The 118,593-nt window shown below is 40.2% G+C and overlaps 2 protein-coding genes across 3 annotated transcripts; one reads left to right on the top strand and one right to left on the bottom strand.

The window, feature by feature from the left end:
- The first annotated feature begins 4,277 nt into the window (after positions 1-4,277).
- LOC107386818 (endonuclease domain-containing 1 protein) lies at positions 4,278-6,504 on the top strand. The gene is made up of 2 exons (XM_070555997.1): positions 4,278-5,381; positions 5,705-6,504. The coding sequence occupies exon 2, from the start codon at positions 5,725-5,727 to the stop codon at positions 6,304-6,306; it is 582 nt and encodes a 193-aa protein (XP_070412098.1). The 5' UTR covers positions 4,278-5,381; positions 5,705-5,724; the 3' UTR covers positions 6,307-6,504.
- Positions 6,505-14,823: 8,319 nt separating this feature from the next.
- nlgn2b (neuroligin 2b) lies at positions 14,824-59,460 on the bottom strand. 2 transcript variants are annotated; one of them, XM_070555326.1, is made up of 8 exons: positions 58,756-59,460; positions 49,092-49,145; positions 44,038-44,187; positions 24,857-25,042; positions 21,637-21,902; positions 21,375-21,528; positions 18,146-18,512; positions 14,824-15,912 (listed from the first exon to the last, which is right to left on the bottom strand). In XM_070555326.1, exons 1-8 carry the CDS (start codon positions 59,243-59,245, stop codon positions 14,982-14,984), a joined length of 2,598 nt encoding a protein of 865 aa, XP_070411427.1. In that variant the 5' UTR covers positions 59,246-59,460; the 3' UTR covers positions 14,824-14,981. The 2 variants fall into 2 exon arrangements, with proteins under 2 accessions (XP_070411427.1, XP_070411428.1); XM_070555327.1 differs by having other exon boundaries at positions 18,146-18,506.
- Positions 59,461-118,593: the final 59,133 nt, after the last annotated feature.

Raw genomic sequence — 118,593 nt, 5'->3', positions numbered from 1 at the left:
TAAACACTAAAATGTACAAATAACACCCACTGTTACAAAAATGTTCTACTTAAACAGAGTGCTGCATACAATGAAGACGAATCATGAAGCACAAGTTCTGGGGCCCTCCATGGAGCAAAAATGGTGACAAGAGGGCCTGCCAGTGTTAGCCCAGCTCAAATGTCAAGAGAAGGGATAAAGGCAATAGAGGAGGGGCTTGGCTTATGAGGGAGGGTCTAGTTGTAACACAAAACCACCACTCACTCCTCTGATCATTTCCCTCTCCAATGGCCAATAAAAAACAAGGGGGACCCTTCTGGGCCTGGATGCACAGAGAGGAAAGTCGATGAGGCACCAGATGTACAGATGAGGGGAAAGATGGAGGCAGGCTGGTGATGGATTTTATTTATTTATTTAGATTATTTTTCCTCCCTTTAGCTCTGAAGTGCCATAGCAACAGCCGTTGATCAGCCAGAGCTCTATTGGTCAGTACTCGACACCATGTGGGTATTTGGACCAATCAGGAGGCTCCTGTACATCTCCAAGTAGAGTCAGATTCACAGATCTGTGCTGAGTTACTCCACCTAGTGGCCAAACGGATGCACAGCATTTAAAATGAGAGGAGTTCATCTGTTCTGCTTTGAACCTACTGACACACACACACACACACGCACACACACACACACACACACACACACACACACACACACACACACACACACACACACACACACACACACACACACACACACACACACACACACACACACAGTAACCTAGATTCAAGCATAAATTGCATAAATGAACACCACTTTTGTGTCAAATTAAAGGTGCATGTTTTGAAAATAAAAAAAAATGGATTTATTTTAACATCCTGCTGATGATTAAAAGTTATTGTAACATTGGTTTTGAAGAGGAGCTGTCTTTGTATGAATAGATCTAATTATTAAGATTACTGTAAAAAAAATGCATCATTCTGTTGAGTGTCATTACATTGTTATTTGAAATCTGTTTTATTTTTTCATGTAAACTTTTTATTCTACAATATGGCAGCAAAAAGTGACAAACAAGTGTATACTGCCTCCATGTGGACAATATTTAGTATTGCACAATAAATATCATGAAAGGTTAGAAAGCTTATAACCATTCTGCAAACACCCGGTTTTTATCCCAGTAAATTTGATTTGTAGTTCCAATTTGTTTTAAAGGTGTGGTTCAATGCAAAAAAAAATATTCCTGAGTGAATGAGTCACTCTGAGTTTGTCATGCAGGCTCAACATGTAACAGTCTCCTACATCTTCTGTTAGCCTCTGATAGATAGTGAATTGCTAGGATTTGAAAATCCTCACACTGTGATGTCACACTGAATTTTCATTCTTGTTCTCGCCCATTTTGGGCACCTGCCCACAGGAAGGCTTTTTAAAGCAATTTTGTGTTTAGGAGAGAGAGCAGAGAGTGTAGTGTGTTGGTGATAGTGACTTTGCAGCATGACTGAACATGTCTGTTAGCCATTCAGAAGTGAGGTGTATGCATATTAATACAAATAAGGATCAATCCTGCTGTTTTTAGCCTACCTCTGCACCAACAAACATCTCCATCTCAGACCAAGTGCATCATAACTTTTTTAATGACTCAGGGGGCATTGATTTACACTAAAGAATACTGAAAATGTATTGATTAAACAAGTAAATCACACTTTTAAAATCAAGCTATTATAACCTATGTAGTATTTCATATAATATAATATAATATAATATAATATAATATAATATAATATAATATAATATAATATAATATAATATAATATAATATAATAGAATAAAATATACTATAATATAATATACTGGTAATATAATATAATATAATATAATATAATATAATATAATATAATATAATATAATATAATATAATATAATTTATCAAACAGTTTTTGGGCTGAAATGCAAAAGTCAAGCTATAATGATTTGCAGAATTTCTCATTAACCACAAAAAGGAAGTCAGTGACATTTTCAGGAAACAATCCTTACATCTACACAGCCAATTCATCTCTGGAGTCAACCTGAATCAAGTTGGCCACCAGAGCAAACTGAATATTTCAGACACAAAAATAACTATAACTCAACAGATTTTACAGATATTGAGTCAAAACTTCATGTGGTAGCAGTGAGAGACCTTTGCTACGCATGCTGTGATGTATTTGAGATTGGACCAAAACGGCTACAACTTTATAGGTCCATCCATCCATCCATCCATCCATCCATCCATCCATCCATCCATCCATCCATCCATCCATCTTCTTCTGCTTATCCGGAGTTGGGTTACAGGGGCAGTAGCCTAAGTCGAGAGGCCCAGGTCATCTGTGTTTCTCTGGCTAAAAGCACCCGAAAACCTCCGCTGGCTTCGGTTGGCAACCCCGTTGACTCCTAGCTTTGTGTTAGCTTCAGGCTAGCTCGTAGCTACATTGGTTCATAATTTGATGGATGTCAATCATTTGCTTCCACCCTCACATCCCCACTCTCAGCTCCATCTCTTTTCCTGTTTTTGGATTGGGTGGTAGTGACGACACAAGTCACACAACCAAGATGGCGGTGGTGGGAAACACCCAAAAACAAAAAACAAAACAAACAACAAAAAAACACACAGAAAGCTATGGGTGGGGTTTGTCCATCTACAGTCATTTAATTTCACCTGTATCTGATCACAACCTGACTCATAGGCAAGTTGTTAAGTAGCTAGTGTCACAACCTGTCCTTTCTCCCCATTCTGTTCAGCGTCTTACTTGCTCCCACTTGCCTCTCATCTCCTAATCACTCTAGATGTCAGCTCCTTGTGTATTTAAACCCTCCCAGTTCTATGTTCCTTGTCTGTTCATTGTTTCCTTGTCAGCGTGCTCCTCATTAAACCCCTTTAATACGTCTTCAGCAGCCTTTTGTTCGACTCACCTCACCTCAGCCCTTCAACCCAACAGCACTCGTGACAGATAGGCCACCCATAAGCATGCATTATTGGCTCTAATATTTCTCTGTCAGAAACATTTATCTGCTGAATTAACATTACATGATACATTATCATTTGTTTGTTTTTGTTTCCTCCAAATCACATAACTGATTACTGTCTCTATCAGTTACATTACAAATGAATGAATGCATGAAGAGACAGGAGCAATTTGTGCCTTTTCAGAAGTACTGGCCATAAGCAGTGTTTCACAGCGACCCCCCCCCCCCCCTACACACATACACACACACACACACACACACACACACACACACACACACACACACACACACACACACACACGCACTCCACAGAAGAGCAGCAGTGGGTTGCTGAGCTGGATCTGTACTTAGTCTGCATTTATTATTCTAATTAGTGAAATTGCTGACAGCTGAAAAATGTCTGTCTGCAATACTGCATCATCCGCCCCAGCTACATAAGTTATGATTGTCATAACTCAAGATTAGACCAGAGAGGCAAGCTGCTCCCAACAATACTCAGTCACTCCAATTGACTTATTAGGGCAGGGAAGGATTGTAGCTTGTGCTAATCTAACACTTTACATTAGCATAAGGCAGACTTTAGCAGAGGGCAGCATAGCAAAGCTCCGCACAGTCCAGTCCCAGACACTAAAGCAGTGGTTTTTTCATTTCACATCATTTGTCCATAATCCAAGTGTTATATTAATATTTTATCTGTTTAGCAGTCATGTTTAAGCTATTAAGGGTAATTGAGCAACTTAACTTTGATTCAGTTGGCTCCCTTCCATAGTGTTTATGCTCTGAGTCCAGCGTTTCTTTCTAAAACGTTCCACACGGCTCACGCGCCATCCATGTAGGAACAATCTTTTGTCAATCTGCTAGTTAAAAATCTTAGGTGTGTTCTTGCTGTGTCGTATCTCTAATTCCATGCTGTAGTTCTTTTTTAAAACACAGAACAGTTTTGTTACCTGTTTTCCCGCTATGTTTCGTTTGCAGCCACAAACGAAATAGCGGGAAAACGGGTAACAAAACTGTTCTGTGTTTTAAAAAAGAACTACAGCATGCTACTTAGAAAGTTTCATGCTTGCATCTGCATGAAAACAATGTTTTAGGAGCTGTGAAATGATGTGTTTTAAAAGGACGTTTCAGCTTGCGTCTGGGATTTTCTTATGAATGAAGATTTTTCCAGGAAAGGCTGTTTTAAAAATCGTTGTTTCCATGCAAACAAGGCCTCCGGGAGAGGTGAACGTGTCTTCTAATTCAGGTCGTGTTTGAATTCGTCTGATATGATAGAAACCCACCAGGCAACATTGATCCGACATCATAAAGCTGGAGAAATGTTTATCCAAGTGGATTTAAATAAGTAAATAAATACATTCAAACAAAAACTGTAATGTCCTTTAGAACCAGAAATGCTGTTTCAGATATTTCCAGTGCAATCATAAGTAAGAACACCTTAATGAAAGCTGATAAACCTTATTATACTAAACTGTTTTCTGAAAATGGGTTTTAATTTTGTAATATTAGAGAAGAACATATATTCACAGACCATACAATGCCTGGAGTACACCCAGTCTTTTTCAGCAGGCGGTGAAACTTTTACACTTTATCTATTTTCGTTTTGGCTTCTCCATCATTCAAATGGACTTTGGTAGTATCTCCGGTCACTGCGGGCCTTTTGTTCACTACTGAGACAGATTAAGCAGTTTTGCATTTTACAATCACACGTGAAACACATTCCTAAGTGTCCAATTGTAATATCACCAGGTTTGAAATTATTTGGTACAGTTTGGCGTGACATCTAGAGATCAAAAGGAAGCTTGATGACTTTATTTCTAGTGGAGTCAGTACATTTGTGGCCTGAACAAGTGTTGATCCAAAACCTCCACTGTAAGGATTAGAAACTGCAGGCTGAACCCCAAAAACTCTGCATGGCTGCTGCAATGACATCTCTGTCTGAGTGTAGCAGTGGAATTGGTGCTGCACCTGACGCCCACACAGACTCATGGCGTCTCTTTTTGGAGCACATCGCCTTGCTTTGCATATCAGCTGTGTGATATTTTAATCATAACTGCAAGCACAGCTGGGTTTCACACAAGTCACAGTACAAGACACTGAGGAGACGCTGCAAACATGGAGATGTTAGTTCCTTTAGTTCTTCTACTTGCAAGGAATTACCTTTCCTTGGCAACGGTTGTTCTAGATTTCAATCACGTAGAGAGATGCAAAGCCTCTCTGTACATGGGGACTCCGCCGAGAGGGATCGTCAACACCAAACTGAAGAAGATCTGTCAACGCTACGCGGACAAACCACGATATGTTACCCTGTATGATCCACAGAAGCGGATCCCTGTTTACTCAGCTTATACCTTCAAGAAAACCGAAGGCGACAGACGTGTGGACTACCCTTGGATGTATGAACCACAGGTGAGTCTTTTAGGAATACTGCCCTGATTAATACGGAATTCCTACTCATGTTTCATCAGCCAGCATGCATCCCTGTGGGGCCATCCTAACTGTGCACAAACCCTGTTGGCACCCATATGATTTATCCATGTATATCCATGTGGGGCCCTCCTATGCATGCTGGCTTGGTAATGAAGTTGTTTTGAGAAGTTGTTGAGATGAGCTGAAATTCATCTACAAGTCTATCATAAAAGGCAAACTTAAAGAAAGGGTTTACATTTGTATTTGAGCTACTAACGTAAAATGTTTTCATGAATTCCTTTCTATGACTTTTCTGCTTGCAGAAATTGATGGAAATGGGAACATGTTGCCCTTCCCTACTGGTTACCTCCACATGAAGTTTGAGGACAGCCAAGCAGTGCTAGATGACTACTCTGACGTTGTACTTTATGAACGGGGCCACTTGAATCCAGACCAGCACCAGTCCACTCCACACGACCGAGCCGCTACCTATACTCTGACTAATGTGGTCCCAGAGATCCGAGAGTTCAACATCGGGCCCTGGCGTGAGTACGAGGAGCGAATTCGAGTCCGTCTCAACAGCTTCTGCCGCGGCACCGCCTACATTGTCACTGGAGTAGCCACAAGGGGTAACATGATCCGCCGCAACAACCAAGACCGAGTGGCCATCCCAGAAGACGTGTGGTCTGCTTACTGCTGCACTGAATACGATCGCAACTCGCCTCACGTCGTGCGCGTCCTATTCCTGTCCCACGCAGCCTTGGCCAAAAACGCCAAAGAGAGCAACAGCGTCAACGAGATGACAGTCCAGGACCTTGAAATTTGTCTCAAAAATCACATGGATGTTGATCAGAACCTTCAGATCTTCTATGACAACTGCATCTCTCCATCACCTCTGCCTCTTTACCTGCAGCACACCATCTGATGGCTCTTCAGTCTGCAGTGGAGTTTAAATTGGTTTAAAGTTTTTGATTTTAAAGAGAAAAATCTACTTTAACTTATGAATAAAAGTTTTGAGAGGCTTGTTTTTCAGTATCTTTCTTTCACACTAAAGGGCAACACAATTTTTGAGCCAGAGATAAGAATACTGTTGAGTGGGAGGCCATGAAAACGATCTAATTTAATAAATGTTCTACTTTATTTGCTTTAATGTGGTTTTTTGTTGTTGCTCCAGCTAAACAATTATTATATGCATATATATATATATATATATATATATATATATATATATATATATATATATATATATATATATAACTAAAATAAAATAAAATGGAGGTTTTCTGTATTTTAAACCTATATGTGATTTTGAAAATTCCTTTAGATGTTTCTACAAATCTGACAATAAAAGTAGCTTCTGCAGCTCATTGAAGTTAGATTCTTTGATTGTAATTTTTTTTTAGCATATTTAATCTTTCAGTCTTTTGAATGTAATAATAAATCCTCCATCAGTCTTTTTATTTTCTTTTTATTACGTTTTGGATAGACACCGATCACTAACCTGGTCACAAAAACAAAAAATAACAAGATATCACATGGCCAGTTAAATTAAGTATAGGTTCTGGTAAAATCTTAATTTTTCTAATCACAAGAGGCATCAAAAACTGTTAGATAATTTTTCTTGAATTAAAGGCTTCTTATGTGACATCCTGTAATTTTCCACTAGTTTAATGTACATTTAACCGTCACGCTGCCATCTAGTGCCAGAGCAGCAGAAGGCATGATCGTGGTTACCTGTGTGGCTCGGTTTGCTGCAATACAGCTAAATAAACATAAATCAGGTTTGAAATAAAAAATGTAAGAATAAAAAGAAATAAAAAAAATTAGAATATGGAAACAGATTTTATTTAAAAATTCATGATCTATATTTTAAAGTCCCATATGGAATTACATCTCTGCAGTAGTAGTAGTAGTAGTAGTAGTAGTAGTAGTAGTAGTATTTTACTACATGACCCTTCCTGATCCTGCTGAAATCCAGGCTTGACTGAGCTGAAAATGTAAAAGTACCTCCAGAATATTTGCAAGGGAAGTAGGAGGTTGTCAGGGATGCAGCCCCACTGGTGGATGAGTACTGTCACTTAACTCAACAGTAGCTTTCTATGGGGGCATCATGCAAACTCCACGCAGAAATGCAGCAGCAGGGATTTAACATGAAACCTTCTTGTTGCAAGGCAAAAGTGCCTCCAACCGTATCACCATGAAGCCTATCAATAAAATATTAAACATAATTCCTAAGAAATCCACTTAAAAATATGAATTGTCCCATTAGAAGTTTGGATGAAGCTAAACAGAAAATGATAAATTGGCTCTACGTACAATTAACAGATGTAAAAAAATATGGGTCAGTTTGCAATGCCTTGCTAAAATAATTGGCTATGATGAATCAATTTCTTTCGTTTATCCTTAACTTTATATATTTTAAGGTTTTTTCACCTCCAGGGTTCTAACATATTGTGTAATCTGTGCAGAAACGATACCAATGTAATTGTTTAAGAATGTCTTTTAATGTTTTCCAGTTCAGATACACAACATACAGTGTGTAATAGCCTCTATTTGAAATTGAAATATTAAATTGAATCCTTTCAAACCCTTCTGGTCATTATGTACTTGCACTGCATCTTGCGCCGCAAGCAGGTTACTGAATCAGACTAAATGAAACAGACAAACAGGTGCAAGCCTTCACTTTCACGTCTGACATCAGATGTTGCAAGAATAAGATATCTGAATTCACGTGATGCTTTCGCCTTCCTTCGTGAGCCGACATCACCTGTAGTGTAAACATGTAGACTTGGTGAGTGTGCTTCCATTAGCGGTTGGCTGGTCCAAATCTGTATTTTCAGAACAGAGAGAGAGAGAGAGAGAGAGAGAGAGAGAGAGAGAGAGAGAGAGAGAGAGAGAGAGAGAGAGAGAGAGAGAGAGAGAGAGAGAGAGAGAGAGAGAGAGAGAGAGAGAGAGAGAGAGAGAGAGAGAGAGAGTTAGAGAGAGAGAGAGAGAGAGAGAGAGAGAGAGAGAGAGAGAGAGAGAGAGAGAGAGAGAGAGAGAGAGAGAGAGAGAGAGAGAGAGAGAGACCCTAACTCCCATTAAACTTCTGGGTCAATAACCCCATATAGAGTGTGGACAAAATTGCAAAAGTTAGCAAAACAATCACCATGATTATAGTCTGAAATAAGACCAAAAGAGTACAAAGGATTTCACAACCTTCCAGTCACATGAGTATACTGTAAGCTCAAGACAACGTGAGACAAGAACAATTAAATCCAACAGCATCACAAGTTAAATTCCCCCATTTGTGGCCTGCTCTGTAACCATCATACCATATCCATCATTTCCAATCTCCTCATATGTCCTCTGCAGCTGTTCTTTGGCTTTTTTCACCAGTGAAAGATCTCATTTCATTCAAAAGCTGCCTCCATGATTGATGGGACGGTACCAAGTGTGCACTGTATTTGTCGGATGACCATGAGTTCAGTAAGAGCATCACTATTTTCAGGCTACTCAGAGCCAGAAGCATTCCCTTTTCATGTTTGCTCACTTCAACCATGCTGTGATTGTTTTTTTTTAATTCATCCATTCATTTTTTTAACTCAGTTGCCCATTGAATATTAAAATTTGAGCTTGAGGTCAATTAAATAATCAATCTGACTGTAAGCATGAGCGCTAAAATCATGTAAATCATCTAAACTTGCACCTGTTGTCACAAAGAAAAGAATCCGGTCAATCATTCAAACCAAACAACAAACATAATATTTACAAATTTCAGTTTGTTTTCTTACATTTCAAATAATAATAATTAAAAAAAATCAAATGTACAGTTTGTCTTTATCTGTGGTGTCCTTGCAGCTCGCTCTAGTCCAGCGTGAGAGATGGCAGTCTGGATTTCCAAAGTGCCCATATTCCGAGCACACGGGATGCAAGACATCAACAAGGAAAGGGGGAATTCATCCCACTCACCTTGCTTGTTGTTGTACATGTTGTGTGAGAGTAGTGTCTCTTAAATCAGGTTTTTTTAAATGCATCCGCAGTGCAAATCGCACAAAACTGTTTCATCATCACTGCTTTCCCAGCGTTGTCCTAGTGTCACAAGTTGTTTTTTTTAAATATATATTTGTCCAAAGTACAACCCATCTGTGTGTGCAATTGTGCGAAAGATGTGACGTTTCATGACTCTCGTCTTTTGGCCATAAATATAAGTTTTTCTTTTAATCCCGCCGTGCAGAAGTCAGAACCGTGAAGACAACAAAAGAGCAGACGAAAAGATAACCATCAAGCAGTCCTCGAACACTTGAAGCATACGGTTCGTGTCGATCACGGACAAAAACCTTAAAATACTCATGTAAAATAGTCTTGTCTTTCTGTTGTTAAGATCATTTTTTTGTAACGTAAAAAGTGCGATCGTCCGATGAGACAGAGAGACGGTGACTGTGCAAACTGGACAGTTGTAAAAGAAAGAAAAACGGCAAAGCGTTAAAAGGGGGAAATGAAAAAAAATGTCCTCAGTCTCTGGTAGTTTTTGCGGCACAGCCTCAGTGTTAAGAAATGAAAAAAATAAAGAGGACATATTTACTCTCTTTGTTATAATAATCATATCTTTACACAATATTCTCTTTAATATTTGAATACTTTCTGAAGTACCACAAAGTGCAGCTGATATTAAAATAGAAAGGACATATTTTTTAAAATATGAAAAACAAGGCAAAATGACAAACTCTGCCAACATGGTAAAATAAAATAAAATTTAAATCATGCAATAATCCCACACAGCAATGCAGTCAAAAACTTAACGTACTTTTGTTTTTAAATGAGGATACATTGACTCTGACTTCTCTTAAAAAGAAGAAACCAGCCACAGTGCAACATTGAGTGTAATTAAACAAAAGAAGTGTGTGTGTCTGATAAAAAAAAAAAAGATAAAGGGCTTGGCACTTTTTCTGATGGTAACTCCTTTTGTAAGATACAGTCAGGATGGACCTCTGCAGGCGCTCCTCTGGACGCCGGCGAAAGAGGAGCTTTTTCACAGTACTTGGCACCAAGAATGCTGGTTAAAAACGAGATATCAGAATTTTTTTTCATTCATATCCTTACAATTTATTAATAATACATCATATACATTTGTGTTTCTGTATAAAAGACTCCAAAAGAAAAAAAAAAGTCTAGAAGTGATTGTGAAGAAAGAGAAAAATGGATCGTGTCAGTCGTTTGATCGGAGGAGCTACAAGGAGCAGATGTGGAGAGAGGAGAAAGAGTGTGAGGCAGAAGGACGAGAAGCTGCTAGTGAGCTGGGGTGGAGGATAGAGACAGAGAGATAATGAGTGAGAAACAAATAAAGTAATGAGTGTGATTAGAGCCTGTGAGGCACAGATGAAGCGAGCTCTAATGGTCAGCCTGGATTCCAGGTTGCACCATGAATGAGATTCGGTTCTTCTCTAAAAATGCCCACCAGTTAAAAGCCCCAATCTGGAAATGTCTGTTTTTAAATCATCACAGATTCTATTGATTTAGAAATTAAGTTCGATGTTCATTAGGGGTGTAATAATACGCCTGAGTCAAAGTTTACCACACCAGGAAAAAGAAACACATGCATCTTTCTTTTTTTTGGGGAGACATTCTCTCAGAAGCAGAGTCAGAAAAACTAACTGCAGGTGCAAGTGAGGAGGTTTTAAGCCGGCCACGGACAGTAAAGCAGAGTTTGTCAACTGGTGTCTTCACTATTAAATAGTGTAAACGTTGTCCTATGAGACACAGGTCCAACAGAAACTGTGATCAACTCCAAAAAGGTTTTTCTCTCTCCCAGGTTAAGGAAATATCACAATAAAAAAGATATTTAACTAAATACCTCCAAATGTGAAAATAGAAAATTCAAACTAGAAACACTCACAGCAAACGTTGTCGTAGTGTAGAGAAATGATTCTTTACTAAACCAAAAACAACTAAATATACAGTAAGAATAACTGCTTGCCACTGTTTACATCCACTGCTGTCGCGGATCACAATCAGGAAACGTTTTCACGCTTTTGTTCTTCCTCTGCTTCTTTTTTGTTGTAGCTATTAGCAACATGTAGTTAAAGCTCTAATCCACTCGCTATTTCATTACATCTGCTGTGGTCTCTAGTGGAAATGAATGCTTTGTGAGTCGATCTCTGTGGAAAAAAGCTCTGACGTTAGGACTAGGGCACACCGGAGATAGACTCGCCACACCGTCATTTTAAATAGAAGCCATTATAGCTAACGAGAGTGGCTACACGGGGAGCGCAGTTGTGGAGTACTTTACAAACATTACGACGCGGAACAGCTTTACGGCACAAACCCAGCCACAGATAACTTTAAAGTACATTGATCTTAAAATGTTCTAATCAATAGCATACATAACCATTTTTAATGAATTAGAGTGTCACAAAAGACGGCGTTGAGTCTGATCGAGCACAAACAATAGAGTCACTTCCTGCTTTCTGTTATGAAGTCGCACGTGATTTTGTGACTATCGCACAACTTTCCAAGAAGCGCGCAGCGGTGTGTCCTGTGTGAGCACTTGACTTCTCAAAACTGCGGCGCGTCTGTCTCCAGTATGCACCAGGCTTAACTCTTATAGGAAGTTGAAATTAGCTGAATAAGTGAGGGGCAGAAAATGGCTGGATTTTGAGTTCATATCCATGATACTCGGATATCTCACTTCTAGTTGCCTAAAAGAAAATCAACTACCCAGACTCAGTTTGCTTTACATCATTGATGTTTTATCTCCAAAAATAACAAGCCTGGAGGAGTTCTGCCGTGTTGTGGAGTTGCTAATGCTAATGGTTAGCTTCTACTAGCCGAGAGGTGCTCGGCTCTCTCTTGGATGCTAAATCAACACAACCTTACCTGTCGCGAGGGGAGATGTATAAGTCAATAAATGTTAATTTACAGTGTGACATACAGTCAGATCCATGAACATTGGGACATCGACACAATGCTAACATTTTTGGCTCTATACACCACCACAATGGATATCGAATGAAACGAACAAGATGTGCTTTAACTGCAGACTGTTAGCTTTTATTTGAGGTATTTACATCCATATCAGGTGAACGGTGTAGGAATTACAACCGTTTGCATATGTGCCTCCCACTTGTTAAGGGACCAGAAGTAATGGGATAGAATAAGAATCATAAATCAAACTTATACATTTTCAATACTTGGTTGCAAATCCTTTGCAGTCAATTACAGCCTGAAGTCTGGAACACAGACATCACCAGATGTTGGGTTTCATCCCTGGTGATGCTCTGCCAGGCCTCTACTGCAACACTCTTCAGTTCCTGCTTGTTCCTGGGGCATTTTCCCTTCAGTTTTGTCTTCAGCAAGTGAAATGCATGCTCAATCGGATTCAGGTCAGGTGATTGACTTGGCCATTGCAAAACAGGCCACTTCTTTCCCTTCATAAACTCTTGTTGCTTTTGCAGTATGCTTTGGGTAATTGTCCATCTGCACTGTGAAGCACCGTCCAATGAGTTCTGAGGCATTTGGCTGAATATGAGCAGATAATATTGTCTGAAACACTTCAGAATTCATCATCCTGCTTTTGTCAGCAGTCACATCATCAATAAATACAAGAGAACCAGTTCCACTGGCAGCCATACATGACCACGTCATGCCACTTCAAGCACCATGCTTCACTGATGAGGTGGTATGCTCAGGATCATGAGCAGTTCCTTTCCGTCTCCATACTCTTCTCTTCCCATCACTGGTACAAGTGGATCCTGGTCTCATCTGTCCATAGGATGTTGCTCCAGAACTGTGAAGGCTTTTTTAGATGTTGTTTGGCAAACTCTAATCTGGCTTTCCTGTTTTTGGGGCTCACCAATGGTTTACATCTTGTGGTGAACCCTCTGTATTCACACTGGTGGAGTCTTCTCTTGATTGTTGACTTTGACACAGATACACCTACCTCCTGGAGAGTGTTCTTGATCTGGCCAACTGTTGTGAAGGGTGTTTTCTTCACCAGGGAAAGGATTCTTCAGTCATCCACCACAGTTGTTTTCCGTGGTCTTCCGGGTCTTTTGGTGTTGCTGAGCTCACCGGTGCGTTCCTTCTTCTTGAGAATGTTCCAAACTGTTGTTTTGGCCACGCCTAATGTTTTTGCTATCTCTCTGATAGGGTTCTTTTGTTTTTTTTTCAGCCTAATGATGGCTTGCTTCACTGATAGTGACAGCTCTTTGGATCTCATCTTGACAGTTGACAGCAACAGATTCCAAATGCAAATAGCACACTTGAAATGAACTCTGGACCTTTTATCTGCTCATTGTAATTGGGATAATGAGGAAATAACACACACTGGGCCATGGAACAGCTGAGAAGCCAGTTGTCCCATTACTTTTGGTCCCTTAACAAGTGGGAGGCACATATGCAAACTGTTGTTATTCCTACACCGTTCACCTGATTTGGATGTAAATACCCTCAAATAAAAGCTGACAGTCAACAGTTAAAGCACATCTTGTTCATTTCATTTGATGTTCATCGTGGCGGTGTATAGAGCCAAAAATGTTAGCATTGTGTTGATGTCCCAATATTTATGACCTGACTGTAGGTTTGTGTGGCTTTTTCATTGTTTTACGGTCTGTTTTCTTTAGGCGGCTAATGCAGGAAATAGGGGTAGAAGACCATTTTCACTTTCAGCCTGCATCTGAAACTCAATGACCGATCATATTTTCCAAATAACAATAATAAAAAAGCAGTTTCTCAATGAACTGGCTCCTTAAATAAAACGTGCACCCTATTTGTGGTGTACATCAATGAACCCAAACTTCTGTACCATTATACCCCTAATGCTCACATAGCATGAAAATAAATACCAAAAAACAAGCTAATCTAAACTAGACTTCAATGATTTCGCTTTAACAATGGCTGTAATTAATCACGTGCTGCTGTCAAACACTATTATTTAATTCCCAACCCTGCCAATACATTTTACGCTAAACAATAATCTCTAAAATCACAAAGAAGACAGCTGTTGGAACACAGCTCTGTCTACAGGGTGCCAACTTTCACTTCCAGATTGGGCCTTTAAAGCTGCAATTTGTAAGCTTCAAGAAATCAGTGCTTTATGAAAGACAGCTTGTTGGGACATATGCTGCCTCATACAAAGCTGCTCGCTACTGTGTCATCTTTTTACTAAATGAATGGCAAAGTGTGTGGGTATTCTTCGATAAACATTGTTTTGCACTGACACACACACACGCAGGCACACGCACACACACACTCATGAATGGTCCAAACAACCGAGCGACACATCAAATTTCTGACTGATTATGACACCTCGTTGAGGAAGCTACACAGTTCAAGCGGCAAGTTTGGCGACCTTCCTAAGCACCAAACATTCATAGAGCATGAGCAAGGAAAAGCAGTATGTGCCCAGAATTACAAAGGAGCTTTTCAATCAAGTCCCCTTTGAGTTATGATTATAGCTCAGAGGTATTTCACTGCTTCTGATCTTACAAACTGCAGCTTTAGTTGAGGGCTTGATGAAGACAAAAAGATAGAAAATAAGAGTAGAGGTTGGTGAGGGAGGCGTTTGGATGCAGCAGTTTCTGTGGTGCATCTCTGTGAGGGTAGCAGAGCTTGTGCCTTGTCCTATACCCGGGTGGTGGAGTGTTGGTGTGGCAGGGCGTTGTTGCTGTGGCTGGGGACAGGTGTGGAGGACGGGGCTGGGATGGGGGGATAAGTGTTAAAGGGGTGGAGCGGCTGCATGCTGCTGATGGTGCTGGGGATCATGGTAATGGTGTTTGCCGTCATCAGTGGCACATCCTCTGGAGCCCGCCGTAGGGCTAGCGTGTAGTCGGGTGGGCACACGGGAGGCCGTAGAGGTTCCAGGTCACCATGAATGCCACGGGAAGGGAGAGGTGTCCCGTGCTCCAACTCCACCCTCTGCTGCTTCATCTGCAGTGACATAAGCTCCTCTTCCTGACTGAGCGCCAGGTCATTGTGCGGCGGGGCCCCTACGACTCCCATGCCAACACCCATACCCATCATCGTGCCGCGCTGTGGCGAGAGCCGACGGTGTCGTCTCTGCATCAGTTCATGACGCTTATCCCGTTTATAGTAAAGTGCAGCAAAGGCCAGGACATTTAGGAAAAGTAGCGAAGCACCAACAGCTACCGTCACGCTGAGCTCCGTGGAGTAGTCCCTCGTCTCGCTGGGGAAAGGTGAGTAGCGGGGTCTCTCTGAACCGTCAGGCTCGGGCTCTGGTGGGTAGGTTGACATCACCGGGTGTTGGGTGGAGCGCGTACCACCATGAGGGACCTTTCGGCGCCCGGTGCCTCCAGGAGGCAGTCGTGTGGTGATGTCCCTGATGAGTTCATCATGTAAGCTGTGGAGATGAGGCACCAGCTCCAGCCAAAAAGCCACCTTGTTGGCACGATAATTATCTCTGACACGAGGCTTCAGGCCAATATGCAAATAATGCTTGTCTTTGGAGCTGAATTTAGTCCAGATGACCTCCTCAAAACGGTTAGGCTTAGTGTGAATGAATGTTGTGTCCTGAGGAACGGGGAGGTTAGGATCCCTGGAAAAACAAAAGAATCAAGTTAATTTTGTAAAGCTGCATCCGGCGTTCACCACAGAGACTAACGTCACATACAATATTCAAACTGACATAATACTGTGCATCTAAAAACGTGAGATTATTTCTGACATGAATATTAACTCACTCTCCTGATTAACTGTCTTTATATTCAGGATTTCATTTATTCCAATGCTACTATTAGCTGATTGGATAATTGCATGAATTAGCAGGTGCACATGCACAGCTAATGAGGTGCTGAGAAGTTCAACAATCTTTGCCTTCTGAGAAAGAGTCTTGAAGATTTGTCTGCTCTGACACTTACATTTTTCAAACATTTGCCTCTTTTTTTAATTTTCTGCCTCAAGTTTCTTTGTGCAAACAAGAGTAAAAAAGCTATTTCTAGTCTCTGTGTTCCCCTAATTTTTGCAGACACAATATAAAGCACACAACCTGAAAGTTTTGTTTTATTATAATGGTCAGCAAAATTACACGGGCTATTCCTTCTTCTGTTTTATTCTTTTATATTTGGTTTGCATATGCATAAACAGAGCCAGTCTTAAGTGTTTAGACTGATCACTCATATGCAGAACCCGACTACTGATACCTGATTCCAAAACAGTTTCAGTCTAGTTCACGGTCTCCTGCATCTTATCAAAACAACAATCCAACACAACAAAGCCTAGCAACATTGACAACTTCTCGGGGGGTATTCATAGGTAGTTTCAGGTCATGAAGCAACAACAGACAGCTACAATTTATAAGCTTGACTTTCTCAAATTCCAGTCAGACATTGACAAGCCCCTCGGATAAGAAGGGAAAAGTTTTCAAGGTTACCTTCATTTGAACCGCTTTAGATTACCATGACCTGGATGGCTGAGAACCTTCACCATCAACTACGCACAATCTAAACAAACCACAGTGTTCATTAAGTGGACTAACTGCCAGAGGAGATTCACTTCTTGTATGTTTATCATTTATACTTGTAACTGGTACTTGAAGTAGAACATACAGATCTTGGTGGGGTTTTTGACTTGTTGGTTCTGTTTCTATGTATTTTTCCATTTTACTCAAATAACAGTCATAAGTCTTAAATCTCTGAGAAATGGTGTGCTGACTGTGTTTAATGTGTTTACCACAATAAAGAAAAGAACTGGAAATGAATCCATGGCCATAAATACACCTTTGGCAAACTGACTGACACAGTCCTACATCCCTGACTATAGGTACAGTAGCTACTATACTTGCTGGAAATAAGTTGGTAGACATCAGATAAATCTATCAGAGATTTGATTTTGGACCAACTAAAAGGAACTTCTCAACCATTTTGAGCTACCTTTTGCACAAATGCAATAAATTATCATTATCGTAGTCATTGATAGCTTCCTAGACAGCCTTGAGAAAAACAGTGTTTATATCCAACAGGACTGAGAAGCGTACAGCTAGTCTGAGAATAACAAAGGATAATATGTGTACCTTATTACAGCTCTGATCTCTAACATTTTGTAACAGTATATAAGAACGTTTTGTTCAAAACCCTTACAATGACACGTTCACATTACATGATTATATACATGGATGTTTTTCAAAAGGTCACTATTATTATTACATACATGCAGGGGCGGCGTTAGGCCCGGCTACTTGGGCTCAAGCCCCGGATGTTTTATGAAAAGCCCCGGGTCTAAATCGCGGAAGTAACATGCAGTACCAAAGTCCAACAGAGAGGGAGCAGCTGGCAGTAGTTTGTATACAGCCTGCCGGAGCCTCCACCACTGTAGAAGAAGCCCTTCAGCAGCCGGCTTTTTCTACAGTCTCTGCCTGAAACGCATGAGTGAAGATGGACATAAGGACGTTTTTTAGACAAAAAGTACAATGACAGAACCCCAGCTTTGATGAGACTGGTGTTGAATCAGGTTTGTGAGTCTTATTTGAAAATATTTGTTGTGCTGCTGGTTTGCCTAAAGTTAGCTTACTAGTTGTTGGAGAAAAAAGGGAATATTTACTATCATCTCACACTAAACACTAACAGGAACAATACTCTGCCCTGAAAATGCTTAATATGTAACTTCAGATTAACAATTATGTGGTACAAGACAAATATATATGATGTTGACTAGTACGTGTCACGTGTGTGCGCGCGCGTGTGTGTGTTAAGCCCCGGATCTTCTTCAGTCCTAAATCCACCCCTGCATACATGCATCAATGTTGATGCATTTAAGTATGGCCTTTTACTCACCCAGTCTTTGCAAAGTTGGTCCAGTATGTCATGACTACAGCACTGAGCATTATGTCATTCTTGGAGAAGTTACAAGGAAAGAGGTCAGTGGCCCCGACCATGGGAATCCCAAACACATAAGGGATCTCATCTCCATGGGCGGCATCTGCCCAGTCTGGTCTTGCTTCAGTCTGACAGTGGTGGTGGAAGGTGTAGAAGTAAACTGGTGACTGGAACTCGGCGTGCAGTTTGGCAGTGGCAACAGCCGGGGCCACCCACTGGTGGTCCGTGAACAGAGCCAGAAGGGTCTTCCTACGCATGTCACTGTTGTCCCTGTCAGCCCAGTCTGTGTACATAAACTTGATGGTTTCCCTCAGGATATCTTTACCTTGGAAAAAACAAAATTACATAAGTGGGCATATAATGACAGAGTGTATGGCAAAATGTCAAAATGAAGTGATATAAAACCAACATATGTACAGTTAGGAGCGAGTTCTCCCACTTAGAAATGATTTAGGGGTCTGAAATTCACATTGTAATTACATTCCCACTGAGAGAGACTTTTGCTACTACACTTGTTTGTCCCCCAACTAGGGAATGCTCTGGCTCGAAGGGTTAAAAAATCAGGAAATCACATTGTACGATTTTTAAAGAATTTTAAAGACCTGTCACTCTGCATTTAAAAAGTCCACCTCTAGTCCACTCATTAAACACTTCACTTTCTTTTCATGCTCACGCCAATAACATAACTCGGTCAGCCTATTTCCATCTTCGATCGATAAACCATCTCCGCCCCTCCCTTACCCCTCACACTGCCGCCATTATTGTCCACAGTCTCGTCACCTCCCGTCTCGATCACTGCAGTTCACTTCTTTTTCGTCTCCCCTACAAACTCCTTCATAAACTTCAACTGGTCCAGTACTCAGCAGCTCATATTATCACCAGAACCCCTTCCTTTCACCACGTCACCCAGGTTCTCCAGCAGCTTCACTGGCTTCCAGTTAAATTCAGGTCCATCTTCAAGATTCTCCTCCATACCTTCAAAGCCATCCACAACCTCTCTCCTCCATAAATTTCAGACATAAGTATTACCACCCCCTCCCATTCCCTCAGATCATCTTCCTCCCTCCATCTTGCTGTTCCTTCTGCCCGTCTCACTACCATGGGGAGCAGAGCTTTCAGCCACTCTGCTCTCCATCTCTAGTATTCACTCCCTCCAGACATCAGAAATATTGACAGTTTCACCCTCTTCAAATCCAGACTCAAGACACACCTGTCCAAATCTGCCTATAACCTCTGATTTTATTTGAATTGTTTTTTTTTTTCTATATCCTTTTCTTCATTGTGTTTTATTGTTGTTTTAATGTATTTTACTGAATGTATTTTTCCTGTCAAGTGACCTTGGGTGTCCTGAAAGGCGCTTTTAAATAAAATGTATTATTATTATTATTATTATTATTATTGTTGTTGTTATTATTATTAATGTTATTATTATTATTATTTAGGGATGCACAGATGGATCGGCATTTGATCCCAATCGGCCGATAGCACCCCTATCGGTTTTGATCAGAGTTTTCAAAATAGATCAAAGCAGTCCGACAGACCATTTTAGATTAGGTTACATTTCCTTTATTCCCAGATTATGTAGTTTGTAGCACTCATTATAATGTTGTAGAAAATTTCTGGCCAATCCACGTGATCGGTATCGGTGATCGGTGATCAGCATTCTTTGATATGGGTATCGGTGATCGGCAGCAAAAAACCTGATCGGTGCATCCCTATTATTATTATTATTATTATTATTATTATTATTATTATTATTAGTAGTAGTAGTAGTAGTAGTAGTAGTAGTAGTAGTAGTAGTAGTAGTAGTAGTAGTATTATAAGTTTGTGCCTCATCAATGAATTTTAAGCACTTCTATTACAGCAAACATTCCAGCAGTTTTCATGTCTAGTCTAGGCTAAACAAGACAGAAAACATGTAGTAAAGCATCTGATCTCAATAGGAGTTAGTGTTCCAGGCAGATGAATTAAGACCATGTAATACGCCCCATGCCCCAAATGTAGTCATATCTTCAACTCTAAAAACTATAAATTATTAGTTAAATGTTAAATTGTTAAAAATGTTGAACAAGTGTGGCTTATTTGCAAGGGTTGAAATGAAAACTAGCCTTCTTTACCAAAAGATCACAGTAGATGAGCCTGCGTTTGCAAAGTTTGATCTGAATAAACTCCTAGCAAAGAGCAATTTCCAAAAAAGGACCAGGGGGCTCATTTATAAAACTTGCTTATGCACAAATCTGGGTCTGAAAATTGCTAAGTGACTTTCCATGCAAACAAAAATAAAGCTTGACAGAAAAATGTTCGCAAATTTAAGCAAACTTTGGATCTGGCGTGAGAACACATTTTCAGACTTATAGACATCCCCCCATCTCTGAAACAATGCCATCAATAAGCAGGTTTATTTCTATGCACACCATTCATAATATTTTGGCTGTTTATGGTAGAAAGCTGGTGTAGGAGGCGGGATATGACCCAAAAACACCTGAGCACATTTCTCAGACAGGTCTGGTTTGTTAAGCAGAAACTGCGTGGAGCCGTGTGTAAGCTGTGTTTTATAGGTTGGAAAATTATTTTACGTAACAATTTTATTTAGAGTTTTAGTAAGGATTCTACACAAAGTTTTAAAAATGAGGCCCCTGGCCACCTGCAGTCATTGGGTTGACCATTATCTCTTTTCTGGACTTCAACCTGTGAATGCCTGTCTGAGAGCTAAAGATTGGCATATATTCAACCAACAGTACAAATCCCACAGTTGCTTGGCAGCACATTTACAGCTAAATGAAAATAGAAAAAAAGCAAGTTTTTGCTACGGTCTAGGAGAGATCATCAACTGAAATGCTTTGTAGCAGGTGTCACCAACTCCAGTCCTCAGCGGCTACCGTCCGGCTAGTTTACTGTGTTTCCTGCTCTACCACACCTGAATGGAGTAATTTAATCTTCTGCTTACCATGTTTAACTCTGCACAGGCCTGTTAACTCATTCATGTCAACCAGGTGTGTAGGAGCAAAGGACAGCTAACATGTGCAGGATGGTAAATGTATATGAATAAAATGTCAAATGCCTTTCTGCATTTTGGCTGAAGATTTTGTTAAATACCCTATAGCTATAAATGTTTCTCATGCTCTAGCTATAAATATATAAAACAAATAAAAGCAGTAAGAAAGCAGGACAATAGGTAGGATCTGACCATCAGGGTAGCCATATAGATTGTCCACGAAGTTGGAGATAGTGTAGTCGAATGAGGCAGCTGATATTCCATCTTCTCCTTCACTGTCATCCACAAACTTCAAGCCTTCTCCCTGGTTAACACCCAGCAATATGTCGTAGTTGAGAAACTCGCCCTAGGAACAAATGGCAAAACCAAAATGAGCCAAACTAAGTTACATTTTTTTCTTTTAGAAAGGTTATGAATCTTTCTATGGAGATCTAATTGAGAACATCATCATTACCTGTTGCATTAGGATCTCAGGGTCATCTGGCACCACGTCACCATCCACCACAGGACCAAAAGCGATATGGTAGCGTGCTGGTTGGATGTCCTGGTCCACCAGCTCCCGAAAACTCTTCCTCCGTAGGCAGTCCACCAACCCGGCCATGTCTCCCAGAGTGCAGCCCACTTTCTTCGCCAGGATCTTGGTGTACATCTGAGGTCGGTAGTTGACGGACCAACTGGAGATGGCTGAGCCACTTTGAGCAATAGCCCTCTGGAACAGGCCTACACAAAGCATGACATTTATTTTATTTTTTTTTTGGCTGTCACATTCTTGCTCACAGCTGAGAGTCCTTTAAGACCTCACATAGCAACTGCCTTAAATAATGCACATCTCGGAGGAGGTGCGGTTGAAGAATATGTTGCATAAAACAAAATGAAGTAGATATCTTGCTGCTTTTAGTTGCTAGAGAAAGTCATTATGAACATTAGTGACAGAAAATAGAGTGTTTCCCACTATGGATAACGAGAGACAGCAGCAAGAAAAGCAGCCCACGGTGGTGAGCTGGAGGAGGATGAAGTGAGAAAGATAGAAAGAGGGAGAAGAAAGCTGTTTGCGCTGTTGCATCGCTGCACTGTTATGTAAAAAAAGTCTTGCTGTCCCCCTGTTTTATCTGCAGATTCTGTCATTAATAATTAAGCCCCCCTCCACACATGCATGTGCCCCACCTCCGCTCCTCTCCCTGTGAAATCAATTAAGAAGCCTCTTAGCTGCAGCTCTGTCTCCTTAATCTCATCCCTCCTCTGCAAACACATGCAGTACCTCCAAATATATAAGAAACTTTTTCCTGACTTTTTGGTTTCAGAAACAGCACCACATTACAGCCTATTTCATTTATTTTAGATAGAAGGCTCAATCCTGCGAATGACACCATCAATAAAAAAACCCAGTGTGAAAAACTATCTATGCAGAAAACCAAAGAACCTTCATAGTATTTCATATTGTAGCAGCAATCACACTCTATAGTCGCTACTTAGACGTAAGTAAAGACTTATAACCTGGATTAACTGCAACACATCTCCATCTAACAAATTGGCTACTCAGTAAATGAATTGCTGTTTCATGTTTCACTCCATAATCTCTGAATCGTGACAAAAAATATGCTCCTTATCTTGTGCATATTGAGGATTTGCTTCTTTTAGTATATATATATATATATATATGTTTTTTTGTCCAGGTGTCACGATGCGAGCCAGGAGGAGGTTAGGACCCAAGATGCAGAGACTCCAGAACAATACAAGGCAGGTAGAAAAAAAACGTAAAATCCTTTATTTTAATGTCCACAAAACTAAAAGTCCAAAAATATCCAAAGCGCAAAAACCTACATACCTAGTAGCAAAACCTAGTGACCGGGGGGGGGGGGGGGGGGGGGGGGGGGGACGACAACGCCGACACGAACATTGGACCGACAACACACTGAGACGCAGACAGGGTTATATACACAAGGGCTGGGTGATTAGGGAATTGTGCACAGGTGAGACTAGTGAACAGAGAGGAGGAGCACAACGGAGCAGGGGAGGAAACCAGACCTAAAAATGGGGAAGAGAGCAAAATGAACTAAAGGGAGAATACTGAGAAAATCAAAACTAACAGAAGACTAATGATAAGTGAGGTGACTAAGGGAAAACGTGAAGGAAACCTAGAGAGAACCTGGAGGGGGCTGGGGAACCACAGGGAGGCACATGAGGGGGTGCGGACAAGGAGACACATGAGGGAGATGCAGAAATGAGGGAGATGCAGAATGCAGACCATGACACCAGGGTTACTTTGACAGTGTGAAGGTTAACACTAAAGTAATAACATAATCTGAGTTCTTGGTGGGGTTTAAAATGAGATTCTCTCTCTCTCGGCTCTGCTGACCACTATCACATCAGAGGATTAGTGATCAAACATCTGGTGGGTGTTTTAGAGATGTGAAACTGGCAGTTTAGTGCAATACGTTATATTTATTCACTCCAAATGCCCAAACTGGTCTGAAAAATTCTACGTTTTGGCAGATCCCCGGCTACGTGTGGACAGGGCCTCAGACTCCATACAAAAACATCAACGGACCTTCTGTTAGCTGCTCAGTTGCTAGCATGTTTATTTAGATTCAAAGCAAAGAATTGGAATCTGATTGTTCTGAAACCATTATGGCGAAACTCAACGAGGTCACATCAATCCTAAATGTGAGATTCTGAAACAACAATGATGGAGGTCATGTTTGTAGCTTTGCATCGTTGACAAACATTCTGATTTGGAACGTGTATTATGTGTAGAACATATCATCAGAAACAATGACCATAAGTAAGAAGCTTCTACTTTAGTGAACATCACTGAGCTCCTTCATGTTTATTAGGTTTGTACGCACTGATTCAACTTTATTGTTCTAGTTTTTTAAAGTCTAGTTAGTTTTATTTTCATCTGTTTTTGTTGAAAAAAAAAACCTACCAAGATAAACTTCCTTTCACTTACTTTAAAAAGTCTGAAGAAGGAATCCTGAGACAAAATGTCACCAGAACTACTTATTTTGTGAAGCAACATATTATAAATCTTTAAGGGGTTTTTAAATTACAGAAAAACATCCAAAGTGTTTACAGCATGAAAATATAATTTTGAATTGGGTTGCACAATCCTGGTCCACGTTTGTTGTTAGGAATTATCTGCCTAAAACAAGCTGATTCAAAAAGTCTCCATTCATGATATCACAAATGTGAAATTTAACAGTGAACCCACTGTAACATTCAAAGAGAGAGCTGTTGCTGGTGAAACAGCAACTCAATTCTCAGCCCCTCGCAGGTATTGGGGCCTCTCAGCTTATAGCAGCCAAAGAAGGGGATGGGTGGGCGTGGCCAGCTCCAGCTTGTTTTCTTAAAGCGACAGACAACTGAAATGACTCATTCTGGAAGGTACCAAAACTGTCAAGAATGAAACTGCATAAATCACTTTATTTGAGAAGGACTTGGAGTAAAGAATTTCATGAACATGTTTCGTGTCGACCATAGAAATATTATAACAAGTAAACAAGTAATATTAAGTCCCCCTGTGTTCCACATAAGGATAAACTAAGTACCATAAAAAGTGGTGTTATTGTGTATTTTTTGATCAGTTGAATTAAAATTTTAATTGTGCATATTGGTGGATTAATTACTGACTGATTTGGACCAACAGTGTGGCAATGGGACTAAAAGAACCTCACCCTCGGAGTGGTGGGAGAGGATGAGAAGGTTCACACAGGCGGCGCCAGCGCCAGAGCCAAAGATGGTGATTCTCTCTGGGTCTCCTCCAAAGTGGCCAATGTTTTCATTGAGCCAGCGCAGAGCCTGGATCTGGTCCAACAAGCCATAGTTCCCCTTTGCAGACTGGTCTCCTGTGCTCAGAAATCCTGCAGGATAAACAAAAACAAACAGAGAGAAGAAGTGAGAAAACGCAGGTAACGTGTGAATGAAGGAGAGGCGAAGCCAGTTTTATTTGGGTTTGTCCTTTAATAATTCCATTCGTGCAGAAGATGACATCTTGTCATTGTCATGGACTTCTCACCCACCATCTTACTGCGAGTCTGTGGAGATTTCACACAAAACACACTCACCAATGTACTAACTTGTGATGCCTACACTAAAAAAATACAACCCAAAAAAACAAACAAAAAAATCACACCGAACACAGCTAGGGGAACTTGCCAGAGAGCAACAGAAGGCAGGTTTCACCTACTTCCTGGACCCACATTTCCACAGCAGGTGCACACCCACAACCAGATCAAACAAACTGAACATAATGCCACACACACACACACACACACACACACACACACACACACACACACACACACACACACACACACACACACACACACACACACACACACACACAAGCAGAATGCTTTGTTCTTTGGAGAGCACATTACAGTACTTTACGTGTGTTCCAAGTGAATTCACCCAGAATCAAATGCAGCTTTTTAGCTTTATTACCGTTTGGGTGACTGTAACTCTCATAAAACATGCAGAATGACTCAAATAAGCTGCTCGCTCCTCAGAGTGATGACTGTAGGAGTGGAGGAAGTGATGACAGGAAAATGTTTCCAGGGTTTTAACCTCCACTCCTTTACTGCTGAGATGGGCTATGACCCAGAACAGAACAAGACAGCTACAGAAACTGAATAGATGGATGCATGTTTCTGATTTGGACAGCTAATGTCAACTCGTGTTTGGTCCTTCACTTGTTGTGTGTGTTTCACAGTTCTTCTGACTGCAACTGAGAGCGAAGCTCCTAAACTAAAGACAGATTTTAGCTGTGATTTGGATCTGTTACATACTCACAAAAAGCACGAAGCGCTCTCGTCTCGATTATGTTTGAGAGGAATGATTTGGCAGTAATTCGAAGGAAAATAGAAACGTCTGTCCGAGTCAGTGTCCTTGGGGGATGGGGGATAATGCCCTCACTTTGTCCTGCTAACATGTTTCTGTGGTGGCTTTCAGCTCTCATCTCTAATAACTAGCTGTGATTAATGATCAGGAGCCCAGTTTTCCTGTTTTTTCCCCTAAATTTCACAAGCACAATTTACCAGTTACTGGGTCTAACTGGCTGTCAAAACATACAGTCAAAGGATAACCAATTATTGCTGTTTGTCTTTGGGGAGGCGTCTAAATTGATTTTTACTATTCTGAAAAATGATTAAATATAAAAAAGTCAAATCTAACGCTACTGGCCTTGAATTATTACAATTGTAGACGTGAAACACTGAGTATTTTTTGGCCAACAGGGATCAGCACAAACAATGATAAAATAAACTACAAATCAAATGGATAATTTAAATACTTTGAAGTGGATTTCAGAGGAAATACTTTAACAATTATCTCAATGGATAGCTTTTTGAATGACCTCAGTTTGGAAAAATAGAGATTATTGGACTGAGCTGGCTAGCTAGAGGCTAGTCAGAGTAGGACCAACACCAAAGTGGTTTGCTCAGGATATGCAGTGATACTGTGTCACCATAACACACCACATCACCGCATGTCTACATCCAATGCTTTCAAAAAATGAAAACAGGATTTATTTTTTTTACCTTGAGTATGCTAAAATGGTCTCATTTCTAAACTAAACATACTTAGTTTAAATGTAAAAGCCTTTAAGTTTAGGATAAGTTTTAAGGATCATTTAATATTTACTAACTTAGGAGATCTTTACTAACAAAAAAGCAACGGTAAAGAGTAAAATATTACATTTTATCCATTAGTAAGATGAAACTATTTTTTTCTTTTGATTATATTCAAAGGCCATGTTTAAATGTCATTTTAATAAATCTGCCATCATATTTCTTTGGGTTGAATATTCCAAATTCCTCCTTTTGAGCACTTTCCTTAATAATTTTGTAAACAGTTTGTCTGCACCTCTGAAAACATGGCGGACAAATTAGTGTTGCACTGTTGGTGGCCTGTTGGTGATCAGGTATCTTGATCGATTACTACTGTCTTAACACAACATTATTCTCAATAACTTCAGGTTATTTCGTGGTGATTCAGGAAACTGTTTTTAAAAGCCTGAATGTTTTATACTGCATGGTTATTTTTTAGGGTTGTGTGCTTTTTTGCAGCAGAATGTGGTGGCTGCGCTCTATGTGGCACAAACATCAACAGCAACTATGAGCTAAAACAGTTAAATAAATCTTTGATTCTCAAAACCAAGAGCATTCACAGTGCTATATAGTCAGCAAGATCTTATTGTTGTAGAAGGCAAGAAAGCTGTCTGAGAGCATCACACATCCAACGGCATGGCTGAAAGGAAAAAGAAACAGCTTTGAATTGGCCAGCAATAAGGTCAGACATAATTACCTTTAAAAACCTGTTTAAAGGGAGAAAACTCCTCATCAACAATTAAAAAATGGGTCTTTGTCAAATTGCAATTCAGTTGCATTCAGTTTCCAAGTGGTTCAACATTAAGAGATGGACGAGTGATTCTAGCTACTAGGAAACGTGAAGAAACATGTCAGCATGACAACAAGAATCAGTTCCTAAGGCGTCATGTGTAAATATTAAATAAATATTTCAGCTTTTTTAAAGAGTGTTTCTGTGTAGACGTTATAAATAGTTAAAATCTTACATGGTTGTTGACAAGAAGTTTGTTATTTAGTAGCCCAAATATCACCAGATGATAAATGTAGAACTTCCGGTGCTTCTTGGGGTCAAGTACGACAGGAATGTCATCCTGTGGACAAAATACTGGAGTCCATCTAAACAAACGAGTTTGCTCTGAGCAGTTGTTGCCAGTTATGGACCAGTGTCAGAAGATTCTGGCTGGCAAACAAACACAGTGAGTTGAGAAGTAAATAAAAACCTCTCACAGTGATACTGAGTTGCTGGTAATTAAAAAAAAAACAGTTAGAGAGATTTTTAAAGAAAACTTTGTTTCTAATTAATTGTTAGCATTGTTAGCTCAGTGTTAGCTTTTAGTCTTCTGCACCCAACATTAGTGTAATACAAAAAGAACGCCGTAGCTTCTCAGGGGTACAAGAAATTCCTTCTGGGCCATCCTTTAACTGTCTTCCACACTGTTGCTTTTTGACAGCTGGTGTCGGATTACACATGCAGGTGCAGAAGCATTTACAGGTGTAGACTTGGTGACCCCACAGCCTCAAATAAGATCGGGTCTAGAACCAGGAAGCATGCAGGTGGGACAGATTGATAAAATAATTCCCACTAGACTAGACACCTCTGCTGTTGGTGACTTTCAGACTTAATAACCAGAGCTGCGTAAACAAAGATAAGTTGCAAGACTTTAACAAATTTTCAACTCAGAATCCTAATTATTTGTTATAAATTGAATGTAAAATGTGGATAATAGAACATCCTACCTGCGCGTGTCCACAGAGCAGGTACACAGAGCAAACAAACTCGACCCAGACGCCGCTCCATCAACACCTAGCAAAATGTGCCATTATCCCATACCTGTGATCACTAGCTTCAGAGGAAGGTCACACACAGCAAACCACTTTCGCAACCTTCAAAACCTCCGCTCGCTAAAATCAACTCCCCCCGAAGACACCCACCTGTCTATGGGACTGTGGAACTGCCAATCAGCTGTAAACGAAGCTGACTTCATTACTGCATATGCAAACCACCTGTCACTTGATGCACTTGCTATCACTGAGACCTGGATCAAACCATGTGACAATGCTACCCCATCTGCTCTCTCAGTTAACCACACTTTCTCCCACACTTCTCGTGCATCTGGCCGAGGTGGTGGAACGGGCATGTTAATTTCCAATAAATGGATATATAGTCAGTTGCTACCCATCACTAAATACAACTCCTTTGAATACCATGCCATCCAGGTGACTGTACCGAAAAAATTCTTTTTGGTTGTCATATATCGTCAACCAGGTCAACTCAGAGACTTTCTTGATGAACTCGACACCCTGCTCTCCTCCATTCCTGAGCACGTCTGTCCCACAATGGTCCTTGGAGACATGAATATTCACCTGGACAATCCCAGCTCATCAGGATTCCTGTCACCAATGTCATCATTTGATTTAAAACTAGTACAAAGTCCTCCAACTCACAAAGCTGGAAAAGCACTTCACCTCATTTTCACCAGAAACTGTGCCATAGACACAATCTCTGTCACACCGCTGCATCTTTCAGATCATTACTTCATCCATTTCAGCACGTCTCTACAAGGGAGGTCCACTGCTTCCTCCCCAATGGTCTCATTCCACCGCAACCTCCACAATCTGGCACCCAACTACTTCTCCTCTCTTGTTGCCTCCACTCTTCCATCTCTCAGCACATTCTCTGCTTATGAAGTGAATGATGCCACCGAGTCACTCTGCTCCACACTCTGCTCTTGTCTTAACAACTTGTGCCCTTTAGCCACTAGACCTGCTAGATCCCCTCAGTCGCACCCTTGGCTAAATAATACCCTCCGGTCTTTATGCACCAATCTTAGAGCTGCGGAATGGAAATGGAGCAAAACAAAAGATCCTGGTGATCAATTGAAATTTCATGAATTACTGTCCTCATTCTCTACCAGCATCACTGATGCAAAGAAAGCTTTCTACACTGACAAAATTCTCAGCTCGACTGACTCTCAGAAAATATTTTCAACATTCAAAACTCTGCTCGCCCCTACATCTCCACCTCCTACCAACAATCTATCAGCTGACACCTTTGCCTCATTCTTCACTGACAAAGTCGCAGCGATAAGCAAACTGTTTACTCAACTGGCCACTCCTGAACATTCACTACCACAATCTCCTTCAAGCCCAACCATCTCAGGCCCTACTGCTTCATTTTCCTCTTTTTCCCCTGTCACTGAGAACTGTGTGTCCAAGCTTCTCACGTGCAGCAGCCCTACTACATGCCCACTTGACCCCATTCTGGCTAAGCTGCTCCAAGCTATTGCTCCTACAGTAGCCACAGCAGTCACACATGTGATCAATGCATCACTGGCATCCGGTACATTTCCCATCTCTCTCAAGCATGCTCAGGTTAAACTGCTGCTAAAAAAACCATCTCTTCCTCCTAATCATGTGGAGAACTACCGACCTATCTCTCTCCTCCCTTTTCTGTCCAAAATCATTGAAAGGGTGGCATTCAAGCAGATCACAAAATACCTCTCACAAAGCTGTCTGCTTGACCCTTACCAATCTGGGATCAAAAAGGGCCACTCCACTGAAACTGCTCTGTTAGCAGTGACCGAATCCTTAAAAGAAGCTAAAGTGACAGGCAAATCCTCAGTGCTTATCCTGCTCGACTTATCGGCAGCATTTGACACTGTCAACCATGGCTTCCTTTTTCCGCACTCTCTACCATGGGCATCACAGAGAAAGCACACGCCTGGTTTGAATCGTACCTCACAGGACGATCATTCAGTGTATCTTGGCTTGGACAGTCCTATACCGTGCACCATCTTGCCACAGGAGTCCCCCAGGGCTCTGTACTAGGACCTCTTCTCTATGCTATATACACCACCTAACTGGGTGAGATCATTTGATCACATGGCTTCTCCTACCACTGCTATGCAGACGACACCCAGCTCTATCTGTCATTTCCACTGGACGACCACACTGTCTCTGCACGAATATCAAACTGTCTCTCTGACATATCAAAATGGATGAAATCCCACCATCTCCAACTCAACCTCTCTAAAACTGAACTACTTGTCATCCCAGCAAAACCATCCATAAAGCACAATATCTCAATCCAGAATGACTTCCTATCTCTGGCTCCTTCAAAGGCAGTTTGAAATCTGGGTGTTGTGATTGATGAACACCGGGCCTCTGTTGCTCGTTCATGCCGCTTTGCGCTGTATAACATACGAAAGATCAGACCATACCTAACGCAAAATGCCACCCAGCTCCTGGTGCAATCTACTGTCATCTCCTGCCTCAATTACTGCAATGCTCTTCTTACTGGTCTTCCAGGCTGTACTGTGAGACCTCTTCAAATGGTCCAGAACGCAGTGGCGTGTCTGGTCTTCAATCAGCCTAAAAGAGCACATGTCACCCCTATGTTCATTGAGCTCCACTGGCTACCACTAGCAGCATGCATCAAATTCAAATTGCTAACACTAGCATACAAAGTCCGAGACGGTACGGCTCCCATCTACCTGAATCCTCTTGCAAAGGCTCACGTCTCTGCACGGCCGCTCCGGTCATAACAGGATTGTCGGCTAGCAGTGCCTACACCACGCTCAGGACAATCCAGACTTTTCTCATGCATCGTTCCACAAATGTGGAATGACCTTCCAAGCACTACCAGAACTGCGGCTTCCTTTTCAATTTTCAAGAAACTCCTGAAGACCCTGCTCTTCAGAGAGCATCTTCTTAACTAGCACCTTGCCTGCACCCGTCCCCCCTCTCTACTGTCCACTCCTTGTTCCCTACTCTCCATGACTGATGTCAATGTTGTTGTTGTTATTGTTGTTGTTAGCCTCAAGGGCAAAATGCCGATCACTTGTAAGTCGCTTTGGACAAAAGCGTCTGCTAAATACAAAAACATAAACATCCCTGTCGTCAGCATGAACATTAAATAGTAATGGTGCGGAGTGGCAAAGGGAATAAGACCTTCAGACCCTTTGTGAGACCATATGCTGGTGCGGGTGACCGTGGGTTCCTCATAATGCAAGACAAATCTAGACTTCATGTGGCTGAAGTGTGTCAGCAGTTCCTGCATTGATGCCACGGACTGGTCAGCCCGTCTCCAAACCAGAATCCAATTCAGCACACTTGGGACATCGTGTCTCGCTCCGCCCATCAGCCTGTAGTGTGTTTTTCCCATGGGTTGATAAATATGAATTCCATGGATGTGTTGTTTAATTTTGGTGTCAGCAAATTCGACTATGTAAAGAACATATTTAATAAGAATATTTAATTCATTAATCTCTAGGATATCTTACTTTTGTGTTTCCATTATTTTATTGAGCAGTGCACACAGCAAATAATATAGAATAGATTTTAAAACACGTACGAATGGCTAAAATATTCATAACACTGCCAAACACCTCCTAGTAGTCCTGTCACTATAACAAGTGGATGGGGGTGCATTTGGTTGCACTTTTGCCTTGCGGAAGAAGGTTGCAGATTGAAAACCCAACTTTAGTGTTTCTGCTCACAGTTTGCATGCTTTCTCCCATGCATACATGCATGCGTGCATGGGTATTGTCTGGTTTCTCTCACACAGGTCAAAACATACATTTTAGGCTAATTAACACACAATTGTGTTGATAAAGTGCTTTCTACATAAATAAACAACAAATCACTTATCAGAATAAGAAAAGAAAATGTTTGTGTGCTTAGTGACAGTTTCTGCTTCCTTAACCCTAACCCTAACCCCGTATGCAGTCCATCATAAAAATATAAAAAAAAACCATATGGAAATAGAGTAAAAGACCCTTGTTAGATCTTCAGCAACGTCAGTGAGGTGAGATGGAACTAAACGTGAATAAAACACTGTGAAGTTCGGCATGTTTCCATGTATGAGCACTAAAGATGACACGGATAGCCCAAGTAAATGAATTTAACAGTATGTTCCTAAGGGCAGCTGGAAGAAAGTAGGACAGCAGTAGAGTATAGTACACAGGAACAGATGGTGAGCATGACGGAGAGCAGGCAGTAAGGATTTTATTGTTGATGATTCTAACGTAAGTGATGATTCCTGCCGAGCCACGCCTGGAGAGAGTCCAAATGTTTGTCTGACTTGTTAAAAAAGTCAATATAGTTGTTTACATTTTCAACAATGACTTCTTGTTAGGAACACAAAATCTGCAAATAAAAGCAATGATTATGTAATAAGAGGAGTGAATTCTGTCCCATAGCAGAACAACGATGATTAAAATGTGATGAAGAAAAAAAAGGCTACCTAATTTATGAGAAACCACAGCCACTCTCAGTCTCTGTCCTGAATGCCGTGTGACACACCGATCGCTTTCTAACAGGTAAGATATTACCAAATGTATTCATGGCATTTTATTAAGCAGTTACTGAGAAACACAGCCATAAAAATGGCAGGTTAAAAGTTTGCTGTTTTCATGTGTCCTCACCACAAATAGTGTTCAGAGTGCTAATATTGTTAGCAGTTAGCTTAGTGTTGTAACGTAGCGTTTATACCTTATTCAAATCAACCAAATGTACCAGAAATTTGGATTTAAAAGGCATAAAATGTTAGTTACAAGTAGATTAAAGCACAGGCTCATCATTAGCATTATCAATAGCATTATTATTGTGAGTTAATGAATTCAAATAGCACAACTCACTGCTTACATGAGCAAAAACAAGACAACAATCATTTAAAGCTTCTCTGGATCACTAAACAGTTAACCAGCCTGAAATAAAATAGCTGGAGGCTTCCAGGCTTATAAAAGGCTTTCATTTGGTTTGCAGTGTAATATGAGGCATGCAGCAAAAGGCTGTTTGTTTTGCCGATCGCTTTAGCGCTGAGTAAATCCTCCACAGTGTATGAAAAGTCCAACTTTTAAAAGTACATGGTCATAACCTAAAGGAGAATGTACTTTTTCACAATATTGCATCTGTGCCAGCCAAGTAAAATCTCATTGTTCCATCATGCTTTTGTAGTTCAGCGAAACACTTCCTGTCCCCCATTTGAATTTTGGGTGACTGCAGAGTCACGTGAGACGCAGGAGATAGGTGTAGGACACATTTTAGTGTTCAGCCTGCATATAAAACTCTATTTCTAATCAGAAAATAATAATTAAAAAATATTTTTTTAGTCAACCACACCTTCAAAGCAGAAGTGGTCTTATTTTACTTATTTTTGTGAGAAATACTGCAAGTAACCAAGGTATATGTTTAATATTTCCTGTTCAGTGGGATTGTTTTATTTGTGTTTAGTTTTTGGGATCATGCCAGCGATCACCCAGCTATTGGCCTGACGTGACTCTGACCCGGCCATGTATCACCACTGACCCACGCTGCTCATCGGAACCACGAGCATGTGGAAGTGTCTGCTACCCGGCCGAGCGATGAGCAGCAAGCCACAGTTGCCTGGCAACTATCCAGGGCTACTGGCAAAATTATACGGACAGACACTCACAAAAGCACTCACACAATCATTTAGGCACGTTCTTATTCAAATACACAACAGCTGAGTTCAAGCTGGATGCTGTTGAGTCAGAGAATCACCTCTGGCTTGAATTAGCGCCACCTGTCTTTCCTGATGAGAACGACATAAAAGGATAAATGTTTAGAGCATCTTCCACCATGGAGCGTTAACTCTCTCTTTCTTACTCTTGTAGTAAATTTTCCACCTGAACCCCTCCACCCCTGCTGCTGAGTTGGGCTTCCTTCGGACTTTAGTGCTGAGAGCAGCAGTTTTCGAGGCTGAACTCATGCATATTCAACACTCGCTTTAGGTAACAGCTAAGAAACTGCGAGGAGAGTCGTCAACCTCTCGGTGAAGACACAGGACCGGGAAAACGAAAGGGAACTGAAGCGAGCAGTGGAGGGAGATCGTCACACAGTGTGGTCCTAAATTCACCGTGAGATTAGATGTTCCCTTTTTAAAAAAAGCTGTGACATCATAGAGTGTGGCACAAAAAAAAAACATTCAGCCTATGTGATGAGTCATGGTAAATCTCCCTGTGTTGCATCAACAAGAAAGTGTGCAGCAAGAAAACAATACATTAAACTGATGTTTTTGCTTTGAGAAAAGATGGATGCATTATAACAAAAACCTAGTCCACATCATATGATTTACAACGTTTAGAATAGGATATTAGATCCAGATTTATTCAGTTAATCCTTGTAGACTGAAACGCGGTAGAGTGAGATGATTAAATCTGTTGAAGAATAAGAAAATACACGTGGAAAAATACTTCTATGAAACAAGTAACCTGAGAATAAACATATAGCTGATCAGCTGATTAAAAAACTGTTTAGCTAAAATTTTGTGTTAATAAAAAGTAAACATATATATATTTATATATATTGATTTTATGAATGTTAAGTATTATTTTTGTTTTGCCACCTTTTTACCGTCACATTAAAACCAGTCATATTTATTCCCTAAAGAGAAGTGTCTTTTTATATTCTCACATTTATTTTTATATTCCCTGACAGATTTATTCACTGTTTGCTGCTTAATTTATTCCTTTTCATATTTATTTTCACTGTGTTTGACAGATTCTGTGGGCATTTCTGTTATTCTTAAGAACTGAGTCGTAGACGGGATCACCATCTGACAGCGTGGTCTTTAATTGATCTGCTCACAGCTCATCCAGGACAGCCTCTAGACAAAGACCCCGAACAATCACGGGGTGCTTTCTTTTATAGCCCTCCTTCTCGCACATTCCAGTTCACTGTCAACAGACGAGAACCAGACCTTATTGGGCAGTACATCTCGATGGAAGCTATCAGTGCGTTTACATGCAGCCAGTAACCCTTTTAAAACCCGAATATTCACAATAACCTGGTTCCGCACGGCCATGTAAACACCACCAAAAACCCGGATATGCTCATAACCGGGTTTTTAAAAACCCAGTTACTACACCTGGGGTAACCCTTTTCTAACCCGAATGTTTGGTCGTGTAAACGCATATTGGGATATCCCCATCAAAGCGTGTGTTCTGCGCATGCTCTGTTCGCAAGGAATTGTGGTCTTTTGAGTAGCGAGACGTCTTGTATGCGCCAGAACACCGGAAGTAAACAACAAGTTGGGAGCAACATGGCGAGTTGCGGCACAGCACCACACTTTTGGAGTGACGAGGAAACTAAAGCGCAAACAAACGTGGTCGCTACCTCTTCCAAACTGGGAAACATGTTGTTGTTTTCACAGATACCGGAACAAGAAGAACCGGAAATGACGCATATTGCGTCTGGACGTAGTCCATACGTCCTGACGCTACCCCAACGTCCGCATTTAAATCGGGTGATGCAAGTTAGGGGTAACTCTTTCTATTTATGCTCGTAAACGGGTTATTCTGATCAACTCAGAAACCCGAATACCGACCTTAACCCGATCATAACCCGGATATTGGCAGCATGTAAACGTAGTCTATGAGTGGAGACTTTTGGCTGGAGTTTACTGTTAACATGTCAGACAAGCATCCGGCTTTACCGGAAGCACATCTCAACAGGCCAAAACTGGAAATTCCTTTGGAGCTGATGGGAAAAACAGCACACGAACCTCCCATCAGGTTTTAACCCAAAGACTCACAATTCAGCTCAATACATTTTGTAGATGACCTCTTGACCTTTTCGGCGACGAATATTCATTCTCTCTGGTGGCGCGCCTATATTTCTGTGGTTCTAATCACCTTTATAAAAACCCTTTTCAGAAATCCAAAACTGTCACTCAGACATCTGAGTGTTGGACTACTGAGACATCTGCGGAGTGATCTTTAGACCGAGGCAAGTGACTGTAGTGGGTCGCTGGCAAATATCTCTGTGTGCAGGACAGAGAAGAAAGAACAAGGGCATGGGGATTAGGAAAAAAAGAAACCCTCAGACAGAAAACAGGCAATAAACTGAATTTTGCCCCAAGCTATTATCAGACCTAAAGTGACACAGGTGAAAAGGACAGAAGATGAAGCGTGTGTTACATAATTTCGCTGTGACATCACAGGAAGGATGAGACTTGTTCAGATTTTATACTAACACTCAAAGAAAAATGTGATTTAAAAGATAAACTTACTGAAAGGTGCTATAAAAATGAAATAAAATAAAACTGTGGGACCGTGTGAAACTTTCCTGAGGACTGGACCAGAAGGGATTATATAATACTGTGCGAAAAAAAAAGAAAAACCTAAGGATTATCTTTAATATCTAAATGCAACATTGTAAGAATATTAAAGGATAAAAAAGCGTATTTCTCTCTGGGATCTGTCGATGTAAATTTGTCTTTCTTATCAACACGGGCTCCATCTGAAGGCCTAGTGCTGGGTTCATTTCAATTATGTATCATATCTTATGTCAGGCATACCTAGAAATAAAATCATTTCATAACTGAGCTTGTTTCCCCTGAACTCGAGGAATTATAACATAAAATTCATGCACAAGGTCATGCTATTTTTTTCTTCAACGACAAAGCTCAGACAGCATTACTCATAGTGTCCACCCAAAAGAAGACAAACATCATGTAGAAATGAATAAATGTATGAAACCTGAAATACTTTGTGACATAATGATGTTTTACAGGTTTTTGAGTCAAGATACGATTCAGAAATGACTGTTGATAAAACTCATGTTTCCAAAAAACTGAAAACAGATTCACAAAAGTTTATAGTGAAAAGACAAATCTGATCTATAAATCTGATAAATTAGATTTTTGGAACATACTCATTAGTTATATTGGTTCCCCAACACCATTTGGTTATAAAAACTTACTTTTTGGAAATTGGAAATGTAGAAAGTGATTATCTTATGTTTTTAAAGGAGTGGCTGACTGAAAAAAGTTTTTGAATGTTTTTTTTTCTGATAATAATCAGTCACTCTGAGATTTTGATGCAGGCTGAACATAAAAACAGTCTCCTACACCTGTCTGCTGCATTAGCATGAGGACTTGAAAATCCTCACAGATCTGTGAATTAGCAATCATGGACTCATTGATCTTGACTCACGACGGGAAAGGCTGTTGTTGGTTTAGCGTCCAGAAACAGCAGAAAACATGTCGGCTAGTAGAAGCTAACCGTTAGCATTAGCAACTTCCCCACATAGCAGAACTCCTTTAGGCTTGTGTTATTTGTAGAGATAAAACATCCAGGTTGCAAGTCAGTGGTAGAGTCGTGTTGCTATTAGGAGAGATGTCCAAATATCAGGAAATAAGACTAAGAGTCCAAAACCTGTCATCTGAACCTCTGCTCTGATGTAGGCAACTTTTAGGTCCGAGGTACGCCGGTGTGACATTTGTCATTTGTCCAAAAATCTCTTATCAATTTCAGATTCACGTGTTTTTTTTCCACATCCGACATTAGGCTAAACCAATGGTTCCCAACCCTTTTTCATAAGGAACTTCCTCTCCTGTGTTCAAGTCAACCAAACATGCTGTCAGGGTGCCTCTGACCCACCCTCAACCCCCCCTAGATCTGCTCCTGCTCAGATGACAAACTACAAATTTCAAAGGCTGCTGCTGCCTGTACTTACACTTTCTTCTTAGCTAACGCTTTTGCTTCTATAGACTCCCTGCATTTTTATAAATGCATTTTTGTAATTTCACATTTACAGCTGGTTTTGGCTCTGGGGTTTACATTCCTGAGATGTTTAGTCTGGCACACATTTTTAATTTATCTAAGGTCTGCTAGTTTATTGTGCATACTAACATCCTCCTGTATTCTCTTGCTCTGTGTGTCAGCTGTTCAGTTACTCCACTGCCTCCTTTACTGATAATAGTACTTGTAACAAATGCAGTATTGCTTTTGAGCTAAGTGCCTCTGAATTGCAAGAACGACTTTACACCAATAAAAACAAAATGCTAACTGCTGAGGCTCCATTAGCTGGTACAGAAACATTTAGCTTATCTGATCTTGATAGCAGATCCTGTGAAGTCAGGGACCTCAGGCCGGCGAGTTCAATGGAGACATGAAGTGAAAGTCAAGCCTGTGGTCTACCGCTAACCACCCCGTGTTTCACACTTTCCCAGAAGAAGCTGTCTCCAATCAAGTTAGCCATCAGGCTTAAATCCAACCGTAGTTTAGCTCTTTATTCAGCAGCACATCAGAAACATGGGAGCGTGACTACTCATGTTCTTTAATAAATGTCTAAAGGAGTGTTTTGAACAAAGTGTGGAGGACAGGTTAAAGGTCAGAGTTCATGAGCATCACGTCCTGGAGGAAGGACTTGTTCCTCAGCTTTTTTGTTTGGGCCTTAAGGCTGCTCCAGCGTCTGCCTGAAGGAAATGAGTTATAAAAATCTGGTTGTGAATGGCCAACACAAACCCCTCCACATGTCATGTAAGGTTTGTCGGCCTAAAAAAGCCTCATCAGGCGTCAAACACGTCAAAATAAAAATATCAGCTAACTCTTAATAATAATGAGTAAAGGTGTGAAAGAAGTACAAATTGGTGTGTAAACAATTAGTTCTGAAAATTGTTACTTGTCATTTTTAATTAAGTGGCTGTAGTTTAGCAAATCTGAGCAATTAGTTTGGTTTTACTAAGATGCTAATCAAACAATCACAAATCCTTTCATCAGATGTAGAAGATTCAATCAGGTCAGTTTACTTGCTGACTTGCAGATAAAAAGAAAGGAAAAATAAAAACAGTAGAAACTGGGAAGAAACTGTGGTGAAATGTTTCCACGAGATGCGTTTCATCTCTCTTCCTGAGGTTAAAAATGTTCTCCCAGCCCACGATGGTGGGCCTATCCCTGGAGTCCATTAATTAGTTAATTAGTTAATTAGTCCGAGCAGATGGCTATGCAACACAAATCAGACGGCTCTCTGAGCATGGAGCAGGAGAAAGGTAAGAGAAGGTGGGCAGAGAAGCGTCTTCAGTCACGAGTCCAAACCTCTCGACTGACTGCACGCAGCAGACATTTTCTTCTCTTTCACCCATTTTATTGCACAATGCCTGAGCGCTTCATAAATTATTAAACAAATTCTTTCAAAATTATTATTTGCCAAGCACAAACACATTTGGGTCACGGGTAACATCACAGCATCTTGTAGGAGGAAGCAGTGGTCAGATTGCAGCGGCCATTTATCCCAATGAATACTTTGCTCCAGTGAAGATTTTAAAAAGCATTTGTGGTTTATTTTTAGACTGCTCCCATCTCCCCCCTTATGTTTCCTCTCCCCTCACTGTCTCTCTGTGTTTCTCCCTCGCTCATCCGTCTCCATCCCCCGCTCTCTCCTATTACCCTACTCCTGACTTTCCATCCCTCTTAAAGGCACAGGCATTGTATGAAATGAGGTTGGCATGTGTAAGCTCCTGTGAGTGTAAGTACAGGATAATGCTAAAGATTAGAACATAAAACCATTAAGATGCAGCGTACCTCCATTTCTCACTTATGCACGGTGTCAGAGAGGGGGGCAATGAAAAATTCAGTCGGATGGTGTATTGTTCATAAAAATGTTTTTTTTTTGCAAGCAACTAATGACTGCCCGCACACTTGCAAATGCCGTCACATGCACAGTGTGCACACAGGCAAAAGGCATGCTTATATACAAACACACACACACACACACACACACACAAGGATAATCGCCTTAGTACAGTAACCCATTTAAAGCATTCCTGAGTGTGTGAGAGACAGCACACTTTCACCCACATACCAAACATTTTTTAACAATCTTACCAGAATCAAGGACACTATCATCCCTCACAATATCTCAGTGGGATATATCGCCTCCTTTATTTTTAAATGCATATATTTTTTTTATTTCCTCTGGAATTTCAGGGCTATGCGCTTAATTTAAATGCATGGGTGATCTTTAGACATCGGAAATATGAATCACAGCACAGATCTCAGAATTAATCAGGCACCTTTTCTGCAGGACACAAGGTCAAGGTGTTCATCGTGGAGGCAAACGACAATATTTGGGATTGTTTCGCTATCTGATCTCAGCGGCGATCTGTCTGGAAAGAGCTGAAAGCCAGCCGGATAGATCAGCAGGTTCAGGTGCGGCTCGATTCATAAAACTTTCAGTTCGTCCTTGTCCTCGTGCCTCTCGGCCGCCACTGTCAATGACAGTGTGGATTACGTTGCCCTCTGTTAATACCCGCTGCAACTGCTGGACTCCATCTGAAACAACTCCAGTTTCTCTGTTTATCATTACAGTGATATGTTGAAACAGCCCCGATGCAATAAACACGATCTGATTACCCAACCTGGCAACGATGAGGACTGCCGCAAATAGTCTTTGTGCAAACAGCTCCGGAAGATGATGGAGAATGTAAATACTTGACTTTCCTGATATCCAGGAACACAAGGACTACACACACACACACACACACACACACACACACACACACACACACACACACACACACACACACACACACACACACACACACACACACACACACACACACACACACACACACACACTCACAAAACAACTCAGCCCAAACAACCATTGCAAAGCTCCAAAAGAATGGAAAAAATAAACATAAACATTTTTAAACACAACAGCAAAAAAAACATCACTTTTAATTGGGTGAACATACACCTAAAGCGCTAAGTTGTCAGCGGTGTTTCAGGAGTAAAGTGGTTCCGGTCCTCGTGCCTCTCTCTCTGATGGAGAGCATATTAATACATATTTTAATTAAAAAGACAAACAAAAATGTCCCATTATGTTCAGCCCAATTGAACACAGTGACTACACCTATTTGTTGTTGGCTGCTGGCAGATAACACTGTCCTGTCTCCTGCTACACTATCCATGATCGGTGGCATAATTAAACCGAAACAAGTTTGAATCATAGCAACAATCTTAAAAATGGGACGTTGAAGTAAACCAAAAATCTGCAAGGGTAAATATAGAATTATAACGGATTGGAGTTCAGCTTTGTGTGATATTTTCTTGTGCATTCTTATGTTGGCATAAACGCAACGAAACCAAGCATTGGCTAAAATAGATTAAAAAAAATGTGAATTACGTAGTGAAAGATACAATAACACAAAAAGATTGAGAATGTTACACCGTACTACTAAGGTAAGGTTTCTGCTAAGATGCTTTGGTGTGACCTTTTGGTTGTTTTTAATTATATGCTAATCTGTGGCATTTATTAATAGTAATAAAGGTTGGTCCATGTTGTGTTCTGTTATACAAAAAGCCAGCAATGACCAATCAGTTGGTAGAAGAGAAGTTAAGTGCCTGCCCCGTAAGCGCAGGGTTGCAGGTTTGTGTAGCTATGAGTCTGTCGTGTTGCTGTGTCCTTGGGCGTGACCTGCTGATGGTGGTCAGTGGGACTGGTGGCATCTGTGTATGGCAGCCTCGCTCCTTCACTGTGCCACCTGTGTGTGAATGTGGGTGTGAACGGGTAAAGGGCTGTAAAGTGCCTTGGGGGTTTGAAGAACTCCACAAAGGCTACATAAATAAATAAAGGCCATTTACAATTTTACTTTATGCTAGAATGACAATGATTGTTTGGAAAGGGGTGTTTTGGCCACATTTGCCCATCTTAATCATTTAAAGTGTGAAATATGAAATAGACATGTTATAATATCCATCCATCCATTTTCATCCATATATCCAGGGTCGGGTCGCAGGTGGCAGCAGCTTAAGCGGAGAGGCTCTCCCCAGCCACTTGGGCCAGCTCCTCTGAGGGAATCTAAAGGCGTTCCCTGGCCAGCTGAGAAACATAATCCCTCCAGCGTTTCCTTTGGGTCTCCTCCTGGTTGGACGTACCCGGAAAACATCACCAGGGAGGCATCCAGGAGACTTTCTAACCAGATGCCCGATCCACCTCAACTGGCTCCTCTTGACGTGGAGGAGCAGAGGGTCTACTCCGAGCCCCTCCCAGATGACCGAGCTTCTCACCCTATCTCTAAGGGAGAGCCCAGCCACCCTGCTGAGAAAACTCATTTTGGCCGCTTGTATCCACGATCTCGTTCTTTCGGTCACTACCTAAAGCTCATGACCATAGGCGAGGGTAGGAACGTAGATCGACTGATAAATCAAGAGCTTCGCCTCCCGGCTATTCACCATGACAGACCGGTACAACACGCAGACACAGCACCAATCCTACTACCAATCTCCCTCTCCCTCTTTCCCTCACTCAAAACAATACCCTGAGATACTTAAACTCCTCCACTTGAGGCAGGACCTCACCCCAATTTCTAGTCTATAAAAACGGATCATGTATTGTCTAATGTTCTTATAACAATGTTATAATAACCTAGTGTATTTACAAATCAAATGCAATAGCGTAACAGTAATAAAGAAACCAAATTGGCCCTTGCAACCTGATGATTATCCACTAGAGGGCAGTATAGATGTACAGAACTGGGTGTGGCAGGTTTGTGATGAAGGTAACAATCCTGATACTCCATCTAGATGCTTTAAGGACAGAAAAAGTTCCACATGATTTTGCAAAAAAAAAAGTCTAAAGAGGTTAAACTTTATGAATGAATAAAATATGTTTTGTGTGTAATTAATGAGTAGCTCACCCTTTAATGAGCTCTGGCTTCACTTTTCCCCACAAATCTTCTCTGCTCTTGCAGGCAAAATTACACACTGTGTAATATTATTTGACTTCGGCAGAAATGTATTGCTTAAAGAGCAAGTCACTCCCTACCAGAGTCTAACTCCACTCCCATTTCCTGTTTGAAAAATTTGCCACCAGGAGGCGTTGCCTGGCAGACTGAGAGGGTGGAGCCGCTGACAAATACACACACACACACATAGGCTCACAACAGCATTGTGACATCACATGGTACCAGCTAATGTCACAGGGTACCTCTAGGCCAATAGCAATGGCAGATTTAAATTCAAATGTAGTGCAGAATTTTTACCTTAAGAGGGTTCTGACAGTTTTAGGCAGAATACTTCAATTTTAACTAAGATGCACTAAAGTACCAAATTATTGACTAAGCGTGTCTACAGTATGATTTGGGATTCATTTATATAGTTTATCAGCAAAAATATTTCATTTGGGGTGACTTTCTCTTTAAAGGAAAAAATAATTTGAGAATGTTTTCAATAAAAATAAATACTACACTTTTTAAATGCGTGTGAAGTTTCTCAGTCATTCGGGACATGGTGATCCTGTTGGGATAAAACTAAGGCAAATGGACTTTTTTATGTACCGAGCTTTTGATAAAAAAAGGTACATCATAGTTTTCCCTTTTTTTGACCAAAACTCTTTAAGAAAATAAAGAAGCCTATTTTTTTAATCTCTAAATTTTAATACATCACATTTGGATATCAGGGTTTCACTTTAGACCCACCTCTTATCTTAGGCTTGGTGAAATCGAGACGCCTCAAACTTACCGAGCACGCCGAGCCGGTAGTTCATGGTGACAACAATTACGTTTCCGTAGGCAGCGAGGACGCTCCCATCGAACATGTTCCCTGAACCCTCCATGTAGGATCCTCCATGGATGAACAGCATCACAGGTTTTTTACGACGATCCCGAATATCTGCAGTGACACAAACAAACAAGGGCTTGTAAATACGCTTTTATTGATCATTTTACATATCCGTAAAAATTTAATTAGAACTGCTTCACAATTCTAGACACATCTTGATTTCATCTTGATTTATTCCAAACTCCAGATATAGCTAGAATAGTTTTCATACAAAGACACATTTAAAGTCCCTTCTGCCAGCGAAAAATTCAAAAAGTAAAGAAAGATAACAAAATAAACTACGGACCTATCTAGTGGATTTAATTTTTTTCTTCTTTTCTTGTCTTGTGCTGCAAACTGTTATTCCCCATCATGCGTGGAGCAAATAACACAGGCAGTCCTTATGCCTTTTCTGTTTCTGGTGTCTTTGAGCCCATCAGTATGTTGCGGTGCTTCACTTTGTCAGCTTGTGCCTGCCCACCCCCCCCGTACTGATGTCCCTATCACCCTCTCTCACCGCGTCTGTGGTACATTCTGATTGTCTGAGCGTGGATAAGGCTGAGAGAGCTGCCAGTACACCCCAGTTAGGCTGAACGTCTGCACTGTGCAGGCCCTGTGGATAATTTGTATGAAAGGCAGACCAAGTGGAAACATAAATAACAGCCACAGCATCTGTTTACCCTGATGAGCTTCAGCACTCAGCGAAGGAAAGGGTGGTGGGGGTGGGGGGTGGGGGGATAAGAGGAGAGAAAGAGAGATAGGGAGGAGGAGGGGGTGAAATACTGAAGAGAGAGGAAAGAGATGAAAATAGGGCAGCATGAGAAATCTGATGGGCGAAGGAGTGGATGGGAGGTACACACACACACATATGCCAGAAAAGCTAAACGTGATACCACGGATGAAAGCCAATAAAATGTAAGAGTACAAAAACAAGAGACACATTGCATGGCACACTAATGAACATTCAAACTCGCACAGGATTCACACCGTATTCATACAAAGACACACACACACACACTCTTACATAGACAGCTGTGATGTTGAGTCGCTATGGAAACTGCTTCTCGCTAATAGAACTGCACCAGCCATTCCATTGCACCGACTCGCTGAATGCCTGTTGCCGTGGTAACAAATTCCACTCACGTATTTGCACACCCGTCTGCATCACCACCTGAATCTCAGGTTACACATGCACTTGGGTGCGTCACTCAGTCGCGGTTGCACATGCGACAGTGGCAAAGTGACACACGACGGTTCACAGTATTTGTTTGTCTCAGCCTTTTTTCTTTCTTTTTTCTTCCCGGAGATCACATGTATGAGACAAACAGGCTCGAAAATAAAACGCTCAACTACACACTCTGCTGCGCCGCTCTTTTCCGTCCCTTCTTTGGTGTATTCTGAGCCTCGCTTGATTTCCCAGAGGATATATAAGCAAGTTCAATTATCCTGGCGTCACTAAGACAGTATAGAGGAGTGACGTAATAACCGGCCGTCATCAGCCATGCTCACAGCAGTGCTCTGAATGCAAATGAAATCCAGAGAGAATGAAAGAGAACCTGAGCAATGGCTGGAGTCTACTTTTTTAAGGATAAATGATTATGTTCTTTTTGAGTGTACTATAGCCAAATGCTTGCTGGAGGGTAATTGTCGTACTTTTCTCTTTGAATTCTCCTAAAAGGTTTTCTTTTCTCTTTTTTCTTTAGAGTTGCTACTGGATAAGTAAACCAGAGTTTTAAAAGTTTATGTAATAAACAAGGTTGTCAGTTACTGAATGTTTGGAGTTGTGATTAAGTAGCAGCCGACGGATGTTTGAGGTAGCACTGACACAATTATGAAACTGTTGTTGCAGATTGTCGAACATTTATGTTTGCTTTACTGCTAAAACTACAAATCTACACATCCACATCTCTCACAGAAGACAGAAACATCGTACATGATCCACAGTCTTGTATGGATAACAATGAATAATTGGCGTATCATTGTCTAAAATGAAGAAAGATGTCTCAAACATAATAATTCTTAGCCAAACAACAGCCAAACGGGAGCTGTGTCTTTTTTATACCTTTTGTAATAACAGTAAAGCCTTTAGTTTGATGATAACGAGACAGGCCATAATGTCAGTGATGAAAAACAGAATTAAAACATTCATTATTGCATCAACCCCAGAGTGGGCCTGTACCACCCCAACAGCAAGGTTAGTTGTGTCTATCCACAGCAACACAATAAGAATGGTTACCATCATTGTACATAGTGCACCGAACAAAAAGCAGTTTGCACATTAATTTTTCCCATCCCTGTTCCAGCTGTGATTGCATCCGACTCAACCCTAAGGCAACCAAAAACACTCAAAAGTTTGCTTCAGTCTTGTCTGCTGCCATGTTTTGGGTTTTGTTCTAGAAGCGATTTTGATCATATGAAAATGGCATGGCAACAAGAGGACAGAGCTCCAGAAAGGACATTACCAAGACAACTGTTAACACTAAAGGTACAAACAGAAAACTAGTTGAAGGAAACACATGATGGATTACAGGAAGGTAATTAAGCCGTGCATGTACTAAAAGCACAAATGACTCAACAAGCATTGCTGCATTATTCATTTGGTACATTTGAAAATACCAAGCACTTTGTGGAAATTAGTCATGTTGATATATACCGTTTGGACAAGATCTAAGCAGACCGTGGTTATGTCTCAATAGATTAGTGCTGCTCTTTGCTTGAACCGTTATCCCACTGGTAAGTATGACACTTTAGTTTAATGTACAGCCAATCAATCAATCAATCAATCAATCAATCAATCAATCAATCAATCAATCAATCAAAGCTTTATTTATAAAGCGCCTTCCGCAACCCTGTCAGGAAGCCCAAAGCGCAGCCAGGTCACATTAGTATACAATGTAACTGCAAGTTAAAGTTAAAGTCCCATTAGTTGTCACACACACTGATGTGTGTGCGAAATTTGTTCTCCACATTTGACCCATCCCCTGGGGGAGCGGTGAGCTGCAGACACAGCCGCGCTCGGGAACTATTTGGTGGTTTAACCCTCCAATCCAACCCCTTAATGCTGAGTGCCAAGCAGGGAGGCATTGGGTCCCATTTTTTCAAAGCCTTTGGTATGACCCGACCAGGAATCGAACCCTGATCTTCCAGTCTCAGGGCGGACACTCTACCACTAGGCCACTGAGCTGCAAACTGAAAGAGTTATGTCTTGTTCACATTTAGTAACAAAATGTTTTTATTGTGTCTTTATTTTGCAATCAGGTTTGCGAAACCTTCCCGAATTTGAATCACGTTTTTTGCGCTTTCTGTCATGGAAAACAAAGTTGAGAAGTGTTACAGACATGTTCACTTCGTAAGAGTGATGCCCTGTGACCCATGCAAGGAAATTGAGGACCCTTGCAAAACGTTTGGATATATTTAGTAAACTCCCTCAAAGATCCCATTTGCAATTTGCTGCCAACAGCTGCAGCTCAGTGAGATGCTGGCTTTAAGAAATTCATAAAACATAAACAGTGAGGTGAATAAGGGCCTGTGACCAGGACCAGGACCTACAGGCTTTCCTGCTTGCCTTATAAACACCCCCCCACCCCCACCCCCACCCCCACCCCCCATCAGCAATTCTCAGTAGTAATGTCTTATCTCCTTTAAAAAATGCCTAGTTCTTTTCCATTCCTCAGCTACGCTCTCATTCATTCCCTTATGGTAATTTCTATTGATTTCTGCGTAAAAGACTTAAAAGCTTGAATTAGCACTTTCTTTTGTAACCAACCTCACAACTGAGCGATGCAGTTTCTTACGAGTGACTTTCAAGTAAGATGCCATTACGACAATGTTCCAGCACCGGTGTCCAATTCAAAATTCAGCTGTTAAAATAGGATCTAAAATAGGACCCTGGCCCTTGTGATCCTTTCTGGATACGTCAGTGGTCGGCATAAATGTCAGGCTCTACCAGTGTCCTCCTCGTCCACCCATTCACTTCCTACTCCTCCACGTCTCTCTCACTGCCAAACCTCTATAAATGTCATTTCATCCTGCACTTGTCTTTATTATGAGTGTGTTTTTCACCTGTCCCCCTTTGTTGCCCTCCCCGGTGCTCAACTTTTTCCTCTTCTTTCATCTCTTTTCTATCAATTATTCCCCCTTTTCTCCACAGTCCTACATGAATCCAGCCTTCTGTTTTCACACCACACATGGATTAGCTAGATCTGTCTTCTTGTTTGTCTCTTTTATAAGGCTCAACAATTAGAGATGCAGGAGAGTTAAAGATAGAGAGAGCAATACTCATAAAATAGAGCTCAAAATACAGAAAGCAAAACAAAAATAATTAAATAACATTGCATGCAATTTAGGAAATGGGTTTCTGAGCATAGATGTAAACATGTGTTGTGCTCAAGCAGTCACGACATGCAATGCTCAAAGAGTGTGCATGTTGCACTGGAACAGATGCTTCCTGCACACATTTAGTTTAAAATGGATTTGGAAAGCAAGACCAAAAGTCTGCATAATTCTTCTGCTGTTCTTGAAAAATTAGAGAAAGTGTTGAATGATGTCATGTAGAACAATAATTTAGCAGACCATTTCACAAGAAGTTTAGAGGCAGAATAAAAGGAGGTGAAAGAGGGCTGAATATCGATTTGTGAGAGAAGCATCACACAGGGCGGCGAGAACATCAGCGTGCGGTTGATCAGGCACATAGCAACCAAGAAAGGAAAGTAAATTAGCTTCCCGTGCGAGTCCCCAAAAGTGGGAGTTGTGACGAGGGGGGAATGATGAACAACTATTTTGTAGGTAGCTTTTAGTAATCTAAATCCGTGCTTATGAAAGAGAAAGACAGATTTATCTGCTGATGAAAACAGTGAACATTAGACAATGTGATGTGCACTGAGAGCGATGATTAATATTACAGATGCAAACTCTGCATCCTCCATCAAATCTGAACAAACAGAGAAATAAGTGAGAAAAACATGCAATTCAAATACCTTCATCCCTTGGTCTGTTCGACGTGGACTCATCATGCTTTTTTGTGAGTGGACCTGAAGTTCAGAAAAGAGACAAAAGACATACTTTTAGGAAATATTGAACTTAATAACAAACTAGGTTTAAAAACATTGTACTTGCTTGTACATTAGTGGCTCTGTACAAGGATTATACACGGTTTCCTAATACATAACCCCAAACTCATCTGTTTTAACTGCTTGGTAAATGACCCCGAGGCCACTCCTCATCAACCCTTTTCCCAATCAGTCCAGATGCATTTCTGCTTTGCAAAGAAAAAACCAATAGGCAGAATCAGGCAATCTCTTTTGGGGTCAGAAAAAGAAAAGGAATGCCAAGAGACTATGTGTCCCGCTTCAATTTAAGCAAGCACCACAGCCTGAATGCTAAAAGCGATAAATAAATTCACATTAAACACTAGCCTAAAAGCTGAAATGAGAGGATTTTGGAGAACATTTAGTGAAGAATGGAGCGTATTTTTTGTTGTTAACTCATCCAGCAAGGGCTTGTGACAGGATTTCCCTCATCAAGGTCAGAGAGGGTCCCAACATAAGCTTTAATGGTCACACCAGTTAAATGCTCCATAGGGGAAAGCCAATAACAAGCGTTTATCACAGTGACCAGCCAATGCCCCGCCGTGTCAACCTTTGTTAGCCTTAACTGATAAGGACCCCATTAATTTGTCCCCCCCCCCCACCCCCCACCCCCCACCCCCCCTTCTCGTTTTGGGTGAGTGGAGCTTCCAACCAAACTATGAACTGGTGCATTTAGCGTAACACTCACTTTCATCTGGCTCCAAATGTACCTTCCCCGACTCACCAGCGAGGCGGATTTTCAGCTTTTTGTTTAAAGAAACCCTCTGTGTTGTGTTGCCAAGTGGTGTATCGCCCTGATGGTGCGCTGTTTCTCCCCTACTGCAGAAAACCTCACAGTGAGGTGCTGGCATGTACCCTTTTCACAGGGCTGTGCATCTATTGACAAGATAGACGCACAGCTTCGCTCCATTCCACCACTGCGTTGCCGCATTCTCACTCATCCGTCTGTTTGTATATGGTTTCCTGATATAAAACGTTCATCTTCCGCCTTAATAGGTATGGATCAATGGTAAAGGGATTAGATGCATCCTCTCAGTACCACTATGCAGGCGCCTGGTCCTCAGAGCACTTAATGCAAGAGCGAGGGATGGTGCAGCCGGTGCTTCGGAGCCACAGAAACAGGTGGACCGACCGGTAATGGAAAGAAAGGCCTATTAGTCTTCTGGCTTGTCAGCAATCCTCCACTACTTAGCACCACTCTAAAACCACACCTTTCTGTTTAATGGAGTCAACTTTGGTTTCAGTTGAGTTCTCAGCTTCTGGAAGAGACAAACTATCTGAGGATGAGCGCCGCTCAGGAAGTCGCACCCTGTGAAAGGACCCAATCCTAAATAGTCTTACATGGAGACAACATGTCCAAAAGACAGATTTATAACAAATCTTTACTTTATTTGTCAAACTATTAATCCATTTTTATGTTTCTTTTAATTAAGTTCATCATGTCAGGTAATTATATATGTTCCATTAAAGTAACACTGAAAAGTTATGACTATTTTCACTAAAGCTAGAGCTTTATCATTGATCTCTGTGATTTTTGCATTGCATTTACACTCTACTGACCAGATACTGAACTTAACAGCTTTGTGGAGCGGCTAGGTGCCCTATAGGGGAAAACTTTTTTCAGTTTGTCGATCGTCAATAAAAAGCACAAGTGGTAAAAGTGATGGAATACTGTTTTGGAGGCAGAGCAAAGAGCTAAAACTAAAGTGAACACTAGAACACTAGCCTACACTAGTTTTAGGTAGCTAAAGGAGGCTACAAAATCACAAACTGATGGTGACCTGGCTTTGTTGCTACTGGACCAACAATGTGGATATTTTTACCTTGTGGTTTGTGTTAGTGTTAGATTTTGTGGCTAGCCCAACAGTAGGTTGCAGCAGCATTGTTTACGACAGTTGTAATTTCACTTTCAACCAGTAGGGCAGAGGAGCAGGAAACTGCTCTGTGTTACTGTTACAGTTTTAGAAAGTACAATAGATTCAGGCTTTTTGGCCCTGAGCGCACATGCTAACATTAGCATGCTAATATGTGGACTCTGCTAAAAAACTTGATCATTTTTACATCTGCATGCAGCTATGCAAATATAAATAAGGGTGGTCGACATGGCCTCAGACTTATTTGAAATGCTCTTTAAGGTGATGTGGCAGCAAATATAAAAGGGAAACCAAAACTATTAAGCTCGAAAAGTAGCTCAGTAAGATTGGACATGAATCAGCCTCATGATCATGGTTTGGTTCATGTATTACCCTTTAAGTCCTATCGACTGTTATTTTATGCAAGAAGATATTTCACAATAAAAGTCTTGCCTTCAGAAACACACAAGCAATCAGTGTTAGGACTTTTATCATGAATTTAGGAATTGCAGCAAAGCAAATCAAGTCACACTAACAACAATGAAATATAAAGTCCTGTTTTGAATTAAATCTAGTTTCATTTAAAGGTTTACTACCATAAGCAGTCAATTTAAATAAATCTTCTTGTATTTTGGAAAATTTAATAAACAGTTTTGCTTGATGGGAACGAACATCAGAACTAAATTTCCTGGAAATGGAAGGGAGACATTTTATTCTAAACTGTAAATGCCAAACTAATTAATGCTCCAGAAGAAAACTCAGGGTATCTTAAAATGATTTAAGTGAATCTTTTAGAGGCCATGGTTGTCTCTATAAAGCATTTTGTCAGTTTGCAGATTTTTTTCTCCTTACTGGAAAAATGAAGCTTTTGTTTGCTAAATGTTAAGATCAAAAGTTACAATATCCAACATTTATTGAAATGTTTTAGCAAGAAAACAAAATAGTATTTACAGAAAAAATATAGTAAGCGATTACTGATTGTTTTATGAAGCGCCTTGGGGGGTTGTAGAACCCTAAAGTTAGAGTCCCTACCCAACAAGTAGTGTAGCTAGCTGCTAATCTAAAATATATATATATATAAATTAATTAATAAATTGAAGATGATTTATACAGTTTTGATTTTGCACTGAAATGTGATGTTTAACCACAATCAAATATTTCATGGATTAACGGATAATTAAAGGTTTGAGGAAACACTGAAATGCATTAAGAAGGATATGGAGTGGGAAGTGGTCTAAAAGGGGGATACACACATTTTAGGGCCAAAATAATCTTTTCCGTTTGTCCCAGAGCAGATGCCTGACAGTGGGCTGACTGCCGCATGGTGTAATGAGCCACTGCTCGGGTGAAATTCAATTGCCTATGGAGGAACGTTCAGCTCAGGCTGTCCCGGGACGGTACTGTTTGACCTAACGCAGCTCCATCTCAACTGCATTTCTCTCCGCCTCAGCGAGCTAGTGGCCAGAACGCTAGCTGTCTTCCGTCCCTCTCCATTTCCTCAGTGCAGTAAACGGGATGAAGCTGCAGTGTGTCATGTCTGTGGTGGCCTGTCTACTTGACAAGGTGTCAGACACGGCCTCAGCATCCCATCCACCCAACTCCCCCACTCTCACGCACACACATACACAAACGGCAACTTGCAGCACATGCAGTTATATCCTTTTTGCTCTCCATCTCCTCTGCTGCACCCACCTCCATCCTTGCCCCCTTTGAAATATGGTTTTTAATAAAGTGCGCGGTAAATGGCTGCTCTTGTGGCAATAAAAATGAAGGATCTCCGGCCTTTGCCTGGGGAGTGTCTTGAGGAAATAGGAACATGGTGAGACAGTTCTCTCCTCTAACAACTTGTCTGCACATGAGTTTAATGTTGAGCATAACAGGAGGGTGAAAAATGCACATTTTAATCTAAAAGACCATTTGTGTTATTTGAATTGCATTAAGTGGGCTACTTGGTGATCTGCTAGGGAAGGGCACCATGCTCATTCACATTCAGAACAGGGATCCTTTCCACTGCCATCCGCATAAAGATGGAGGAGCGAGAGGAGTGGAAAGAAGAGGCAGTCATCATTTTAGAGAGGGCAGAGCAGGAAGGGTGAGCAGATGCACGGAGCAAAGATGGTGTAGGATTTCCTATTTTATCTGAAGATTTTTGCCAAGCACCCGGTCAGCGAACAAGTTCCTGGGTATGAGACACACTGTGCATGACTCAAGCTAGAATAAGAAGGTCATGAAACGTTGAACAGATCTGGCAGCAGAAGACTATTTTCAAGGCTATGCATGAGTCTGTGCTGCCAATTCATTTTCAGATGTGAGTGTGAATGCAGCTCCATGTCACTAAAGGATACTGGCCACATGGAAAAATGTCACGTAGTCACAAAATACGAAACTTTAGTATTGAGAGTGTGTGTTTGTGTGCTGCATAGTTCAAAGAACTACTGCAGCAGGAAGTTGGCTTTGGCTGTCCAACATGTTTGTCTAAAGAGAGCAAAACTAGAAATCAGGTAATCCTGGACCTTGTGTTTTTATTCTTGTTTCATCCCTACTTCACACTGGAAGCATCAGCGGCAGGGAGCGTAGCTGCTTCAAATAGAACCCATTATAGTCTATGGGGGCGTAACAAACCAGCAAGACTCGGCAATTTTTAGGCGCGTCCCAGAAATGGCACCCCGCTCCTCTAAAGATAGGATCGGGTTCTATTGTTGCTGCGAGTTGCTTCTGGAACACATCAATTAAGGCAGTTAACATAGGGCTTGGAAATCACACATGGTTTCTGTGTGAAAAGTCTGGTAATTTTCTAAATAAAAGGCTAGTGCATTTTCATATCTATGTAGATTACGTCTATACGTGTGACCTCGTGGCATCTTTACTCCCTGCATTGTTCAAGAACTGCAGCGTTGTGTTTTTATGGCTTTCATTCTGGCAATGGAGAGGAACAACCTCATTAATGTCATCAAACAGCAATATCAAACGTGATTTCCTTCTTTTTGGCTTAATGGGAGATGGCATAAACAAGCCACATCCTTTGAAGTCTCAAGGAATCTTGTGATCTCGTGATTCCTGCAAGGAGAATGGTGGAGAAGCCACTTTGTGACTAAGGCCTAGTCCACACGTAGACGTTTTTTTTAAACGAATATCCGCCCCTCCAAAAACTTGCATCCACATCACCTCGTTTTAAAACAAAACTCTGTCCACACGTACCCGGATAAATACGTTGTTAAGGACATGCCAGACCTGTAGGCGGCAGTACTTCCCCCGTTCTTAACCTCGTCCTTCGTCTGTGGTCTTCCGCAAGTAGCAGTAATTCCGCTCACAAAAACAAACAAGCAAAAAGCGCTTGGACAATTGATAAAGCGAGCGCAGCTCTGAGGGCATCCATGCTGTCGGCTAGTGTAAACACAGGTCGCACATGTGAAAGTGACGTTGCGGACCTTAAAACTCCAGTTTTGTCTGTCCACATGCAGACACCCAAAACGGAGAAAACGCAGATCTTCACTTTGGCCGGAGTTTTAAAAAGATCCGTTTTCGTGTGAAAAAGATCCGTTTTCGTGTGGATGACAGGCCAAAACGTAGAAAAATATCTACGTTTTGGCAGATCCCCGGCTACGTGTGGAGAGGGCCTGAGACTGTCTTGGTGTGTACAGGCACGCAGCAAAACTCCTGAGTATACATGCTGCTGCTCCGCGATACTCTTGCTTCCAGTGTGAAGTAGGGGTGACAGTATCCGTTGCGTTTGGGCGGTGTTACACTGATTTGTGTAACTGTCAGATTCTGTGATTTTGGGAGGGAGCCTCAAGGAAGGGGTTGAACCTTAGAATTGTTTATTTTTTTCTTTTTGTTTTTCACACTGTAGCTTGCTTGAACTTCTTTTCCAAGAATGTGTATCACACCGTTACCCTGACATGATTGGACTGGTAGAGCAACCTTTTAGCAGTGCAGCTTTGGGATTAAATCTAGTTATATTTCTTTATTCCATTTTTGTGTCAACAAAATGTGATTCATTTGCTATTCACACACACACACACACACACACACACACACATACAGTATATATATATATATATATATATATATATATATATATATATATATATATATATATATGTGTGTGTGTGTGTGTGTGTGTGTGTGTGTGTGTGTGTAACCGTCTCAATTCATCAAAGCACATAGGTAAGGGCCTCCCATTGGATAGTTACCGCATGAATGATTATGTTTCAGCTGGCAACAAGTTACTTAACCGACACAGTAAGTAGCTTCTCTTAATGTCAGAAGACAATTCCTGTGGCGTGGAAAATATGTTATTCTGTTTAGGAAAGATCAAATAATTTGCATGCACCATGCAAAGAAAAGCTCCAGTGAGACATCTAGAACAACTCAAATTGGATTAAGATCTGTTTGGTTTTAGATGCATGCATCTTTAATGAATCAGACTGGAAAAGCACAACATTAGTTCAAATATTTTCTTGTTTTTTTTTTTTCTGATGAGTGCCTCCTTCATATCACTAACATGCACCAGCAGTATAAACTGTAACATTATCAAAGATGAATAGACTCCTTACATGTAGGTCATATTTTTATAGTTGTTGCCATTGCAAAGCCTCAAGCCGATAGAAGGGTTAGGGTTAGGATTTTTAAGAACTCCTATTGGCCGAACTGACAATCTGAGGATTCTAACAATGTTAACTATTTCAGGGACTGTAAAAGTGGTCCTACTTGGAACATCAGTTCAATTCCAGGAGTGCTTTCTCCTACTCCTGGAATTTTTCTCACACACAACTTCAACAAGTCCTTGGAGACTGCAGCCGCCTCGTGTAAGCAGTGACCTCTGACAATAAGTGACAGGATCTGACAAGCAGACGGAATACATGTAAAATCTGTCTCACTCATTTGCACACCTTCTCCCAGGAGAACAACTCCAGAGACTGAACATCATCCTGTCCTTGAGCATGTGACGTGCATCACACAGTTAACACACTGCACAACAATAAGTGCTCGTTAGGGTAATTTTAAAAGATTTAAATGAAGCTGATTCAGCATTTTTTTCCTTGCTTTCAGTTTTTTCAAATAAATTTCAATCTTGATCTTTAAAATTCTTTTAAAGTATTTTTTTTAGTATTTAAATGAACCTTCAATTTTAGGTTTTGTGCTAAAGTACAACACACGTTTGTTTTCCTGAATGCGCCCTGCAAGTCTCAGGTGAACCCATTCATACAGCTTTAATTAGTAGTGCAGCTCACATGTATACTACAGGTTTAATCTCCTATTTTATCAGTTTGTTTGCTTTTTTTAATTACTCACTAAAAGTAATACATGATAACAAAACAAACTTAGATTTCTTATGAAGAAAGTGAGGTTTCATTGTTTTCAACTTGTTTTATCCCAAAGTATCTATTTTGCATCAGATTTGTGTCTTAGATCAAACCAATTATATGAATTTGTCTTATCTGTGTACCTAACCTAAAAAATATGATTTTTTTTTCAGTCTTTGAAAGCACCGTTGCAAAGGAGCAATAAAAAACAATCTTTCATCCCAGTCTTTGAGGTAAGACTAACTCGTGCTCTAACAAATCTTTAATCTGGAAGTTTTTAGTTGCTGAATCATAATTTTCTCATTAATCATAGGTAAAAAAGCAGTTTTCTTTTAATTACAACTCTCTGAGACAAATTTGAATCAGCCAAATTTGTTACCAGCTAGTCAGAGGTGTACAAAAACTGGAAATCGTCTCAGACCCTAAAACCAGAATCTCTAGTGTCGTCGTTAATGCAACTTGTAGCATATTTGTGGCTAAATTAGTGAGAAATCAATGCAGGTCAAAAGCTTTTTTCCAAGTGTGTATCAAATGATTATAAAAGTTGCAAGCTCAGACAATGTTTGAGGGTGGGGGTAGGGGGTTGTTCTCCAACAAAAAGAGACGTAGCCTTTGATCTTCATGTGATTAAATATAGAAAATATTCTTAGAATAATTTTGTATGATTATGGTTTCGATTAAGTGAAAATAAATAGGTAAAAAAATGCCTTTTTATAATTAGGGAACAGTAAACCAGATTTATTAGCAATGGAACCATTATTTTTGTATTAAAATGGCTATAGTTAAGTAAATACTGTACAACCTTGTAGTTTCTGTTTAGGTGAAGCCTCCTTACAACATATAAAATGCACACATGCATTGCCATATATTTCATAAAACTGCTTTTATAGATATTTATAAATAAATGTTAAGTTCACTGCACAAATAAAGTAAGCAAAATGTGTTAAATAGTCATATATGATGATGCAACATTTTACTCTACCTACATATTTGAGACCCAGATATTTTGGGAGAATGTGTCACATAATTAAATATAAATAACTATAAAGACAATAGTTGTCAAACTATTGTTTTTTAATGCTAAACACTTAAGTGACAAGAGCTAGCTTAGCTTAGTGAAGGATGGTGAGGTCTCAAATATTCAGAGGCTCAAATTGACTTAATGAACCTAATTAATATTGCTATTAATAGTAATAACACTTTATGCAAAAAGACCGCAACTGAGATTCAAACCTGCAACCTCCTAGCAGTGAGGCAACAGGACTGCCAACTGCACCAACATGGAACCCCTGAAATAAGTCTGAATAAAATATCAAGATTTCATCAAATGCTCTCTAAAAAACTTCAATGAAAATAAAAACCTATAAAACTTCATCAAAACATTCTTCATAAGTTCTGCCTCTTTTTGTGTACAAAAACTGGACTGAAAATACATTTCCCTACTGTGTCTAAAGAAGAGTCAAACAAGCCAGTGTTGGTAACTCTAAAACATTGCAATTCATGGGAAAATACATAAAATTTCTAAATTATTGATAGAACTGACATCAGTCTTAGTCCTTGTGAGGATCCTGAGTGTCTTTTGAGTTTTATTAAGGCAACACTAAAGGGATTTTAGCACTTTACGCTATTGCTTTCAAGCTGGGTTCAGTGGTTCTTGAGCCAGAAACTTGCTGGTAGCTCATAAGACTAGCAGTTAGCCTTTTCAGCTAGTCGACCATCAATAAAAATGCAAAAAAAAAAAAAAAAAAAAAAAGGAGTTTTGCTTATTTTGTTGGCAACATAGCGGAGCCTGGAATTAAAGGTAAGGCAGTAATGCATTTAAATGTGAAGCAAACAGCTTAAACCAGAGAGCACATCGGCATGGCCTACATTTATTTTTAGGGAGCTAAAGGCAGCTATAAAATCATGGACTGATGGTGACCTGGCTTTGTTGCTACTGGACTTCTAAGTAATACATGTTGTCTGACAGCATGATTTTTTTATATTTTGGTTTATTTAATGTATACTGGCTTGTTTCAGCATTAGCTCGTTGTTAACGCTAGCGACAGCAGGCTGTGGCAAGGTTGTTTACGATAGTTCAATCAGTAGGAGGGAAAAGCGTAAAACTTTAGTGTTGCTTTAGCTCTTGGTTCATAATTAAAGTGAATTTGTTAATAAGAGGATTTTACCAGAATGTAACATTTAAAACATGATCAGAGCAGAACAAGACCTATTTTTACTGTGAAATGTTTAAGACAATAATTACTTATTTCTGTCATCTAAAAAAATTTAAATTATGTGCAAATAATACATTTTTTGTAAAAAAAAAATAAAAAAATAAACACTAATACATCAGGAACGGATTTGAACCTGTCCCAACCCAAGAAAAGTAAGTATTGTTTTTTCCAGACTCACCGTCCTCCGTGGGTACATAAATGTTGAGGTAAAGGCAGTCCTCGCTCTGGTTCTGAACATAGGTCGCTGCAGCATCCAGGTTGTCTGTGAACCACACTGGTAGCATGATCTCAGGTAAAACCCCATGCACATTCTGGGGACATACTGGTGCAACAGTGGTAGCATTGCGTATCTCCTGCCAGGAACCCGGGGCTTCAGGGGGCTGAAAGCGCCGCTCGCCGATGGGAGCGGTGGCGTATGGCACACCCAAGAACTGTTCCACAGGGCCTAGGATCTCATTGTTGAGCTCCTTCCTGATACCTCGGACTTTTCCATAGCCGGTGGATACTATGGGGTGTTTCAGGTCGACTCGTTGAGACGAGGAGAGAGTCATTTGCAGCACCAATCCCAGGAGCCACATCAGGCAGGGATTAGCTACCTGCTGAGAAATACTCAGACACTTCCCACCAGAGCCTTGGTGGCCACCAGCATTGATTAGGAAAATTGGCATTTCCAAAATAAAACTATATGACTCAAATCACAGGGACTTAAGCTGGGAGTGGACGGGGATCAAAAACCCAGGGGGTTATGGGGAAGTGACAAAGGCAAAAAGAGGAGCGGTGAAGGGGAAGAAGTTATTGGTGTTTCTAAGACGACATGGTGAGGTGGAGGGACAGGTAGCATTCTCAGTTAGACTCCGAGGGATCATCCGTCCTCCTCCTCCAAACTCTTATTGGATCCAGCGCAGCAGTCAGGACTCCAATTAAACCTGAAAGACACAGACAAGTTGCAGGTTTCAGTAAGTATTTGTGAATAGATTTGTTCTGAGCAGAGCGGTTTAAAAAGGCACAAGGGGATCCAAAGGGTAAATTACCTTTAGCCAAAATGGACGGAGTGTTAGCCTCCACCGACTGTGTAGATCTTTTTATATACATTAAACTTCTGCAGCAGTCTGAAGTTTCAAATCGCCTCTGCCAGGGCATAAATCAGTTGTCCCCTTTTAAACCACCAATTATCCTCAACAGTGAATCACAAATTGAGCAATTTGAAAATAGCTTTTCTCCATGTCAGTTTTTAGATTCGTGAATGCTATCTGTCGTGGTTTGCAATGAAAAACACAAAAATAACACAATAATAATCACAATCTCTACAGAATAATTGAGGGGTTCAAGCTGTAACTCAGGTGTTGTGTTAAAAGTAGCTGCTTCTCTAATTATTGATTCCCTATATTATTATTATCATTTCATTGTGTTTATTTATTAATTCTAATTTTGCTTATTTATTTTTTCTTGCACCAAGTACCGCATCAATTTCCTAAGGTTCAATTTCCTAAGGTTGTGATTCTTGCACAAATGGCAGTAAAACCCATCTGATTCTGATTCTGAAAGCAAACAAGTTTTGTCAAATAAAATTGAATTTATGTTAATAAAACAAATCAATGCACAGCATATGCTTAATAATTGTTATCTAATGGTACAAATACTCAGTCTAGAATTTAGACCATCATTTGCCGAAGCAAAATTATTTAGTTTGTATGTCGATCTCGGCACGCTCCTGTGGAACCTTCACAGCCCCAGACTGTGTTGTGGCTGGCCAATCACAGCGCTTTTATTTAGAAAAACATTGTATTGTTTCACATTTTTCTGTGTTTTATGACTTCTTCTGCTGTGTAACAGCAGACTCCCCCTGTGACTGACATCCATGGCGGTCCAAGCACAGCGCTTTATTGGTTATTGGCTTTGCACAATTCAGGGGGAATATATATATATATATACACACACACACACACACACACACACATATATATATATATATATATATATATATATATATATATATATATATATATATATATATATATATGAATACATATAGCCCAGTTCTGTCACTTGCTGGAAAGCTGACTTAATCTAACTGAATTTTCTTCCAAAATAAAAGTTTTTATTGTCATTCAATTGCAATGACAATGCTTCCTCACAAGTTCTGTTCAATCAACATGTTGATGAAATAATATTAAAACATGCATTATAATTTTGATAATAAATTATATTTTCTACCCATCTTTAAAAAATGACCAAATGTGTGTTTCAGTACTGTTTTAGTAACATGTATGATTTTGTTTAAAAACCCCATTTGTCAAAAATACTGCCAAAAATGTGTTTGACCATAAGCTTGACCCTCACACCACTAAATAATTAAGGTCGGCACATGGAGAGTCTTTTTGGCACGGTGATGACAACACATGTAGATTTTTTTTTAATGTTAGATAAAATATAATGAAAATGAACCTGTTGTAATAAAAACTATTTATCAACAGAACATGATATTTATACCTCAATGCAAAATTTGCTTTTATAGTTTGGAAAACAACAAAAACATATTTTTTGAACACTATCTTGCATCATGACCAGATTAACAACTAAACCTGACCACACTCTTTCAGAGTCAGATCAGTTCAGCTGCTGTTTGTGTGTAAAACTGTTGGTTAAATGCTAGTGTCCCTCAAACCACAACCCTGCAGATTCCATGATTTCTTTTACCTTTAAAACAAGCAAATAAAAAATAACAACTTGTCAGGTTTTTTGATTATTATTGTAAAGACAAATTCTCTAAAAAAATAAAGTTAATGTGCAGATGGCAATACATGAAAATCTCCACCCAACAATTTGCACTTGATTTCAACCTGCACCTAAAGCTAAAGTCCCATTAGTCATCACTAACTGGTGAAATTACGTCTATGCATTTGGCCCATCTCCACGAGGAGCAGTGAGCTGCAGATATGTCCATGCTTGAACTATTTAGTGGTTTAAACCCCCAATCCACCCCCCTAAAGCTGATCATCAAGCAGGGAGTCATTGGGTCCCATTTTAAAAGTTTTTAGTATGACCCAATTGTGGATTTGAACCTATGATCTCCCAATCTCAGGGTGGACGCTCACAAATAGGCCAAATGAAAGACGTACACATCTCTGATGTTTCAGGATCTTTCACACTAATCTGTTTCTCCATGTGATATGTAGGCTGTGGAAATCGTCATAGCAACCTGGTCATCATCAAATCTGTGGGATTGAATCAAAACTCAAAAGGTTATTTGAGGCAACTGCTAGTCAGATTTCTCACATTTACCTGGAAAGTCACATTGATTTATGCTAATGTTTTCTTTTTCACATATGCCTCTGACCAGAATTTAATATATAAAATCAATCCTCTCCATCTTGGTTGCAAGCACTAAAGTTGTAAGAAGGTGAGCTTGTTGGCTTCAGACCTTAAAATATGCATTTTCAAAACCAAGGAATAGATCTACAAAAGAGAAAGTAAAAAAAAAATTTCACATGAAGTTGGTCACAGTCAGAGAAAAACAAATAATACACAAAAACAGTCCTTAAACTAAATATTGCAAACAGTAAAGTATGCATGAATCACACAGATGCTGTTTCTGCACATTGCCTGCATTTCTTACATTTGCACTCACATTTCAGATGTGTTTGTATTCTGCTGGTGTATGTGCATGAACATATGGCACACGCCCAAGGTCAGAGCACCTTTAGTATGCACAGCAGAGGAGCTCACAGAGGTATGTCCTCTCTAGCTAGCATAGCATAGGTGGGTCAAACGTTCTCAGCCTGTCAGAATGTCCTCCGTACTCCTCACCTTCTTGCATGCACATTCAATGATGCACACACGTATTGCATAAAGTCCAATGAAGCATCAAATTCTTCATGTCAGTAGAGACTTTCTGGTGAGCACAAATGGGTCTGTTTCGTGCTCTCACATGAGCGTTGCAAACGGTTGTACCTTAACAACCCTAACATCTGTTCATGTCAGCCATCCATGAGCTGAAACAGCTCTGATCGCACATATATGCTCATAAAACAGCGTAAACTCACACACAGATCACCAGGCAGATGCAAGCTGTGTTCTTTTTGGTTTTATTATTCCTGTCATTTGAGGCTGCTTCTACAGAGAGAGTAATGGCGCCCTGTCAGTGCAATACTTTTAAGGTAATTTGTAAATAAAAGGGTCAGAGAGGTTTGTGGGAACTTTCTCTGAATGTTAACAGAAAATCCTTGGTTTAGAGTTTCATGCTGCTTTGCTTCCACTTTAACTGTGAAATCTGCTGTATGTACACTAATTCAGCAGTCAGGCTGCTTCCTCTCCACCTGTTTGTTCTCGCCTGTGAACGAAGCATTGTAAAAAAAAAAATTTAAAAGCACACAGCAGGAATAGATCAATTTCTACTTGCTGTAAATTCCAAAGCTAGTGATTCTTTATAGTCTGAGACTGTATATGTGTCCTGATGTCCCGATGTGGTCCTGCAGACATCTCCTGCTGTTGGAACTACCAGAAGGGCAGTTTTTATTTCACTGGCAGACGTTTAAATGTCTTTTTCTCTGTCTGGTTGCCCATATGCTTAAATATTTTATCAGCACAACAGTGCTAAAAGCCTGGATAAGTCAGACACAAAGTCTTTAGATGTGTAGCGAAGATACCAAAATTATTTTAGAATATTTCAGTTGTCAAATGTACTTTTTTACACATACAATTACTATTTTACAACTGCTGGTATCGCTGACAACAAGCTTGGAGCACACTCACTGGCCCCAGAGCACACGGTCGCTCTGGGATTCTCATGGACTGCCAGTCCGCCTCTGTCTCTGAGCAACATGTAGTTTCAGCTCCCTCCAAATTTTTTTCTATTAGATTTAGATTTGAAAACTGGCTAGGCCACTCCAGAACCTCGCTATGCTTCTTACGGAGCCACTCTTTGGTCATCCAGACTGTGTGCTTTGGGTCATTGTCATGTTGGAAGACCCAACCATGAACCATTTTCAATGCTCTGACTAAGAGAAGGACGTTGTTACTCAAAATCTCTCAACACATGGTCCAATTCATCCTCTCCTTACATTGCAGTTGTCCTGTCCCCTTGGCAGAAAAGCACCCCCAAAGCATGATGTTTCCACCCCCGTGCTATGCAATAAGGTTGGCATTCTTGGGATGTAACTCATCTTTCTTTTTCCTCCAAACATGGCAAGTGAAGTTTAGACCAAAAAGTTTTACTTTGGTCTCATCTGACCACATGATTATCTCCCATGTCTCCTCTGGATCACCCAGGTGGTCACTGGCAAACTTCAAACGGACCTAGACATATGACGACTTGAGCAGGGGAATCCTCCGTGCAATGCATGATTTTAAACCAGCGTAGTGTTCTATACCAACAGTGACCTTTAAAACTGTAGTGCCAGCCAGTGGTGCCAGTAATGCGTTACTCATTAGCGCGTTTCTCCAAAATGGCCATTTTTCCCAGTAACAACTAATCTAACACATTACTATTTTTATCAGTAATCAAATGAAAGTTTTTCCAAGACATTATGCGTTACTAATTAAAAGTTTTGTGTAAAAACCAGCAATATGTTTTGCTAAGCTTAAGCAATGTATTGGCAGGAATGCTAACAGCTAACATCCTGCATGATTATACACACTGGCAACCATGTTTATTATCAGACACATTGATGATAAATGAAACAACACTGGAATCCCATTCCTTGGAATAGAACTGCTAATCATGGTGCAAAATTAACACAAATCAAAATGATCTCCATCAGAACACCGAACAAAAGACTTACAGCATCCAACACAACACTGGCAAAAAAAAAAAAAAACCTGATAAAACACACCAAAATAGAACAAACAACTGGAAACCAGCTACCCACAATGCACCTCGCCTGCTACTCATTCTGCAGTGACTATTGTCACTACAGACAGGTGAGATGTGTTTTGGGGTAATTTGTTTTTGGTTGTTTTGTCCTATTTTGGTGTGTTTTCAGGCGTTTTGTTGGGGTTTTGTTGCTAGGTTTGCGTTAGCTGTTGTTTGTTTTCGGTTTGGGGGTGGTATTAAGAGCAACGTGTTCCTCCGGTGTCCGTGAGGGCGCATGGTGGTTAGGTAGTGTTCCACCGACGTCCATCACAGCGGTGGGTGGGATTTGAGTGGGTCCGCTTTGCCAACTTCTGGGGAAGTTCTTTACCGGAAGAGAAGATGAATGACTCCCTACAGGGACTCAGCTCTCATCGTTCACTTTGAAAACCTCTTTAAAATGATTCATTTGAGAACGTCACATGACTATTGTAAAGTAGCTACGAATTTAACTCAATTACTTCTGACATGCAGTAATCAGTAATGTAAATAACTTATTTTCTTTTGAATGTAGTAATCAGTAGTTAGTAATCAAACTACTATTTCATAGTAACTGTGGCAACACTGGTCCCAGCTCTCTTCGTGTCATTGACCAGCTCCTCCCAATAGATGAACACTGATTCCTCACTTTTCTTATCACCAGTGATTGCTTACTTCCTCCTTTTCCTTTACAAACTGGAGCAGCAGCTACATTAGAGAGGACAAAGCTTCAATCTATTGGTCTCTCTCTACAACCATCACTCAAGATCCAGGCACTGCAAATAGTCGAGTTGAGGCTGGTCAGGTTGACTCCCACCCTGTATATTTCGCATTTGGCTGTGGACTACCCCAGTATGATCATGGCTTAGACACCAACAGAACCACATCACAGGTCACATCCAGAGGTTTGTAAACCAGACATGGCCCTCTTACCTCGGAATCTCATTCACAAACAGGATCAGACTGAAAGGGACAGTTCACAGAGTCCACCCCACACCAGGGTTGTGATTTTTCTTTTTACCGACTGGGAGAGTAAACAGCAAGTTAAATGTCTTACATCTCCTTTTTGGGATTTTGGATCATTGCTATGGCAACCCAGCCTAGCATGTCTCTAGATGCTTTGAAGATACTGCAGCAGCAGACGATGAAGCGCTTAACAGTTTCGGATGCTCTGCTTACTGGTCACAAACATCATCAGCAGCAGCAGCAAATTGCAGCACTTTTAGTGCATTCTGGGGTGAAATCATGCAGGGATTTCTTAATAATTCTGATAAAATAAGTGTTGAAATACCAAGAAATCTTAAAGTTTTTTTTTACCAAGGCACACTTAAGGCATGTACACAAAACCGATCCATTGGAAACACCTCCTCAGACTGCAAACGAATACCATTTCTGAAGACAATATAGCCAAGAGGTAAATTATACTTTAATTGTGAGATACATCGCAGTTAGAGTAAACAGGACCAGCTGTATACCTCCCCCTCCTTTAGGGGGAAGGAAAAGCTCTTTTTAGCAAATGTGTGGATGATGATTAATGCTGCTTTGATTAAAAGAGATGATTAGAAAACTCAATGTTCACTGAAATCTTTAATGAAGTAAAAGGTTAGATTATGTCTTCACTAAACAGTTATCCATATTCTGCCCACTCTAACAAACTGCCAAAGTGCATGAGTGAATATAGGATTAGAGGATGGGAGAATAGAAAACTTCCACTGCTGGAAAGTGCAGCATGATATTAAAACTCATTTACTCATAATCAGCTGCAAGAAAATTCTGTCCGTCTTTTGTAATACAGCATGTGAAATATTTGATGGACTGAGACAACAAGATGTCGACAAAAGTAGAAAAGAAAATTTAAAAAAAGCAATAATGAAGACAATTAAGATGCAGCCCTGATGGACCAGTCTGAGCCAGTTCGTGTCACTTAGGATCATGTGTGATTCATCGACTCGGAGCCTCGTGCTAACTCAAATTAAAACACTTCTGTGCAGCCAACATGTAACTGTTGTTCACAGCATCTGAATCTGCTCAGCAGAAATAACGTCAGCACATATCAAACTGATTTGATAGGGTTTGATAACAAGATGAAACAATTAGGCTGGAACAAAAGTCGTTGTCTTAAAGGATTTTTCTCAAAAGTTAAGACAGAGGTTGTGAAGATTTTGAAATATGAAAAAAATTGCAATAATCTCAGTATTAAACACACACACACACACACACACACACACACACATCAAAGAATATTTCCAAGGCAACTAAACAAACATGCATTTAACCCAATCAACTACAGCAAACAGTAACAAAAAAAAAAATAAATAAAATGGATGTGTTTAACCCAGAATTCTGTGTTTTATTAGCGTAAGACATTATTGCACTTCTGGTTTAGCATGAAATTAAATGAATTTTATGATTTTTCTGCCAGAATAACCAAGCAGAGCAAAACATGAACACTGTCTTAAATATTTATAAAATAGTGTTTAAATGAAAGTGTGCATTGTTTAGACAATAAATACATTTTAATGTGGTAGTGTGTAGTTTTTACCTTTAACATTGAAATGTTTTTGAAAAATAATAAAATGATGTCCAGTTTTTGAAAAAGTATTGGCGGCTTTATAACATATTACCATAAAAATTGGGTCTAAAGTACATAGGGCGCAGGTCTAACGTCTTTGGGGTATTTCATATTAGATGCCATGTTTCCTTCTGGCCGACTCTGGGTCCTGCACCACACTGGATGATTGGCTGGTCATACGACTTACGGAGGTTATGTACCACGTTTGCAAACATTTAGTTTGTAAGAAACACAAATTTAATGACAAAACTAATAAACTCGTTCCAAAAGACGGTAAAAGAACAAAATCAAAAAAGAGATGCAATGTATTTTGGCCGAGTGGTATTGCCGTAGTATGATGATGTCATCAACAGACGCGGGACCCCGAGCAGATCTGGAAACTACAGCACCAGAAAACTAGAATCAGCATTTCATTCTCTCGATGGAATTATTTGAAGGTCCATCAAAGTCTGAGGAGTCACACCGAGGTCGCATTCTCTCTGCTCCACAGGTAACAACATTTACCGTAATGTTTTTTAAAATAGCAACAGTCGCGGTGTAAAACTGCCCTTAAATGTACATACTGCCCCCTAGCGCCAGGAAACTACACACTGCCACTTTAAAATGTATCTTCGTCCAATCATTGGGTCTTCTGTTAAATCAGGGTTGCATCTTTGTTTCTCTAAACTAAAGTCATGCATTGACACCCACTTTATTTATTTAAACTATCTTTAATCAATTTAATTCATTCATTTAGTATTCTCTAAATTGCTGAAAATATTTGCATTGTTAGCACAGACCTTCTCTTCATGGTCAGATATCTTAGCAACTCCATCTAACACTGAGTTTCTGTCATCATCACACTGCTGCTGTAAAACAGTAAAAACACTCAAATATTCCCAATATGACATCTCAATAAAGTTATTATAATAGCAATTAGCTACAGAAATGACCTTGCACCTTTCATCCAGGAGAGATCAAGTTTGTCGGAATGGGATCTAATCCTGCAGCCCGAGGCTCAATTTAAATTTCAGGTCAAATTAAATAAAATCTCATCAGTTTTCCTTTATTTCTCCTCTGCACTGACTCTGAACATATAGACCCAAACAAAGATGGGGAATAAAGTTGAGGTTAATTAAGGGGGTCTTAATGAAGCATCGGTGGATAGTCTGGTGCAGCAGCAGGCCGCAGCAGAGAAGAGAGGTTACGACAAAAGGCCCTTTGTCTCTACAGGACCAGCAAGTCAATATGTTGTTTTTGATCAGTGCCACTTTTATTCAATTTAACACGGAAACTTCTAAACCTGTGTCCTCCCATGCTAAAACAGACAAAATATCCCGATTAAGTCCTTTAAATTTTTTAGTTTGGTTAAATCCAGCTGCCTCCAGGGGGTTGTTTTTCCTGCTTCTTTGGTAATTATAAGCTGAGAAATATGTCAGAACGACAGCAGATAGAGCGCGCAGTCTGGTGACAGACTAATTAGCAGTGATCTAGGTGAAATGCTAGCTGTGTTAGCATGTTTAGAGGTGTCTGTGGGTGATGTGCACAGTTTGAGGGAGCAGTCTGACAGCTGCTTCACCTCACACTTGAAGCCAATTTAAAAACAGACCATACAGTAAAGTTGGCCAGAGAATGCAATAATCCAGCCTTGTTGGTATGCAAAAGTGATACATAAAACACAAACTTTTTCCATCTTTTTAGTAACAAAGGACTGCAAAAATGAAGTTGGTTGAAGATACATTTTGTCTCCTGTAGTTTGGGAGAGAAACCGTGATGCATCATCAGACAGCCACCCACTCTACTGTAGCATTTCCCAAAGTACCCCGGAAGCTGGAGGAGTCCCAAGCAACATGCTGTCAATGTGTGTCTCGTGTTCTGGATGTGGGTGTGTTATGAGCATTTTTGTCTGACTGATTCATTACCGTCTGTGATAACCACATTATACTGACAAGCAAATCCCTCTCACTTCATTTCAATAATGTCTGGGTACTACGATGGTGAGGGGAAATGCCCTAAAAGCCCAATGAACAGGCAGACATTCACATCAGCAAAATATATTCAAATGACAACATTAGTGAATATTTTCAGTTTTCTTTTTAATCACAATTTTTTAGGAGCACCGCTTTGATTGCTCGTCAACACAAAAAATTAATCGACCAATGACGTGGCAGCAACTCAGTGCATTTAGTAATCCAGAAGTGGTGATGATGACATGCTGAAGGTCAGCTTTGAATGTAATCATGATTGTCGGTGCCATATGGGCTGGTCAGATACCGCTGCTCTACTGGGATTTCCAAGAAAAGGTTGACGACATCAATGGTTTGAGATAGAACAGAAACAGCAGTTTTATCTGAGCTCTAATCCACCCCTAAAGCTGTTTCACCTTTCTCACATTTTCTTTGAGTAACATGACAATTAAAAACAGCAACTTTTCCTACATGTCACATTTTGATATTTTCTGACTTTTCTCCCTATAATTATACACAACTATTCTGCATTAATGCTTTAACCAAGCTCATTTCTTACTCAGTGCAATCACAGCTGTACGAAGACAGAATATGTGCATCATCTTTAATATACAGTATGTATCTGAGAAACAATAACCTTGATTTATCTGAACAATATACAATCAACCTTTTTCTAAAATGTGGTGTCAGAGGTCGGCTTTATGAAGTTTTCCTTTAATATGGCTTTGATTATTATGATGAAGTTTTGTTTCTCAGAAGATGAAGAGATAAACTATTTTTGAGTGATGGCAGGAAAACCATTTAAATGAAATACTATTTGATAGGTGTTATATTTCCTGATTATGTAGGAAAAGTCAAACAAATCATCAGAATAGATGCCTGCTGGATGGAATCTTAATTTGAGCTGGGCTTAACTAAGCATGGCCTCCAGATGTCCATAGTTATGTTTTAAAAATGAAAATATCCAGCAGAACAGCCTGATAGGAACTAAACCAGAAACTAGTTTAATTATTATTTATTATGCAACATTTCGTGAGTAAAGAGGTGGAGCTGGAAACGCCTCGAAACTGTGTTAAACATGAATCTAACTCATGTTTAAATTCAAATTCAAATTCAAAAATACTTTATTAATCCCAGAGGGATTACAAACAAAACAAATTAGACCCTTTTAAGACTAGTTTAATCGACCTTTCCACTTTTTATTCCTAATTTATTAAAATCCAAATTTAAATATTTTTTTGAATATCCAAACAAACTATTTTGTCCATTTTTATGTTCCATGTCCATCCATGTGTTTTTTTTTACTCAAACTTTGTTAGTAAAATAATAAATAAAAAAAAACATAAAAAATAACTATTTAACAAAAAATGACCCAGTTACCAATAATAAAGACAACAAGACATAAGAAAAAGACAATATTTAAAGGGACTTTACGAAGTTTTGAATTTTTATGCTCGCGATTGCCCCCTCAGGCCAAAAGCGTAACGGCAGCTTCAATAGTAGGCTTGTGCACGAGGCGCGCATGCTGTACGTGCACACTCCTTAACAAAAATAACAGCTGAGACAGTCCCGCGTGTGTGTGTGTGTGTGTGGCCCAGAGGACAGAGGACAGGAGAACGCGCAGCTAATTAATTAAATAATTTGGTTCTGTACCTTTCTCTTCAGCACAGCCAACAAAGGTTTAAGATGGGTCAGTCCTCCTGCATGCTCAGATCATTCCCTTCCCTTGCTTGAAAAATTGTTCCAAAATGAAAGTTGAACCCACATCTTTTTTATCTGTGAATTCAATGCCGTTCGGCGAGTCTCAAATAAAATTTTGGGCATCTTACTGTAAAAAAATATACCATTAATGTAAAAAAGAAACTCTAAATATGCTATGTTGACATCCAGAATCAAACCCAGGTCTGCTGCAAGAGAGTCCGACGTCTTACTAGGTGAGCTAAAGCGCCAGTGACGTCTTTTATATCTGTAACTTTTATATCGTTGATGACAGCTGAAACAACGTTCTAAGAACGGTTCGGAGCGAAAATGGCTATTTTGTTGCTAATTTGCGGGAAATATCTAGAAGAAAGTTCTACAGAAAGTAGCTAAGCGTCCTCAGAAATGTAGCTAGCTTTGTCACTAGGCATTAGGAACAGTGACAAAGTGGCATTGCCTCACTCTCTGCTGCTAAAGCTACGGATAGCAAATGCTACGGGCGATGCCTGAGCGTGAACGCGCACGAAGCAGCCTGCTCGACCCGAGCAGCTCTCTTTTTCTGTGATTTTACAGAGAAACAGGCAATCACAGTAAAAATGCCAGGGCTCATTCTACAGGACCAGGGCATTGCAGGAGAATGTATGAAGAAGAAATTTATTATTTTTATACATGTTTTGGCTGTCAAACTTCCATAATGCCCCTTTAAGTATGGTATAAGTTGGACAGTCTTATATGGTAAGGCCATTTTATTATCATTATTTATTTATTTGTTTATTTATTTATTACTTCTGTTGTTTTTCTTTCTTTTTCTTTGTGAATTCAATATTGTTTAACCTTCTTGGAAATAAATATACTGAACGGGAAAAAGTGAAATAACTGTATTAACAATATTCATAGTTTGTAAAAATGTTCTTTTGCCTGAAGAATACATTGGTGGATCTTTCTTTTTTTTTTACTGGGGTCAGGAATGAAATAAAACTAAATTAATAGAAAAAAAGTTATTGTATTTGTGGCTATTATAGCCAAATACAAATGTTTATGGTGCAGCCAGAACTGGAAGATTGCTGCTTCAATCAAATATAGTTTATGTAAACAATACCAGAGTGTAGGGGAGCAAGTCTTTGGATAGTTTCCACAGTAAGAACAAGAATCATCAATATCAGTTGTTCTATTTTTGCTGAGTTGGATCAAAAAAAATAATCAGCCTAATGACACTACCTTCATTTTGTTATTTAAGAAAACCTCTGAAACAAAGACTGAACTCGTTCTTAATCAAAGCCTGTGACAAAGTTAGTCCAATAGTAGTTGGTCTAATGTACACTCAGAGACAGGAATCAGATCCTCCTGGAACATGGACCTGATTTTCTAATAATCCCTCTGATGGAGGGAAGATTTCTTATTAACTCGAACAGGTGTTCTCAAATTACCCCCATTTTAGCGGACATAAACTGGCTACCAGTTCTGTATGGGATTAGGTTAAAGATCCTCCTGTACGTTATGAAATCCATCCATAAACTGTTGCACCTACTCCTGGATGTCTGCAGGCTCGTGGTGAACAAGCTTTTGGCTGTGTGGGCCCAGAATTATGGAATGGTGGTGGTGGTGGTGAGACAGTCCACTTCCAGTTTCTAAGTCGTGTCTGAAGACACTCTTTTTGTCCAACCTTTGGAGGGTGATAGTCTGCTGACATAGGTATCTTAGTTCTGGCTTTTATTTATGTTTCGTCAGCTTTTCAAAATGTATCTTTTCTAATTTTCTCATGTAGGATTTGTTGTACTTCCTGGTCTTTTTCTGTCGACTTCTCTCACTTGCTTTACTTACCTCTGGGGTATTTTATTTTTTATTTTTTTATTTTACCATTCCAAATGTCTCCATCTCTCCTACTCCAGTCATATTCAGGTGTGCCTGACTGAGTAGACTACTTCTTCTACTGGTTTGAACAGGCAGCTTGTTGATTAGTGTGAGCTCTGCTTCCACCTAGTGGCTGGAGGCGTGTTTATTGTTCACTCATCAATTGAGACACTAAAGTTGGGAAAGTTCTGAAAGGGGGTGGGGGTGACAGGGTTCTGCCATTGTTTCTCCATTTAAATTCAGCCCTCCTTCAGTGTTTGCTAAAACATCAGCCATTTTGCTCCGGCAGTAAGCGATGTCACTGATCTGCTCCAAATGGCATCCATGGATGTTAATAACATTAAAGAGATTTATTTATTTGAAAGTATGACACAATTTAATTTATTCAGATATCTGATGAAAATCAGGATTTACCTGAAAAACTAGAATGCATTTTTGTTTAGCTCATCAAGAAATATACACTCAGTGAAATGCAGCCAAACACCCTTTAAACTGCCTTTTTTCTCCTTTTTGCACAAAGTGTAAGACATAGAGAAGGGAACAGGAAGCTAGCAGCAGTAAGAATAATAAAAACATGGATAATAGATGTAAAATGAAACATTTTACCCGCCTGACTCAGTTGCAGATTTAGAGCTCATCTTCTGTAGAGCTGTTTGTTCACTTGTTGCTACAATGAAAGTCAGCAGTCATGTGAGCGGCTGATTAACCCCGGCACATTTCTACTGAAATTTGATCTGTTCCAATTTAATTTTCACAAGAGAATGATGTACTTAAAATTGTTAATGCATGTAAACATGTTTGGAAATAAATAGTTTGTATAAATGAAGATTGGGTACTTCATCAGTCGGGACTGTTCAGCCCACCGTCTACGATGGCTAATTGATTATTAGAAAATAGCTAATGAGGTTGTTAAGTTTCTTGGAGCGGTGGATGCAGATTCATTCTGTCTGACGGTTCTTTTAAGATGGAAAAACACCCAAACAAGTAAACGCTGGTGGCTGCAGTTCCAGTGTAGCGTTACGGGGTGGGGTCTACACTGTTACCAGCTACATCATAAAGTCAGACACAAATTAGAATATTGTGAAAAGGTTCAAAATTCTAGGCTCAAAGTGTCACACACACTCTAACCAGCACCAAGTGTTCCTGCCTTTAGATGGTCTCTCAGTCTGAGCTGAATTATTGAAATAAATTAACTTTGCACTCGGTTCTAATGTCTCAAGTTTCACGTATATGTGCTAAAAAGCTTGAAAAAATCAAGGGGAACCAGCTTTCCACCCTGTTAGCACTGTTTTTAAGAGATCATGAAGTAAATATTCATATCTATGTCCAAAACTGTTACAAATTAGTCTTTTAAAACTAATGTCTAAACTAAAGATTTACAGAATTGTCTGGTCCAATTTGACATTTAAATCTTTAATAATTGAAATAAACACCTGAATTCATTATTTTACTTTTGATTATTTTACTTTTGAAATAAGCTTATTTTCCCATTTTGTGATCTAATAATCTTGTCTTAAAGCACAAAGACTCCAAATGTTTGTTCAGATTTTGTCAACAGCAGCTGCAGCCAGGGCTCTCTAACTGATGTGGTAATGTATTGTGGTCCAGCTGTGCTCTGAGGATCCAAACAAATTAATAATTTACAAAAGCTCCAACAGGCTAGGATAAGCAGCATAGCTGATAGCTAGTCTTAGAAACACAGTGCCATTTTTCTGCTGGAAGTAAAGCAGAAGACCTTTGTAAAAGCAGCTAGTCCTGCATTGTCAGGGGAGCCCAGGAATAACCAGAGAGCTTGTTCCTGTGTGCTTTTCATCTGACATAGCTTGTTCACTAAAGGGAGCTTGGTTCCATTACCTGTTTGTGCTTCTTAGAAGTTTCAAATATAATTAATATTTTAGGAAAGCTGAATTTGACAAACTGCTGTCAAAAGTGATCTTATTGTTTAATATGTGCATGTAAAAAGTGAGCTATTCTTTAAATTAGTGCAAACGAAAAACAGAATGGATGATTGGTCCATGAACACAAAATGTATAATAACGTCAAACTACTGCATTAGTTGGAATTACTATCATGTCTTTTGAAACTGCTGCAGCTAAATGAAACACATTCATTGTTTTTCTCTGTCCGGTAATTTATGGAGAAAAATTCAGGAGGCTGCTTCGTTGACTGACATCCATAGCAGTGAGTATGTTATGTTGTTCGTTGTCCAGTAGCATGCAGAGAAAGTTAAAAAAATCTGTGCATACTGCCCCACGACTGAGAGCCATCAATAGGCCGTGTCCAGACTAAATATTCACATATATAGGATGGCTTGCCAGGCTATAGAAAATTTCCTTTAGCTTTACATTATTTATCTTGGAATAACCAATTATGATGGTGCTGTTAAGGTTTCTAGAAAATAATATAAAGTGCCCTTGGGTTGTGAGATATGATAAAGATCTCATTCTCTCACATCCTCTCACATGTAAAGCTCTTAACCCTCTCAGGCTCAAAATAAGTTTTGATAAAATGACGAACAACTAAGTCCTCCAGGGGTACTTCTGAGTTAAAAATGCTCATGAAATATGCATGTGGAGTAGCCAGGTAGGTAGGTTTTAACGCCTGCCTCCAGAGGGTTAATAATCAAGCTCCATCATACATCAGTGATCTGATAGTTCCGTATGTTCCCAACAGAGCACTTTGCTCTCAGACTGTAGGTTTACTGGTTGTTCCCAGAATATATATATATATATATATATATATATATATATATATATATATATAAAGGATGGGAGGCAGATCTTTTAGATATCAGGCTCCTCTCTTGTGGAACCAGCTCCCAGCTTTATCCCATGAGGCAGACATCTTGTTTAGTTTTAAGACTAGGCTTAAAATATTTTTATTTGATAGGGCCCATGGTTAATTATGATGTTAGCCCAGATCTGGATGCGTAGAGAGAGACCTGTGTGTGTGTGCGTGTGTGCGCGTGTGTGCGTGTGTGTGTGTGTGTGTGTGTGTGTGTGTGTGTGTGTGTGTGTGTGTTTCTGTGTGTGTGTGTGTGTGTGTGTGAGAGTGTGTGTGTGTGTGTGTGCTCTGTCTTCTCAATCCCCTAGTCGTGTTGAATGGCTATTCATACTGATCCAGGATCATCTGGAGGTTTCTTCTTATTAAATGGGAGTTATCCTCTCCACTGTCGCTACATGCTTGCTTAGTATGAGAACTGCTGTAAAGACACTGACCCTAGTCAGTGACTCGATACATTTTGCTGGGCTCCTTATATAGGAAACTTTTTACTGATTGGCTTAATGACCTGAACTGTATTGGAATGTTTACTTTGTGAAGTGCCTTGAGACAACTCTTGTCATGATTTGGCGCTATATAAATAAACTGAATTGAATCCTGATACAAGTTTGTTCTGTCTTTATTAGGAATACTCTGATACAATTATGTGATCAGATATCGAGCCCAATCATGTGATTTTCAAAAAATCGGAATTGGTGAAAAACATTGGATTTATCCTTATATTACAATATAACTAATCTTAATCTCAACAAGTGCCTCTACGTCAGTATTCCTAATTCTTGAAAGAAAACAACACCATTAGCCTACCTCACACAGACTGTTACGGATCCTGGGCTCCCGCACCTTGAATGGCCCTGTTCTGCTCCCTCCATGCTGTTCAGGACCTTGGACAGGTCCTCCGTCAGGCTGGCCTCCGCCTCGGCCCGCCCACTCTGCACCAGCTGCGGACAATCTACCAATGATGAGATGCTCTTAAAATGTCTCCCGTTTCCGTTTCCCAGGGAGAGATTCACAGCTTAACACCCTGTCTTTCTCTCCTCGGTTTTGATCTTAGAGACAAACGACTTAGATTTGGTGAGATTCCATAAAGAACGTGAATAAGTGTGACAATTAAGATAGATTGTTTCCATTTGTGTTACCATCGAGTATTATTAGTCGTTTTCGTTTAGTGATCCCGTTTTGTCTGCCATAGTGCTTGAATTTCAGTTTGTTTTCCGCTTTAGAGCTCGGTTTTGTGATTCGGATAGACTAGGTTTGACTTCAGATAACAGTAATTAGTATCCCTGGTTCGTTTAAAAGATCCGTTCGTTTCTGCCCCGGTGAGGCCCTTTTCGTTTTTCAGCTTTATAGCTCGCTTTAAGTTGTGTTTGTAATACTATTCAGAATATTGATAGCCGTCGAGATTTGGTTTTTATTTAGTTCCGGCTCTTTGTTTTTTGTTTCTAGATCTATAGTTATTGTCGTGTTTTCTTCCCTGGGACCGTTTGTCCCAGGTGTTTTGAGTTATCTCCGGTTTCTTCTTCGTGTGTTTTGTTTAAGTACATTCATTTTGAACTTTTCCAGACTAGGACTGTGTATTTTGGTTGAATTCTGTAAAATAAAACCCTTTTATTTACTCTCACCCCTCATTTCTCCACATCAGTTTTTATGTTACCCCTTGCCACAACGCTTAACACCTAGGGTTTGTAACACAGACAATGATTCAAAGACCATAGCATGCAGCTATCAGCTAGTAGGCTAACACAGAGCTCATGTGTCCCCACAGAAATGCCTGAATTTTGGTGGTATTTTGAACCAGACAGCGAAGGCAGTGTATCACTCATATGTAATGTGTGTTTACTGGGCCTTTAACATGCTGGAAAAGACAACTGCATGGTAAGCTGCCTTGAAAATTAACTACTTTCTCTTTTGGATGTCTTTTAGCTTCTTTCCCTTCACCACAGCGAATCGTTATAAGTCCCAGTTCACAGCAACATTTCTAACAGAAACACAGAGCCAGCCTACAGTGAAAGATACGTTAATAAACACAGATAAATTACCAACAGACAGCAAAACTTTGGGATTTCTCATTCTGCAGCACCAGAGCCAACTGCACCGTCATAGATATGACTACATAATGATAATTGATAAATGACAAATTTAATTCAATTCAAAAATACTTTATTAATCCCAGAGGGAAATTGATTATATTGTGTATTGATTACTTGTATAGCGCCTATCAGAGTAAGGACTCCAAAGTGCTTTACACTACAGTGTATCATTCATCCATTCACACACACATTCACACACTGATGGTGATGAGCTACGATGTAGCCACAACTGCCCTGGGGCGCACTGACAGAGGCGAGGCTGCCAAGCACAAGGACACAACAGCAGAATTTTCTGTCTGGAGCCGGGATCGAACCTGCAACCTTCCGATTACAGGACAACCTGCTCAACCTGTTGAGCTACTGCTGCCCCCACATAGATGAGGCATTAGACGCTGGATAGCATAACAGCATCCCTGCCATATTGGGTGTTTTTCTCACTCTCCAAACCCAACTGGAGTCAACATTTTTAATAATCATGCCATACCATATATCTGATTTTGTTAAACATTATAATAAAATGTGATTTTAGTTGGGTTAATATCTTATTCAGTGGAAATAAACACACTGGGGGCGATTGGAGACCCATCCAAGATAGCAGCTCTGTCCACGTCAAGGCTATGTTCATGATTTATGCGGTGTAGATAAAAGTTAGCCTGCTGGCCGTGGTGCCGTGTGCCCCCCCCCCCCCCCCCCCCCCCCCCCCATCTCAGAACGGACATCACAGTTGCATAATGAGGATGTAAACATTTTGAATTATGAGAAACTCCACTTTTAAATATATGCATCATATTAACTCATTTTTATCAATGTGCTTCCTAAACAAATGATGTTTTTGGGAGATAAACTAAGGAAATGGCATAATTCTATATCGCTTTGGATAAAAACATCTGCCAAATAAATAAAATAAACATAAAAGCAGAAAGAAAAAAATATCTAAATAATAATTTTTAAAAATTTAAGAAAATTTTGGACATTTTTTCCCATTTTCTTCTTACTTTAAATCCTTGCTGAAATATTGGTTCGGGACTCAGTACAGACAGATACTCCAAATCTAGTAACTCAGAATCGGATTGGGAGCAAAATAAAAAAAATGTGATTGGAACATCCCCAATCGTCATGATTCCTGATGACATATGACATTTTCTCCGAATTCAAAAATGGAAACGTTAGCTAAAATTAGGCTAATGCTCGCTAGCCCCCTTTCTTTGTTGTCAAGTATTTTCTTGTAGTTTTAGTCAAAAACATTGGAAAACAATCTTCTCCAAATCACATACCACACATATTGTTCTGCAATAGACTATGTTCCTAGTGACAAATATGCAACTGATGCCGACCTCCAGAAGAGCTGCATGCCGACACGCAGGGCAGGCAATGCTTGGGGGTCCCTGACCACAGGGGCCCCTAAAGGGCAGACAAACTGTAAAGTCAGAACCACAGTAGTCAGAGAGTAAAAGACTGTCACTTCACAGCACTGTTGCTGTTCCCTCCCATCTGAATTACTCTGAGTAGTTCTCATGGATGACCACCTTAAGTCACCAATCCAGATTAAAACTATGTTTCCCCAAACAAAGGATGTTTGGAGATCTATAGCAGGAAAGATATTAATTATTCAAAATCTTTTCCTAAATGGCTACTTAAAAACTTCCAAGTGATGCCTTTAAGATTTGGCCTCAGCTGATCCCCACATTAACAGCATGGGCCATTTAAAACTGCAAGGGTACTTTAGGACACAGCTAGTGAATAACTTCTCCAGCGGCAGCATTGTCAGAATCCCAGAAGAGAAAATGATGTATGTGTGAACAGAGCAGCCGAGCAGCCACGTATTGTTTTATTGGAGATGCCAGATCATAGGCTTCCTTTTAACATAATGCTACATCTTGATCTGATTTAATGCTACACGTGACACAAACACAACACTGCTTTATTTAAGAGTTACATGCAGTCTGACTTCAGGAGCTCTTATGTTAACAGTTAAACGGCTCCTCTTGTTTCATCATGCCTCAAAAACTAAAAACCATGAATGCCATTGGAAAAAGATGTCAGAAAAGTGACAGTTTAGTTGTTTCATGGGAGCAGTTTTGATAAACAACCGCTGTCAGTGTAAAACTAGCTGGTAAATTTATTGTCTTTTATTGTGACTTTATTAAAGCGAGACACCAGGCGTTTTTTCTGCTTTTCACTTAACAAGGTTCTCTCAGTGCTTGGAAACATGACAATAGGAGTCTTTGGCAGAAATAAACAAATTAAATCATAACAATTAGCCCATTACAAAATATGGTAAATAAGAATTTGGTTGAAGTGATTATTAAAGAACAAGTCACCCCAAATCAGCTGTTTTTGCTGATAAACTATATGAATGAGTGTGTAATCGTGCTGTATACACGTAGTCAATAATTTGGCACTTCAGGTCATCTTAGTTAAAATTTTAATATTCTTCCTAAAACTGCAGTGTTGCCGTCATCAGGTAAAAACTCCGCACTGCCTTCAAATTTAAATCTGCTATTGCTATTGGCTAAGAGGTACCCTATGATGTCAGCTGGTACATTATGTTGTCACAATGGCCGTTTCTCAATACTCAAGGACGCTAGTACGTTCTTGTGTACTAGACAAGTATGTTCTTGGCAAGGACACCAGAAAGTCTAAATTACCGAGTACGGGAGGACGCGGATGGCATTTGGAACAGAACCGTAGTCCTTTGTGTTCTGGCAACAAGCGTTGCTTCTAGCTACAGTTAAAAAAAACGACCAGACATGAAGATAAAAGTTTAGTTTGTTCCTTAAATAACAAAAAAATAATAATAATAACAACACAAATGTATTATTTGTATTATATCTGGCCCACTTTTGATCAAAACTATTAAAATACTAGTTTCCTGTTCTTTAATGAATAAAAAAGTTTATTTTTCATCAGAACAGACCTACGTTGCTTTTACTTTGATAGTGTGTTAGCTAATTAGCATTTTGAAGGATCGTGAGGAGTAGAACCCAAACACACAGCAAAATTTACAGTTTACACACAATCATATACAATAACAGACAACTTTAGATTATTTTATTTATATTTTTAATTTAAAACATTACAGTTATTAGCTTTCTCGTCTGGTGTTTGGAGTTAAATGGTTTGCCATGCAATGCATTGTGGGAAACGTTGCTGTCCCAAGTCGGCAGAGGGATTCATTGATGCATCCTCGATACACTGGGCAGAGCAAGAACACATCCGGGAACTTTGAGCAAATTTGCCATCATGCATACTTAGGATTGGAAGAGTCCTTGGGGCATCGTTGATGACGTTTCACAAAGACGTGAGTTCAAAAGTTCAGACAAGTAAGCATATTGAGAATCGACCAATGTTGTTGTGAGCCTGTGTGTGTGTATTTGTTAGCAACTCCGCCCTCTCGCTCTGCCAGGCAACAGCATATGTTGCATTTTTCAAACAGGAAGTGGGAGTTGAGTAAGAATGGTAGGGGTGACTTGCACTTTAAGGATAATTTTTTGGGGGGTATCTGGGTTTTAATGTGCAAGAAATATACTTCAGGTATTTGAGATTCTTAATCCATTAATCTTACAGCTCCTTGAATCAGTTTTACTATAAAAGATGAAATACAGTGTTTAATGCTTTGATGTAAATCAGCTAACTCACATGCCAACTTAGTATTATAGCCCTTTCCCACTGCAAAGATAAAAGCTGTTTTACCCTCATACATATACAAAGGCAGAGCGCAAACGGCATAAAGAAGGAGCTGCCGTTATTTGGTAGTATGGAAGCACATAATATTATAACCGGGGCAGATTTCAAAACACAGGTTCAATCGCTAATGGAGCAGAAAATGATATGCTAAATGTGTGGGGGAGCAGGTGCACTATGTTTGACCACAAACAATTATAATAATAGTCAGCGGAGCCATGGTGGTGTCAGGCAGCCCATCCCAAAGCTAACACAGCCGCCTTTGTGCTGCCAGAGGACACTGTCAACATGGAGAATAAGTCTACTCTCATCTCACACAGCAGGCATCTTGACTCATGGTCATCAGTCATTCCACTGAATGTGTACAGTTTGCTTTGTCATGTCATTAAAGCTGTCACAACACAAAACGGCTGATGGAGTTGGATTATTGCTCTATCATGTAACGTTTACCCAGACAGACATACTGCCAGCATCCTCTTTAAAGGTCTTGAACACTTGTTTAATTAACACATTTCCAGTGGTCTCCAGTAGAAATGAAAGCACATTGTACTCTGGGGAAGAAAAACACAGGTGCACCATTTCTAGGAACTAGAAGTGAGCCACATAACAGCTGAGCTTTAGACGGCTGGATTGGGAGTCCTATTCCCTGATATTTGGACATCTCGCCACGGATTTAATTACAGCAATTGGACTCTATCACTGTCTTACAGCATTGATGTTTTATCTCCACAAATAACACAAGCCTAGAGGAGTTCTGCTAGGTGGTGGGGTTGATAAGGATGCTAACAGTTAGCCTCTACTAGCAGAGGCATCCTCTGCTGTCTCCTGGATAAGTCTATGAATGTTAAATGACAATGTGATGTAGACCAGTCGGGCTTTCAAATCCCAGAGATTAACTTTCTACTTTCTATCAGAAGCTAATGCAGGAGAGGTGTAGAAGACTAATTTAATGCTCAGCCTGCATGGAAATCACAAAGTGAAAGATTAAAATCAGAAATAGGATTTTTAAAATGCTTTTTCAGTGTTCCACGCCTTTAAGATTTGAGTGAATCTCACTCAGATTATTTGAAACTCCTCTAAAGCCTGTTTTCCAACAGCACTACGTAGCGTAACTCGGATGGATTCGGTTAGATTGGACAGCCTTTTCCAACAGCATAGGCTGGTATTTTCCCCATAGATTTCAGTAGCTCGTTAATGTGGTTCCTAGGGTACTCAGCAATTCTGAAAATGTGTTGTCAGCGACTTTTGGCCACTGATTGGCTAGTGGGAGGAGTCCCTGGTTGTTCCAGAGTTTTCTGCCATGGCTTGTTACCGGCAGCCATTTCCAAAATCAAAACGCCAAAGACTGAGCAGAATGTTTAACATCACTGCCATTGTTTTGCTGTGTTGTGTTTTTTGTGTCACAAACAGATCTGCTCTCACTGTTTATAGATCACCTTGTTCTTACGTATGGGTAAAGATTGCAAGTGCAACAGTTGCACCTCTCCTACGCCATGACGAGCGCACCCACCAGACCCGTGTCTCAGTTTAACCTGGAAAAGCAACTCACACAGTTCTGAGTCGAGTTTAGCCAAACTGAGCTGTGCTCAACGAAGAAAAGGGACCTGAAGATCTGCAGTGACGCTAACTGTCACATTAATGTATTCAGTACATTTCAAATAAGAATGGACTTAAAAAAAATATTTACTTTGAAAAAAAGTCTTTTGCACCAGAAATAGTTTGTTTGTGGGGGAGTCAAACAGAGCAGAATATCAAACGTTCTAAAAAAGATATTGGGAGTAGTGTGGGCAGGGCCTAATATAAATGCAAGCACATATTTATCATATCGATCTTTATTTTAACAGTGGATGTAACACATATTGATGCAGAGAAGGCAGCTCACATGGCACCAAACACAAATTCAATTAATTTGTATTTTAAATAGTAAATGGCCTGTATTTGTTTAGCGCCTTTGTAGGGTTCTACGACCCCCCAAGGCACTTCACAACACAGTCATTCACACACTGGTGGGGATGAGCTACGATGTAGCTACGGCTGCCCTGAGGCATCCTGACGGAGGCGAGGCTGCCGAGCACTGGCGCCACCGGTCCCTCCGACCACCACCAGCAGGCAAGGTGGATCAAGTGTCTTGCCCAAGGACAGAACAGCAGAATTCTCTGGTTGGAGCCGGGATCGGACCTGCAAACTTCTGGTTCCTTGACAACCTGCTCTATTTTTAAAACATTTCTTCGTGTAATAAAAAATGTGTATTTTGCTTCTTTTTAACCCATTTTGTTTGCCAGTATTCTGACATGTTTTCACTGTGTCTTCAACAGGCTTTTTGTAGCTTCAAACAAATATTTAAACTCACCACAAAAGAGTTATTACAGAGTTATTACGTCACCTTCAGTTTTCTTTTAACCTTCAGTGCCCCATTGCACAACCAAACATTTACATAGTGTCTCTTTGATTTTTTAAAAATACTCATACCTGTTGGTCATTCTTGATCATTTATCTTGACAAGGCTGTAAAATCAAATCTCGTATAATAAACTTTGAACCACAATTTTTGGAATTAGTGGCAAATTTTGTGTTTTCGTCATTGATGACAATCAAAGGTTCATTCAACATAAGATGTATTAAAACATAAAAATTGGGAAGCTCTTTTTTGGCTTTTTTACTGATGTCCGATACGCCAATATCGTCGACGACTCATTTCCGATACTGATAAATGATGTGTCCCCCTCTCATAAAAAAAGGACTAAATAAAACATTCAGGTTATTAACATCACATATCTCCTATCAAGCATTCTTAAACATTTTCTGTACAAAATGTCACCGCAGGGGAAATATCTACTTCACAAGTTGAGTCAAATAAAGTAAAGTATCTCAAAATCTGTATCCCACATCTGTAATGTTTTGACATTTTGAGAAAGAGGAGAAGCAGCTGAAGAGTTTGATGTATACTATGTGTATGATATGTAAAGGTTGTGTCTTTGAAAGACTGAAAACCGATACTGATATTTTCCGATATTACATTGTATTGTTGATATTGGCCGATATTAATGGTAGACTGATAATATTGAGCATTCCTAATAAAAATATATAATAATAACATTAATGATATGTCAGTGGGAATTGACATAAATGTCTGATGTTGTAAATTTTTATATATATCCTTCACTGATGTATGGGTGTGACTTGTTGGGTGAGGGTAACAGGTCTCTTCATTACACACCAACTTCTGTTTCCAGATTAATCTTCAAAGACTAAACTGCTGCTTAAATCCTGTCTGGATTAGCACAGTCCAGAGTTTTCCTGTGCTTGGGTTTGTCTGCACTGTTCAATTGATTTTTTTTTTCTGTTGGGTACCACACTTGAGACTGTGTCTCACTCCATAATAAACTTCTTTGGGGCACCATGAAATCAATGTTAATCTATTATTTTTCTTCAGTTTGTTTTACCCCCAGAATACTTCTTCTTTCTCTGTTTCTATTTTTGTATCCCTGTTAGCTCATCTCTTCAAACTGATATAAAATGTATCAACTTGAATTATCACCAAACCATTTATGTTACACAGCCATATAAAGAAATTACTCTATAGATTTTTTTTCTCATCTCTGATTGACTTCTGCATCACTCAGCGTTTCTGACTTCAGAGGGGCAAATATACTCAGGGTATCTGATGCAGCGTTTCTGCTACTTTCCATGTTAGACTGCTGGAAAAAACAGATAATTTTTCAAATGTTAGTTTTTTCATTCATATTTAGAAGACATAATAAAAATTGAAGAACACAATCTAAACACTAAGTACAAGTTTTTATAGGTTTGTTTGAAGTGCTCATTTTTTACTGAATGTTTAAAAAATAAAAATAAAAAAAATTATGACAAGATGTGACTCATCAGTTGTTTTTTTATTCTGAGCTGACTCATACCAAACTCTACACAGATGTAAAACATCCCAGATATCCTCAGGGACATTGTACCATCTTCAGATGTTTTTCTCCGTATCAGAACAACTGTTTTCTTCCAAATCAGATAGAAGTAATGTAGCCCGTACCGCCACTGAGCCGTAACAATCAGAAGCGTTGCTGATTTGGAAGGGTTTTTACAAGCTTTTCACTTTTATCCTGATGAGTATCTGAGAGCTTTATTGAATAACAATAGAAACTATATAGGATGTTTTTACTCTGAATTTAGAGTTGTGGTATTATTTTTTTGAAAAATACTCAAAAGAATAATTTATTTACTAAATAAATTGTATTAGTTTAGATTTGATTGACTTTGAGATCATTTGGGATGTTTTTTTAGCATTAATCACAATAATAATGATAGAGCAGCGTTCACAAGCCATGTTTGAACCAAATTTATGAACACCTTTTCTAACTTTGTTCACAAACATTGACTTTACTTTTAATATGACCAGCAGGCATGCGCTACTTGTATCTGTTTATGAGTCGTGTTTTACGATCTTGCTCATTTGGACAACGCTCAGTATTTTTGGCTCCCAAACTGTTTGCTAATGCTATTTGTAAAATGTACAAAAATATAAACAAATAAAACACACAAAAACCTGAAAATTTACTTACCTGCTCTGTTGTTTTCAACAAAAGATACTAAAGGAAGATTCTAACCAAAGATGGAGTTACTGTTGCACCAATGTGGTTTTTCTACCAATTTCGCATTTCCCGATTTCACAAATTTGGATTTTTCTCATTTCTATGATGGTTTTAAATCATATTTTAAAATCGTATATAATTTTTTTATTTATTTGTGTTCTTGTGAAGTGCCTTGTGATGTTTTTCTTGAGTGGCGCTTTATAAAAGATTTGTTTTCTTTATTTTGTACCCATGAAAAATGATGGTCATAGCATGAACTTTAATTATGTTTATTAAACTCTTTCTAACGCTTAATTAGCACTGGGACTGCTATATTTTAAGGCTGCCTGTAATATTTACAATTAGGAAATCTTCATGTTATAAAACACAGAATCTCATATAAATAAACACTGAAACAGGAAATGGTGCACAGATATTACATTGAGGGACATTGCAAAATGGTAATAGTTCTTATTTATACAGCCCCCTCACAAGAGGCTTTACAAGTAACAAGTCATTCACCCCTTCATATTCACTCACTGGTGGTGATACGCCTCATTAGAGCCACTGCTGTCCTGGGGCACACTGACGGATGCAAGGCTGTCGAACACTGGTGCCACCAGTCCCTCCAACCACCACCAGCAGGCAAGGAGGGGGATGTGTCTTGCCCAAGGACACAACAACAAGCTTAGCAGGGCTCTAACCTGCAACCCTGCAGTTAGTAAACGGAGCAGCAATCCACTTTGGTCCTAAAGGACACATATCATGAAAAATCCACTTTTTTAGTGTGTATTTTAAATCTCCAAGTGTGCAAAACGAATCAAGCTAGTCACTTCAGGTGATAATTGGAAGTTGTAGAATAAAGTTTTGGTCTTAAATTGTAACCTGTTCAGTTTTCTCAATTTTCTATCACGTGTTGTTCTTTATTTCATCAGGACAACTGGCAAATGGACTTCAAGCTATACACAGAACCAATCTGCCATTTTGTCTTCTTCGTAGTCCATTTGGAAAACATGCTGAATTTCCGTTCATTTGATCCACATTGCGTGGGTTTAACTCTTAATGCATGAGAGAGTTGGCAGCCCTGAGACACAGTTGGGTGGATAAATCTCCCCACGTAATAAAAATGCAAATATAACGTTTCTGCTATGCTAAATAACAATTTCTTTATAAAACTAGTAAAATGTCTGACTGGGGTGGAGAGTGAACTCTGCTCTGTGGAGGGGGGAGGTTGTTTGCAGCTCTTCTTTCAGATTTAAAGAGACAGAACCAAAACGGCTCAATTTCAGATCCTCCTCAGAACAGGGGTAAAGGAGGGTCTGTAGAGCAACAATGAGGGAATGGGACCCAAAAACTGCTCCGTTATAATTGGATGTAAAACGGAACAACTTAGAAGCATGATATGTCTCCTTTAAAGCTGCTTTAGCAAATATACAGAACAAGCTAGGTTTTGAATGCAAACACTCACCCCTCCCCTCTGGTATCTTCCCTGAGACACTTCTGCCATTACTGGAGACCTACATTCCAAGAGGAAACGAGAAAGCGCTGAACACCAGTCGCTGTTTTCTAGGTCCAAATGTATTTGTTGTCTATGAATTCAAACAATGTTTTTCTTTTTGGGACTCTGGTAGTTTGTCCTAAAGTTGAAGTGGTAGCAGCCGGCTGTTTCCCCTTCTCTGATATTACTGAGCAGAGAACCTCTCACACCAGTGGTGTTCTGGTGCTAAATACGCAAGTGCGTAATGAACGGAGGACCCAGGAGAATGTGGAGGTTCAGCCAGACTGACCACCGGATAGTCCAATAGTTGCTTCTGGTCCGAAGCATGTTATTGGCAGTGGTTTTTGGAAAAATGTGAGAGGACCACTTTATCAACTTTTTTTTAAAACTCCCCAATATATTTATAGCTATACTATGTTGGAACCTTGTTAAGAGGCATGAAAAAATATTAATTTGTTTTCCAAATTTGCCATTGTAGTTGTAACAAGGCTTTCTAGCAAATAGCATCCTAGCCATTAGCTTATCAGTTTTGTAGGACTTAGTTTCTCGGAACTGAGGTTGTTCAAGAAACATGAAAAACACTCCTTATTACCAATTCTACAAAGAAATGTGTTTCAAAATGTGTCTAAATTCCCTTCAACTAGCAGACTGACTGCTTGGTAGATCATATTTCAGCCCCTACATCTTATTCAAGCATTAAATCAACTAAAAAAGGGGAAAAAAGCATTTCACTAATAAACGTTAAATTAAATTGAGAAGTTTAGATAAAAACTTTATCTTAACACTAATCTTACTTTTTTTTAATGTACCTTCAATTAAATGTTAACCCTTGCATCCACTAATTAAAGCAAAACTCTCAAAGAGGACCGAATATTAATTTCAAATTAATCATAGTCCTTTCTAAGACGATTTTATGAGCCAAGGTAAAAAAGAAAAAAGAAACATCTGAACAGCATTTGGTTGGTTTTGGTGTTTATGTAAAAATCCGTCATTTTAAAACCAATTCCTAAAAACCAAGTTGATATAATTCAACAGATGACAAACGTTGATGTCAGCGTTGCCTACATCTACCCAAAGCACGCCAGCTGTCTAATAAATGTAGTTCAATGACACACTAGCACAGCTCCAGAGTCATGAATATTTTCTGAAGAAGACATGCCAAGTGTGGATGCTACAGAACGGCCCCAAAATATCAGAGAGTAAAACGTTACAGCAGGATTGAAGAGAGGAGTGTTGTTGTGATTCCATTAAAGATTTTAAGTCAGGTTTAATGAGCTTATGCCTTTGCTGATGATTAAAGAACATGATACATTATAGGATTTTTCATTAGTGTTTGGTGAGATATTCAAGCAGGAGTGGAGGAATGGAGCATAAAACAATTCAGTATTTTTTTCCCCCCTGCGTGATCATAAGGCTGAGACATGGGACACGGTGACCTCCCTTTGGTCTGAGTTGATCTGAATTTTTCTGTCACACAGACATTCAAATCTCAAAGCCACTAACCCAGTGTGAAGATAATGATTTATTCAAATATTTGTTGGAATCCAGGATCCGAGGGTATGAATCTCCATACGTCTTTAGAAAGAATTGAATGCGTTGATGCAGAAATCACATCGAGGTTATGGTCAGATATCTAACATCTCAGCTTTCTGGAGTGCAAACTGAAAGCTCTGAAAGGACAGCAAACATCCAGACCTATTTCATCCTCCAAAGTTCTGATGTATTATTGAGAGCTCAGAACAAAATTCTGCATAGGAAGTCTCTTATGGACCCTTAATACATGCATCCTGTGAGTGAACAAGATAAATATTTCAAGAAACAACTCCAACCCCCCCAAAATACATATTTATCCACCATGTTCTGAGTCATGTGACACCACATAGGCCCACATGGGTTTTATTTCCACATTTTACACCTGACACTCTCATCTCTGTTGCACAGTTAATATATGTCACTCTCACCACAGAGTTCACACTTAGTGCAATTGCACACCTATATGACAACCTTGAGACAAATGTAGACTCCTGAAACAACTCAACCAGCAAACTCAGGATCTTTTCATCCAGAAACAGAGAATTCCTCCCACCTACAGTCTGGAGCTGCTGCTCTTCTATTAAAAACAGTCATCAAAGCATGTTGAGTTCACTCTGATTCCACCACAAACATGACTATATGTGCATAATAATTTCCACCTCCAAAAGTGTAAATGCATCATTGCAATTATACAGATTCCCTATTTTTGTGTTGCATCTAGATGTGGTGAAGCTGTGCAGCATGTGATGTTTTTTTAGTTCCAGTTTTTATATAAGATCAGTGGATTTTAACATTTAGTCATCACTGATATGAAACTGACTCTGCAACTGTAGCAGTTAGTAACCAAAACCTGTATGGTTAAATATTGTTTATCGTTTGTTTTCTTTAAAACTCTGATTTATGACAGATCTCTGTGATGGTTGTATGTTTTGTTGGCCTGCAGGCTCATAAGCTCTCATCTTCAATATTTATTTTATTTTTTAAATGTTTTTTGCTCAACATTAAGTTACTTACATCATGATCACACCCTGAACCTGTGTTATAAACATCTTAGCAGGTTCAGACTATTTTTGAACTACTAGCAACAACTCATGTCCTGGTATGTTTGGTAGGTAAAAGGACAGCAGGAAAGCAGCTGTTGAAGTAAAATATGCCATCATAGGAAAGTTGATTTAGAACAACATATAGTTTGTCCACCTCCCCTGCATGTCAGAGTATTGATTGCAGAGCTGATACAGTTGTTGAGATGGAACAGATATTGCATTCATGATAAATCTCCAATATATCACCCATTTGCTTAGATAGAGTGACACACTAGAGTCCAATGCCGTAGCTTATGCAAGTATACCATCAACACCCACACATATGCCAGCTTTTGAAAAGCTGTCCCTTGTATTATACATGAAAAGGTTGGGAAAAATAAACAACAATTAGAAAATGGCCATACTAAATCTAAACCTCTTAGGCTTTTATTTTGAAATTTAGAAAACGCAAATGATTTGATGAGGCTGCTCCACCTTAAAAAAACAACAACAACAAAAACAGACAAACAAGGACCGTGTCCTGGATCAGCAAATGCTCTGCTCTCGCATGAGAGAACTGTCTCCCTTTGAACACTCCACCTTCCTCACACCCATATCACCCAAACATACCTCATTAAACACCAAGTTGACACATTGTGTTCTGGATTGTAAGTCACCCCCTAATTTTGTCATCCAATCCATTAAGCGGTCATTCTTTCTTTTTCTTTCCATTTATCTTCACTTAACCTCCATATGCTCCCTGGAAGCCCGTGGGCGCTGTGTGCCACAACATCAGCACTGGCGGCTCTTTTATTGGTGGTTAGAGAACAGCTGAAAATCTGTTTGTTTTTAAAGTTTACTTGTTAGATTTGACCCTTTCTTTTGTTATCAAATCTCCATTTTCAAGGACAGCTAGAGTCAAATTAGATTCATGACACAGTTTGATGATCCAGTGAAAGAATTATTCAAAATGTTTACATGGGTTGTTTGAAGTTATAGATGCTAAAATTAGTTACTACTATTAAATGGAAATATTGGTTCATTTTGAACTGCATTTCTGTGTAAAGTTTTGTATTATAGCCATTATAGAGAGCTTCCTTGGTAGTCTCCTCTAGAGAACTAGCTTTCCCGTCCTTCAGAGCATAGACAAGACCAAAGCAGATTGCTGCCATTGAAACTGCTCCAATTTCCTAATATTTCGTAACTATTCGAGCTACAGTATTATATAAACCTTTACAGAGAGGGAACGCGTGTTCTATACCTTGGTGTCCCTGCAGCTCATTGAAAACTGACCTTTGCAGGTTAGAAATTTAAAAGGATGAAGGTTGGTGCACTGATGAGTTAAATACAAATGTTCAACGATCAGGAATTCTCATTTAATTAGTTGAAATATTGTAAATTAAAAGTTGAAAACATAAATATAATGAATTATACTAATTTGGAATTTCCAAAAGAAGAGCAAATATGAGATGTTGAGAATGTTACAAATATAAAAAAAATATTTCTGGGGAACCAAAGTTTTGTGAAGAGCTGTTAAACTAACACTAAATTGTTTTTAACACGTTAAGCTATTCATTCAAAATTTGGTTTAAGTGACTGTGTGAGAACACTTTACCAAAATTTGCCATCCTCTGCTGACCAGAAACTGCACTTTACAATTTTGTGGGCTGGTTAGGTGCCCTATAGGGGGAGCTCTTTACCTGCTTTATGTATTTAGTTGTTATGCTAGCAGCTAGCATTTTTGGTTAGTCGATCATAACTAAAAAGCATGAGTAGAGGAAAAACAAGAAGTTTGCTTAATTTTTGGCATCATGGTAGAGCATGGAAGTAAAAGTAAGTGAGTATTGGAAGTGAAGCAAAGAGCTAAAGCCAGAGTGAACATCAGCGCGGCCTACACTAGTTTGAGGAATCTAAAGGAGGCTGCAAAGTTGCAGACTGATGGTGACTTGGCTTTGTTGCTACTGGACTTGTAAGTTATAAAATATCTTTTTCAATAGTGTGGATCTTCTTTCTTACAGGTTTATTTTAGTATCAGTTGAATCGTGTTAGTGTTAGCTTGTTGCTAACACTAGCTACAGCAGACTGCTGCAGGGTTGTTTACGACTTTTGTAATTCTTCTTTCAATCAGTAGGGTGGAGGAGCAGGAAACTGCTCAGTGTTACTTTAACACATTAGCCAAAAGAAATGTAATCAGAATCATTCTTTCTATCTATCTGTCCGTCCATCCCTCCCTCCCTTCATCTATCTATCTATCTATCTATCTATCTATCTATCTATCTATCTATCTATCTATCTATCTATCTATCATCTATCTATCTATCTATCTATCTATCTATCTATCTATCTATCTATCTATCTATCTATCTATCTATCTATCTATCTATCTATCTATCTATCTATCTATCTATCTATCTATCTATCTATCTATCTATCTATCCTGAAAGATGTGAAAGCTCTTTCTCTGAAAAGAGGCTGTTCAGAACTCTACCTCGATACATTTTAGAAATATAGTATTAGTACTTTTTTTTACTTTAATACAGGAATTAATTTCAAATTGACCACAATTTCTATTTGAAGTGTGCCATTTAGTTCTTTGCTCTGATATAAACAAACTCTGTTATAAAGCATCTGCCCCAAGCCTGTTTCTGATTGGTGAAGCCTTTGCAACTCTCCAGCCTTGTTCTGTTGTAATTGAGTAAGAATCCAAATGTCAGTCAGTAGGCTGACATGATGCAGGCCTGAGAAAGCAATCACAACTATTTCAACACCACACCGGCAGAAGTAATACAAAAGTCGGTTTTTGGATGGATTTTAAATGTCACTTCTCTATAGCTAAAGGCAACACATCGGTGAGAGAGTGCAGAAACAGTCATTGCTACATCTTTTTATAATATTAAGACTTCTGTTCCCTTTTTGCACAATGCTTTTCACTTTTCCTGCAAAGTGACGTGCAAATGTAAAAATAAAAGAAAAAAAAGAAAAAAGAATTAAAAATGCAAATGAATGTACACCATTTCTCATCAATGACCTGTCAGAACAGAGGTCCTGTTGTCTGCCATTAACTGAGCTCTGCTCAACCACTACTGAATATTAATGGAGCCTTTCCTGGATCATCAGCGTGTGTTTAATTCACAATCTGCATCTATAGAGCAGGGGCTGGCTGGCTGTGTGTGTGTGTGTGTGTGTGTGTGTGTGTGTGTGTGTGTGTGTGCGTGCGCGCGCACGTGTGTTAAAGGTGTTGTGAGTTTGTTCATTAGAGAGGACATCTTCTGTATCTATGGCCGATGCGCACGCTCACACACACACACACACACACACACACACACACACACACACACACACACACACACACACACACACACACAGGTTGACTAATTTGATATTGAAAAACACGGCCAGATTGATGTGTGTGTGGGTGGGGTGGGGGGGGGTGGGGGGGGGGGGGGATGAGCCGATTCCGGAGTAATCACCGATCTTCCTGTTTGTACAAAGTAGACCGATCGTGTCACGATGTGACAGCTTATCAACAGGCAAGGCCAATCCAATCCACCCACTCAGGGCTACAGCAACAAAGTGAGGACTTCAGTGCGTTAAGATGTGCGCAATGTGCAAAGTCACCAAAGCGCGCACACATGCATCTCCACTGAGAGCAAACCTCTGGTAACGTTCTGGAGGACTCAGAGCGTGGTGAACATTACCTCAAACTAGACGCCGGAATGGAGGCGATGACGCGGATGCTGGCCCGTCCATCCACAGCAGCTGCGGTTCTTCTCCTCTCCTGTCGGCGTGAGCTCTCCTAATTAGGCCATGTCTTCTCAGATCTCAAAAGAGGGGCAGCGCGTTTCAGACTCAGAGCACCTTCTCCGTCTTTCTCCGGCTTTTTCGGCAAAAAACCCCGAGAACGCACACCTCATTCCGCCCCCCTCCTATTCCCTCTCCTCTCATTCCTCTCCGACAACACCCCGCTCCGATCCTTAGTCACGGATATTTGACTTTTCATAAAGCTAGGAGAGATGGAAAAATGCTGCAGCGAACACAGTTTAAATGATGTGTAGAGGAGGGGGAAATAGCAGGGGGAAATGGATGCGTCAAGTCTGAGCGCGTTGCTTGAGAAGTAGACGCGGTGATGTGTCCTCCGTTTGCCTTGTGTCCATGCTGACGATAATCCAAGGTGGGGGGAAGCGCCCCGCTGCAGCCAGGGCCTTTAAAACACCGATGGTTGGACTTAAAACATGAAAGAGCGCTCCAAAGGCACCCCGCGAAATCAGGTGTCCAATCTCCTCTTTACGCGCGTGCGTGCTGCTCTCTCTCTCTCTCTCTCTCTCTCTCTCTCTCTCTCTCTCTCTCTCTCTCTCTCTCTCTCTCTCTCTCTCTCTCTCTCTCTCTCTCTCACTCTCACTCACTCTCCCACTCCCCCTTGGCGTCCGATACTCATATAAGAGAAAATGAAGGCTCGACCTCATCCACAGAGCTCATTCTCCGTTTGGAGCTCGATCAGATGATCAGATTCAAGCATCATGAAGATGTTGCAAAGTCCAACAGTTCCTGCGCTGAAGCAGAGCCCATCTCTCTCTCTCTCTCTCTCTCTCTCTCTCTCTCTCTCTCTCTCTCTCTCTCTCTCTCTCTCTCTCTCTCTCTCTCTCTCTCTCTCTCTCTCTCTCTCTCTCTCTCTCTCTCTCTCTCTCTCTCTCTCTCTCTCTCTCACTCTCACTCACTCTCCCACTCCCCCTTGGCGTCCGATACTCATATAAGAGAAAATGAAGGCTCGACCTCATCCACAGAGCTCATTCTCCGTTTGGAGCTCGATCAGATGATCAGATTCAAGCATCATGAAGATGTTGCAAAGTCCAACAGTTCCTGCGCTGAAGCAGAGCCCATCTCTCTCTCTCTCTCTCTCTCTCTCTCTCTCTCTCTCTCTCTCTCTCTCTCTCTCTCTCTCTCTCTCTCCCACCCTCAGTGCGGGCTCTCCCGCTTTCTGCACGCGCACTTATATTTCCGCCTTCGTGACGAGATGCGATATATATATATATATATATATATATATATATATATATATATATATATATATATATATATATATATATATGTCGATGGGTGCGACGCATCTCGCCATCAACAGGCTGCAGCTTGAAAAAAAAAGTTCACCTCAACAAAATTTAGTTTTGCTTGTGTTTTGGTGACAAAATGAGACTTCTGACACTGTCTATACATATCACAAGGAGCCGAGATTTGGTATATTTAAAAATTGGTTTCATACTCTTGTTTGAATAATGCTAAAATGCAAATCTGCACCAACAGGTGATAAAACATGCATGATCTTTTGGTCTTTTACCTCAGCGTGCAACGAATCGGCCGCTTGGGGGCAGCAAAACCCAATCAGTCAAGTTAGAGATGGATTATTTGATGATTCTCAGCCCGATAATTGTTCTGTTATGTTCTGTTTAGTTCTGCAGCCAATTCCCGTGGGAAATCTTTTGGTTTTTAGTTGCCAGATGCTTTTTTTGTTTGTCTTTTGGTGCTGGACTGATAACATACAGGCACGTTTAAATCAAGCAGCAGCTGCTCTGGAAGTAAGGCTGGAAGAGTGTCGAGTGGACTTCATTTTTATTGCACTTAAAGCCTTAAAGGTTTACAAAGCTATACAATGTCCTGCCTCTCTTTTGCACATTCTCCACCACACACTTAAGCGCTCACCAGCCATCAGGAGCAACTATGCGTTTTCCAAGGACACTTCAGCATGTGGACACGAGTTCTTAGGTGAGCGGCTGAAGAAAATAGGAGAAGGGAATAGGCAAAGAAAGCAAGCTCCTCTCTGAGGATGGCTGGCGTCTAAGTGCAAAGTGTAAAGGTTTGCACTAACTGAAAGAGATAAGAGCTGGGTCTTGGGAAGCCATGGGGCCATTGGCCCTTCTGGGCGTTTTACCTCAAGCTGTTCTGGTTCAGATGGTGGAAGATCTGTGATAACTGACAAAATTAGAGATAAATCAGTCGTTGCATTCAGCCTGGAAATGTTAGAGAACACTGAGATTTGATGGGGAGAAGGAAATCAGGATGAGTGGACACATATATGGCCAAATTTTACACCAAATATTAGAATCAATGCCTCATTTTATATCATCTTTATGAAAATACTTATTCTATCCTTGCTCAAGCAGCTTAAAATTGTGGGACACTTGTTTAAAGGTGCACTATGTAAGAATATAGAAAGAATTTAACAATCATTTTGGAAGGAAGGTTGTACTGAAACATATTTCATATCCAGCAAGCCTCAGAGATTATGAGTTTTCCTCCTTTTAAAACAAAGGATGGAGGGACGTAACTACTGTTTACCATCAGTGAGTGTGGGGTTGCCGTGTCTCCTGCAAGCTAATTTAACAGTGCAAACAATTGTAATTTGATGATGGCCAGCAAAAAGCTCCAGAGTTGTTTAAAGTGGCTGCAGTAACCAACTTTTACCACAGGGTGTGTTTTTTTTACTTCATTTGCATGCAATGCACCTTTAATCAATACATTTGCAGTGGTCTCTAGTGGGAACGAATGCCATGTAATTCATACTTGGGGGTGCAAAAAACACTAGTGCACCATTTCCAGGAACTAGAAGTGAGCCAAATCACTGCTGAGCTTCAGGCGGCAGGATTTGGAGTCTTTTTTCCCAATATTTGGACATCTTGCCTCAGATTGGATAACAGCAACGTGACTACCACTGACTTGCTACATGGATGTTTTATCTCCACAAATAAATAACACAAGTCTGGAAGTGTTCTGCTATGTGGTGGAGGTGCTAATGCTAACGGATGGTTTCTATTGACGAGACGTTCTCTGCTGTTTCCTGGACGTTAAACCAACAACAGACATCCGTGTCGCAAGTTTATTTTCTCAGGAGATGGATGTAGGAGACTATTTTCATGTTCAGCCTGCATGAAAAACTTCGAATGACCCATTATGATCATAAATAATAATTAGAAAAATGTTTTTCAGTGTTCCACACCTTTAAAAAAATGTGCACTAATTTTACTTGTGAGCCTCAAATGGAATCATATTGCAAAACAGTAAATGAAACATTTTTAGTTAATTATTCATTATTGTTTCTGTTAAGTCAACCGTGTTGCAGGCTGGTTATGAATGAATATTTTATCTAAACAAAGAGGATTCAAAAAGACACCAGCTGTACCATCAGGGACCAAAACGTTAAGAAAAAAACCCGAGAGATTTCTGGTTATTATCTCATTCTGATTAGTCTGAACACAATTTCTCATTTGGTTAAAAGAATACTTTTCCTCTTTATATTTATGCAGAATAAAGCTGTCATGTCAGAGACAATGAGTGCAGACAACAGCAGACGGGAGATTAAGAAGAGACAAAAAAAAGCCATGAGAATTTTCTTCTTACCCAGTATTAAGGACAACAACAAAGCAGAATCTGACCAGACTGGAGTTCAAATGTCAGTGAGTGGGAGTGTTTTCTGTTCTTTTTTAGGGCTAGATGCATCACAAGATAAAGAGTTACATTTCAGAGAAGAGAAAAATGTCTCTGTTGTCTTTTGGTCTAAAATTGACTAGGGTGGGAAAAAAAAGGGGAGAAATGTTGTAAAACTGCCAAAAAGCAATCATTTAGACCGCACGGCTGACTGATGCCTCAGGTGCAGAACCTTTATAACGCATTTCAGTAGAACAGTTTGAAAATCCTAACAAAGTACATATGACATTTTAAGATAAACATTATAAACCAGTACAAACCCTAACTCTGGGCTTCATGAACATGAAGAAAAATTTTAAAGCAATCAGAAAATCCAATTCAGACAAGTGCAAAATTGTTTGGAAACTCCACCCTCTGGTGGACAAATACTGCCAATACCTTCAAAAACAACTAGATTTAACCAAGTCTGAAGAAATGATAGGAAAAAACCCGTTTTTTTCTGTTTTATTTTAGGTTTTCAGATGAACGATGATAATTTAACAGTGGTCAAATGGTTTGAGATATGCCAAATGTTACAATATACTAAGCTCTGTAAATGAAACATCTCATCTATCATGCCTTTTGGTTCCAGACATCTAAAGTTACATTGTTCATGTGCAAAAACAATAGGAATATGTTCGGGAAAAAGTCAGATTGCAGCATAGCAGTCGTGTGAGGCAAAGCTCCTTTTTTCCTTCATATGACACAGGCCCGTTGCCTTGACAACAGCACTTGCACTGCGTCTTATGGCTCTGCTGTAAAAGAAAAAAAATGAAAGAGAGGCATTGCATAAAGAGTCAGTGTGTTGTTCATTAAGCTGGGAAATGTCAGTGTGGGATATATAGAGCTTTAAGATGACTTTATAATGCTCAGTGTGAAATCATCAAGTTCTTCCTTCTCATGTTTATCCTTCAAGGATCGTTTTGTCTAGTAGTTCTTTATTATTCTGTCTGCCATGGTTAATCAAGACGCTAATAAAAAACAGCTTTTTACTAATAACAACCAAAAATATGTATCTCTTATAGATGATACAATCATTCCTGTAGAGCAGTTCACAACTTATTCTTTTCTTTTATCCAGAAGATCTGCAAAGGGCGCGATTTTAAGTATTTTTGAGTCAAACCACTGTTCTATTTCTGTGTAATGTCATGCACCCTATGTAGCCATCATCCTATTAAGGCCATCTGTTAATTCCAGCCCCCTCTATGTGTCGAAGTGTCTCTCTTCTGAGCCTGTTGGATACAGAGGAGCACATATAGTGTCGTGATCTGTGCTGAACTACCATCTCTGTGTGAGTGTTTGTTTACAGGTGAGTGTGTCTGGAGAGCTCAGCTGTACCAAATCAGCTCATCAGCGGTCAGGGGATTTAAGGAGCAGCAGGACAACTCACCAGTGCCAGATGATACTTAGGCCCTGTCCACACGTAGCCGGGGATCTGCCAAAACGTAGATATTTTTCTACGTTTTGGCCTGTCATCCACACAAAAATGGAGTTTTTTCACACGAAAACGGATCTTTTTAAAAACTCCGGCCAAAGTGAAGACCTGCGTTTTCTCCGTTTTGGGTGTCTGCGTGTGGACAGGCAAAATCGGAGTTTTAAGATCCGCAACGTCACTTTCCGCAACAAAAATTGCTGACATCATGTGTGCGACCTGTGTTTACACTAGCTGGCATCATGGAAGCCCTCAGAGCTGTGCTCGCTTTATCAATTGTCCAAGTGCTTTTTGCTTGTTTGTTTTTGCAAGCGGAATTACTGCTCCTTGCGGAAGACCACAGACGAAGGACGAGGTTAAGAATGGGGGAAGTACTGCCGCCTACAGGTCGGACATGTCCTGAACAACGTATTTATCTGGGTATGTGTGGACAGAGTTTTGTTTTAAAACAAGGTGGTGTGGATGCAAGTTTTTGCAGGGGCGGATATTCGTTTTCAAAAAACCCCGGCTACGTGTGGACTAGGCCTCGGTCTTCGGTAGTTTCTAGCCTTCCTCCTGATCTTTATAAAATAAACTAGAATTTGTTTGTCTTCCCACTCCTGCCCTTCAAGCAGTAACTTGCTCTGCCCTCCTGATTCCTCCAGGTTCCAGTCATCTTCTCATTCATTTCTGCACTCTCACCGGAACCATCACCAACATCCCAGTTCTGCCGTTTGCCCCTGACCGCCAGCTCTCCGCCACTCACCGGTACACCTGCAGCTCCTCGGTTTCCCAGTTCAGCCAGGTCTGGCAAACCCTCCCCAGAAAGACTCGGATCATCCAGGAAACCGTAAGCCTTTAACTTTTCTCATCATCTCACGTTGTTCCAGACTCTGACCTCTCTTCCTCTCTCAGACCCCACGGGTCCTTCCCTGTCCATCGGAAGCTACTACAACTGCAACATAAATGATTTTTTTTACCTTCCAACTCTTTGTGATGATTCTTCATGCCGTGGGTTAAGAAATTGCCCTCAAACATGACATATAGAAGAACTGAGTGCTCGTGTGAAGCGGGGCTTTGTAGAACCCAGCCAAATAATAAAGGTAAAATATTTGTGTGGATCAAGCCCCCATAATTCAGGTCTGAAAGTGAAGTCAACACAGAAGTGAAATAAATTGCAGTTCCACCCTCATCCGCTGGGGGCTGGTGTCAGAAGCGAGCAAATCCTCATTGACGCCCATGTTAAAAATACAAATTTCACAGCAGAAATGTTTACAGCCTGGTTCCAAAACATGTTTTAGGTTTAATTGATATAGTTTACACTCATGACAACTCTGAGGGGGGTGATTTTTTTTCACTCTTCTGTTTAAGTGTATTAAAAGCCTAAAATTCTGTATAATGAGCATCAGACCCACGTGACCGCCGAGCTAGCTCCGACGAAAGGCCTCAGCCTGAGCCATGGCCTCGCCTGAAAACTGTTCTGCCATTTTCAGCCTCAACTTAGACCAGTAGTTGTAGCATTTGTGCGTTCTGTTTTGGATATTATTTGTGCAATTGTTGAACAAAATTACTTGCTGTGGTATTAATTGCACTAATAGAGCGTCCAAGGAGTCTCTGCTTAATTTTTTTCGATAAGTAAAATTATATTCATGTATTTTAGGTCACTGCCACTCTTGCACTAGCTGAGCTTAGATTTTAACATGTACTGTTTAACCATGAAATTTAAATGTATTAGGGTAAAACCCAGTGCATTTAACATAACACTGCATTTTTGAAAATGGGTTGAAATATATGTTGGTGGAGCTGTAATCTGACTGTCGGTATGGTCCCCTTCCCTCGGCTGCAGCTTGACGCATCTTTGATCGCCGCGGCGCTTGTCTGCTGTGTGGCTGACGGCTTGTGGAGCTTTCGGGAGACCTCTGTATTTCACCCGGTTTTACCCAGCGGTCAGTCCGGCATATCTGTGACTCAGAAGCTCCGGTGTTGTGCACAGTTAACTCCGGTTGTAGCTAGGTAGCTACCTCCATTAGCTTAGCTCCCACCTCCGCGTTACCTTTGGGTTAGCTTGTAGCTACATTGCTTCAGTTTGACGGGTGTCGTCATTTGATCCCGGCCTTACAGCCCCACCCTCAGCTCAACCTCTTTTCCCTTTTTTGGAATTGTCTAGGTTTGACGGAACCTGTGACACGATCAAAATGGTGGTGGTGGCCACCTCCCATTTTGGCTCAAAAACTTATAATTGGAGCCTATGGACATGAATCGTCCAGTATATATGTCAGTTGTGTGGATGGATCTGTTGGTTAACAGAATATTATGAAACTTTCTCATATTTGTAATTCATTTTCTTGAGCCAGTATGTGCTAAAATGACACTTTACAAAGTTAATGACATGTCACTCAGCCCCCCACTGCCCTCTGTGGCCAGAATGCCACACTTGCAACTTCAGAGTATCTGTCCAATCTTTTGGACTCAGTAAAAGTGAAGATGACATGCCAGCACTGGAGTCTGCTTCCAGCATGTTTCCGCCATGTTTTAGATCGTCAACACAGCTTACATGTTTGATCTAGTGATGAATCACTCATGTAGACACTAGTGAAGGCTGAGAAGACATTTCGGCAGTTAGATTAAGGTGTTCCTCTCAGTTCTATTGGTATTTTATTGTCATTGTTATTAGGTACTGGGGGATCTGAGGGGTTGCACAAAAGGGCAGCTACCACTGGAAAAAAAGGGGATTTTTGTTATTTTATTTAGCTTCTCTGAAACACTTACACATGTTGCCAAATTTTTGTTAAACTGAATATTCTCCCCTGTCCATCTAGGAGCAATCTTGGGTACACACCAACTCTTTTTCAGCTAAACGTCCAGCGCATTAGCTCATTCACAGACATGCCAAGTCTGTAGGTGGCAGAAGTTAGTTGCCAAAAAGCATTCCTTGGACACAGAACAACTAGGTAACTGGCAAAAACTGTATTAAATGTAACCTTTCACCTGTTGTCTTTGACATAGAGCAGTTATTGAGCTGGTGGGTGATATTAAACACAGATGACATGTGATGTCAGAGCACTTTTGTTGTGGGCAGTGTTGGGGTTATAAGGTCAACGAATAATTTGTAAGCTTTACTTGCTTTTTGGATTCTTCAATAAATTCGTAAATATGGACATATTTATCGATTTATTAATTAATTAAGATATCCTTAGATATCTTCGGGGCACCATCCCCTTCTTAATAGGGGAAATTGAACCCAAAACCTCTGGTTAGTCTGTCTGAAGTTCGTAAAATCCGTTTAGGAGCAGATATTTTCAGCCAACACACAAAATCCAATCTGAGTCTAAAATCTTAATTTATTAACTAATATCATCCTTCAGCTCCTTCTGAAATGTTAATCAATCAATATAAACCAACTGATTTTATCAAATGAATAACAACAATGAAATGATACCGTAATACCAGGAGACCCCAATGGATGGGTTTGTTTTAGTGGTGAGTCCTCCCAAACACTAAAAACAAGTATGTGTGTGTGCAACTTGCACTTTAAACTTCCGAAACACTTTCAATCACAGTAACTTAACCTTAATTCACTCAAAATACTTCAAAAAGATCAAGAAGCTTCACAAAAGATTAATCATAAATTAATATATGATAGTTTAACAGCTTGGCCACAGCAGAAACTATTTTAAGATATTAAACAATGACAAATGAAACGGCTTACTCTTTAAGATACTCCCGATGGCGTATTTTGGTACGAAAGAGAAAACCGATGTAATTTTAAGCAATAGCGCGGTTTTATTGCTTGTTCTGAACTATAGAGAAAACAGGAGAAGAAGATAGAGAAGGGAGAGGAAGAACTCTTGTTTATCAAACCCGAACAATGAGGCTTCCACCGCTGTTTTAATCGGCGTTCTCCGTTGATTTGATGGTTCTCCGCTGCGTTCCAGCCAGGTTCTGTCCTTACACGTCCGGAGTTGTAGCAGCGAATGTTTTCTCACACATCAGCTGGAGTTGAGCACCAGGAGAGAAGATCTGATGGGTTTGTGGTGCATTTCAGCGGTTCTGTGCTCGATCCACTTCAGCAACCAGGCCTTCCGCATGCTCACGTTGATTGGAGCGGCCGCAACAAGCGTCTTCAAGCCAGTTGACTGAACAAAAGACAATAAATTTCACTTTTGTCTCCCTTTTATAGACTCTGGCGGTTCGGCGAGAAGTGTCCTGTGGCTCCTGCACATGCGCAGAACTTGTTTCCGGGGTTCGGCGGTGACGTCATCACATTGCTTCCGGGCGCAAAGTCTTATGGGAAATGAAGTCTCTCTTGGCGCTGGAACTTATTATCTGCTTTTTCAAAGCGCAGATTACACAGTCTTTTGATAAAATGCTGCGTAGCAATTTCCTCATGAGGGTAGACCCTCAACAGCAGTGACGTTGTAAAACCTAAAACTCTGGTTGTATATGCCCAAAAGTAAAATGATGATGATATAAGAGAACTTGCAAATCTTCACTTTGTTTTGAGCTTTTGCCATTTCTCTTCTCTTTCATGTGGATGAAAACCCAAACTCTAACTAAATGTCTCTAGTTTTTGGGATACCTGGCAATGTCTGTGCACGGTCTTTAGATTTGTGTCACAAAGTAAAATCAGCAATGCGCCTAAAGTAGTGAATGTTCCTATCCATCTTTTGGAACAGACAAAACAAAACCTTTCCAACATGTTAGTGGAAAACACTATAAATCTGGCAATGTGGAAAGTATTGGTTATGCTGAGGAGAAGGGATTCTATGGTGACATCATATGTGCAAAGTCTGATTTACTAGTCTGATTTACTAATCTGATGGTACTAGTAGCAATTTTACAAATTTTTACATGCTAATAAAAGTCAAATTACATAACTGACATAGTTGAAACACATACAATTATTTCTCATTTAAACTGAAGCACAACATACTTGTGATTCCGGGCGTAAGGCAAAGTGAACAAAAAAAACCTTTTATAGCCTCGTTCACTTGCATTCTTTTTTTTTCTTTGTTCTGGGGAGCCATGAGCTGCCCGGAAGGGGAGGAGACTTAGCCTCCCTATTATCAAACGGATGCTTCTGCAGTGTTATCACTTCCAGATGGGGACTGCCCAACTGGTACCAACTCCACTGAGAAGAAGTCACTTTCCAACCACATAAACTGTGTACTAAAATCTGTTTGCATTCAGCCCTGCGAACACATACGTGCATTTTAACAAAACATCTTCAGTCAGGGATGAGGTCCTGCCCCAAGTGGAGGAGTATCTCAGGGTCTTGTTCACGAGTAAGGGAAAAATGGAGCGGGAGATCGATAGGCAAATTGTTGCTGCGTCTGCATGATGCGGGCGTTGTACCGGTGTGTCGTGGTGAAGAGAAAGCTGAGCTGTAAAGTGAAGCTCTTCATTTACCGGTCAATCTATATCCCTTAATGCTTCACACTCAGTGGCAAAATACTCCAGAGAAAGCTGGAGACTGTGGTCTGATGAAACCAACAGGACAACTTCATTCGCTAAAATCAGATACCTGACCTTTAGGACACCAAAACGGACCCCCTCAGCACATTGGCTGTGCCTATAAAGAAAGGTTATGAACAGAATTGGTGACAAAGGGCAACTTTGGTGGAGTCCGACTCTAAATAGAAACAAGCCAGACGGACTGATTGATGTTCATCACTATCATTAATTTCCGTTGTTAAAGTTTCTTTTTCAGACTCAATATGATGCCTTTTTTGTTTAAAACTGGGTTTGTTTAACACCTCCTCATGATGCCATCTTACCACCAAACAGCATATCAGAATAAACAGTTCATACCAGCTATCAGCATGGTGGTAGAGGGCTAATGGTCTGAGCTCGAAGCATTTCACCATGAACCCCTCTATCGCTCAAAGTTTTCTAGAGTCAAACCTGAGACCATCTCTCCAACGCTGAAAATTAGACCGAAATGGATCATCACACGGGGGCAGTTACCCCAAACACAGCAGCAAGTCTGCAACTGCATTTAAAGAGAGAAAATAATCAAGTGCTGCAAAGTTCAAAACTCAAATAATTCAAAAGTTAAGGCAAATCCTTAAAGGTGCAACATGTGAGAATGTCGTCCTGTGGGTAATGCAGTGCATTTTCTCAAGCAAAAATAAACCACTTTCCCAGTGCCATTCAGGGAGTTTCATGGCTGCTGCAGGTATGGATCAGCACTGGAAGATACCACATGGTTAGCAAAGACAATTCATACACAGTAAGTTGACAAGTAGATAAATATTAGGGATGTGTATTGGTGAAATTCTGGTGATACGATATGTATCATGATAAAGGGGAGACAACATAAGCCATTGTGATACATTGCGATACATTCAGTCAAATGATGTTAGCAATTTTTTAGACTGAAATTATTATAGGAAAAATAAACAGTCCAATCTGATACTAACGTGTTTAAAATGAGGTATCTGAATCATATCAGAGGGATTTTCATTTCAATGGTGGAAACAAAACCCATTGCACACTGCTGCCAACCAGAGGTCGGTGTTTGAATTGCACCAAAAGAAAAGAAAATATACAAATGTTTGCATTTAAATTCTTCCGGAAATTATATATGCGGCTTTTGAATGTCGATATAATATTGCAGGAAAAAATATGATATATTGCCATATCGATATTTTCTTACATCCCTAATAACTATATTGTCACATCTCGTGTTGCCACTCTGGGTGTTTTACGTAAGAGAGTACTATTACACTTATTATGGTCATATTTCTCCACCATTAGAGGAAATGTGGTTGTGTGACGTTTTGCTGTTAGCTTGCTGTTATAGTTCTGAACGACTCATTCAAGGAAGTAAATGCCACGATTGACTAAGTATTCACTTCACACATACATTTTCCTGTAACATTGATTTGTTGGTAATTTAAAAGGTAGCTTGAAATATTTTTAGAGTTGACTGTTTGCTTTTAATTTACCATTAGCACTGTTAGCTCAATGTTGCCATCTAGCCTGCTTCACCCAATATTAAGAAAAACTAAAATATGCTGCGGCTTCGTAGGGGTAGAAGAAATAACTTCTAGGTCACTCCTGTTTACTGGTTTTGGTTCTTTTAACATCTCTAGAGCTTTTTGCCTGCCTCACAAACTCACTGATTGTAAACAGTATAAATTTCACCCAACCCTTTAGTTCTTTTTGAAAGGAGAAAAAAAACTGACAACCCCAGCTGGCTTAGAATGAAGTCAGTTTCAATGTAATCTTCCTTCCAGCATGATTGAGACATTAAACTGTTTTGTGATTATTTCACTGTAGAATTGTTACATATTGCTCCTTTAAGAGTCATTTGAAAGAAACAAGGTTCAAATTTGCACCACATCAGTGTTGAAAAAGAGAAAATAAAAGAAACCTTAAAAGACAAAATGCCTAAACCTGTTTTGCAGTACAGGAAAAAATAAACTAAGAAAAAAAAAAAAAGCTAAAGGTTTCGTTTCTGCCTGTGAGTTTGAACCCAAACCTGAATCTCTATTCAGATGTCCATGCAATAAAAAAGGCAAATAATTAAAGGTCATCCCACCCAGCCTCCATGATGTCATAACATTTAGAAGCCTATTTGCAGAAAGATGTGACTGGAATGATAATTTACTCTGTATGTCTAGCACTCTTTTTTTAATATTTCTCCCTCTCACTTTCCTTTTTTCCTCAGTTTCACCCCCCCATCCCCACCCCACCCCCACCTCGGAAGTCTTTATAGTCTCCATATCTACAGCTATGTCTTTAATAGGATGAGGGAAATCATGTTAAAGGATTTAAAACCTCTGTAGTGAGAAGCTGTAGCTTTGCCAAGCTGACTCTCCGTCGTTCAGTTTCTCACTCTGTTTTTTTTTATTTCCCCCTCAAACACTCCTCTCTTCTCTGAGCTACTTAGCATTGGCTAGAACTGTTCAAATCCTCAGATCCATATTCATAACAAAGACTCACCAACAACAATGCCGCAAGACAAGAGGTGATGGCTAATGACTGCACGTCTATGCTCTCTGCACAAAATGCACTAATTAGTTTAGAAAGGCAAGACGTTTTTGGATGATGGTGAAAGTATCAGACATAATTAGTGCTGACTAGAAGGTCTGCCAGAGCTTATTCAAAAGAGCCCAACTTTAGCAGTTAGTGTAAAACAAAAAGGATGGCTTGCCCCATTTTCAACAATGTAGTCAAATGTGCAAATGACCCCTTTGAATCAGCTGCAAACCAATCAGACTGAATTAAATATGGATGCTGGTGAATGTATTCCAGCACCATTCTCTCAGAAGAGCCTTGTGCCACACATTTGGTTTTTAAAAGGAAGGAAAGAGGCAATATGGGTCACTTATGTAGTTAGTAAAGTGGTTAAAATGTTTGATTTCTGCTTTACCTCAATTATTCATCCTTTTTTAGTTAAACGTATGAATTAGTTATTGATTTAATAAAGGTACTTGATAATACTATCACGTTAAATATGAAGTTTAGCGTTGACCCAAGGTGAACTTTTCCTATATTTTAGTATTTTTTGAACATGATGGCTGAAGAAGCTTATTTGTGAATGGTTAAATCCATGCTATAGCTGCATGAAGGAATGAGCCAGTTATCGATTCCAGGAATGCCCTTGCTGTGCTCTTGAAGGATGCAGCAGCAGGACCGAGACAGAGTCACTGGCATCTCTTGTACAGCAGGAGGTGCTGGCTGACTGCACGTTGCCTCCTCATCTCGCTCTCATCCACAAAAGCCCTGTGAGTGGGAGATAGTCACGGTCTGTGGGTAAGACTGTCAAAGAGGAAAGACAAACCGGGATCGGAAAGGGAAGATGGGGAGGAGACAGGGAGAAACCGGTGAAGCAAATGGTGCTTTACTGAGGTGCTAAGTTGGGGAGAACAGGTGTATCAAACTGAGCACATAAATAGAAGTGTGTGTGTGTGTGTGTGTGTGTGTGTGTGTGTGTGTGTGTGTGTGTGTGTGTGTGTGTGTGTGTGTGTGTGTGTGTGTGTGTGTGTGTGTGTGTGTGTGTGTGTGTGTGTGTAAAGGACATGATTTTCTTCAGCAGGGACACTTTTCTTCTCAGTGGCAGCCCTTGCTTCTTTCTGTTCTCTGCTTGGCTTCAGACCAAACCTCATTCTAGAGTTACATCGTCTCCAATCTCATGCCCATTTTCTCTCTTTCTGTTTCATCTCCCTCCCTTGTTCTTTATTTTCTTTTTATCACTGAAATACCTCCTTATCCTATTCTCTCCCTTTGGCCTTTGTCTCTTGGAGTTGCAGGTGAAATTAGGGGGGTATAATTTCCTACAATCAGCAGAATCTCGTCCTAGGAGCACCAGCCACTCCTCTCCAGCCCTTCCGTCGCCAGCCGTCACCCACCACCCCATCTCACTTGAATCCTCGCCGTGGCCGGAGGCGGAGAAGCACAAGCAGTGAGAAACCTCCCTTCAGTCTGCTTCCTGTGTTGGGTCACTTTGAACTTTTAGTTGCAGGAAAAGAAAAACAGGACTCCTGGTCTAATGAAACAAATTAAATGAGAGACTGCAAAACAATGGAAAAGAAAAAATGCAAGTGATGGTGATGATGAAGACGAGTGACGTTGAGGATGCACAAACACAAACACAAACACACACACACACACACACCAATCTGCCATGGATAAGAAGATTATGCCAGAGCTTCCTGGAATGTTCTCTGCTGCACCCCCCCCATCCCCCACACACTATGCTGTCTCTGTCTCTCTCCGAAGACATTAGACATTTAATATTAATTCCAGATCTTAACAAGGCAGCACCTTTTCACAGTTTATTTTCATTTTGAGCTGTAAATATAGAAAAGTATTTAGCTTCACTTCTATACACACTTTATGACTGACAACAACCCTTGCTGTGAAAATGTTGTTTCCTGGTAAAACAAAGTGACTGAATAAACCTTTAACAAACGTATTCTATTCTGTGTTCATAGAATTCCTTCTGACAGCTTTGATTTGTCTCCCGTTCTTAAAACTGCTGTGGGATGACACATATTCATTCAGGTTTGCTAAGTCGCTGAAATAAATATTTTCTGGCTCTGACTTGACTCAGATAGTTACTATTCTCTTTGACTCTATTTTTCAGTTCAGAGAGGAGGTCTTGGATGCAGTATAATTGGCTGCAGCTCAGAACCTTTGAAGTCAAATTGCTTGGATGAAGTTGACAATTGTAAACTGGATTAAGAGTTGAGGGGGTAATAAGTAATCAGTTTTTCATTCTAAATCAACTTTGCTGTGTCACTGTTTTCATTTGTCGTCAGCTTATGTCACCTCCTCTACTCTGCTTTACTCACATGTCTTCCCCTCTCACTTTCTGCTCCAATTTCCTTTTTCGTATCTGTGCAAATCTAAAAAGGCTCTAACAATCTGCAGTATAACATTGACTCTCCTCTATACATATTCATAAAAAGGAATTTGGGTCCTCTTTCTATGCTAAACATAGATCGTAGTCACTTGCACAGTGGTTGGTGGATAGATATAAAAAACAACAGATGGGGAAGGAAAAGTAGTGACTCTTAGTGGGGTGTGACAAATTATTGTTTCAGCTCTGATGAACTAGACAAGCTGCAGACTGAAAAAATAATACAATTACTGGAGAAGGTCCTTTCCCATTTTTACATAATGGTAAAAAGAGCCACTATTTGTAAATAAGAGCGAGGATTTTTCAAGATCTCAGCATAAAGGCAATGGAGGACAGGAAATCAAGATGTCCATCATGCACAACTGTCCCTGAGACAGTCCATCACAGACAGAGAACTGAGATGTAAGATACAGGCCTTAAGGAATGCCATAAGCCCAGTGGGAGGAGGACCGGGGACTTCCACATCCACACTGACAGGTGTTGGTGAACCATGGGGTTAATAACATGAGGAAGAAGAACTGTGAAAAGTTTGAAAATGTTTTTTTGGGTGGATATGAATCAGTTGATTTAAAGATAACGAAATGCCAATCATGTTAAAGGGGCCTAAGAAATCCAAACCACATTAGTCTTGTTGTTGTATAGGCGGCATGGAGTATCTAATGGTTAATGGTAAATTGGCCTGTATTTGTGTAGCGCCTTATTGGGGTTCTACAACCCCCCAAGGCACTTTACAACACAATCAGTCATTCACCCATCCACACACCCACACATTGGTAGGGATGAGCTACAATGTACAATGTACAATGCTGTCTCTCAGCTGCTTTCTTATGTTATTTTGTAAAGTTATAATGGCCACAACGAAATGATTGATTCTGGGATAACACATAGCCTTAGACCAGGCAGGGGGAACCCTGGTCCTCGAGAGCCGGTGTCCTGCATGTCTTTGCTCCAACACTTCTGATTCAGTTGTTGATTCGTGTTCAGCAGCTCATCAGGCTCTGCAGAAGCCTGTTAATCACCTGCTGATTGAAATCCAGTGTGATGATGCAGGGTTGAACCTAAAATTTGCTGGATAGCGGCCCTCGATGGACCAGGGTTCCCCACCCCTGCCTTAGACCTTTAAATCTGCATACCAACCCCATTCAGCATCAGTAATATAACAAAGTTGGTACCAGTAATTCTAAGCTACTGCTAACACTAGCCCAAACTACTGCTAATGCTACTCAGAGCTTTCTTTCACTAGCCAAGCCACTGCTAATGCTAGCTCAAACCACTGCTAATGCTAGTCTATGCTACTGCAAATGCTAACTTAATCTACTGCTAATGCTGTCTTTTACTGCTCCATACGTTTTCTCTGCCTTCAGCACCTAGGACAGCGACTGCAATCGCCACTCCTCTCCAGCACTGTTCCAGCTTCAATTTCAGCACCACGGAGAGAGACACGCTCCTGCACAGGACCAGCTGAAGGTCTAGCGGTGAAGAATGTGTAATAAGTCTGCTGGAGCATTTAAGAGGCAGTTTTTCAGTCATTCAATGGGGTACAGATCCAATCTGTGGTCCCCTTAACTGTGGTGTGTGTGTTATTAGAAGAACTTGTTCAATTCAATTCAATTCAAATTCAAAGATACTTTATTAATTCCAGAGGGGAATTAGAGTTTCAGTATAGACCCTTTTACTGTTTGTAAACAATATGACGTCAGCAAGAATGCGTGCGCAGCTTGGCAACAGAGAGTGGCGTTGTGACAGGCTTTATCAAGCTAAGCTGCAGGGTTATCACCGGCAAATCTTGAATGTTATATTAATAAACTCACTTTAACAAATGGCAACAGACTCCCAGATCCCTGTGGCATTACGGAATGGGTGGAAGACGTAGGTGCATGGCCAGATATCCAGTGGCCCGATATATATATATATATATATATATATATATATATATATATATATATACGTTTTTAGTGGAGAGGCCCAGTAAGTACACACGTGAGAAGCTACGGGCATACAAATCGTTAGATGCATACAACTGTGTTGTCTGTGGCCACGTACAGAAAGTAAAATATCACGACATAGACTCTGAGTTTTGCATCTTGAAGGCAGAAGTCCTTCCTAGCAAAAGACAAGGACACAAGACTGCTATGTACGAGGCTTGGGTCATAGTAAACAAATCAGAGAACTACGTCTTCGCAGCCAACTGTACCTGCATGGCAGGGTGAGTATAGCATAGGTTTCTTTTTTTAACATGCTCAGAGTACAAAAAAGTCAGGCACAAAATCAGGACTCGAGGAGTCCAATGATGCCTCGCCTGTAAATAAATAGACTGCTTAAAACCAAACCAGCAAACCCAACTTACTTTATTTAATAGAACACACGTTAACCAGCTTTCTGGTGTAATCTTAGTACATAATTACCTTACCTGATATAAAATGGGCACTACAAACTCGAGCATTTCGGATCGTGTTTTCAGTCCAGTTTTTCAACCCTTTTGATGGCCTGCAGCCACAGACGCCTCCGATTTTGTTGAAATGGATGTGCTCCCTTCTGAATTCTGTAAAGTTTCAGTCCACTGCTTGAAGAAAAGTGATTCTGGCATCCATACACGCAACAACCCGACATTTCTATGTGCTCAGAACTTAAAAACAAAGGGTTTAAAACGCTGTTTTAGTATCGAGTGTGAATGAGGAAGCCTTCACTCTCGTTGCCAGGCTGCGCGCGCAACTTTTGATGATGTAGGTAGTAAAAGGGTCTATACACAATTCTGAGATCAGACATACATACATAGACACATGACAAGGATTGGTGACTGTGGTCATTCGCAACCCGAGTCGCGCTACCTTCATAGAGATCAGAGGGGTTTACATGAGGATTGAGTCGGGTGGAGGAAAAAAAGGCACTTCAGAGTTACCCTGCACAGGGAGGGCAGCTTTGCTATGCAATAAACACCTCAGACAGAAATGCAACAGACTTCAGACATTACACAACATAAGTGTCCACTAGGTGGGGAGGTAGGGTAGATGACTTTCCAAATATCAGTGCATGCAGCCACGATAAGCAGCACCCGTCACCTCCGTCTGGATGGGGGTGGGGGTGGGGGGGGGTCGTTGGGTTTACAGAGCACAGTGACACCTGGAACGATACAGTGGCCTTCACTGGTCGCAGTCCCGCCCAGGCTGGGATAGGGAGACAGAGTTGCCATGACGGCGACCTCAGTACTGAAGCCCATAGACTAACTTGCAGTTCGACCAGGTCAGTCCAGGGTCATCTCCAGTGAACGACAGTTGGAACTAGTTTGCATCTCAGTAATAACTCTTAAGGAGTTGAACAAATCAGCTGGTTCTGCAGGAAATATTTTGTTGTATCAGCTTCACAGGTGTGAAAAAAAAAAGGTTTTGACGACGTGTCAAAAGCTTTGGTGGTTAAAGAGGTTTTTGCTTCAGGTGGCCGACCTGAAGCTTCTCTAGAACTGAAGAATCACCAGCGTGATCTGGTTTTAATGTTATGATGTTATGATTGTGTAGCCAACCAAAAGTTGACAAGTTTGGATGTTACCAAGAATCTCAGAAACACACGGCTTCTTTGATCCGGAGGCTCTGATCTGGGTAAAAGGTTAATTATGTGTCATGGACTTAACTTTACCTTACTTTGTACTTGTGTGATAGCAAATTTTATGACCTCGTCAAGTAAACATGCTAAAACAATCATTGAGCACAGATTAATGAAACATTTCATTATTTTATAATTATTATAAGTAGCAATAAACAAACATTTATTTAATGATTATCTAGCTTGTAAATTTCAGTTTATCACTGTTTATCACATATTTGAAGTATACTATTATGAATTCTGGCAAAGTCAGCAACTTGGTTACACCGGTGAACAGCAGCCAGAAGAGTGTCAGCTAACGTTCATAAGCTAGTCAACACAACTTTGTCTCTATGAGCCCACCTAAGTGTGTGAACTCTTCCCAGAATTTACCTGAGCTTGAATTAATGGAAACCAGGCTAAACTGGCAAAAAAAGAACATCAGTCACAGCTTTTTCCTCTCCGTTCAATACTCCCACTGTTGCCCCACCGAGGTGAGCTACTTTTTCCGATAACTGAAGTGGGGTTGAAGTAGTTGAAGCCATACTAAACATTACATAATGCAAAATAAATAAATAATTAATTAAATAAATAATGAAATAAATAATGAAATAAAATAAAAATTATCTCAGTTGCTACTATTTCCGTTATTCAATACTCATTTCACTCACTTTACTATGTTTTTGCCTTCCTATTTGGTAGACCTGCATCCGGGGTCCCCAATCTTGGTCCTGGAGGGCCGGTATCCTGCATGTTTTAGTTTAACTCTGTTTCAACACACCTGATTTCAATCAGCAGCTAATTAAAAGGCTTCTGCAGAGCCTGATGAGCTGCTGCACAGGTGTTTCTGTCATGGTCTGCATCTGCGTCTCCCTCATGTGTCTCCTTGTGTTCTCCATCCCTCTCTAGGTTCTCCTTATGTGTCTTTGTCTGCATCTTCCTCATGTGTTCCCTGATCTGCAGCCCCTCTAGGTTTTCCCCCTCCCCAGGTATCCCCCCAGGTCCGTTGATCCCCTGGTCTCCTTTAGTCACACCTCTGTAGTTTTTCTTTCTGTAGTTTTTTCCTATAAGTTCAGCTTTTCATTTATTAGTCTCTTTTAGTGTTTCTTTCTCCACTGGTTTTCTAGTTCTCCTCAGATCATTAGTTGTTTATCTTTATCTTCTTGTCTTCAGGTTTTGTTTTTACTCTTAGGTCAAGTTACTCTCTCCTCACTAAGTAGTTAATTGTTTTCACTAGGTTCCACTCCCCACACACCTGTAGCTCATCTCCCTCTCATCCTTCCCCAGTGTATTTAACCCTGTCTGCGTCTCTGTTTGTTGTCGGTCCATTGTCTTATGTCAGCGTTGTTTTGTCCCTCCCTACTAGTCTCTAGGTCTCTGCTCAGTAAGTGAGCTTTTGGTTTTGGTATGAGTTTAGTTAGGTTTTGGCTTCCTGCCCTTTGGATTTTTTGTTCCCCATCCAAATAAAAGGGAATTTACTTTACAAATCGCTCCTGCCTCGTGTCGTCTGGTGTTTCTGCATCTTGGGTCCTAACCTTCTCCTGCTCTCAACGTGACAGTTTCAACCACTGTATCAAGTCTGTTGGAGCAGAAAATCCACAAAACCTGCTGAATACTGGCCCTTAGTGATGATGATGTGAAGCCTTTTGAACCAACAAAGCTTTACAATCCAATTGTATTGAAAAAAAGTTTCAAGGGTCAATGCTTCAAAACTCTGTGAAGACATCTGCTGGTAAATGTTTGTATTTCATTGTATTGTTTTCAGCCAACTCTACTGAAAATGAATGGTGTATTGAACTTCATGGACAAATAAAGCATAAAAAAGCTTCCTCGGGATCATATAATAAAAGTACCTTGAATTTGAACATTACATTAAATATAATAAAATTGCTTTTCTTGGTGTGAATACTTGAAATGAAATGAAATGAAATGATGTTTATTTGGGACAGTGCATGTTAATGGACATACATGTAGGGACAACATGAATTTAAACAGGCAAGATTGTAGCCTAGGGCTGATTTCCATCTGTAGTCCCGAGGACTTCGTGAAGGTGATTTTGGTGAGGGGGTTGTGAACAGGTGGTTGTGCTTGGTGACAATATGGGGATCAAATGTCATTTTTATTCAAAAACAGAATTTGTTCAACAGTTCCTGGGCTGAGCCTATTTCTTTTTTTTTTGCTGACAACCTTCCCAGCTTTGGGAAAAACCCTTTCACAGGGAACAGAGGACGCTGGGATGCACAAAACCTCCTTGGCAAGTACATATAAACTAGGGTACACATGTTTCTGTTTTGCCCAATATTTAAGAGGGTCCTCCCATCTTGGAATGTTTGGTTCCACAAGATACCGCTGAACCTCGACTGTGGCATTTGCTGTGGCACTGGACACCTTCCTTTTCTCTGAGACCTGGCTGATCCCACAGGCCAGCCACTGAAATAATCAAAAACAAAGTGTCAGAAAAGGGTACCATATGCATGAGAACTTTAAGCTGTTACCTGAGGATTCTGCCGATGAGGAAGCTGCAGGCTGTGATGGGTCAAGGGTTGTGCTGCTGTTTCGCAGCAGAGTGGCACATTTGAAGGTCAGTCTTTTTACCGCAGTCTCTGAATTTGTAGCATCACAGATCCCCGTCACCTTGAATCTGGGGTCCAGGAGAGTGGCAAGAGATTGTTGACTGGCTGTCTCATAGTGGCTAAGCTTTTCGTTCATGAGCTGCCAATGTTACTACACAGTTTGCTGGCCACAACACCCCTGACCTGCCTCTGCTTTGAGGTGATGCTGTGCCTCAGCATACAAATTAAGGGTATAACTTTTGACCCTGACACGGATTTCTCTGCCGACAGCTCCACAGTTGCTTCTTTTAAGGGTGGCAATACCTCAAGACATTCAGAGATGGCGTCGTATTCTGCAGAGGTCAGGGGAGCCACATCAGTATGTAAGGACGCCAGAGCTGCACTTATTGGTTCACGCTGCTCATACAGCCTGGACAACATATCAAAAGTGCTGTTCCATCTTGTGTCCACCCCCTGAATCAATTAATGGACACGGGCCACTGCCTCCATCTGCCGCTGTAGCAAAAGCAGCCTCTCTCTGGCCAATGTACTGGTCCTGAGGTAGGCAGCAACCTTTCTGGCCTTGCCCCTCATGTTTTCAAGACCAGGGGTCAAATCAAGGGCCTTCCTTACTACTAGATTCAGGGCATGTGCAATGCAGTGACTGTGCCTTGCATCCAAATTATTTGCACATGCCAGCATGTTTGCAGCACCATCAGTCACAAGGCACATGAGCTTGGACTGTATGTTCCATTCCTCCATCAAAGTAGCCAAAACATTAGCGATGTTAGCTGCTGTATGTTTCTCAGTAAAATTCCGAACAGTCAGTAACATAGAAATTAACTCATCACTTTCATTAATGAAATGGCAGGTTATGGCAAGGTAGGCATCCATGTGAATAGATGTCCACATGTCAGATGTCAGACTAACTGCAGGGGCTTTCTGAATGATTTCCTTGGCCTTCTCTTTCTCCCTGTTATATCTGGAATCAACCATGCTCTTCAGGGCCAGCCGTGATGGAAGGACATATGTGGGATCCAAAAGGCTTACAAAGGATCTGAACCCTTTGTCATCCACAATGCTAAAAGGCTGAAAATTTTTAACAATCATATTGACCAGGGCTTCATCAATGTTGTCCTTTCTGCTGTCTACAATAAAACAAAACAAGTTATTTAAACAGATAATGTGACATTAAAACACATACATACTGACATTTACCCTGACTGCTGGCTGCAGCTCGAGCAGAAGTGTCATGCTTGGCACGAAAGTGCCTCAACATTGATGAGGTGTTGTTATTGTAAGCCAGTTGTTGGTTGCAAATAACAAACAATACATTTTTATGGGATACATGATGAAATATATCTAATTTACACATACTAACATTCTCTACATATTCAAATATTTTACTTTTCACATTTCTATAGGATTATTAGGCAGGAATAATTAGCTCAATTTATGTATTTTTTAGAAATAGAGTAACAAAATGAAGATTAGAAAATTCACATAAGGATAGGACATACTAAATTCAATTACACGCACAACCAAACTGAAAAGCTCATCAACTATTATATTAATTACCAATAAAAGAAGAAAAATCATACCAAACTACATTTTTATTTAATTAAAGGAAAATGACAGACGGTCTAAAAGATACAGCCCTACAATACGCACCAAGTATTACTACTATAAAGGTAATTTACTAGACTAGACCAAATACATTTTCAAACCTTATTTGAAGAGATTAAATTGAAATGTTCCCACATCTCAGAACACCCTCTTTTTGCTACAGGATCCATTTTTGCGACTTTGTGTTTAATCACTGAATACTGAATCCTAAACCGTCAATCTCAGGTCATACAAACCTGCGCCTCTCGGTTTGCATTGCTTTAAATGTTTGAAACAACGTGTGAAGCGGTCACGTGGGTGGAAGGGTGAATCGAAGCGTTGTCGCTCATTGGTCACGTGACTTTCAGTAAACAAATCAAGCTCCGACACAGTGCTTTGCTCTGTGGTGGTTCGTTTTGGTGATAAAAGCTTCGAATCCTGCATGTCACAGGTAACATCACTACTTGCCCTCCAGGACCAGGATTGGGGACCCCTGACCTACATGATCGGTGACAAAGGTGCAAAGGGTCAATAGTGGTATTTTATTATGAAGTTAGGTTTGGCCTTTTATCAGGACTCCAGGGCCATTTTGAGCTGCAAAAGAGGTTTCATATCTCATTTACACGCTCTACAAAAAACTTCTAAATTCATAAAAGTTTTTCTAGGACCCCTTTAAATGGTAAATGGCCTGTCCTGGAACCCCCCAAGGTGTTTTTAAGTCCAAAATCTGATTAATGTGAGCATGAGACAGCAACATCATATCTGAATACACAACTTTTCCAGGAAAATGTGACGTAGTTTCTCTAAAATAATAAAAATAAACAATTTTACAACATAAATTAGTGACAACAAGAGGGAAAATGTAGCCATCATAATAAATTGTATGTTTGTTGTATGTAGCCACAACGCAGGTGATAATTAAGCTGCTTTTGAAACTGTTTAGATGACCATTTGCTCTGCTGCCTCACAGCGTGAGGATGCTGTTTCCTCAGAGGCGGGAGTGTGACTGGAATGGTGTTAATGGGTTTTAAACTTGTAACAGACTGCTGGCCTGCCAAGTGCATGCTGAGATAAGCTCTTTCCCTCTATGAAGTAAACATAAAGCATGTCATTGTCTTACTTTTATTTTATCGCACACCACGGTTACAAAACACTACATGGGTGACAAGATACCCTCCATATAACAGATTTTTGTCTGATGAGATCTGACGTATTTTGGCCCCATGCTATTGAGTGATTTATAAACTAGTAGGAGCCCTTTGAAATTTATTCTGTTGTTTACTGGTAACCAGTGTAGGGATGTAAGAACAGGCCATTCTCTTAGTTCTTGTTAAGACTCTAGCAGCAGCATTCTGAACAAGCTGTAGTTGCTTCACAGTTTTTTTAGAAAGACCAGTTAGGAGACCATTGCAGTAGTCCAACTTGCTAGAAAATAAAACATGAATGATTTTCTTCAAGTCTGGTCTGGACATGAGACCTCTGACTATTGCTATTTGATGAAGGTGATAAAACGCTGATTTAGTTATAGCCTTAATATGTCCAGAGAAGTTCAGGTCGGAGTCAATAATAACACCAAGATTTCTAACCTGAGTCTTTGTCTTTATTCCCCTGGAGTCTAGCAGAGCAATAACATCCATTCTATCCTTATTGTTGCCAAAGACAATAACTCCAGTTTAACTGAAGGAAGTTTGACTGCATCCAGTCATTTACTTGTTCTAGAAACTGATATAGTGAGTCCAGTGGACGATAATTACTTGATCATAGGGCTAGATAGATCTGGATGTCTTCAGCATAGCTATGATAGGCAATGTTGTTAAGTATGACCTGACCCAGAGGGGCCATGTAGAGATTGAAGAGTAGCAGTCTTAGAATTGAGCCTTGGGGACCCCACATTTTATGTGGATCAGTTTTGATTTGTGATCCCCAATAGAGACAACACAGCCCCTGTCTCAGATATGATTGGGGCG

The sequence above is a fragment of the Nothobranchius furzeri genome, chromosome 10 (assembly GCF_043380555.1).
Source record: "Nothobranchius furzeri strain GRZ-AD chromosome 10, NfurGRZ-RIMD1, whole genome shotgun sequence".
Taxonomy (NCBI): Eukaryota; Metazoa; Chordata; class Actinopteri; order Cyprinodontiformes; family Nothobranchiidae; genus Nothobranchius; species Nothobranchius furzeri.
This window is presented reverse-complemented; position numbering and strand designations above follow the sequence as displayed.

What these genes read in the sequence shown, in the direction of transcription:
- LOC107386818 (XM_070555997.1), top strand. Translation starts at nt 5,725, where the DNA reads ATGTTGCCCTTCCCTACTGGTTACCTCCACATGAAGTTTGAGGACAGC.
- nlgn2b (XM_070555326.1), bottom strand. Translation starts at nt 59,245, where the DNA reads ATGCCAATTTTCCTAATCAATGCTGGTGGCCACCAAGGCTCTGGTGGG. An exon ending in TTATGTACCCACGGAGGACG is followed by an intron (nt 49,146 to 58,755) that starts GTGAGTCTGGAA and finishes TCTGAACTTCAG; the next exon opens with GTCCACTCACAAAAAAGCAT. An exon ending in CCTCTCCCACCACTCCGAGG is followed by an intron (nt 21,903 to 24,856) that starts GTGAGGTTCTTT and finishes TGCTTTGTGTAG; the next exon opens with GCCTGTTCCAGAGGGCTATT.